General features: G+C 47.4%; 5 protein-coding genes across 5 annotated transcripts in view; 2 read left to right on the forward strand and 3 right to left on the reverse strand.

The window, feature by feature from the left end:
• The window catches only part of usp7 (ubiquitin specific peptidase 7 (herpes virus-associated)), a 33,670-nt gene extending 32,073 nt beyond the window's left edge, over positions 1 to 1,597 (reverse strand). Inside the window, exon 1 of the mRNA XM_056287627.1 lies at positions 1,377 to 1,597. Within this exon, the coding sequence (XP_056143602.1) occupies positions 1,377 to 1,461 (85 nt within the window). The 5' untranslated portion in view covers positions 1,462 to 1,597. The remainder of the gene's footprint in view (positions 1 to 1,376) is intronic.
• A 4,184-nt stretch (positions 1,598 to 5,781) lies between these two features.
• Positions 5,782 to 12,533, forward strand: hapstr1a (HUWE1 associated protein modifying stress responses a). The gene is made up of 5 exons (XM_056287446.1): positions 5,782 to 6,142; positions 7,331 to 7,411; positions 7,786 to 7,853; positions 8,392 to 8,602; positions 12,109 to 12,533. Exons 1-5 carry the CDS (start codon positions 5,947 to 5,949, stop codon positions 12,423 to 12,425), a joined length of 873 nt encoding a protein of 290 aa, XP_056143421.1. The 5' UTR covers positions 5,782 to 5,946; the 3' UTR covers positions 12,426 to 12,533.
• Positions 12,534 to 16,888: 4,355 nt separating this feature from the next.
• dctn5 (dynactin 5) lies at positions 16,889 to 21,096 on the reverse strand. The gene is made up of 6 exons (XM_056287938.1): positions 20,912 to 21,096; positions 20,751 to 20,819; positions 20,487 to 20,605; positions 19,656 to 19,767; positions 18,203 to 18,305; positions 16,889 to 18,057 (listed from the first exon to the last, which is right to left on the reverse strand). The coding sequence occupies exons 1-6, from the start codon at positions 20,957 to 20,959 to the stop codon at positions 17,960 to 17,962; spliced, it is 549 nt and encodes a 182-aa protein (XP_056143913.1). The 5' UTR covers positions 20,960 to 21,096; the 3' UTR covers positions 16,889 to 17,959.
• Positions 21,097 to 28,055: 6,959 nt separating this feature from the next.
• On the forward strand, positions 28,056 to 38,968 carry ndufab1b (NADH:ubiquinone oxidoreductase subunit AB1b). The gene is made up of 5 exons (XM_056288316.1): positions 28,056 to 28,267; positions 30,234 to 30,353; positions 32,422 to 32,509; positions 34,704 to 34,823; positions 38,666 to 38,968. Exons 1-4 carry the CDS (start codon positions 28,073 to 28,075, stop codon positions 34,793 to 34,795), a joined length of 495 nt encoding a protein of 164 aa, XP_056144291.1. The 5' UTR covers positions 28,056 to 28,072; the 3' UTR covers positions 34,796 to 34,823; positions 38,666 to 38,968.
• Positions 38,969 to 49,511: 10,543 nt separating this feature from the next.
• On the reverse strand, positions 49,512 to 120,778 carry LOC130119284 (trinucleotide repeat-containing gene 6A protein-like). Its single transcript, XM_056287740.1, has 27 exons — positions 120,682 to 120,778; positions 118,401 to 118,452; positions 102,169 to 102,261; positions 85,401 to 85,751; positions 84,562 to 84,609; positions 77,356 to 79,413; positions 76,975 to 77,182; positions 76,231 to 76,718; positions 75,468 to 75,599; positions 72,716 to 72,886; positions 68,633 to 68,812; positions 65,082 to 65,248; positions 64,390 to 64,467; positions 63,451 to 63,618; positions 62,190 to 62,345; positions 60,778 to 60,897; positions 59,708 to 59,845; positions 58,137 to 58,205; positions 57,870 to 58,044; positions 57,112 to 57,270; positions 56,767 to 56,928; positions 56,202 to 56,342; positions 54,605 to 54,712; positions 54,062 to 54,292; positions 52,952 to 53,028; positions 51,693 to 51,832; positions 49,512 to 51,474 (listed from the first exon to the last, which is right to left on the reverse strand). The coding sequence occupies exons 5-27, from the start codon at positions 84,605 to 84,607 to the stop codon at positions 51,126 to 51,128; spliced, it is 5,721 nt and encodes a 1,906-aa protein (XP_056143715.1). The 5' UTR covers positions 84,608 to 84,609; positions 85,401 to 85,751; positions 102,169 to 102,261; positions 118,401 to 118,452; positions 120,682 to 120,778; the 3' UTR covers positions 49,512 to 51,125.
• Positions 120,779 to 125,416: the final 4,638 nt, after the last annotated feature.

Consider the following 125,416-nt stretch of genomic DNA (forward strand, 5'->3'; position numbering starts at 1 on the left):
CCGTTAGCCTCGGCGAGGCTAGCGGGCTAGCCGTTAGCCTCGGCGAGGCCGTCACTGGATTTACACGTACCCGCTAATGCTATGCTCAATACTGGGGGAGGGGGTCGCAATTTAGCTGGTGCACAGTTAGTTTCGTAAAAAAAACCGGTAAATCCGCATCACTCGACATAGTTAAAGAAGCCGCACGACGCTTTAAGTTGCGATCCGCAGCCGCGACCTTACCGAGGCAAAAAAGCGACGGTGCGAGCCACCATTTTGGGACGCCACACACACACACACACACATACACACACACACACACACACCCCCCTCGGCTAGGCGCTACATAGCATGCTAGCCTTGGCGAGTCAACAGGGCCCCTAATGCGATCGAGCTAACCCGTTAGCCGCCTCGGCGAGTCCAGTGTGAGCCGTATTCCGCGCTACGTTCACCTTTTGAGTCGTGGAAAAGCGTCAATCAAAGAGTGCAAATCACACACACACACAAGGACCCCCACCCACCCCTCCACCTCACCTCACCTCAGTATCGTTCACCGACAACGTACTTCCCAGGCCCGCTTAGCCGCTTTCTCGCCCCCCCCCCCCAGACGGCCACCGGGCATTATTAGCTAGCGGGGCTAACGAGGCAAAGCTAGCGGGGGGGCTTGTGTCGCCGTTGTCGACGGGCTCCACGTTACGCCGCCTCTTTATTTGTTATTAGGTGACCCGTTTAAACGCCGCGATGCGGCCTCCTCACCCTTAACGGATGACTGTCAAAAAAACAACAACAACAAGACCAACCGATTAGCCCGGGATGGGAAGTACCTGCCACGGCTACGGAGGGTCGTTAATTGCGGCGTTAATTGCAACGCACGGGGCCCGGGAGGGCTGAGCCGGTGTTTACAAACATTTTAAACGCGGACACGCGTCAGGGGGGGGTCTCGAGTGGGTCCCCCCCCCCACGGCGGTACACGACACGACGGCCGCGGGGAAACGGCGTCACCGCACCGCGGTGGTTTCGCCGACAACAGACCACAGACCCGAATGAATGATTCGGTGTCGCGGCCCTCCCCCCCCCCCGCAACTATCGAGGTCGTGGGACTCAAATCAACTCCCCGAGTTTTCGGGGTTATTTCTCTCTAATAAATATGGAGGAACCGGCAGCACGTATCGCCGCATTCGAGCGAGGTCGGCGGAACGGAGGGGCGCACCGGTCTGCTAACAGAGCGGCCGGCTACCCCCCCGCTTAGCAACCCGGGCCTGCGTGTTTACCGTGAAGTTGGGAGACGAGCTTCCGCCGGACCCGGACCCGGAGCCGGACCCGCACCCGGCGAACTCGCAGTCACCAGCCGTCTAAACACACGCGCGGCTCGCTTCCCCGCGGCCGGTTTTCCTTACCCTCCATCTCCATGTCCTCGGGTTCGCTGAGCTGCTGCTCGCCGGCTTTCTGCTGCTGTTGCTGGGGGTGGTGGTGGTGGTTCATGTCGGCCGCTGCGGTGGTGCGCTGCTGCTGCTGCTGCCTGGCGGTGTCTTTGTTCCCCTCGACCTTGTCCGGGGTCGGTTCGGCGGGGAACCGGGTCTGGGCTTGTCGGTGGGGCGTCGGAGGACGCGGAGGAGGAGGAGGGGTGGTGGACAGGTCGAGCCTCGGCGGCTGGGCCTGCTCTAGCGCGACCTCGGCCTTTTCCGTCGTCGGCGCCGGGGACTGAGGGTGGGAGGTCGGCGGGGGAGCAGGCAGAGAAACGCGGACGTATTTGCTCGCTATTCGCCCAATCTCGGCGCCTGGATGGGTGCGAGTCGCCGACGGCTGGAGGGGGGGGGGGAGGAGGATGTGTTCCGAGAGGCGCTCCGAGGCGGGAGGGAGGGAGACCCGCGGAATTAGGTGGATCAATCCGGCTTTAACCCCGGCAAACGTGGGGGTAATAGTCGAAACAAGGGGGAGGGGGGGAGGAGGAGAGAGGGAGGGAGGAAGACAACTCTCGCCGCCGCCGACGGCCCGGAGACAATCAACGCTGGTTTATTCCAGCCGAGCTACCTGACGCCGGGCAGCCGACCCGCGATTAGAGGGTCTGACGACGGTTGAAATAAAGGCGCTCGTCCGCTAACGGCTTTCCCCGCGGTGCCCCCCGTCTGCGCGCTCCTCCGATTGTCCCTCGGCTGGGGGAGAGCGGAGGAAGAAGCCGTCCATTCAAAACGGCTTCTAATTGGGGAAACGGGCACCTCTCTCTCTCTCGGATTCGGAAGTTGGACGGGGGGGGGGGAGACGGGAGTTCGCCGCGGTTCCGACTTCGGGAGTTCGCCGCGCGTTAAAGCCACCCGACGAGATAACGGCGATGCGGAGCGGCCCGTCGCATTTCCTCACAAGCCTAACGAGTGAGCGAGAATGTGCCCGGTCATAGCCTGGTGCCTTCTCCAACGCGCTCCCGCGGCTCGGGATGTTGAGTCGAGGTAAAAGCTCAAAATGGCGGTCGCGCTCTTCTCCGAAATGTCACATCCGCATGGAGAGCCGAACCGAGTCGCGCGCAGGGGGGGGGGGCGCTCGCGGACGGCGTTGAGAGGCTCGCCGCGCTGGCCGAGACGGGCTCCGGGGTGGGGGGTGGCTGGGTGGGTGGGGGCTGTTCGCGTGGGGCAGAATCTTGGATCGATGCGAGTGATAGCCGCTATCTGGGGGAGAAAACTGTCATAGCGGCCGGTTGCGAATAACGGACGGTTTACCCGTTGGGTGGGCTAATGGCGGGCCAATGAATGGGGGGGGCCCAATATGCCCCCCCCAATATGGCCCCTATTGACTCATCGATAAATTCGTGTTGTTAGCCTCCGGCGGCCGTTCGTTGGCTGAATCCAGTGATTTCTGAGAGTTATAGTTTCATTTTTGGATATCATGCTAAGTTTATATATATATATATATATATATATATATATATATATATATATATATAGTAGCGAATTCGGGCAGACGACGCGACCACGGGAACTGCCGCGGCCGGGAAGCGAACCCGTGTCGCCCGCTCCGCAGGAGACATCGCTAACCGCTAGACTGAATTCGCTACAATATATCTCTACTCCTTCCTGTATTGTCGCAACTTGTGTCTGGTGTGTGGTGTGAGAGTCTATAAACGGCCAAACTAAAGCACTTGGGGCCTTGATTCTTTTTGGAGGTTATCGGGGATGATCGGGGGCACCTATAAAAAACAGCAGAAAATTAAAATTATGCATAATTAATTAAGCATAAATATGCAAAATATGCATTTTTCTAAAAATGGCTAAAATACACTTTTCTCGGCATTTCAGATGATTTTGAGCATCTTTGATTTTTTTTCACCTATAATTTTTTTTTCTGGGACAGAAATGTTTCGGCATTATGCAAAATAAATGCATTTTTGCAAACAATCCCAGAAAATTAAAATTATGCATAAATATGCAAAATATGCATTTTCTAAAAATGGCTAAAAACCACTTTTCTCGGCATTTCAGATGATTCTGAGCATTTGGGGGGAGGGAGTTGGAGTGGGGAGGGGGGTTTAGGGGCAGGGGGAAGGCGGTTAGCATAATTAATTATGCATAAATATGCAAAATGTGCATGTTTCTAAAAATGGCCAAAAAACCCACTTTTCTCGGCATTTCAGATGATTCTGAGCATCTTTGATTTTTCACCTATAAAAATTTTTTTTCTGGGACTTAGAAATGTTTTGGCATTATGCAAAATAAATGCATTTTTGCAAAAATGCGCTTACGATCCTCTTTTTTTTGGAGGTGGTAGGTATTGTTCCAGAGAGGACAAGAAAAATAGCAGAAAATTATAATAATTATAATAATTATGCATAATTATGCAAAATATGCATTTTCTAAAAATGGCTAAAAATAACTTTTCTCGGCATTTCAGATGATTCTGAGCATTTGGGGGGAGGGAGTTGGAGTGGGGGGGGGGGGTTAGGGGCAGGGGGAAGGCGGTTAGCTGGCAGGATGAAGAGGAGGGAGATTTAGACGGGTGGATAACCAAACCGCTACATTGTAGCGGGGCTCTTCTAGTATATATATATATATGTATATATACATCCAGTGATTCAAGTCAATTCTTTATGAGACAGCCTGTTTCATGCCATAAACGACCATCAGCTGTCAAGATTATTTTGCTCCTTATTTGTTGAGCACTTTTCCTATCGTTTAGTGTTTCTTTTAACAAAGTTTTACATATAAAAAAATGTTTTTTAAATCACATTGACAGTTGACGACTGCATGGCACCAAACAGGCTTGTACTGAAATGTATTAATCCCCCCCCCTACATCTATCTTTATATATAGAGCCCCAGTTCTGGTTTCAGTAACATTTAACAAGCTACTTTATAGAAAGAAAACCATAAACGTTGTTTGACACCACAATTAGATTATACGTCACAAGTAAGCATGATACTGTGTTGACAACTCGTGGCATTCCTTATGATCGGTTTGCTCATTTGGACCAGCCTCTCTGGAATTTCTGTAAAATAATCGGTGATCTTATTTTATTTTTTTTCATTTTGAACAGAAAATCTGATCTGGATGCCCGAGCAGTCAAAGGAATCGGTTTCACACGAGTTACTATTAAAGTGCTTTTAAATCGGGCAGTGTACATGGTGTCTAGACATTAGAACAACCAATGAACCAACTATTTTGGAAATATGAGATTAGAAGTTTATCGACAAACTCTGCACATGATTTCACACAGTGCTTTCTGTCGAACCAATGATTAAAAATTACAGGTCATCATTAATTGTGTAATGTGGTGAAATAGCGAAGATTTATTCTTGCCAGTTGGGGCTATAACCGTTATCTGACAAAGTCCTACTCCTGCTGCTCTACTACTTTCGGCTGCTCCCGCTAGGGGGCGCCACAGCGGATCATCCGTTTCCATCTCTTCCCGTCTTCATGCATCTTCCTCCGTCACACCAGCCACCTGCGCGTCCTCCCTCGCCACATCCATAAACCTCCTCTTTGGCCTTCCTCTTCTCCTCTTCCCTGGCAGCTCCATACTCAGCATATCTGACAAGTCCGCCGTCCAAACAACGACAGCGCCGCTCCAGAGTTGTTTCAACATTACCGGGAAACAGCGACATCTACCGGGGGAACGCGGTAGTTCAGCGATTGCACTTACACGCTGCTACCGCTTGGGCAGTGTCGTTCATTGTGTGTGTTTTTTTGTTGGAGCGTTCAGTCGAGCTTTTACTGCGATTTTGAATACAGTAAGACAACGAATCTTTGACGCAATCGGTCCGCCTTATCATACAAATAAACGAATAAGTGTGAGCTCTGAAGTTGTGCAAAAAGCTAGATAGACGTTTGATAGGAGTCTCCCAATAGATACCTGCTGGTCCACTGGGATCTTTATGCAATTCTGTTACCATGAATACTTGTTTGTTTTTGTTTGTTTTTTTTTGTTTTTGTTTTTTTTGTGTGTGTGTTTTTTTTTTTTTTTAGGGGAACCTGTCAACATTAGAAGCGTCACGCGTGTCATCGGCGATGTGCGGAAGCCGTGCATGTGTCTTTTATTTCCCCCACCGCGAGTAATTTATGACAAAACGCTTTTTCTCACGCAAGCTTTGCGACGGGAAATGTTTGCGGAGGTTCTTTTGTCACCAGCGTGACGGATGTACCGTCGAGCCAATGACGTCCCCGCAAGACAACCCGGCGCGCCCCCCTCGAAGCCCGCATATCCAATGGTCGTCGAGGGATTCGATAAAGAGGCGGGGCAAGTCGCACGGCAAGCTAGTTCGCCCCGCATATATGAGCCCGACGTCGGGGCTGCGAGTCAAATAGTTGAGCGTTTCGCCCGCGACCGCAGGGGGGGGCCCGGATGTCGACGTTGCTGTCTGTAACGTTAGCACATTAGTGGCATTCATGAATTCACTGATGTAAATGTGTTCACCCCTTCGGGCGTTTTTCATCCTCCTAACACAATAAAAAACCGTGTTTCCCCGAGTTTGACGTGTAGTAAATGGAGGAGAGGAAGGAAGACGGAGACCCGGAGATTCAGGAACACGGACCCGAGCACTGGTTCTCCAAATGGGAGCGGCAGTGTTTGGCCGAAGCGGAGCAGAGGGAGCCCAGCGAGGAGGAGGCCGATAACGACCAAGATAAACTGTGGCACCTCTTCCAGAATTCGGCCACAGCTGTCGCGCAATTATACAAAGGTCCGGACCGCCGCCTTTCGCTGCCTCTCTACCCCCCCCTCTCTCTTCCCCCCTTCCCCTCTCCCCCCCTCACCCCCAGTTTGACTTAACTTCGAGCCCGCTAGCTACCGTAGATACGAAAGCCTGCGTTAGCTTCACACGGGGGGTACGGGGGAAGCTAGCTCGTCGGCTAACGGCGCTACGTAGCAGCTGACCGGGCTGGGGGGGGGGGCTAAATTTAGCTTACGTTGGGAACCCGTTCACCCCCTCGCGATTCCTCCCCCCCCCCCGGTGCGTATCTACAGGTGCTCCGCTCGCTGGCCGCCGGCCTCCCGAGAGCCGCGTTACACCGGCGACGGGCAATTCTCGCCGAGGTCTGCGTCGGTGTTTACAAGGGGGGGGGGGGGGCAGCGTCGAGCTAACGTTACGTTAGCCGGGGCTAAGTTACAAAATGGCGCCGGTGACAACAATCGGCACTCGGCGACGTTCCCCTGTCAGATCACCTCTGCGCTGTCACCGCTGCCTCCCCTCCCTCCCCACCCCCCCATGGCCGGTCTAGTTGGGGGTAACACGTGAATCCGGCGTGTTGAAATGCGAAAAGGCGCCCATCGCACCTGTCTCTCGGTAGTCTGGTGTGGTGCTGAGTGGGCACTTTTTTCTTAGTGTTGCCACTCGGGCAAAATGGCGAGGACGTGACGGCTTGTGTTTTGAGTTGTTTATCGCGCAGTGTGTGCGCCCGTCCACAAACACCGATCTGAAAGAGGGAGAGAGAGAGAGAGAAACCGAGCCGGGCTAGCCCTAACGTGTGCAGGGAAAGGGGCGATTGCGTTTGTATTGCAGCCCCCCCCCCCCCGACTCGAGTGCGGAGTCAAGTTGGGGGGGGGGGGGGCTGGGCTGCTGGCGCTAGCCTAGCAGCGAGCTGCCGAGTTGTCATCCGATAGTTATTTTCATGCTAAAGCCTGTGTGTGCAATGCAAGATGCAAGACAAAATGGCGAAAGAAAATTGGACTCGACGCCAGCCGTACGGGTTATCAGCCTCTCATTAGTCTTGACAGCCCGTTGTCAGATCAATCAGTTCATTGTTTGGATCCAAAGGGGTCGCGTTGTTATCCTTTAATAACATTTGGGAACATCTTCCTTTGCATGCACAGAAATACTTGTAACAGTGTTGGTTCTGTTGTTCATACAGTGTTGTGTTTGCTACTGCAGACAGAGTATGCCACCAGCAGGGTCTGTCATTGTGGGTGCCATTTCAGAATGCTGCTACAGCTGTTACCAACCTCTACAAAGGTAAGAACCTTTTTTTTTCGGCCCCCTGCTGCTTTTGAGTTTGCCCTGTTCACTTAGCACCCCCCCCCACACACACACGTTGCTGATGTGTTATACTTGTGATTTAGCGTATTACTAGTTGTCATTATGCAGTGTTGCAATTGATCATGAAGACAATGGCGTTTTTGTCTCATCCTGTGCACTGAAATAGTAAACGTACCTCGACACTGTCTCAACCTCATATTGATTTCCCCATGTGCAAAACTTGTTGTCTTTTCTGCCATGAAGTATGCCTCCTTAAATTGAGACTTAAGCTCAACGCTGGTAAAAGTTTTTTTTTAGCTAATTGCAAAAGCTCATTCAGCATTTATTTTCATGTCACCTACGACCACCAGAGAGTGTGGAAGCCCACCAAAGGAGTTTTGATCTGGGCATTCAGATTGGACATCAGCGTCGCAACAAGGTGCGTTTTATTATCAGTTATGTGGTGCAACGTACTTTTTTTGTGATGTTTTGCTGCAAATGTGATATCAGTCACCTCAGTAGTGGGAACAATTTTGACCAAGTTTGAAACGTGAGTCGTTAGGAGGCACTATATAATTCCTGTCTTAGTGCTGCGCTCTGTCTTGCAGAGATGTGAATAACAACAAATCAAAATAAGCAAGACATAATTCAAATAGAGAGGTAGCGGCTATGCAGCACATTAGTCAGCCTCTGCTATTATTGAACGCCTTCATTGGAGCCGTTTTCTGTGATCACTACTTAGTTCTTGAGAATTGCAAGTTTCTGGCACTTAATCAACAAAGACAAATACACTTTAGTCCAGTTCTTGTATTTTCCAGTGCAGAAATTTGGGTAGTGGGGCCTACTAAGTTATTTAGTTTGTTTCCCTCAGAACCACTCAGCAAGCCTAGCTGATATTTACTAGTCCTATTATGCCTCAGAAAAGGCAAAAAAACAAAACAAAACAGAAATTAAAGGTGATTCGCATTGCTTCACAGGATGTATTAGCCTGGGTGAAAAAGCGTCGGAGAACCATCCGCAGGGAAGATCTGATCGGCTTCCTTTGTGGTAAAGCACCCCCACCCAGGAGTAGCAGGGCCAACCCCCGGCTAGCAATGGTGGCTCCCAGCCGGGCGAACCCTTCCTCTGAAACAAGTTCATCTGTAGAGACAGACCTCCAGCCCTTTAGGGAGGCCATAGCACTTCATGGTAAGATGAAGCAAATGCTTTTTCTTTTTTTTAAAATGTTTTTTATGTTTTGTTTTTTGTTTTTTTTATAACTGCTTACAAATCTCTGCAAAGACTTGAGTGGTGACAGATTTATGCCTCAATGTGTACTTTGTAACATTACCCGCTTGACTCTTTTAAAAGTGGATGAATGAAGAATTAATAGAAATAGAAATCTTGTCTTGTCTGTTTAAGATGGGAGGCTCTGCTTTATATATTGTACCACAGATTCCTTGTGAATATGAAGGTTGCATACACACCTGTGTATGTACCTGAATTGTTGCTTTACAAAATATACTTTAAGCATTTAAATGGCTCTCACCTAAATTGGATCTTAAACTTTTTTCCCCACATAATATAGATGGGTAAATAAGTGGGAGGGATGTCTTTTTACAACCATGCTCTTCTACATGTGGCTCAGAGATGTGAATCTGTTGGCCAATAATGCTCGCAGCCCTAACGGTTGGTTAGCCTCATGTGTCTGCAAATGCCTTGCTTAAATGAAGGCAGTGGAGATATTTATGGGCCCTGTATTCAAATAATCAGATCCTACAGGTCATCTGTTTTTGATTTATTTGCAGCATATTGAGATTTCATGGCAGAGTATGTGAGGATAATCCTGTCTTCAGTGACTGGTAAAGGAACATCTTAGAATAAGGTTCAAGATAGGTTGATTTGTTTTGAGGTATTTTGTGTTTGGATTACTGAAACTCAAGTGTCAGCGTTATCACCTCCCTCGGTTGCCTATCAGATGCCTTTTGCATTTCACAATTTCCACATGAGCTAGGACTGAAAATGTACATTTCCTCACGTTGCAGTATATTGGTGAAAATAGGATTAACTGCACCCCATCCTGAGATAACTGTAAGTCAACAATGAGTGTTGGGGAGATGGATTTGGGAGAATGCTGTGACTCCTTTATTGGTAACAGTGGAACTCTTCCTAAAGCAGTGTGTTGTCCTTGGAAAAAGGCTAACCTGGAGTGGATGTCTTTTGGGTTTATTTTTCCGATGTTGAAAAGCTCACATTACAACCAGAAGAAGTGCAAGATTAGCTTAGTGTGCCATTTTTTTGTGAATGAAGAACTGAGGCGAGTACGGCTGACAAGACCATGGAAGTGTGGAAGAAGAATTTGGAACAGCTATTTGGGACTGGTTTGAATTTAGATAAAGTGACGTGACTATTCTGGTTGAGTGAAGACGCTTTCTGAATATGTGGCTGCTGAAAGCACCGTTATTTGTAGACTTGGAAGCAATGAAATTGGTTCAACAGGGAGTTGTGCAAAAGGGCTGTTTGGCCGTTTCAGAAGAAGGAAAAAAACGCATGCTGAAAGCTGGGAATTGGACTCTGGGCCAAGTCATCGAGAGTAAAGAAAAGCACTGGCAAAGCTATTGGGAACCTGACAAGTATTGTTTATTTATTATTATTATTTTAGGTCATAATTTTGTTGACTATTTTAGTTTTGTGTGTATTCAAAGACTTGTTGACGTTTTGAAGCAGTTTTTTGAGTTGGAACTTGTCGAAGGTACAATCCACAATTTAATGTACACAGCTGCTATCCACCCCACTTCTGCAGTGTTGGTCAGACTTGAGAATCACTGTTCACTTTATTACTTGCGAATGAGAAAACCAGCCGATGCCACACTGCTTTCATTTCCTTTTGAGGCTTTCAGTTGTGTCCCCGCTTCTCAAATTCACAATGTTGACCGGATGGTGAGATATGTCAGGTTTCTCAAGTCAGTAGACCGGCTTGTTTTGTCGCAGTATTCCGCATAGCCATGGCGACCCATGCCGTTACGGATTGTACCTTTTTAACAAGTGTAATTAAGTTTTATTTACCTGTAATTTGTTTGAAAGTGGAAAACAAAGCACTACATTGTTAGCAAAATAATTCGTTTTTTCAAAATGTCCATGTGAGAGACGAGCTTCAAATGCTATGTAGTGGCGGACATCAAAATAATGTGTCACAGAAGAGAAGTGAGATTTAACCAAGTGACTCTCCCCAGTTGAATAGGGATAAATAATCAGAAGCTCAAGTGATTTAAATGGCTGAAGAAAATGCTGTTGGCCCCATTATGTGTGTGGGTACTCGGATTTCCTCTCGCAGTCCAGAAACATGCATGTCAGGTCAATTGGAGACTCTTATTTGCCAACTGGTATGAATGGTGAGCCTGTCCAGTGTGTCTGCCTGCTGGGGTAGACTCTGGCCTGAATAATGAAACTACTGCTAATCTAAAAACACTTTAACTTTATTAAAGGTCAGCGTGACCACTGCTTTTGAAACCGTCAGTATGGAAGACGTGTTTGAGATCAAGGCTAATCTATGAATATTCAATTCACCAATTCTTTTGCAGTTGCTCATTTTAAGGGTTAATGTCTGTTAGGACCATAACACTTATTTGTTTACTCAAATAAAAAGTGATAGAGTTCACAACATTGGCATTGTCAGCTTAGTCAAATAAAGAAAATGGTGGGGAGTGGTTGTGGAAGTTCATTCATTCATTCATCTTCAGCCGCTTCTCCGGGGTCGGGTCGCGGTGGCAGCAAGCTAAGTAGGGCGCTCCAGACGTCCCTCTCCCCAGCAACGCCCTCCAGCTCCTCCCGGAGGATCCCAAGGCGTTCCCAGGCCAGATTGGACATGTAGTCCCTCCACCGGGTTCTGGGTCTACCCCCGGGGTCTCCTCCCAGTTGGCCGTGCCCCGGTAAACCTCCAAAGGAAGGCGCCCAGAAGGCATCCTAATCAGATGTCCAAACCACCTCGACTGGCTCCTTTTGACACAAAGGAGCAGCGGCTCTACTCCGAGCTCCCTCCGGATGTCCGAGCTCCTCACCCTATCTCTAAGGCGGAGTCCAGACACCCTACGGAGGAAACTCATTTCAGCCGCTTGTATCCGCAAGCTCACCCTTTCGGTCACTACCCAAAAAGCTCATGACCATAGGTGAGAGTTGGAATGAAGACTGGCTGGTAAATTGAGAGCTTTGCCTTCCGGCTCAGCTCCCTCTTCACCACAACGGTCCGGTACAACGTCCTCATTACTGCTGATGCTGCACCAATCTGCCTGTAAAATCTCCCACTCCATCCTACCCTCACTTGTGAACAAAACGCGGAGATACTTGAACTCCTTCACTTTGAGGCACCAACTCATCCCCAATCTGGAGGGAGCAATCCACCATATTCGGGTAGAGATCCATGGCCTGGTTGTGGAAGTTATTGTGGCTAATAAGCAGATAGACTTTTACCAACAGGTAAATAGCTCCGGGTTGGTTTTCTTTGTTGTTTTTGCTCCTTGATCAGGATGGTGCTGACACAACAGCACTGGTGACTGTCTTAATTTCAAATAGAGGAATTCTGGAATTTGGCACGGCCGAACACCAATGTAATTCCCATATATGAAAAGTAGTCAGTAAGTTTGGAAAGAAAAAAAACATCTTCAGGAACGTAACTTTAACTTGGCTCTCTCCCTTCTCTCTCCCTCCCCCTCTCCCAGGTCTGAGTGGAGCCATGGCCAGCATCAGTGTGCGTTCAGGGGCTCCAGGGTCTCCTACGCATGTGAGCGGAGGTGGAAGCGGCAGTAATGGCAGTGGGGCCACTGCTGGCAGCGGGGCAGGCCCGGGGACGGTGTGCCGTGGTCGGCGCAACGGCCTCCATGATGTGGACCTGAACACCTTCATCTCCGAGGAGATGGCACTGCATCTGGACTCAACAGGCACTGCCACAGGGGGAGGGGCCAGGAAACGAAACTCCACCCAGTGCAGTGATGTCATCACAGACTCCCCAACCCATAAACGCAACAGGATGATCTGATTCACTAACTTGCTGTTGTGTGTGTGCGTGTGTGTGCGTGTGCGTGTGTGTGTGTGTGCGTGCGTGTGTGCGCGCACGCGTGCGTGCGTTTGTGTGTAGTGGTGGGTGGGGGGGTGGGCGTGGATGAATTTAAGACATCCACACAGATGGACAGACTGACGGAGGGATGGACCTATGTTTGGATGGCTGGCTGTGCGGTGAATCTGGCCTGAAAAACGGAAATGAAAATAAATCACTGCTGGGTAATTTGGAGTGGCAACCGAATCCTTATTCCTTGTCCTCTGTCCTCACTCTTGTAAGTTGAGTTCACTTCTCCGAGCTTAAAAGCTCTCGATGGACGTGAGGGGAGACTCCGAGACCTGAAAGAGCTCATACTGTCCTCCCGTTGTCCAGCCAAGGCTGAAAGGAGACAAGGATGGTCACCGACAGATTCTGGGACACAGACCTTACTGATGGGAGAGGAAGAACACCGTGCTGCATTAGGGGCAAAAAAAAGAAGAAAAAAAAGCCACTTGTTCCTTGACACATCTGTCATCCTCCTCCTGCACCCCCTACCCCCCACTCCTCTCAATGTGGAAATGAGGGCCATGATCCAATCATCTCACACTCAGTGAATTCATTCGTTTGCCAAACGTCGGAACCAACGTTGTTGGAGAGCCATCCCTGCTTAAAATGACATGTTTTATTCCCTCTGTTACAAGTGGTCATCATCGCAGCTCTCGGCTGACGGCGCCCGTCATCGGTGATGTCTGGCAGGCTGACCTGGTCGTCTAGATCAGCCAGTAGGAGCACACTTGTGACATCTTCCTGCCTCCTTTGCTGCCTGTCATCATTTGTTGTACTATTGTGGCCACTCGACTGACAGTTCAAAATTCTCAACAGCAGGCTACTGACATTTTAGACCGTTCGTCTGCTTACAAAGCTGCGTCAGCAGTGGTTAGGTTTAGCTTGGTCGGTTTTAATTTTCAACCACCAACCAGTGTTTAAAAGTTTTGTTGCCACTGTTCGCAGCAGTTATAGCCAAGTTAATTCTACTGCACTTTCTTTTTCTCCACCTTTTTTTTTTCGTCGTGGGTGATAATTGAAAGGGAAAAAGGGGTGTTTTCTTTGTCGGCCTGATTGGAGACCCCATCCCTTTTCCTCGACCCTAGTCTTATTACAGAAGCAGCTGCTGTCGATGTGATCGTGTGATTATCCTAATGAGAGTTGCAATTCATGAATTTTGCACTTAGCTTTCACCCCCCCCCCCCAGCTCATGCAAACAAATCGACTCTTCCATCGGATCTCAGTTGTAGCCTTCTCAAGCCTGCTGGTGGTTTAAGATTCATGAATGAGGGCTACTTGGTGGTGGGTGCTTGGCTCAACATGTACACTTGACTCTAACATGGAGCCCGTAGGCACGCCTCCTGGTTCTTTGAGAGAGTTTCATCATATGTTGAAGGGTTTCAGCGCTTTTCTTTTGCATGTGTTCATCCAGTTCCACACAGGCAGCCCTAAACCTTCTTTCCCTGCCTCCGGGGAGATGATTTAACTTATTTGAAGATAATCGGTGCTGTAGAAAAGCATTAATCACAGAGATGTTGTTGCAGCGGCGCCTGCCAACTGTCATCCACCGATCATGCGAGCTAGCATATGTGAGCCATTCTTGAAAAGTCGGCTGTTGCTAGTGTACTAGTGTGGGTGTCGGGAGGCAGCTGGTGCCGTCTGTGTAAGGGGCGTGTGCATTATCGAGATGTAGAAGTTTGGAAACCCGAGTTTTGATTGCTACAGAAGCTGAAGGACAGATCTCCGGGCATGATTGTAGAAGCGAAGGTTTCCGCTCCTAGACCTTTTGAGGGTGGCTGAGAAGGATGAGACGTTGTTATCACATGAGATGGGTTTTGGGCAGAAAATGGCTGATTGTAGTCCCACCGTATAGGGGATATGCACATGTTCAAAATGTTGAGATTGCTCCAATGGGATTTCATTTTTAATTCTTGATGAAGTATGATTTTTGTCCTGGCACGGAAAGCTATGGAAGAGGCCCCTCGGAACTGGTTTTGTTTGTCTGCGAATCAGTTGCTGGATCATACATCTTGCGTAGTGATACAGTTGAGTTTCTACTGAGCTTGTCAGTACTATATGTATTAAAAATGGCGCTAAAACGTTTTTGTTTTTAACCCCTGTAGCTGAACCATCAGTCGCTAATGTCTCTCTCTCGGGTCCCTCCACCTTCAGTAGATTTGTTCACTTTCCCCTCACACATCAACTTGGAAAATGGATTTTCTCCTGTGGGCGTGAAGCGCACCAAGCTTTAACCCCTGTTGCCGCCTTCTGGTCAGAGTCCGTGTATGCGTGTGTTAGGTTTATTTTAATCACTTGCCAGCCAGAGAATAGATGAACCGGACAGAAAGCTGTCTCCGTTTGGTCTGGCGGAGGTTGTGGTGGAGGATGTCTCCAGGTTTTCCTTATTGCTTAACGGTTAAGCGGTAGAGAGAGGTTAAGGGCACATCGGGGAAAGGACGATAGGGGGCGCGATGCTCGTTGAGCAACGGCGAACGTAACATTTCTTCTGATGGAGGGTGAACAGGTTGAACCCAGGAGCGAAGCTTGTAGGGATCTCCCTCGGGTCTTCTCGGAGCCTCTCAAAGCTAGCCTAGATCTCGCGAGCTTGCGGGATCTAAAAAGAAAAATCATGAGCAAAGCTGAATTTGGGGGCCGGCTTTGTGAGTCCGGGGGTCTTTTGCATCATGTAATCGAACGTAAAGGAAAAAAAAAAAATGTCTTGCAGATTTCAGCTTTCAGAATTGTTGGCGGTGAAACACACGAAGGATCCACGTCTTTTAAAACAGGAACTTCTGCTCCAAAAGTGAAGGTTTGGATTCAGTCGAGTTGTGCTCAGTGGGGGTTCAACGTTGCAGATCTCAGGGTGTGGATTTGCTGTTGGCGTTACACGATATTGTGAACAAAGGGGGTGCGTTTTGTGGACTAGGTAGAGAACCACTTTTTTTTCTTTTTTTTTTTTTATCCATTGGCATAAAAGTCGAATTGTAATTTGAACACTTGAATCTCATATTGTTAGCAGATATCTGACACGTGGGGAACTGTGTAACACACTTGTGTCTCTCCACCCTGGTGTGTTGGCGCTGCAGTTTCCTCACAAGGTGTCCAAATCTCCCACTTTCTCATGCAACACGACGGTTGGTCCTCCAGCCCGGAGCGAGGACGGTCACATTTAATGTACACCCCTTTGCCCGTGTTGTCTAGGCCCTTCTTCTGAGGACACGACGGTACAAAACCAGGACTTTTCAGCCTGTTCCCACCTGCAGGGTTGACCCCCACTGACTAACCTGTTACCACAGAGGGGGGCACTTCCTGTTATTTCTACCCCTCAACCAATCGGCGGTCTTCACGTAACCCAACAGGCCGCCCCACGCCACATCTCTCTGGAGCCAACACTATTATCGGCAGTTTCTAGATACTTATTTGTTTAAAAAGTAAGAAATGGCTAATCTATATATACTTACCATTTAGGTGTTGGTATGATTATATGTGGTTCACATTGTGAAAGAAATAAAACTTAAACCATGGAATTGCAAATTTGATGTATCATGTTTCATTAAAAAAAAAGAATACTGCAGTTCTCTTATATTTTTGTTGTTGGATAAGGGTGAGAAGTCCTACATGACTTGTTTCATGTTATTTTAGGCCCAACTTCACTTTAAGGTTGACTCATTAAGTTTGTACGCGTCTCTCCAGTTTAAAAAGCCGGATGTTAGGGGGCGTCCGGATAGTGTAGTGGTATATTCCGTTGCCTACCATCACAGGGATCGCCGGTTCGAATCCCCGTGTTGCCTCCTGCTTGGTGGAGCGTTCCTACAGACACAGTTGGCCGTGTCTGCGGGTGGAAAGCCGGATGTGGATGTGTGTCCTGGTTGCTGCACTAGCGCCTCCTCTGGTCGGTCGGGGCACCTTGTTTGGGGGGGGGGGACTTGGGGGAATAGTGTGAGCCTCCCACACGCTACGTCCCCCTGGTGAAACTCCTCACTGTCAGGTGAAAAGAAGCGGCCGGTGACTCCACATGTATGGGAGGAGGCACGTGGTAGTCTGCAGCCCTCCCCGGATCAGCAGAGGGGGCGCAGCAGCGACCGGGACGGCTCGGAAGAGTGGGGTAATTGGCCGGGTACAATTGGGGAGAAGGGGGGGGCTGGATGTTGATAAATGTAAAAGGCAACCATGTGATGACACATTGTTTCACTCCATCTTTTTTTCGTTAAGTCTAAAAAACCTTTGATTCGGTGACAGTTTGTTGTTTCTTGCCCCATGTACAAATGTCCACATGTGAATGAAATGTCAGTCAGGTGGAGGCTCCAAGTCCAACCGGTGTAGATAAATACGAGACGTGTGAGGGTGTGAACGCGGACGAGACGTCTGTCAGGGTGATGTGATGTGGAAAACAGTTTTCTCCCAACACACAATGAAGGTCTCGAAAAGCATTTTATTCGCTTGTACTTGGAGGCGACATGAGGCGCTGGCTACGGCGGCTGTGTTTCCAGGGGGCAAAACATACAACAGGCGTCACCTGTACAAGCAAACAATCTATGCAGTTAATGACAAGAAATACTCGGAAACGACGAAATAGAAAATAATTAAATAAGGGTTTGTAGCTTGATGTAGTGGGGCTGGCAGAGCTTCAGGGAGAACCTGCTGTATTTACGAGGGTGTCTGACTACGAGATGACACAGCATCCTTTCCGTCGGCCCAATCTTATTTGTTGCTGCATATATGGTTATGTGTGTGTGTGTATTGTCTGAATGTAATTTGGATGTGAATAATTCCGTTGTGAATAGTCCCGTCATCCCAGCCTGCAGGAAAAAGTCAGAACCTTGTGGGGCTGTTTAACACATCCACCCTCCATTTGGTCCACACATTTAAATCTAAACAGGCTGTGTTCCAGCAGTCCTCATCCCATCTCCATCCATCACCTTCCTTCCTTCCTTCCACTGCTCTTATCTTTCCTTCACACGGCGTTACCGTCCCAAGTGAAGCTGAGATAAATTATATGGCTTACCACCAGAACTCTTGACTATGGAACGAATGCGCCCTGTTGTGATTCTTGGTTTCTGGTGTGTCCTTGTAATGAGCAGCCCTTCAGAGATGCTCAAGGGCTTTAAAATCAAGTGTACCGAACAAACCCATAACATAACAGATCTTATTCAGGGTTCTGAAATTTGGATATATATTACAATATAACATTAAGCTCTCAACTTCTTTTCAACCACTTGTAGATGGGATCGTGTCGACATTTTATAATAGAAATGATTTGTAAATTCCTAAATGAAACTAACGATGTAATTCTTAACATAATGTAGGCAATTGTTATTGGCAGCCTCACACTCTTACTGAGGCTGTATGGTTTTCCTCGGGCGTGGAAACGGCGCCGGGCAGTAAAAGGAGAAGAGACGAGCACTTCAACACTCCGCGTCACTCTGCTCAGAGGAACTGGGGACTAGCCTGTGATTGGTTGATGGGCATGAAGATGAAAGGGGCGGGACTTAAATCTGGCTTAGGGGTAGGAACTTCTGGTAGTAACTCTTGGTCACGTCAATCATCAGATCCTGCGTGCACTCCGGCAGTTCGCTGGAAAACAGACCTAAGAGGGAGGGAGGACAGAACAAAAGCCAGACAGACGGCAGAGAATGAAATGAGAGTGAGGACGAGATAAACATTGAGTTTATAATTCAGGTTTGTTGACGTTATCGTCTCTCCACTTGGGGCCTGTGTGTCTTTCTCCTAACCTGGGCATCCAGAGAAGACGGTGAAGGGAGGAACTACAGTCTCAGGTGGAAGCACAGTGTTGTCTAAGATCTTACAGCAGTCCTTCAGTACACACCGACGACCCTGAAACAACACACACTTATGTTAAACCAACAGGAACCAGCAGACAAGCTACCATTTTCAGCTGCCAAGTCAACTTGTCTTTAAGTTTAAGACTCACAGTTGACTGTTTTGTTATGCAGTGGAAGGCAGACGGAGACTAAAACATCGAGTTTATCAACTGCTTTAAGACAACCATCCCAGTAGCAGCTATGGTACAACCCAACAGTGTTACATTCAATGGCCAGTTTAAACCAAAGGAGCTGATGGAGATTAAAAAAAAAAAAGAGATTGGTAAAATGTTCTAATATTATTAAGCATACACGATTGCCACCAATGTGTTTAAAAACATTTTAAAGATGATTTTTTTCGCATTTTCCGCCTTTGATAGCGATTGTTTTTTTTTTGGATTTTGATACACTTTATCATTTATGAAACCTCTTAGGGAAATTGTGCTCTGCGTTTAACGCATCCTAGCTATGTAGCTAGGAGCAGTGGGCAGCCGCCATGCAGAAACCCGGGGACCAACTCCAGTTCATCTTGCCATGCCTCGGTCAGGGGCACAGACAGGAGTATTAACCTTAACATGCATGTCTTTTTTGATGGTGGGGGAAACCGGAGCACCCGGAGAAAATCCACCACAGACACGGGGGGAACATGCAAACTAGACACAGAGGACAACCTAGGATGACCCCCAAGGTTGGACAACCCCGGAGTTCGAACCCAGGACCTTCGTGCTGTGAGGCGACAGCGCTAACCACTGGGCCACCGTGCCGCCCATTAGTCGAGAGAGGGACAGGAAAGGCAGGAGAGAGAGAGAGAGGGGATGACATATAGCAAACGGCCCAGACTGGATTCAAACCCAGGCTGCTGCGGTAAGGACTCAGCCTTATGTGGTACGTGCTCTATCAGGTGAGCCACCGGGGCACCCCAAAAACAAACATCTTAGATTCAGTTTTCTGGGACAGCTTACAAATATGACATGGATATGAGATGAGAAAATAATTACCTTAAAATCAATTTCAGATCATAATCCAGTCCTTGTCTATATTGAAATGTGCAGTAATCAAGTCCATGTGCAATTCTGCTACACTCGCTACACAAGCGGAATCTACTGAATCCCGCTGCTGTTTTCCTGCCAATGGCTGCAGTGCGACTGAACCACATCTATGAGCTGATGTGACTTCCATGTGACTCGGCCCTGCCCTCCAGCACAGAGAAGAATGTTCTTATGTAGCATCTCTAGTGGAGGAAAAGGTTCATCACAGCCGGTGGTTGTGTTCAAATGTATTGATTCTCTATATGTACCTGTCTTCATTGACCTCCCCCAGTACTTTGTGTGTGTGTGTGTGTATGTGTGTGTTTCACACTCACTATGACACAGTTCCTCCCAATGTGGACATAAGACCCTATCTGTGCTGCGTTGACGACACAGTCCTCCTCAATAAAGACATGGTCTCCAATGTGCAGAGGGAAGAAAGCCACGCTGGAGGAAGAGAGAGAAATAATATAGTGACATAAAGTGTGTGTGTGTGTGTGTGTATGCGAGGGGGTGGGGTGGTGGTGGTCGGTTAGAGGTGTGGTTAGAGACAGATGCTTAGTTTAATCAGCATCTGCATCGCCAACATTTTATCTGCCAGCACATCATTCAAGACGCAGACCTGCAATGGGCAACGGGACTGTTCAACATGTCTTTTTTGAGAACTAGTTTTGCATGAACGCATGAATATCTCTACTACCACTACTTTCGGCTGCTCCCGTTAGGGGTTGCCACAGCGGATCATCCGTTTCCAATTCTTCCTGTCTTCTGCATCTTCCTCTGTCAACCCAGCCACCTGCATGTCTTCCCTCACCACATCCATAAACCTCCTCTTTGGCCTTCCTCTTCTCCTCTTCCCTGGCAGCTCCATATTCAGCATCCTTCTCCCAATATACCCAGCATCTCCTCCACACATGTCCAAACCATCTCAATCTTGCCTCTCTTGCTTTGTCTCCAAACCGTCCAACCTGAGCGGTCCCTCTAATATACTCGTTCCTAATCCTGTCCTTCTTCATCACTCCCAGTGAAAATCTTAGCATCTTCAACTCTGCCACCGCCATGAACGCATGAATATATGCATGAATGTATTGTGAAGCACTGAACTAGATGCAACTGTGTTCGTTTACAAGTAACGGTGGCTCTGTGTAAGGAGGACGGTCGCTCACCCTTTGCTGAACTTCTTGAAAGGTGGTCGAATGACGCTCCGACTTTTGACAACACAATGTCTGCCAACCCTGACGTTGGCCAAGTCTCCCCTAATGATGCAGTCATTCATTACAATAGTCTGAGGAGAGAGAACACACACACACACACACACACACACACACACACACACACACACACACACAACAAAATGTCCTCTGAGATGCTGCAAAACGTATTGCCATACACACTAGAGGCTTAGCGGACATCGTCGTATAAAAACTCACTTTGCCATTGAGGACGATGTTCTGACTCCCACACAGAACAGACTGTCTGCTCACTTTATTACCTGACGCCTGTAATGGAAAGACGGGCCAGTGTGATTAGACTGCCCTGGAGGCTGACTTAAATGATGACAACTGATCAAACGGATCGATAGAGACAGTACCGTTTCAATATACTCCGCTTTGTTGTACAGTATTTCAGACAGCTCCATGGCCGCAGACTTGGTAGGTAACTCCCGCGCGAGGCGTGGTCCTTAAAAGTCACTCGATCTCAATAAAACAGCTCGGTTGTAATTAAACGGCCCCGTCTTGACGAGTTGTTTGCGCTCTCCGCCGTCGGCCGCTCCCTACTTCCGGCGCGCCTCAGAGAGCTTCCGGTCTGACGAGTTGATCACGGAATCATCGATGCCTTTCCGACGGCCGGCCGAAACAGCGTTTTAAACTGAAAGAATGTGTTCACATCTCCGTTACCCTTGCGAGGCTTTACACGGCCGCTTGCTACCGCTTGTAGAGACCGTACATTTATTGACATTCTGCTTACGATCCGTTAATACGAGATACATACGCGAGGTATCGGGCACTTTTTTTTCTGGGATCGATTAAGTCCTTCCAAACCTGCGTCCCCGAACTTCGTGTTTGCGCTGCTGTTATAGTGTTGTGTGGTTTTTTATCTATTGGGCGAATTATGTGCTGACTAATTTAGATGACAGTTTGACGCATTCTCAAGTAGAACTGTGCGGTATTCAGTGGGACGCACTTAACGTTGGGTCTGATAGGCAATAAACGCGTCCAAGGGTCAACTCGTGCTTTGGATCTACTCCTGTATTGTCACCACGTGTGTCTGGTGTGTGTCTGTGTGAGAGTCTATAAACGGCCAAACTAAAGCACTTGGGGCCTTGATTCTGTTTGGAGGTGATCGGGGATGATCGGGGGCACCTATAAAACATAGCAGAACATTAAAATTATGCATAATTATGCATAAATAGGCATTTTTCTAAAAATGGCTAAAAACCACTTTTCTCGGCATTTCAGATGATTCTGAGCATCTTTGATTTTTTCACCTATGTAAAAAAAAAATTTCTGGGACAAATGTTTTGGCATTATGCAAAATATATGCATTTTTGCAGAAATGCACTTATGATCCTCATTTTTTTTGGAGGTGGTAGGTATTGTTCCAGAGAGGACCAGAAAAATAGCAGAAAATTAAAATAATTATAATAATTATGCATAATTATGCAAAATATGAATTTTTCTAAAAATGGCTAAAAACCACTTTTCTCGGCGTTTCAGATGATTCTGAGCATCTTTGATTTTTTCACCTATGTAAAAAAAAAATTTCTGGGACAAATGTTTTGGCATTATGCAAAATATATGCATTTTTGCAGAAATGCACTTATGATCCTCATTTTTTTTTGGAGGTGGTAGGTATTGTTCCAGAGAGGACCAGAAAAATAGCAGAAAATTAAAATAATTATAATAATTATGCATAATTATGCAAAATATGAATTTTTCTAAAAATGGCTAAAAACCACTTTTCTCGGCATTTCAGGTGATTCTGAGCATCTTTGATTTTTTCACCTATATAAAAAAAAATTTCTGGGACTTCGAAATGTTTTGGCATTATTCAAAATAAATGCATTTTTGCAAAAATGCACTTATGATCCTCATTTTTTTTGGAGGTGGTAGGTATTGTTCCAGAGAGGACCAGAAAAATAGCAGAAAATTAAAATAATTATAATAATTATGCATAATTATGCAAAATATGCATTTTCTAAAAATGGCTAAAAACCGCTTTTCTCAGCATTTCAGATGATTCTGAGCATCTTTGATTTTTTTCCCCTATATAAAAAACAATTTCCGGGACTGAAATGTTTTGGCATTATGCAAAATATATGCATTTTTGAAAAAATGCACTTATGATCCTAATTTTTTTTGGAGGTGGTAGGTATTGTTCCAGAGAGGACCAGAAAAATAGCAGAAAATTAAAATAATTATGCATAATTATGCAAAATATACATTTTCTAAAAATGGCTAAAACCACTTTTCTCGGCATTTCAGATGATTCTGAGCATTGGGGGGGAGGGAGCTGGAGTGGGGGGGGGGTTAGGGGCAGGGGGAAGGCGGTGTGATCGTGTGATTTTAAGGAAACAGATGAACATGCCCAAGTGCCATCATTGCACACGTGGGCTGGATGAAAGTGTCGGGTGTGGGACGGGACCGGGCCACAGCAGTTTGGCTATCTGGGTGGGGAGCGCTCCCCTCTCGTGAAGCTCTGCCCACCCAGCTATCATTTTCTGAACGCACCCAGGTTAACAGGTCGTGGTGGGGGGTAGCTGCTTTTCTTAAGAACCATTAAACTTGTATTCCTTTTACTTTTTTTCAAGTTTTGAAATCTTTTAGAATAGTGTGTGAGAACTCTATTTGCTGTATAATCACTTATCAACCCCCCAATTCATCTACAGGTTTCCTCAATGAATTCTCCGAGGTATGTTATGCGCTCATAACATCCATCATCACACCTTCGATTTCCACCTTCATACTCATCACTCTGCCCGACACTCTCTTCACCTCCAACACACTGTTGACATACTCTTCATTCAGAATTACCCCTACCCCGTTTCTCCTCCCACCCGCACCATGATAGAAGAGTTTGAACCCACCTCCGATGTTCCTGGCCTTACTCTCCTTCCATCTACCTTCCTGGATGGCTGCTCCGTCTGCCCGCCCCCAAAAGTCCGCAACCTTGGTGTCATTATGGACTCCACCCTCTCATTCCAGTCACACATCAAATACGTCACCAAATCTGCTTTCTTTCGCCTCAAAAACAACTCCAGACTCCGGCCACTACTTTCAGACTCCGTGGCAGAGACCCTCATCCATGCCTTCATCAACTCCCGTCTGGATTATTGCGATGGAGTCCTGTCTGGGGTACCTAGCAAAGCCCTAGAGAGGCTTCATTCATTCATTCGTTCGTTCGTTTTCAGCTGCTTCTCCGGGGTCGGGTCGCGGTGGCAGCAAGCTAAGTAGGGCCCTCCAGATGTCCCTCTCCCCTGCAACACCCTCCAGCTCCTCCTGGGGGACCCCGAGGTGTCCCCAGGCCAGATTGGACATGTAGTCCCTCCAGCGAGTTCTGGGTCTACCCCGGGGTCTCCAACCAGTTAGCCGTGCCCGGTAAACCTCCAAAGGAAGGCTCCCAGGAGGCATCCTGATCAGATGCCCGATCACCTCAACTGGCTCCTTTCGATGCGAAGGAGCAGCGGCTCTACTCCGAGCTCCTCACCCTATCTCTAAGGCTGAGCCCAGACACCCTACGGAGGAAACTCATTTCAGCTGCTTGTATCCACAATCTCACCCTTTCGGTCACTACCCAAAGCTCATGACCACAGGTGAGGGCTGGAACCGAGACTGGCTGGTAAACTGAGAGCTTTGCCTTCCAGCTCAGCTCCCTCCTCACCACAACGGTCCTGTACAACGTCCCCGTTACTGCTGATGCTGCACCAATCCGCCTGTCAATCTCCCGCTCCATCCTACCCTCACGTGTGAACAAGACCCCGAGACACCTGAACTCCTTCACTTGAGGCAACAACTCATCCCCAACCCGGAGGGGGCAATCCACCATTTCCCGGCCGAGAACCATGGCCTCAGACTTGGAGGTGCTGACTCTCACCCCGGCCATTTCACACTCGGCTGCAAACCAGCCCAGTGCGTGCTGGAGGTCGCGTTCTGATGACGTCAACAAAACCACATCATCTGCGAAGAGCGGAGATGCGATTCCGAGGTTCCCAAAACGGACACGCTCCTGGAGATCCTATCCATCAATATCACCTGCGCAGATCTGCGAGGCAAAAAGGGGCCACGAGTGTTGCGTTTGTAAACGTACATTCATTTCGAAGAGGTCGTCGCGGAAACTGGTTTAAAACCAAACGAAACGCCTCACAGTTGTCGCTGTGTCGGCTGTGCAAATGGTAAAGATTGGTAAAAGCAAGCGTCTGCATTTTTATCGCACGCCGGAAGGAGAAACTCCGATCGAGACACGAAGAAGACCGGCGTGGGCTCGTGCCATCCGTGGGGAGGCCTGGAAGACGTGGTCAGGAGATCGCGTTTCGTATCCGGTGTGAATCCGTTTCCGTTTCTCCGGCGCTGGATCGGCTGGGAGAGCCGGCGCTGGATCGGCTGAGGGAGCCGGCGCTGGATCGGCTGGGAGAGCCGGCGCTGGATCGGCTGAGAGAGCCGGCGCTGGATCGGCTGGGAGAGCCGGCGCTGGATCGGCTGAGAGCCGGCGCTGGATCGGCTGGGAGAGCCGGCGCTGGATCGGCTGAGAGCCGGCGCTGGATCGGCTGGGAGAGCTGGCGCTGGATCGGCTGAGAGAGCCGGCGCTGGATCGGCTGGGAGAGCCGGGCAGGCTAAGCTAACTGCTAGCCCACGCAGACCGGCGGTTCCGGTAACACCGAGGGCGGTGTGGCGGCGGCCTCACCGGGCGTTGACGGGTGTTTTTGGTGTCGTCGTGAGGAGTGCGGGGAGGTGTGTCGAGGGCGGTCTGGCTGGGAGAGCCGGTGCTGGATCGGCCGGGAGAGCTTCGTTCGATGGGCCCAGGGACCACGGCTTCTGCCTGATGGGCTAGGCTAACTGCTAACCCATGCTGGCGGTCGTTCCCTTGGACCGCGATTTTTTTTTGTTGTTTAGTTTGGATATATGTGTTAGTTTGGATATGTGTGTTCTCGTAGTTTTTGGATGTTTGTGTTTGTTTTTGTCTGATGTCGTGATGTTTGAGGTCATCATTTGACTCCATCTCATAACCGCACTGTAACGTGCATGGATCAGAAGACACGCTGGCCGCTGGCTGGCGGGTCTGACCCTTTAGTCTAGCGGTCAGCGATGCCTCCTGCGGTGCGGGCGACACGGGTTCGCTTCCCGGCCGTGGCAGTTCCCGTGGTTGCGTTGTCCCCCTCTTGTGTTTCGAGGGAGCGCCCTCTATCAGTGAACAGTGTAATAACAATTGGGATCCGGTTCACATGTGGTCAAACGGCCCGCTTGCTTCCAGCGCCCGTGAAACCAGCATCCACCCATCCGTTATCCAAACCGCTCATCCTGCTCTCAGGGTCGCGGGGATGCTGGAGCCTATCCCAGCAGCCACTGGGCGGCAGGCGGGGAGACGCCCTGACCAGGCCGTCACAGGAAAGAGGAAACCAACAATTTATTGATATTTGGAAATTGACACCCTTGCCCATGTAGGCTAGAGCAGTGTTTCTCAACCGGGGGTCCGCGGACCCCTAGTGGTCCGTGGTGTAATTGCAAGGGGTCCGTGAAAATAAAATATCTTTTAAAAAAAAGATCCTATGACATTTATAGAAATAGGATTATTTTAATCAAATGTGACTGAGACCTTTATCTACCTAAACTATAAAGGGTAACAGGACTTTTTTCTCTAATTACATCTGTTTCACAAGTGTAATTTATTGTATTTTAATAAGAGATCTCGCTCCCGTTTGCATTGTTAAAAGTTACTGCATAAAAATTCTGTTGTTACATATATCTGAAAGTTACTGAATACATATTGTGTTTTGTTACATATATCTGAAAGTTACTGAATACATATTCTGTGTTGTTACATATATCTGAAAGTTACTGAATACATATTCTGTTTTGTTACATATATCTGAAAGTTACTGAATACATATTCTGTGTTGTTACATATATCTGAAAGTTACTGAATACATATTCTGTTTTGTTACATATATCTGAAAGTTACTGAATACATATTCTGTTTTCTTACATATATCTGAAAGTTACTGAATACATATTCTGTTTTGTTACATATATCTGAAAGTTACTGAATACATATTCTGTTTTGTTACATATATCTGAAAGTTACTGAATACATATTCTGTTTTGTTACATATATCTGAAAGTTAATGCATAAGAATTCTGTTTTGTTAACTATATCTAAGTTACAACCGAAAGCTCTTATTTTTGCCCCGAAGAGTGAATAAATGCTATAATGCAATTTAAAATGCAGTTTCTACTGTTTCTATCAAATTGCAACCCCCCTCTCCCAAGATCAGATGGAGGGGTCCTCAGGGTAGATCAAAAATACGCAGGGGGTCCAGGACCCCAAAAAGGTTGAGAACCACTGGGCTAGAGCCATCTGTTTGATATTTACTGTGCAGTGGGAAAACTGTTTTGTTTTTCTCATTCCTTGTTGGTCGTGGGATGCGTATACTTATGTTTGGAAAACAAGTATTTGTATGTAAACTTACTGTGTGGAAGTATAAACCAAAGGGAGCAAAATAAACATGAATGAATTAATGAATGGATGGATGGAGTTTTGAACCAGATTGTTTAACACAGTCTTGGAAAGTGAGAGGATGCCTGAGGAGTGGAGAAGAAGCATACTGGTACCGACTTTCAAGAACAAGGGCGATGTGCAGAACTGCAGCAACTAGAGAGGTATAAAGTTGATCAGCCACAGCATGAAGATATGGGAAAGAGTAATAGAAGCTGGGTTAAGAGGAGGAGAGGTGATGATCAGCAGCAGCAGTATGGTTTCATGCCAGGAAAGAGCACCACAGATGTGATGTTTGCTTTGAGAATGTTGATGGAGAAGTATAGAGGAGGCCAGAAGGAGGTACATTGTGTCTTTGTAGATTTAGAGAAAGTATACGACAGGGTGCCGAGAGAGGAGGTGTGGTATTGTATGAGGAAGTCAGGAGTTGCAGAGAAGTATGTAGGAGTGGTGCAGGATATGTATGAGGGAAGTGTGACAGTGGTGAGGTGTGTGGTTGGAATGACAGATGGGTTCAAGGTGGAGGTGGGGTTACATCAAGGATCGGCTCTGAGCCCTTTCTTGTTTGCAGTGGTGAGGGTGTGGGAGTGCAGGAATGAGGGGACGGAGAGATGGAGTCGCGCCGAGCACAATCTCTCGTGGCAACCAGCTAACCGCTAGGCTGCTGCAAACATGGCTCCACACCGGAAACCCTAAGCGGTGCCTACGTCAGCAGGAGCAGCAGCCCCTGGTGAATCTACCCTCATTTGTGCATCGCCACAATGGACGGACGAGGTCAGGCAGGAGTCTCCGTGGACTATGACGTTCGAGGAGGACATTGTGATCTGTAGTGAGAGTAGGGCGTGACTGCGACCCCTAACGGGAGCAGCCGAAAGTAGAACACGAGTGAGAACGAAGGAACGTCACGGCGCCCACCAGAGGGTGGCGCCGTAACGCCTCCCGCGCCCGTTTTGCAACCGTTTACGCAGAGGAAGAAGAAAACGACGCGGGAGCGCATGCGCAAAGCGGCGCGTTTGACCCTCCGCGTCCCCTTTGCCAGTGCATGCCGGGAAGTCGCCCGTGTATAATGCCCGCCATGGCGTCCCGTGTCCTGCTAGCGCAGTGCGTCCGTTCGCTCGCCCGGCCCTCGGCGGGGAGCCGAGCCGCCGCCGCCGCCAGAGCCCCGCTGATAGTCGCCCACCGACCGCTGTCTCTCATGTCCCGCTGCCAGCGGACGCGGCCGGCCCAACAGAGCCCGGTGAGTCCCGGTTAACATTGAGCCGTCCGGGCCTAGCTAGCGGTAACGGACTCCCTGCGCCTTGTGTGGGTTTGACCTACCGGCGCCTTTCACGCGCCGGAGAGCTCTCAGAGCGGCCGCCTTTCCGCGCACATCGTCCCGCAAGGGCGGAGGGTGACACCGTCCCGGGCTTTACCGCGGGGGGGGGGGGGGCGGAGGGGAGGTGGGGGTCGGGGGGACGTTTTTCCCCGCTTTTCGTGCCGCATGCCGGCGCGCTACGTCACAACACAACCTGGTCAGATTGAGTCGTTGTCCTTTACGCGTGGTCACGTCATAGTAACGGGTTCCCCTCAAACGTGCGAGGGGCTCCCGTCCCCCCCCCCCAAAACCGGGACGTCGGAACCTCCCCGCTGGGACTGATGGCGAACACGTCCGACAGCAGCCTCTAACGCGCTGCCTCTAACCCGCACCATATAACACGTCCTGCTCTTCGGTTCGGTCCCGCTGGATGACGCGTTGCTGGTTCCGTTCTCGTTTCAGTCAGTCCCCGTCTCGAGTTCTCCTGCTTTTATTTGCTGCCAGGCACATTGGTCAGCGCGGTGGCCTGGCAGCCAGAAGGTCCCGGGCTCGAGCCCCCGGGGTCGTCCAACCTTGGGGGTCGTCCAACCTTGGGGGTCGTCCTCTGTGTGGAGTTTGCATGTTCTCCCCGTGTCTGCGTGGGGTTTCCTCCGGGGGGGGGGTCCGGTTTCCTCCCACAGCCCAAAGACATGTAGGTCAGGTGAATCAGCCGTACTATATTGTCCCTCTCTCTCTCTCTCTCTCTCTCTCTCTCTCTCTCTCCCTCTCTCTCTCTCGGCCCTGTGTGATGGCATGGCGGCCTGTCCAGGGTGTCTCCCCGCCTGCCGCCCAGTGGCTGCTGGGATAGGCTCCAGCATTCCCGTGACCCTGATGGATGGATCACTGCACTTTCGCTGAATGTGAAGCACGTTGTATTCTAGTAAATGTGCTGTACAGATAGGATCTCTTCTGATTGCTGCTGGTTATCCGTGTCTGTGTGTGAGGGAGACTTGAGTCGGTCATAAAAACGCCCTTCAGGGTCATTTTCCTTGACATTCTCACTGCTCCCATGTTCAGTTAACATCTAGAAAAATGGATCTCGGTGCCTGCAGTGCAGCAGTATTTCAACTAGGGCTGCAATTGATGATTATTTTAATTATTGGTTAATCTGTGTTATTGTTTTGATGAATTGATTTGGTCTGTGAAATGTCAAAAATGATGACGGATGCCCATTAGTTGGCATGGTGGCCCAGGGGTTAGCTCTGTTGCCTCACAGCAAGACGGTCCTGGGTTCAAACACCCAGGCCGTCCCAGGTCCTTTCTGTGTGGAGTTGGCATGTTCTCCCCGTGTCTGCGTGGGTTTCCTCCGGGTGCTCCGGTTTCCTCCCACCATCAAAAAGACATGCATGTTAGGGTTAATAGTCCTGTCTGTGCCCCTGAGCAAGGCAGTGGAAAGAAGAATTGGAGTTGGTCCCCAGGTGCTGCAGCTGCCCACTGCTGCTATACAATAGGATGGGTTAAATGCAGAGAACACATTTTGTTGTAACTTGTACAATGACAGAAATAAAGTAGCTTTCTCCCTCAGTCATTTTATTATGACAGATCAGAGAAAGGCAAGCAACTCCCAACATTTTTGAAGCTTTAACCAGCAAATGTTTGAAATTTTTACTTGATGTCTAAAACAGTTAATTGTTGTTTATTCGTGTTCTGTCAGCTGATCGATTATTCTGATTGTGTGAGTGCAAAATTTGAACACATCCGTCTAGTTTTAATTTGGGAGCTTGTCTGAATGTACTGATCCATATTGTTGGCGTTCTCACATTGAGGACTCTCCACAATCCTCTACAAAAAAACCATCGAAATTTAGTCTCTTATCATCTCCACCTGTGTGTGCTTAATCCCCCCTTCATCCTCTTCCTCTCTCCATCAGATGTCGGCGGTGGGGATGTTGTGCCGACAGTATGGAGACCTCCCCCCCCTCACGCTGGACAGCATTAAAGACCGCGTCATGTATGTCCTCAAGCTGTATGACAAGATCAACCCCGAGAAGGTAAATACCCCAGTAAGACATCCACGAAAATGACATGTGATGATATTCTGAATGTGTCACCTGACTGTGAATTCCTCGAGATCAACAATCAAGAGTTTTATTTGTCATGTGATGAGTCCTTTGGAACTCTTGAACACGCTTGCCTTCGCAGTCAAAACAAGTAATATAGCAGAACACATGAGTAAAGACCATTAGGTGCAACACATGTTGTGTACAACATGATTCAATTCAAATCTTACTTTATTCAGACACATAGGTAGGGTCCATATTAAAAAAACAACAACACAAAAATACAACACAGGACAACAACACAAAAATATAGCTAAAAACCGCAGTTCACAAGTCCACAATGATTAAAAGCTATACAGACATTTGTTCCAATGTTTCCAGAAACGAGGAGTACCTGGTGTCGCTTTGTGTAGGCTCAGTTAAGAGCATTATAATTAAATTTTTGGAGTCAATTAATTGACACATAAAATTCCTCAACGCAGCATGAAAAGTGGGAACATTACTAGTCACACACACATGACTTGCACATGTCCATCTTGGAAGCTTGAGCAAGATTCTGAATGCATCATTATACGCTACCTGCAGCTTTTTCATTGCTGCTTTGCTATAATTGCATCACAAGTGGGCAGTATGGAGTGGGGTACAGTAGGCCCTAAAAAGAGCAGTTTTAACATCATCTGTACACATATGACCTCTGCGTGCCAGCATATTGGCTTGTGCATACAGTTTGCAACACTGGCGCTGCACATCATCGTCGTCACATAGATCATTCCTGATGATGTGACCCAGATATCTCATTTTGTTCACCACGTTTACTGCTTGTTCTGCCACGAAGAATGAAGGAACATGTTGCTTCTTATCCTCCTTGGTTTTAGCAATCATGACAAGACCCTTTTTAGAGGTACATGTGATGTCATGCTGCACACCATAACTTGAGCAGACCCTGAGCAGTTGCTGTAAGCCAGCACTATAAGGGGACAGGAGGACTAAGTCATCAGCGTACATCAGATGTTCTTATCCCAGATGAAATGTTATTTCTCCTGGCTTGGTAGTAGGGATGGGACGATGTAGGATTTTATCACGGATCACAATAAAAAAACACCCCCGAAAAGTTGATCTTGGGGAATTTCCATTATCGGGACAATTATAAATTGGAATTTGCTGGTTGTTTTGCAAAGGAGTGGCGTCCTCCGAGACGCTACCTCCATCCATCCGTCACGGGATCCGGATAGTCCCACCGGAGCTCAGCGTGACGAGTGTGATGGTGCAGGAGGTTTTGCTGGTCGTAGGAGAGCAAGTTGTGATTGTGATTATCTGCTGGGTGTTTGCGAGAGTCTTCTGTGATTGTTTTTCACTAAAAAGGATGTTCACTAAAACTGGGTTAAAACCTAGTGTAGTACTGGATCGCGACTACATTTAGAAAGCAGCTGTTTTGCACAACTACGTTTAAAAAGCGGCTGTTTTGACATCGGTTCCATGAACTGCGGCTGTACTGGACAGCAGTTTCCAAACCCTAATTATTTATACAGCTAAATAGTGCCTTCTTTTTTTTTTTTTTTTTACTTGGCCAATTTCCTTATTTTCCGAGCTTTCCCGGTCGCTGCTCCACCGCCTCTGCTGATCCGGGGAGGGCTGCAGACTACCACATGCCTCCTCCCATACATGTGGAGTCACCAGCCGCTTCTTTTCACCTGACAGTGAGGAGTTTCACCAGGGGGATGTAGCACATGGGAGGATCATGTTATTCTCCCCAGTTCCTCCTCCCCCTGAACACCCGCCCCCGACTGACCAGAGGAGGCGCTAGTGCAGCAACCAGGACACATACCCATATCCGGCTTCCCACCCGCAGACACGGCCAATTGTGTCTGTAGGGACGCCCGACCAAGCCGGAGGTAACACGGGGATTCGAACCACTGATCCCCGTGTCGGTAGGCCACGGAATAGACCACTACGCCACCCGGACACCAAGGCTGATATACTTTAACAGATTTTCTAAATAATTGCCATTAGAAAACCTGAAGACCTGGTATCGGTGTTAATACTGACCTCTGTCCCACAGCTGCAGACCTCCTCCCACTTCATGAAAGACCTGGGTCTGGACAGCCTGGACCAGGTAGAGATCATCATGGCCATGGAGGATGAGTTTGGTAAGTCTCCACCAACCCGTTTGTTTGCACTAACCTGTTTTTCTGCCCCTAAAGCCTGCCTGTCTGCCCACATGCCTGTCTTCCCACCTGTCTCTTCTGTCTGTCCATAGTTGTCCATCTATCAAGCGTCTCGAATCTGTGTTGCTTTACTTAAAAGTTATAAAATTGGTTTGTCTTGCTGTTTTTGGGTTGTTGAAACGTAGACGTCACAAGAGAGATTTCCTTCTCTGTGTCCCGTCTGTTGTCTCTGCGTTAACTTCAGTCTGGAGACCGCTATTAAATGAGGTTTTTCCCTGAATGTATCAATAAAATCCCATCTGTTATTCATACCGGTCAAGGAGACAATATTAAACAGTCCATCAAGGACGATGTTGTGGCAATTTATTTAATTCCAGTCTGACAATAAATGAGGAGCGAGACAAAAATCTCTTACAGTATTGTCACACTTTAATATGTTCGTGAACACACGCACAAATCATAGATACTTAAGTGCGTGCCCTGATCTCAGAGCACACTACTTTTATGCCTTGCATCCTAAACATGCTTATTGTCACGGTCACAATGGTGTGTACCCAGAGCTCCTCCCTAGTCCTTTTTGGAGGAAGTAGCTCATCTTTATCGCTGGACTGTCATCCTAATCAGGAATAATTATTATTTCATTTTGTGTACTACGTACACAAAAGACACAAAATTCTGTTTCCCCCCAGCCCACAGCAGTGCAACACAAAGACAAAAAGACATATTCACAAACCTACAAAAACAGAGAGAGCAAAGCAAAAATGACAACAACGACACAAACGGCCAACAACACAGTCCACCCAGTCCAAAAACTCCACCATCCAGAGAACAAACACCAGTCAGGATGACTGTCAGAACTGCCGGTCTGCATGGGCTAGCAGTTAGCTTAGCCTACCCCGCTTCCGTGTCCTGCCAGACTGCCCTCAGGTGTTTCCCCCTCATGCGCAGCTCCAGGCAGGGCTGTGGTCCCTGGGCCCATCGGATGCAGCAGACCAAGCTCCCCCAACCGATCCAACGCCAGCTGTGCCAGCCAGACACCTTCGACACACCTCCCCCACACACCACACGAAGACACAAATGCAGACGCAGACAAAAACGCTGCACAGTCGATGCTAGGCGAGGCTGCCGCCAGACCACCTCGGTGTTTCCTCTCGGGCAGTGCCGTGGGCTAGCAGTTAGCTTAGCCTGCCCCGCTTCCGCGTCATGTCAGTTGGCGTTTCCTCTTCAGGCCCACAGAACGCAGCAGACCAAGCTTCTCAGCCAATCCAGCGCCAGCTCTCTCAGCCAAGCGAAATCGACGATCAAAATAAAAACTTCACACGATGACACGAACTTAGACGTGGACAAAGACACTGCATAATCAGTACTGGGTGAGGCCGCTGCAAACGCGAGTCCACGCCGCCATCTTCCCACAATGATTCAGTGAGAAACAATGATTGAAATGATTGTGAATGTTGTTCACAATGAATAACAGAACTCATTCACAGAGTTCCTAAGCCAGGTCTCCCCTCGTCCTTATCTTCCCGCTCGTAATTCTCCAGGGTCGTTCCTTCGTACCTTGTTACACTGGAGTGAGCGTCCCATATTTTTCCTCCGCTGTCAGCTAACGGTTAACAATAGGCCTGTATTAGTTCACACAGAAGACACTTTATAGCACTTTTGCGACACATGAGCCTGAAGCATGTAGCCAAGCAGTGTTAAACATGGTATAGGTCATACATGGTCAAACATTAAAAGTAAGCAAACATCGTATATGATTATATGGCAGACAAATTGCCTTCCCAATATCAAAAGTATTTTGTTGTTTCCCCCAAGATGATCTGATGTCTTGTTGTGTTGTCAGTCATTTTGTTAGATTTGTGGACTTGATCACAGGAATAGATCTCAAATTGGTCTTAAATGAGTCGGTAGCCATTTCCATCGACCCACATGTGATAAACTCTTGATTGGTGAGGACAATTCAGCTCATGGTTGATCTGATCATTTCTTGTTCACGTCTCCAAATTTTGGGGAAAAAAATGGCCATACCTGCTTTTTCAGATGCCTGTTTATTCCTAATGGCTGTTTGTTTTAACTGATGACCTTTCACCTGAGATGACGAGAGCTATTTGGACTTTGTCCTGAATTCAGAAACTAGTTTTTTTTGCATTCCTGACTATCCGTCTGCTCGCTGCAGGCTTTGAGATCCCAGACGCGGAGGCAGAGAAGCTGATGACTCCTGAAGAGATTGTACAGTACATCGCAGACAAGAAGGATGTTTATGAATAGTCAAATATCAAATGACCCAATTTCAAAGGTGAGTCTATCTGTCTCTGTGTGTAAGAACCGAAACAAGTGTCCTTCAGTGCTGTCTGAAGGTCACCAGTAATTTGAAAACTAAACTGTTGATCAAATATCTTTTTCCATCAATGTATGCCCCTCTCATTGAGATATAGAAGGTCCTGTGTAATGGCATTCAGAGCACCGCAAACTTAGGCAATTTGACAGCATAGATTTGAATGAAACGGAATGGTCAGCTGGAATTTAGTGAGTGGAAGGAGTTTATTTGACTGAGAGCCAGTCACAGTCGTACATTCTTTTTAGGGGAAGGTGCGGCACGGTGGCGCAGTGGTTAGCGTGGTCGCCTCACAGCAAGAAGGTCCTGGGTTTGAGCCCCGGGGTAGTCCAACCTCGGGGGTTATCCCGGGTCACCCTCTGTGTGGAGTTTGTATGTTCTCCGCATGTCTGCATGGGTTTCCTCCCACAGTCCAAAGACATGTAGGTCAGGTGAATTGGCCATATTAAATTGTGTGCGTGGGCCCTGTGATGGCCTGGCGGCCTGTCCAGGGTGTCTCCCCACCTGCTGCTCAATGACTGCCAGCATCTCTGCGACCCTGAGAGCAGGATAAGCGGTTTGGATAATGGATGGATGACTATATGCTATTGGCTAGTCTTAAATTAGTGGTAGATAATTGTTTTCTCCACTCTTTCTCCCATTCATACATGGACGTTTTTGTGAGTGTTTACCCTGACGTAACTAAAAAGATGTAACTAAATGTAACTAAAAGTTATTGTACTTTTCAGGAAAACATCACTTAAACACAAAACATATTTGGTTAACGTCTAGATCGTAGTGTTACATTAAATAGACGTAATTTATGTAAAGAGTGATGTAGTGGCATTCCAGATTTTAATGCAGATTTTAAACAGTCATCTATGTAGAAATTGCACAGAAGTGTTTCGATGGCTCGTGAAGCTGCAGTGTCTTTTCCATCTTCCGCCGTTCTCTGTAAAGCATGAGAAGCGACACTAGGAGACGAAGTCGCTCCAAAAAGGTGCACTGCCATCCGGTACTCCTTTATTGGTGCACTTAGGTTGCCGTCTGGCCACCACAAAAATCGCAGTAGGTCGTTATCTGCTTCTGGAACTCTCGCCTGGTGGAACGTTGATTCAGTGTCTGCCATCGTCGCTATTGGACCTTTACGAAACCTCACCAAGACATCAATGAGCATATTGGTGAGGTCATGTCCCTGCAGTAACTGACTATTCAGCGACACATCCTGGAATGAAGCCATGCAGTCAAAGACCACACGAATTTTCTTTGTCTTCGGGGTTACACCCCATGGTGTGGGACGTACCAGACTCTGTTATCACCGTGGGCAAGCTGCTCGTGAGGAACTTCGACAGCGTGGCCTTTACCAAGTAAGCTCTCCATGAAGGTCTTGTAGTCTTCAAGAAACACTCCATTCTTTCTCAGTTTTCTTTTCAGACTAGCAGCTTGCTGTTCTGCCACACAGTGGTTAGGGTTAGTGGATCACCCTTGAACACTGCAATGTCTTTAACTGGCAGCTGAGCCTGTTTCTGTTGGTTAACCAGCATCTCCGTTATCATATTTTGCTTCTGCATTACTTGATGAATGCCATCGCTGCTGCTTCTGTCACACTGTTGCCTGTCAGTGTTGTCTTTGTGTCTTGGCATCACAACCTGGCTCTGTAAATATCAGTGACCTAGGTGGAATCTTACCTCCAGATACAGTCACGTTAGTGGGCGGATTATGTCTCCATTTCTCGAACTCCACCCGCCACATATGAGCAGTCGTAGCTGTTAATTCCATTTTCTGATCTCTCATACTCTTTCAGTACCCTTCTAAAGTGGCTACCTCGAAGGTCAGCTTTTCCAGCTTGGCTTTGATATGTGCTTCCTCCAATTCAAACTCCTGTTCTGTAAAGCTGCAGCACATTCAACTAATCCAGCTAGCTTTACTTCTTCATTAGCAAAAAAGCCACTTTATTTTTGTCATTGAACCATTGTTTTTAGTTACAATGAAATGTGTTCTCTGCATTTAACCCATCCTATTATATAGGAGCAGTGGGCAGCTGCAGCACCCGGAGATCAACCCCAGTTCTTCTTTCCATTGCCTTGGTCAGGGGCACAGACAGGAGTATTAACCCTAACATGCATGTCTTTTTGATGGTGGGAGGAAACCCATGCAGACACGGGGAGAACATGCAAACTCTACACAGAAAGGACCTGGGATGGCCTGGGGTTCAAACCCAGTACCTTTTGCTGTGAGGCAACAGTGCTAAAACTGATGATCTAGTGGACATGACAGATGAGCGTCCCAACAAATGAACCTTTTTATTCATTCTGGTGTCAGGACCTACATCATAATTTACCTCTTCATCGTCATCAGCTGATCTATATTCTTTGTTTGCTTTGCTTTCACTCAAAGCACCCATCAATTTTTCAGTTTCTTCTGCAAACTGTTTGATAGTCAACATCTAACCAGTTGCTTAGCTCTGCAGCCTTTTCAGCTTGAGGCCAACATCTTCTACCAGCCTACTGAACTCTTGAAACCCAATGACAAGAGTGGGGAAATCATTGTGCATGCACTCTTGCACTTTTTTCAAATTACCAGCATCACTCATCAAATTTCTTCCTTTGGACCAGCTGTCTGAGCTAATACACAGTGGCCCAGTGGTTAGCAATGTTGCCTCACAGCAAGAAGGTTAAAGGTTCTCGGCCTTTCTTTACCGTTTCTGAAGTTTTCGTTCAAACAAGGGCATACCACAGCGTTGAGTTGAGGACTTCTTCCAAGTGATGCGTTGGACTTCCCTTCAGAATTCACCGGTTGCGTTAGCTAGCATCCAGCTGTACCTCGTGGTTCGTTCGTGTTGATTTCCTCTGAGCAGTTTTTCTACTGAATGTAGTGGCATTCTGTCTGGATGTCAAATTAAGCCACAAAAGAGCTGTAGGCATAGTAACTTCAGTCTGACGCGAATGACAAGAGATGTAATCCAGTTTAAAAACGGTTACTGAAAGCTTAAATTACATCGTCATGGGCGTCCGGGTAGCGTAGCGGTCTATTCCGTTGCCTACCAACACAGGGCTCGCCGGTTTGAGTCCCCGTGTTGCCTCCGGCTTGGCCGGGCGTCCCTACAGACACAATTGGCCGTGTCTGCAGATGGGAAGCCGGATGTGGGTATGTGTCCTGGTCGCTGCACTAGTGCCTCCTCTGGTCGGTCGGGGGGTGCCTGTCCGGGGGGGAGGGGGAACAGGGGGGATAGCGTGATCCTCCCACGCGCTACGTCCCCCTGGTGAAACTCCTCACTGTCAGGTGAAAAGAAGTGGCTGGCGACTCCACATGTATCGGAGGAGACGTGGTAGTCTGCAGCCCTCCCCAGATCAGGACTGGGGTTGGAGCAGTGACCGGGACGGCTCGGAAGAGTGGGGTAATTGGCCAGGTACAATTGGGGGGGGGGGGGGTCCAATAAAATAAATGACATTGTCATACAGTAGATATCTTCTCATGCCTAACAGCTCTCTGCCTGACTCTACCACAGATGACGTCACTCACTACTCACTATTTTAAAGGGAGCATTGACATTCAGTATATATACACATTTGTTTTGTACATTACGTATGTCTTATGAACTATGAATTTTGCATATTTAACTTATATTCAGTTAGGGTTAGAGCCACATAGTGGCTCTTACAAGTGAAAAGACATTTTTTCACTTCATGGGACCTTTGAATCTGTAGCTGTTACTAAAGAACAGAATTTCAAGTAAAATAATGAAAATGGAAAATCTGAGTGTCGTCAGTTTAACGTCATCTCGGTTTTAAGACCACTTACGTTCTGCTGTTTTGTCTTCACAGATAAGAGGTTGACCTCACAGGAAGTACTCGTGAAGCCAACGAGGGGGCAAACCTTTTTTCAAATCCTTCCCCCTCGGCTGTTGTTCTCTCTCCGCAGAGTCGTTTGTGTCAGCTGCCATGTTTTGTGTTTCACTGTATTTAAACAATTGTGTCCACATAGCTTTGGGAGATCGGAGCGGTGGGAAAAAAAAGGAAAACAAGGATAAAGCACCACTGAAATATATTTACTCCAGCTCCTTCTTACGGTCCTGATGTATAATTTCTCATCGATTGCTAAATAAAGACACACGCTGTATAGTTCCAGCTCGAGTCTGTTGTGAAGTATTTGGACCTGGTAAGAACCAAGGCTGCGAAAACCTTCATCTGGGTAGACTTCCATTTAAAGTCATTATGACAAGGGCGTCCGAGCAGCGCGGCGGTCTGTTCCGTTGCCTGCCAACACGGGGATCGCCGGTTCGAACCCCCGTGTTACCTCCGGCTTGCTCGAGCGTCCCCACAGACACTCTGCGTGTTTGCGGTCATGTGATTCTGAGGACACCCGCGACTCGGATGGAGGGCAGGAAGTGAAAAGCGGGATGGAGGAGCTGGTTCAGAGGACATTATGGGAGAAAGGTGTAAACAGGAAGTCAGACATGTTGGACATGATCTTATATTATGAAGAGGGACTTTTGACTAAGTGGTCACTGCACATGCGCGTTATCCGACTCTGCTCCTCCCGACCGCAGGCGGCGGTTCACGAGCCATTTTTTCCAGCGTTTTCGGTCAATTTCTTGCATTTTTCTCCCCCTCATGAACAACAACTTTTGGTACTCCATAAAAACTCCCTGTGGTGTCTCAGTTAATGATGCAAACAGGCATTTCTAAAGTTTGTGATGGTGCTTCCTATGTAGAAAACCACTTCCTGCCCTCCATCTGTAGTTCGTGTCGTCATATGCAAACAACCTATGGCCGTGTCTGTGGGTGGGAAGCCGGATGTGGGTGTGTGTCCTGGTTGCTTCACTAGCGCCTCCTCTGGTCAGTCAGGGTGCCTGTTCGGGGGGGGGGGGGTAGCATGATCCTCCCACACGCTACGTCCCCCTGGTGAAACTCCTCACTGTCAGGTGAAAAGAAGTGGCTGGTGACTCCACATGTATGGGAGGAGGCGTGTGGTAGTCTGCAGCCCTCCCCGGATCGGCAGAGGGGGTGCAGCAGCAACCGGGACGGCTCGGAGGAGTGTGGGGTAATTGGCCGGATACAACTGGGGAGGAGAGAAGGGGGGGGGGAGTCATTACAAGGTTAGGTGACTTGAGGAGGACCTTTTCTTCGAGGAGGTGTATTTACGTTTAGGCCCATAGTTCTCAATCAGGTCCTCAGATACCACCAGTACTGTGGATTTTCTATTCTAGCAGGTAGTTCGTTGCATTCACCTGTTCCGTTATTCCGCCCCCAAAGTTTCACACCTGCAACAACGGGTGGTGTAGTTAAAAGGCCATACCGCTGGTGTTTTGGCAGGTTTTAGCCCCATTGACTACAAATTGAGTATCCAAAGCATGCGGCAGTTTTACAATTACCCAATTTCTCCATTTTCGCAAAGAAAAAGTTATGGGCATTGAAGTTTTTGTTTTGTAAAACTTCTTCCAGGCACTTTGCTGGCAGAGCTCTATCTAAGTTTATTATTATTTACTATTACTACGAGCTGTACTACTTTCAGCTGCTCCTGTTAGGGGGCACCACAGTGGATCATCTGTTTCCATCTCTTCCTGTCTTCTGCATCTTCCTCTGTCACACCAGCCACCTGCATGTCCTCCCTCACCACATCCATAAACCTCCTCTTTGGCCTTCCTCTTCTCCTCTTCCCTGGCAGCTCCATATTCAGCATCCTTCTCCCAATATACCCAGCATCTCTCCTCCACCCATGTCCAAACCATGTCAGTCTTGCCTCTCTTGCTTTGTCTCCAAACCGTCCAACTTGAGCTGTCCCTCTAATATACTCGTTCCTAATCCTGTCCTCCTTCATCACTCCCAATGAAAATCTTATCATCTTCAACTCTGCCACCTCCAGCTCCACCTCCTGTCTTTTCGTCAGTGCCACTGTCTCCAAACCATACAACATAGCTGGTCTCACAACCATCTTGTAAACCTTCCCTTTAACTCTTGCTGGTACCCTTCTGTCACAAATCACTCCTGACACTCTTCTCCACCCACTCCACCCTGCCTGCACTCTCTTCTTCACCTCTCTTCTGCACTCCCTGTTACTTTGGACTGTTAACCCCAAGTATTTAAACTCATACGCCTTCATCACCTTGCATCCTCACCATTCCACTGTCCTCCCTCTCATTCACGCATGTATTCCGTCTTGCTCCTACTGACTTTCATCCCTCTTCTCTCCAGTGCATACCTCCACCTCTCCAGGCTCTCCTCCACCTGCATCCTACTCTCACTACAGATCACAATGTCATCCACAAACATCATAGCCCACGGAGACTCCTGCCTGATCTCGTCCGTCAACCTGTCCATCACCGCTGCAAACAAGAAAGGGCTCAGAGCCGATCCGTGATGTAATCCCACCTCCACCTTGAACCCATCCGTCATTCTGTTGAGCGGGTATTTTAGTGTATTGTGACTATTTTCCTGGTTTTAAACCAGGGCCCATGACTATGAGAACATCTAAACAACCTTTAAATCACAAGTCTTGGCGGCTGTCGGTAAGTCCACCTCTGACGTCAGTTGACATTCCATAAAACACCAACTCCATACGGCAAATTTAATTACAAATGGTCCTGATTACTAGTCCCTTGGGTGGTTAAATTGAACCGTTCACAAGGTGCCAAAATACTGCGGCGAATTCAAAGGGGGGCAGCCCGGGAACCGTCACAGCCGGGACGCGAACCCGGAGCTCCTGCACCGCGGGCGACAACGTTAACTAGTCGACTAGAGGCTCCGACCTGTTACCCGATGGCCAACGTGTCTATTTATCCGTGCACGTTACAGAGGCGTGCGGGAGCGGATATGCTGAAGAGCGGGGACGCGCAGTAGACCCGAGTCGGCGACTGGGTAACGTTGTCGCCCGCGGTGCAGGAGATCCGGGTTCGCGTCCCGGCTGTGGCGGTTCCCGAGCTGCCGCCCCCCCCCCCCCCAACACACGTTCCATGTAGTTAAACGACGACTGTGTTGTGTACGCCCACACGATTCCTCCTCTGAAACGCCGCCTTTCTAAGGTAAAACACTCAAGTTCTTTACCCTCCATTTTAAAAATGTAGTGGATCACACACATCATTCAGAATATCACCAATGTTACCGGTTATTTTCTTGCCCGGTGTGGGATTCGATACGGGGTGTACTGCACCACAAGGCGACGTCACTAACCGCTCGGCTAAGGGGTCAGACCTGCTAGCTAGCTAGGGGCTAACGGGTCTTATTACTAGTTTACACTAATCTGTCTTCAACCAACCCAATTCTCAGTAATACTGTCAAATTAGCTGGAATACGTACGGCGCCATTTTGTCAGCGTAGGCATCGCTGTAACAGATACGTTGAACGAGGCTCTGCTCGTTTTAATACTGTAAACTACTAATAAGACACGTTAGCCCCCTAGCTAGCTAATGGGTCTGCTGACCCTTTAGCCGAGCCGTTAGTGACGTCACCTTGTGGCGCTGACACTCCGTATCGAATCCCGCACCGGGCAAGAAAATAACCGGTTACAATGGCGATTAAACCCAGTATCCACACGTTAACAGGCAGGTAAGTAAAACCGAGCCGAAGTTCTGTTCCGAAGACAAATCTGCTTGGCGGCAGTTTGCGAGAACGGTGTCAGTCTGACGACTGACATGTACAACAGAAACTTGAACTCCGATACCTCCATCCATCCATTTATCTGCTTCCGGTGCGGGAAGATGGCGGCGCGGATTCACGTTTGCGGCGGCCTCATCCAGTCCCGTCCGTGCAGCGTCTTTGTCCACGTCTGCATGTTAGTTTGATGGCTGGGGGAGCTTGGCCTGCTGCATCCTGTGGGCCCAGGGACCACGGCCCTGGCCTGGAGCTGCAGCCGAGGAGGAAACACTGAGGGCGGTCTGACAGGATGTGGAAGCGGGGCAGGCTAAGCTAACTGCTAGCCCATGCAGACCGGCAGCTCCGATAACACCGAGGGCGGTCTGGCGGCGGCCTCGCCGAGCGTCGACTGTGTTCTTGGTGTCGTCGTGTGGAGTGCGGGGAGGTGTGTCGAAGGAGTCTGGCTGGGAGAGCTGGCGTTGGATCGGCCGGGGGAGCCTGGCCTGCTGTATCCGGTGGGCCCAGGGACCACGGCCCTGGCCTGGAGCTGCACCCGAGGAGGAAACACCGAGGGCGGTCCTAACAGGGGCAGGCTAAGCTAACTGCTAGCCCCCAAAAGATTTCTATATACAGTGCATCCGGAAAGTATTCACACCCCTTCACCTTCCCCACATTTTGTTATGTTACAGCCTTATTCCAAAATGGATTAAATTCCTTTTTTTTCCTCATCAATCTACACACAATACCCCATAATGTCAAAGCGAAAAAGGTTTTGTAGAAATTTTTGCAAATTTATTAAAAATAAAAAACTGAACTATTGCATGTACGTAAGTATTCACACCCTTTTCTATGACACTCAAAATTGAGCTCAGGTTCATCCTGTTTCCGCTGATCATCCTTGAGATGTTTCTACATCTTGATTGGAGTCCACCTGTAGTAAATGCAATTGATTGGACATGATTTGGAAAGGCACACACCAGTCTATATAAGGTCCCACTGTTGACAGTGCATGTCAGAGCAGAAACCAAGCCATGAAGTCAAAGGAATGTCTGTGGACCTCCGAGACAGGATTGTATCGAGGCACAGATCTGGGGAAGGGTACAAAAAAAATTCTACAGCTTTGAAGGTCCCGAAGAGCACAGTGGTCTCCATGATTCGTAAATGGAAGAAGTTTGGATCCACCAGGACTCTTCCTAGAGCTGGCCGCCCAGCCAAACTGAGCAATCGGGGGAGAAGGGCCTTGGTCAGGGAGGTGACCAAGAACCCGATGGTCACTCTGACAGAGCTCCAGCGTTCCTCTGTGGAGATGGGAGAACCTTCCAGAAGGACAACCATCTCTGCAGCACTCCACCAATCAGGCCTTTATGGTAGAGTGGCCAGACGGAAGCCTCTGCTCAGTAAAAGGCACATGACAGCCCGCTTGGAGTTTGCCAGAAAGCACCTAAAGGACTCTCAGACCATGAGAAACAAGATTCTCTGATCTGATGAAACCAAGATTGAACACTTTGGCGTGAATGCCAAACATCACATCTGGAGGACACCAGGCACCTCTCATCACCTTGCTAATACCATCCCTACAGTGAAGCATGGTGGTGGCAGCATCATGCTGTGGGGATGTTTTTCAGCAGCAGGAACTGGGAGACTAGTCAGGATCGAGGGAAAGATGAAAGGAGCAAAGTACAGAGAGATCCTTGATGAAAACCTGCTCCAGAGCGCTCAGGACCTCAGACTGGGGCGAAGGTTTACCTTTCAACACGACAACGACCCTAAGCACACAGCCAAGACAATGAAGGAGGGGCTTCGGGACAAGTCTGTGAATGTCCTTGAGTGGCCCAGCCAGAGCCCAGACTTGAACCCCATTGAACATCTCCGGAAAGACCTGAAAATATCTGTGCAGCGACGCTCCCCATCTAACCTTACAGAGCTCGAGAGGATCTGCAGAGAAGAATGGGAGAAATACCCCAAATATAGGTGTGCCAAGCTTGTAGCTTCATACCCAAGAAGACTTGAGGCTGTAATCGCTGCCAAGGGTGCCTCAACCAAGTACTGAGTAAAGGGTTTGAATACTTATGTACATGCAATATTTCAGTTTTTTATTTTTAATAAATTTGCAAAAATTTCTACAAAACCTTTTTCACTTTGTCATTATGGGGTATTGTATGTAGATTGATGAGAGAAAAAAGGAATTTAATCCATTTTGGAATAAGGCTGTAACATAACACAATGTGGGGAAAGTGAATACTTTCCAGATGCACTGTATATATATATATGTTTATGTAATTGTTTTTTTTTGTAGTTTGGATATGTGTACTTGTAGTTGGGACGTGTTTGCGTCTGTGTTGCACTGCTGTGGCCTGGGGAAACGATGTTCCTGATCCTTAAATCAGCACATCACCAGATGACGGGGAACAACCTCTAGAAAGACGGAAAGGAAAGGAAACGAAAGAGGCGCAGACCCACCGGCTCACTGTTAGTCTTTTATTGAGGGTTGTACCCAAGTTATACAGCTTTGTATGCTGGCTGCAGGAGCCAGGGGGTTACAAACAGTTATCAGTATACGAGTACAGCCAACAGAACACCTACTACCTACTACTCTACACCTTTAGTACGGATTCTCTTAAAATCATTAAAATCCTGGAAAAAAATAAAATAAAATAAACAGAACAAACCAAGCAACAAAGGAAGGGGAAAAAAAAGATAAAATTGAAACCAAAAAAGTAGACAGCATCAGAGGAGACATTCATTATTAGAGCACACTGGAGTTTTGTTTTCTTTACCTTGTAATAGCAGGCGACTTAATTCTTTTTATTTTTGTCAATTATACCCATACAAATAAAGATTGTCCTTCAAAAAGTGCAGTTTCCCCCCCCCTCCCTCCCCCTCCCCCCCGGAAGTTTTAAGATAAAATCCTTTAAGATGACCCGAGGAAGACGTTTGAAAATAAAAAGGTACTTCCTGTCTTAGTTGAGTTTGTAAGAGAGGGGAGGCCTCTTCCCCTCGGCGGTTATAGACACTGTACGTTTGTATTCGTATATATATATATATATAGTTTCAACAGTCTCCCGAAGCGATGTGCATAATAGGTTTAACAGGTGATCAACTACACACTCTGGATCCATAGAATCTCTAGTTTAAAAAACGCCGTGGTCGTGTAAAATCTGCAGTTTTTCCCTCCCCGGTCCCCCCTCTCGTATTACCGGAGAGGAGACGGGACTGGCAGAACAAAAGGACTTTTGCAAATCTGAAATCTTGTTTTTTTTTTTCTTCTCCCTCCTCTCCTGCTACAACTGGCCCGATGGTGCTAGGTAAATAACTTCTTCTTTTTTTTTAGCTTTTTTATTATTATCATCAGTATTATTAAGATTCGACGATGGCACGACACATCTCGGGTTGAGGGACGTTACAGGGACTCCCGTTTCCACCGTGTGTTTTCATAACCTTGTTTTTTATTTGTTTTTGTTTGTTTTTTTTGGGATATATATATATACATATATATATATATATTTAAGAAAGCAAAAAACCCGAGGTGAACATGGAAGCCTGGGTTTAACACTCCACTGCATAGTCTCTCTGAGCACCACCCCCCCCACCCTCCCGATACCCCCCCACCCCCAACCCACACCTCCCCCAAGTCTTTGTGCTGGTTAGACTAAAGCTTTTCAGGGTTTTGTGTAATATTTAGACTAAAATGTAAAACGACGAGAAAAAAAGGAAAACGACGACAACAGCGACGACGACAACAACAGCGACAACAGCAAGTCCTCACAGTTTTTTTCTTCAAGTCGGGCGATAGCCTCGCCGACTTTTGATCGAAAGCTGGAGCCGTTGTTTCTTAATAGACATGGGTGTAAATTATGCGTACTTGATGCATCTTAATAGCATTTCGCTCACAGGATAATAAGTAAACAGGAGAAAAAAGAAAAAAAAACAAAAACGTCAACATATCTCTTAAATATTAAAAGTAGTATAATTATCAGCGGCCAGCTTGGCTCCTCTCTCATCTGGCCCTCCCAGCCCCACTCTGCTCATCTGACCCTGCAGGGGGCACTGCCGGCCACCCCGGGGGATTGTACATTGCTCATGGTGGTTTTTTTTCATTTACTGAAAAGAAAAAAAAAAGGGTTTTCCTCACATCATCCTTTTGCAAATGACTTTTCTTCAAGCATTGTTTCCTTGTCCAGCTATTTTGAAAAACACGCGTTAACGCACACAGACGCGACGATTTATATGAGCACGAAAAGAATGAGAACGAAGAAACCGATTCAGTCCCTTTCCTACCTCTGACCCTCCCTCCTCGGATTTGGCATGACAGTGAGAGCACACACGCACACACACACACACACATGCAGACACACACACACAAACAGAGTCGAAGACACGCTGCATCTGGATGAGTCCAGGTTTTGAGATGCCCGGACAAAAACCATCGGACAAGAAGGGGGGAGAAACGCGGGAGCGAAGAGACCTGGAAAACGACCACCACCACCTGGTAAGAGAGGTGACCTGCAGCCTGTGACCGAGCCTTCAGGGTTGTGCTTGTCCGGCTACCGGTACCAGGGAAAGCCAGGACCGACGCCACATCTGGGCTTTGAGGGAAGAGAAAAAAGAAGAAGAAATCGACGGCAAGAACAGAAACAGACGAGGTGAAAACGTTCTCGAGAGGGAGAACGACACGGGGGAGATTTCCAGGGCTGCTTCCCGAAAGACCCCCGTCGCTCGTCTGCCCTCTCCGAGAGTTAAGGTAGGAGCACGGAGTCGGGAGGAGCCGACACCGGGTTCAGCCGATGAGAGGAAGGCCCCGAGTCTGCGTCCCTGAGAAACCAGGACGAGCCGACCGATGGAAAGTCGAATCCCCTGGCGAGAGACGCCGAGAGCCGATCCGAACCTCATCTCATCCTAAAATCGAGCGCGGCACCGAGCGTCTCCGTGAATACAGCAACCACCGTCCTGGGCGAAACCAGATCTGGTCAAAACCACAAGTCGACACTTCCCCAATACTTCCAAAACACACGAGCAGTAGTTTGTTTCTATCCATTTAACAAGCGATGATTCCACTTTTTGAGGCTGATCAGGTGTCAAGGAAGGAAACTCGACGCTCGAAACGGTTCAGAACACTTCAAGACCGCCGCCTTCAGCTTCATTCCGGTGCAAGTTGGATGGCTGAACAAGCTCCACTAGACACACGAGCCCAGAGAACAAGTCCTCTCCTGGAATAGATAAAGCTGGAGAGACCCCGTCTCCGACCGGGACCGACAAAGCACCATCTTCTCCAGTCTCTACACCATTAGAGAGCGCACACACACACACACAGACACACACACACGGCCACGAGCACACTACCCTGTCAGATAACTCGCCCTACAAACACAACCTTCTCTTAAGACAAATCTTAAAAAGCCGAAGCACACCTCCCTCCGCACGGCCGGACAGGGCATCGCTCGCTCGGGGCCGCCCGGCCTTCCGGCCGTCCCGCCGACTCTCGTCCCGGAGAGAACAACCCCCTCCTCCGCTCTCGCTCTGCATCTCCCTACGTCCAAGTGCAAAAATCCAAGGCTCCTCAGTTCAATTTGTCAATAAACTTGTTCAAGGAAGAAAGACATAAAAACATGGTTTTGATGTTCCGCTCAATACCACTTGTTACACAAGACCAACACAACACGGGTGTGTAGATATTACTGTACACACATATAAACAAAAGAGATCTGGAATTAAGTAAACCATTAGTTTTTTTGTGTGGTTTTTTGTTTTTTAAGATTGAATTCTATTTGGTAGAGAGCAGTTTTCAATACTGGCACACACCAACGTCAAGTCTGGCTAATACTCGAGGTTTCTGCCTCACTGCGTATGTTCCGAACTCCTTAAATAGTCACTTAAACTTAAGAACACGACCGAAGCAAAACGTCTCCGCTCCTTCTGAAATAAAATATACCGTGGGAACGAAGAAACAAAATAATGACACGCAACAGCTTCAAATGCAGGATATTCTAAAATGAGAGAACAAAAGAAATAATAATTAAGGTCCATGGCTTTGCCTAATGCTGACGTTTCATTCACCCCCCCCCCTCCTCCCCCCACGCGCTAAAATAATTGTGCATCATTGTAACTAAACAATCACTGGTAAAATAGGTTTAAGTCCATGTACGTTATTCACATGTGTGTATTTTTTGTCAACTACACCACCGGTGGAATACATTCACCCTGTAGTACACCCCCCCCCCATACACACACACACACACAGACACACACACACACACACAGACACACACCCCTCCCTCCAACGGTGGAACTTGCACACAACTACCAGTACTGAGCAGCCTAACACACACTCACACACACACAGATTAATCAGGTCATTAACTTCAGATGAGTACCCCCCCACACACACACACACACACACATGCACCAAGATGCCCCCCCCCAAAAAAAAACAAAACAAAAAACAAGCACAGAAAACAAACAAAACAAAACAGTACAACAATACAATCATTCTATTTGTAAACAGATGAAAGCCACTTGACTTGTTGTTGCATCTTCGGACAATATTTAGAATCAAGGCAATGAAATGTGGACGACTTTTGCACTTTTAAAAATAGTATCAACCAAAACAAGACTTATTATTTTTTTTGTTGTTTTTTTTTTGTTTAGCTTTTCTTTTTTTCTTCCATTTTTTTTTGTTGCTTTTTTGTGTTTTTCTGAACACCATTTGTGGCAATGAGAGCGACTCAGAGAGAACCAATGGAAAAAAAAAAAAAAAAAGAAAAAAAAAACAACACATCCAGGTCATATGTAGCATCGTGTCATCGTTACTCACCGAAACATTTCATACATTATCTTGTGAGACGTGGAAAAGAGAAAAGGGGAACAACGAAACAGAAGAAAGCGCCTCGCGGCGGCGGGTAGGCCGCGTGAGAGGCTACAGTATGCATAGATACACAATCGCCTTTCTCTTGGTTTTAGAAGTCCGACAACACAGAAGATTTCCACCTGACGGTCGGTCGGTCAGTCAGTCAACACACACACACACACACACACACACACGAGGAGGAGGAGAGGGGAGTATCTGGGTTCTCCTGCTGCCCCCCCCACCCATGCACACACACACACACACACACACACACACACACACACATCACATATCCCCTCTCAAAAGACAGCATATTGGAAAGCAGTGTGTTGAGTTTCTCCAGCTTAAAGCAGTTATTTGGCAGAGAAAAAAACTTACAGACCTATACGTATTCTTCAGTGCTAGAAGTTGGATTTTCCTTTCCTACAAGGAGTAGTAGTAGTTTTTTTTTTTTTTTTTTTTTTGTTTTTTGTTTTAATTCAACTACGAGGGGGGAAAACTGGCTTGATTTCCTGAGAACCATTGCTGGTTATTTCGCAGACAAAAAGAGGAATAGTTCAAATAACCAATGCCATGGCCAAAAACACTGATCCGAATTCCCAGAGTTACAAAGCATCGTCTTCATCCTCAATAAGAGTTTAAATTCTTTTTTTTTTTTTAAATCCTGTTTTTCTTCAACTTTTATGTTGTTTTTTTTTTTTTGAAAGATTTTGTGGTTTTTATTTTTGTTTTTGTAGATTTTTTTTTACCATTTTTTATTCCGTTTTGTCATTAAAATGAAGGAAGAATGAACACACGTTCTGCCTCCTAAGTCTTGTAAACAAGAGGTTGCAGTGTGGCACCTCCAAAACAACATTGAAAGCCTATTCTGAAAGTGCTGTTCCCCCTCTGCCCACTAGGGGGATAGTGGGAGGGGCTTGCTAGATAAGCCCCACCCCCCTACAGTAGGACAGGCGGGGCTCGCTAGTCCCAGCTGCGGCTACAGTCCTTTGCACTGCAGAGCTCAACGTTCTTTAGTTTTAAAACACAAAATTGGTGCAATACTTTTTAATGTCACTTTTCATATAGTCAGATAACCCTCCTAAATCAGCTTTTAATTCTTCTTTCATCTATCTGTTGATCTCCACGACAACGCAGTAAGGTAGGCGTGCCAAGGCAGAGAGGAGCGCGTACACACACACGCACACACACTCACGCACGCACACACACACACACGCACGGTAAGGACCTCAATGAGTAAACAGCTACACTGGAAAAACTGGCTGCTCCCTCTATATTGCAGATTATATACTGAGAAAAAAACCACATTCAGTGCAAAGTTAAAAAAAGCTCATACTCCAACATTGTCAGCAAACAAATGCAAAAAAAAATAAAAATAAACAAAAATAAAATAAGAAAAAAAAAATAAACAAAAAAAAAATAAACAAAAAAAATAAAACGTTAAAAAAATAAAAGAATTGGAATTCAAATAAACATGATAAATGAAACAAAAAATATATAATGAGCTCGATTGAAGCTTTTTTTCGGTCTGAAAGAGCACTACCTGGAAGCGAATATCCATCGTTCACATTATAGAATTGGCCTGCATGATTCAAGTATTCCGACTGATATGTTTTTGGGCTAAAACAAAGTGGACATATGTGCAGAGAGAGAGAAAAGTAACTTATTTTCCACAGGGGACACCCCGTTTTTGAATATCTTGTGAGAAAAAGTCCAACTAGTGCCATTGCTTTTTTTTTTTCTTTCTTAAACTACTTTTTTTTTGTGGTTTTTTTTTTTGTTTTTAAATTATTTTTGTTTGTTTTCTTTTGGTGATTATTAATGATTCTCTACTGACCCCTCCCCCGACCTGTTTGATTGACAGGCAGTTCACATGGAGTCCCCGCCTCCTGTCAGGTGATCCACCGGGAGGAAAGAGCTGATTGGAGAAGGGCTGCTGATCCTCCCGGCCTCGGTGCCACTGGGGTTCCCCCATAGGCTAGTGGAATAGTTGGGCCCGCCCCAGAGGGAGGAGCTGTGAAGGTCGCTGCCATTCCATTGGTTGGGTTCGGGGGCACGGCTGGGAAAGGGGTGGGACTGTTCCATTCTGCTCTGAGAGGAGCCAATGGCCTGCCAGCCCGAGGAGGGAGCGGCCAGTGACTGCCCTTGTGCAAAGAAACGGTTGATTTCCTCCTCGCTGGCAAACTCAGCCAGAATAGTAGTGTTCCCCAAAACACACCTGGGGAGACGAGAAGGGGGACGAGAGGAGAGAGGGACCGTGAGTAAATAAATGAAGCAGAGTCAATCAGAGAAATAACAGTGACAGAGAAAGAGGAACCCCAGTCAGTGGAACGGTACATTAAAACAGAAATACAATGTGGTGGCTATTGCACATGGGTCGTAGGTAGTAAGTAGGGAGGGGTTATGTGTGGTCTGTGTGTAATGCTGAAGTTTTACATGTGAAGGCTCTTCTGGGCCTTGGTGGCCTCATCCTTGGAGCTGTAGCAGACCACAGCGTTGCCGTGCGGCAGGTTGAGGTGGAATGTGATCAGAGGACCATGCTGCATGCACAGGGTCCTCAGCGTAGAGCCGTCGATCTGCACACACACACACACACACACACACACACCATCAGAGATGAACACAAGTGTATGTGCCCACCGACACAAACAAACAAACCAGTGCACAGAGGAAACAGGTCGCCATGACAATGTAACATGTGGAGAGACCCTCTCGCATACATATGGTCTCCCGGAGGGAAAAACCATGAAAAGGATATCGGAGAGGAAACCGTTTTGTTTTTATTGTTGATAAAAGTTTCTAAGCTAGATTCCCTTAAATTTACAATCAGCAAGCTAAATATGACAACTGTCAAAAAAAATGACAGCAGGTCTCTGAAGGTTACCAGGGACAGGAAGTATCCCATCCAAAGGTTGGCCTTTTTACACAACGCCCATCCATGTCAACATTTTTGCCCTTTGCCGGGCTCAGTGTTTCACATCAAGGCAGCCTAAAGGCCCTGACACACCACGCCGACGGGGTCAAATGTCGGGCCGTCGGTCAGCGTCTGTGACCCTAGTTTTTGCAGTGTGCCCCACACCATCGGCACAAGTCGGACCCGTCGGCGGCTTTTCGGCCGATTCGGCACGTTGAATTGGCGGAGCCCGTTGGCGAGAGAGATCCCTCTGATTGGCTGTTAAGCTAGCGAATCAGAGCCGTCGGCTGTAGTCTCTGCTGTGTTCAAGTGCTACTTGTTGGCCCTGACGGCAGGCGATGTGAGGCGATGCAACAGTCAGCCTTCGTCGCCGCTAGTCGGTGTGGTGTGTCTGGGCCCTGACAATACAAAACTTAATAGTATATTGCTTCTTAGGACAATTAAGAGGTTAACGGATTCCCTGTGGAATTCAAAATCAGTGAATTTACAGACTTTAAAAACAGTGACGGTTTTTATAATTGCTCAGAGCCTGAGAAATCTTCTAGATTACTTCCCATACTTTATAGTTGATGTAGAACACTGACTTCATGAGCTGACCAGCCCTGAAAAATGAGGTGATAAAAAACGTTTTTCTGCAGACCAGACCAACTACCACACAGCTGAATGTCCCGTCTGCAGATGCGAGTGAGAGCCACATAAACGGCTCTGAGGTGGCGGCGTTTCGGGGTGAACATGGTTCACAAAGATTTGCAGAGATGCAGAGGGTTGTGTGTGTGTGTACCTGAGGTGTGAGATTCTTGAGAACAAGCCATTGGGTTCTCCCTGAGCTGCTGGTACTGTTGTCGCCCCAACTAGAACCTGCCAGCAGACACAAAGAGAACACACGAGTGGTCAGAATAAATGTCACACGCACACCCCACGTCCACAGAACGATGGGAAGAGCTCCCAGTCGCTATCAAATTTACTGACTCGTTCACTTCCTGCAAGAAAGGCTGAAAAATGTTCCTCTTCCCGAACTACCTTCACCCTTACATGGTCTCTGGTGGAACTTTGCTATGAATATGAAGTAGTGTCAGCTGATACCATTGTGCCCACACTTACTTCAACAGCATTTCTATCGGTGTCTACTATTGAGTCCTTTTCTTTTCTTGATTTTCCAAAGCCCCCCCCCCCCCTCTTTTTCTCCCCAATTGTACTTGGCTTATTTTCCGAGCAGTCTCGGTCGCTGTTCCACCCCCTCTGCCGATCCGGGGAGGGCTGCAGACTACCACATGCCTCCTCCAATACATGTGGAGTCGCCAGCCACTTCTTTTCATCTGACAGTGAGGAGTAGCGCATGGGAGGATCACGCTATTCCCCCCAGAACAGGCGTCCCGACCGACCAGAGGAGGCGCTAGTGCAGCGACCAGGACACATACCCACATCCGGCTTCCCACCCGCACACACGGCCAATTGTTGTCTGTAGGGACGCCCGACCAAGCCGGAGGTAACACGGGGATTCGACCCGGAGATCCCCGTGTTGGTAGGCAATGGAATAGACCGCTACGCCACCTGGATGCCTCTTATCGAGTCCTTTTCCACTGCGCTTGACAGTACAATTTGCCTGTTTATCGATTGTCCTATTCACTGCCTCTTGCACTCTTAAATGCACTTGACATGATACACACTCTTAGCTATATGATTATGTAGCAAATATACTACTACTTCATACAGTACTACTGTGTTATGATTACTATATAGCGCTCTATGATGCCTGTTGGTGAGACTCGAGTTTCTCTGCTAGTTGTTGACTCTTGTAAGTTACTTCAGATAAAGCGGTCTACTAAATGAACAACTGTAACTGCTCGGCTGTGCACGCATGTGATATTTCTCTTGGTTTCACGGATCTCACCAGGTGTGTATCTGGACTCAGTGGAGCCCCAGCCACCCAGCCTCAAAGCAGAGCCCTCCCAGGCTGAGGAGGCCGAGCTGGGCTTTTGTCCGGTGAGGCCAGGCGGGGGTCTGGAGGGGGCTGCCACAGACAGGGCCTTGGGAGGCAGGGGGACCTTCCACAGCTCATGGGCCAGGGAGGAGTTGGACACGGAGCCACTGCCGGGAGACCACTTGGACTCACTAGGTCTGGCTGCAAGGAGAGAGAGAGAGAGAAGCATCATGAAACCAGGAGGGAGGCCCAGTGATGAGAAAGACCACCCAAGGACACCGGTTGAACCCCTCCACTGGCAACTCACATTTTCAATGGATCACTGGGATTTAAATAGACACCAACATAACCCTCACAGTTCACCACAGGTGCCAGTAAGTAAAATAAAAGAGACATTCAGGACTGTGGTTTTCAAAAGTAAATAGTGCCCCCCCCCCCAATCTCTGAGCTCCATACACAGGGTTTATAGTGAGAAGAGGAACCAAGGAGGTGTGTGTGTTTGTGTGCACGCACCTGAAGTGCTTTGTGCTGTACTGGTGAGGGAACCGCTGTGGCTGGAGGCACGAATGGATGACCAGGCACTGTTAGAAGGCATCGTGGTGTTTAATGATGAGGATGGCCCTGGAAACACAAACCCCACAATTACTAAGTGTGTGTGTACCGATATTGTGGAGTGTGTATCCTGTTGTCCTCACCCCTGAAGGCTGTGTGTTTGAGAGTCTGTGTCTGCCATAGGTTTGATACCCCCGATAGTGTCCGTGGATGTTGTGTGTGGTTTCATTCTGGATATGGGAAAAATCCCTTTCAGGCAGCCGTGATAAAACTCGCTTTTAGCCAACTAGCAAAGTGACACAGTTTGTCACAAAATATTACTACACAAAACGTTTGTCAACAACTTCACAAAAACAAAATAAAATTAAGCGGAGGCCTCTCGCTGGCATTATTTCGTCGAAATGCAAGTAAACAAAATCTATGAAAATCTCATGACTTCACAACTCATCACGACTCATCACATGACTTCTCAACAGTAAATGACCTGTAATGTAGCCCAGCACACTGCCAGTATCCATTACACTTCATGTTTATTCGATTGTAAGTGTTTTTGTACGTTTAAGTCATTAATTATGTCATTAGTTTATATATTAAGGTCGAAGCTCTTATTTTGAAAGGTCGCGCAGTGCCAAAAACCTGTCAAATTAACCGTAAAGGGGTGGAAACGAGGTAAACTCAGGAAAGGCGCACACGTCGCCACGTGTCTGCATAACCCAGAGGTGTCGGCTAGCTGTGTAGCGCAAACGGTTAGCACGTGGCTGATGAGGGCAAACGGTAGGTCATTTCTTTGTGTCACGTTGTTTAATTAAGACTGCTTTGCAGCATTTTTAGTTCGTAAAAGTTTAGCGAAGGTCTGCTGAAGCCCATGAGACCGCCATACCAGCGTGATGCTAAGCCTTTCTGTCCTTCTTAAAGCAGCAGGTATGACGTTTGTTAAGCTGCCTGCTAATATACTGAGATTATTCATGTTTTGCAGTAATACAGTCAAGGCTAAGTACTGTGTGTAGTTATTCTGTTGAAGTATGTGTTGTGTTAAATGCTTATACTGTGTCCAAATGAGTGGGATGACAAGATAAATATGATCATAGCATTCTGGTAGGAATCGTCAAAGGTAAAAGGTTAAAAAAGGGTGTAAATTCATGACTTCAATATAAAAAGTGTAAAACTATAACAACTGTAAAAACATTTACGGTTAGAAAGACGATTCCATCTCGGATGGTAATGAATATTGTAAGGCTACATGTTTTTAAGGTGTTGACATCATGTAAAAGATGGTGAGGATTTTCTTTATTTCTTTGCAGCTCTTCCGGTGTGTTCACCAGGCAAACAGGGACAAGGAAAGAAAAGGACATAGTATAATGCAAATAAACCATCAGTGAACCATCAGCAGAAGAGTCAGACCGTCATCCAGCCCGGGGTGCTACACTCACAGTTTGCTAATTGTAATTTTTCAAAGATGATTTTGACTCAGTCATCTAATTTTCGTAATGGAATAAAGGCCACCGATATTTTCCATCATTTCATGGACAAAATTAACATTGGCGTGTGTGTGTCCTACCGTTGTTCCTATCCCTGAGGTGGTCTGTGTCACGGACGGTGTTGATGGAGAGGTTGTTGATGACACTGCCGGGGGTCACATAGGGGTCAGTCTCAGGGTCAATGTTGGGGTAACCTTTCCAAGGCTCCCCGGGCCGGAACTCTGGATGGACACACAAACACACACAAGTCAACAAGGGTCGGTTTTTCCGATGGCAGACCAGCGCCTCTAAAAAACACAACGTTAAGCTTAATAGATAAAGCTACTGACTGTAACCCTGCTTGAACCGTAGCTCCATCATTAAACAGTCTGAATGAAAACGATTCAAATCAAGCATGAAAAACTAATTCAAAGAGTAAGGCATTAGATACACAGCATGTTTGCCTAAATCTGCCATTTTTGGCATTTAACAACCCCTGCTGATGTTTACTAGCAATACTATAAGTCAAGAAAGCCCAATTATTACACCCGACCCTTCTCATCACCTGAATTTAATTTTAACATTTAACATGAAGAACCAGGTATACAGATGAAGAGATGTTTTCATGAGCCCTGTGTTTGATGCCATGTGTCTGTGCAGGTGTACCTGGGGGCCAGGTGATGGTGTTTCCATGGGGAGGGGGGGAGTTGGCACGGGGGGGCCAGCTGTCGCCCACTGATTGGCCAGGAGGACTCAGGGGGGAGGGGCCAGGAGACAAGAAATCATAGAAAGGAGGGTCCTCCAGACGCAGCCCAGATGACATAGCACCTAGAGGTGAGCACACGCACACAGGTTCTGATAAAACGGCACCAAACAGAACCGGACCTGGCTAAAATGATTTTCAGAATGGCACGATTGGGGGAAAAAAAAAACTAAAAACAAAAACCAATCAAGGGTTTAATGGATGATAACACACACACACACACACCAAGGAAGAGGTAAGAGCCATACCAGGTTTGCTGTTCTGCTCTAGAGGGTCTGTAGCCCAAAGTTTCTTCAGTCTGGACTGAGGCGGCTCCTTGTAGCTTATACCTCCACCAGCACCACTACCAACACCACCACTGCTGCCACCCCCCATGTCCAGGGATACATTCAGATTAGAGTTCAAGCCTGGAGGGACGAATGGAAAGGGAAAGGGACATCAGAGGGTAAAAGAGAGGGGGAGTCAGAGGAGCAGAAAGAGAAGGGAGTCAAGTTGGGATAGAAGAAAGCCACTTTATAGTTGTCATTGCACAGTTGTTTGGTTACAGTGAAACTTGTTCTCTGCATGTAACCCATCCTATTGTATAGGAGCAGTGGGCAGCTGCAGCGGCCGGGGACCAACTCCAGCTCTTCTTCCCACTGCCTTGCTCAGGGGCACAGACAGGCGTATTAACCCTAACATGCATGTCTTTTTGATGGTGGGAGGAAACCGGAGCACCCGCAGGAAACCCACACAGACACGGGGAGAACATGCAAACTCCACACAGAAAGGACCTGGGATGGCCCGGGATTCGAACCCAGGACGTTCTTGTTGTGAGGCAACAGTGCTAACCATAGATGGGAGTAAGATAAGGAAATCACTCAGTCTCACACTGCATCACTGAATGAGTTGAACTACACAATACAACACCTCCTTTTGAGTCAAACGATTCAACTGTGTGTTTTACTAACTTCATCAATCATTCGTTTTCATTTCTGAATTTGGATCAGGCATTTGATATGCCTACCTAAAGGGAAATTGCTGAAGGAGCTGAGGGTGGCAGGGTCCTTCTGCAGCTCAGGCGCATTGTGGGGCATGTAGTTGTCCAGGTAGGGTTTGAGAGGCGCAGCCTGTTTCAGCAGAGAGGGGTCCAGGTGCCGTGGCAGCTGCATCATTGATGGGGACGAACCAATTGGACGAGTCTGGGGGGAGAGAAGGGGAGGAGTTAAGAGGCAAACCCCCCCCTCCAGTGAGACATATCTGAACAAAAAAACACACAGACAGGCACACATACCTCATTTTGGCGTCCCACAGGCATGGCTCTCTGGCTCTGAGCTTTCTGCTGTTGCTGAAGTAGGAGACGCTGGGGTTGAGGGGGGATATCAGTATTAATTATTAGTAGTAATATTTAAAGTGGTCAGCACATCACAAAAAAAGACCTAGTGGATGTTTGGATCTCTGGCAGACTGGAGGTATTCGGCATGCTGGATGGCTTTGAAAAATAAAAACCGAAAACGCTGAGCCTTGTCTATAATGTAAATTACTGGATATTAAATCTTCGTCTGCAATTTTCTGTAGCGGTCCCAGTAATATTTGTTGTTATAGCTTCCACTGTGGGAAGATGGCAGCGCGAACTCGCGTTTGCGGCGGCCTCCCCCACTGCCGACTATGCAGTCTCTTTGTCTACATCAAAGTTTGTGTCTTCGTGTGAAGTTTTTTATTTTGTTTGTCGAAATTTTTTTCCCGTTTAATGGCGAGGAGAGCTGGCGTTGGATCGGCTGAGAGAGCTTACGGCCCTGCCCGGAGCCGTACCCGAGAGGAAACACCGAGGCGGTCTGACGGCGGCCTCGCCTAGCGTCGACTGTGCAGTGTTTTTGTCTGCGTTGTAGTGTGGAGGGCGGGGGATTTGCCCTCGTTTTGCGTCTGATCGAAATTATCCACGCGGTGAACTATAAATGGTGCCTTTGCGCTAAGAACACAGTAGGCAGGTTCGATGTCATCCTAGATGTCATCGGGTACAGCAAGAATTGTTTGACCTGGCAACCTGGATTTGTGAATAATTTTGCTCTCAGTTAAATCAAAAAGTGATAGCCTCTTTCGAAATATGCCCTCTGGAGCACGCCTGGAATGACGATGCCTTCGCCCGGCTACGATCACTGCCGCAATAATCACTGGAGAGTCTGGTCAGCAACCACCAACTCTCTGAATATGCTGATGTGTTTCACTCTGTGTGGCTACTAACGCTGGTGTTTGTGAATTGGACTTTTTTTTGCAGTGAGGCTCATTTGCATAGAAAGTGGCCAATTTTGAGCCATGTACGCATATTACCTAATTTAAATTTCACCCTTTGCAGGTGCTTTGAAAATTGCAGTGTCTTTTTGGCTTATTTGTGCAGGTTTAGCGGCCGCAGAAGCTACACAACCCTTTTGTGAATTCGCCAGTGAGTGTTTTGTCTGAGTGACTGTTATTTGGAGTGCTTTAACTGTGCACTCTCCCTCATGCCTCTCGGCGCTCGGCCAACCAATCATGTAACTTCAGTGACGTTGTTGGGTCACCTGGCCCAATCGTGTCAAACCGATCACTCAGTCAGTCATGCTAAACACGGTCAGCCAGTCAGGGACATTCGCGTTTGTAGGGTTGGTCCGCCGAGCGGTCCAGCCAAAACCGCGTTGGCTTGCATGGGCGTGTACTGAAAGTAGTGCGAAACACCACAAAAGTAGACAGGAGTTCAACTGCCATCTAAAAATGGAGGTCTAAGTGTCAGACTTAAATAAATGGTTGACCTTTTTGGGGTTTGATAGCTGTGTAAGGACCGACTATGCGGACCAGTTGTCTTTGTACTTGTGAGCGTGACGGTCTTTCTACCTGTAACTGGTTGATCTGGTTAAGCTGTGACAGATGATTGAGTTGGGTCAGTTGGTTGAGGACAGCCACCTGCTGAGGGCCAAACAAAGGGTTCAGAGCTCCATTCCCACCTGGGTACTTCAACAGGGATGGAGGAACCTAGAAATACAGAGACAGGTCAGGAAAGGGATGAGGAGCACATGGAGGACAGGTGAGGTGCGAGAGCTACAATGAGGAACGCAGGGTTTGGAAAGTCACTTTTCAAAAAAACAGTTAAGCCATTCTTCCAACAGTGACCTCTGACATCTCACTAAGATCAACATAATGTTTTCTTTCTTTCTTGGAATTTTCCCCCCTTTTCTCCCCGGTTGTATCCAGCCAATTACCCCACTCTTCCGAGCCGTCCCGGTTGCTGCTCCACCCCCTCTGCTGATCCGGGGAGGGCTGCAGACTACCACATGCCTCCTCCCATACATGTGGAGTCGCCAGCCGCTTCTTTTCACCTGACAGTGAGGAGTTTCGCCAGAGGGATGTAGCGCGACGCTATTCCCCCCAGTCCCCCCCCCCGAACAGGCACCCCAACCGACCAGAGGAGGCGTTAGTGCAGCAACCAGGACACATACCCACATCTGGCTTCCCTCCCGCAGACACGGCCAATTGTGTCTGTAGGGACGCCCGACCAAGCCGGAGGTAACACGGGGATTCGAACCGGAGATCCCCGTGTTGGTAGGCAACGGAATAGACCGCCACACTACCTGGACGCCCCCCCATGCATCCTTTCTCAAAACATGTCTATGGATTAAACTGTGGAAGACCACACTTTCAGCTTAATAAAGACAACATCAACAGGCACACTTTGAGTGTTAGCGACTTAGGGTGATTTTGCAAACAGTCACCGCTTTCAAGACATAAAATCATCACCCTAATGGAAAGCTGTTAATTAGCAAACCTAATTAATGGGTAGACATAATTAATAGGTGGACATAATCAACCACTACAATCATCAGAGTTTCTTTTATTATTGATATAAGCGACTGGCGTCAACTCTTGAAGTTAACAGGAATGATAAGGGTAAGGGTTGTCTCAGTTACCTGAGAGGGAAGGATGGGTGGAGGCACTTGGTTGCGGGGGCTGGGTTGGGGGGGGACCTGGGGCTGGGGGCCGCCACGGCCCTGTGCTACACTATTGACACCCAAAATTGGGTTTACATTCTGGAAACAGGAGAGGAACAAACACACAGTTGTTAAAGCGGTTCTTGAACAATGCACACAAAACAGAATGAAAGGAGGTTTCCCATCAGCAGCAGTTTTACAAAGTGTAAATGAGGAATCCTCCTCACCGCCGGGGAGGAGCCCACCTTTGACCTTTGTAACCGAAATTAACCCAGAACTGTCCTTGTTTTTCTGCCGTCTTTGCGTCTCCCGACCCATCAGCACGACCAAATACCATGTGTAAGATAGAAAAGTACACATCCACAATATTTCTACTGAACACTGAAGAAAACTTTTTGAATTGAACAAAGCAAACCGTCAGCTCCGATAAGAAGTTACAGAAAAAATCCCGAGGAAAAACAGCCTCGAAAAGTGATTGGACTTGTTATATTTGTATATCTGATTTGTGTCTTTCTTTCTTTCTTTCTTTCTTTTTTTTTTGGCTTTCCCTCCCCAATTGTACTTGGCCAATTTTCTATTTTCCGAGCCGTCCCGGTCGCTGCTCCGCCCCCTCTGCCGATCCGGGGAGGGCTGCAGACTACCACATGCCTCCTCCCATACATGTGGAGTCACCAGCCGCTTCTTTTCACCTGACAGTGAGGAGTTTCACCAGGGGGATGTAGTGTGGGGGAGGATCACCCTATTCCCCCTCCGCCCAAAACAGGTGCCCCAACCGACCAGAGGAGGCGCCAGTGCAGCGGCCAGGACACCCACCCACATCCGGCTTCCCACCCGCAGGGATGCCCAACCGAGCCGGAGGTAACACGGGGATTCCAACTGGCAATACCCGTGTTGGTAGGCAACGGAACAGACCGCCACGCCACCCGGACGCCCTGATTTGGGTCACATTGATCAGTTTTTCATTAATTTATTTTCATGCCAACCACAATGTTGGTCAGATTAAATGACGACACAAAATAAAAAAACAAGTAGTCGGATTCACAGATTTAGTGTCCGAGTCAGGATGGTGCACGTGCAACCAACCATGTACATGGCGGGAACATGTACACCTTTTCTGGAAGGTCAGCCGTATTCTCAGATAAGCCTTCTTTCATAACATGCGTTTCCATTGCATCTTTGCTGCAGCATTTACCTTCTGTTTTCCAAAACATTCCACCTCAAGCAAACGTAAAAAGATCCAACATTCTTAGAAAATAAAAGTATCTTGAATATTTTCACCAAAAACTGTCTCGACAAAGCCCCTCCACCTTGACACGTAAACATTTACAAAAATAGTACTTAAATAAAACAAACGACATAGAAGAAGATCCTTTCTACCCCTTTACACTCACCTGCCTAGTAGCCCCTGGGCTAGCGTGGGCAGGGACCTGCCCGGAGTGGTGACAGGGGATAGGCTGAGCAGAGTTGGAAGGGGGAAAGCTTGCGCTGTGATTGGAGGAGAGCTCCTCGGAGGCGGGATTATCGTAAGCAGAAGGGGAAGCGGACAGCTGCAGAAGCAAAGCCAGGTGCACAGCAGACGGGCGTAAGCACGGGGGGCAGGCGCCACAGCGGTGTGAGAACAGGAGGAGGAAAAGGGTGATTTAAAAAAAAACAAGCAGGGGAAAAAATAGCACGGAGAGAGTAGAGGTGGATCGGGGTAGAAGAGGAGAGTTAAGGCGAGAGGGCAATGAAAAGAGGGGGAAATAGGACAGTGATGGAAAAGCCAGGACAGAGGTGATAGAGAGAGAGGGGAAAGGAAGAGACAAGCAGCATTTAAAAAAGTGCAAAATGTAAAAGCAGCAGCTGCAATGCTAAGCCACGGCACCTTCCTAAGGACCGTGACGTGAGAATCCACCATCACGGTTCATGATCTCAAAACGCCAACAACACAAAACATTCTTCTGACGTCACTGACAACGGCACTAATTTGTCGCCTCGTTTTTCTGGTTCATGATGGGCTTTCTTCACCAGCAATAATGACGAGCAGTCGGTTCAGTTCAAGTTAGTAGGGCTTTTTGTTTTGTTTTGTTTTGAATGGCAGTAGTCATGCAAACAGCAAAGATCTGACCCTAGGCCCACTCTGCACCTATCCATCCTGGAGAAGGTATCCCTCCTCTGATACTCCTCCTGAGCTTCTCTCACTTTTTTTTTTTCTTGGAGATTTTATTTTCTTGAGGGGTTTCTCCTCATCCAAATCAAGGTTCTAAGGATGGAAGACGTGATCTATTGTCCTTTTATTACTGTATCGGCTCGTTTTTCAGCTGTGTGACCGTAAAGCCCTCTGAGATTGTCACTGATTTTGGGCTGCACATTTCAACTTGACCTTCTCTTCTAGACTACATATCAAAATACTGTGTGTCAGAACCACCACTGTGGGGCGCTCTAAGAGCTTAGTGAGCACACACGGGGGGGGGGGGGCTAAAGGCACAGTGAGCACAATATGGCTGCTGTGACCTTTTACTGAGGAACTGACTGCTGGTGCGCTAGAGGTTTATCTGCTCAGGAAGACACCATTCTGTGCTTTCCACTGTTAAAGTGTTTGTCAGAAGTAGCTCTGTGACCCCTTCTAGTTCTTGAACCGTGACCTTGCAAATCCGGTTTTGTCCCTCATACCTTATCATAGTAAGGGCTGCGATCCATGGGAGAGTCCTTGTGGAGCTGGTGTCGAGACCCAGGGTTCTTCCCCATCAGCCCGTTAAGGTCTCCCATGCCGCCCACATCCATACGCTTGTCCTGCACCATCCCTCCTCCAGCCTTCATGGAGTCCTCAGGAGAGTCTCTCTGCAGACAGAAACATATCCAGAGATGAGACCACCAAAACGACTTTACACAACTGAAATACTGAGAAACAAATGACACATCAGCAGAAGTTTTAATAACGTTCCTACAGAGGTGAACTTTGTTCACGTAAGAGAATATTTTATCCATGTTCAACAAGAGTGAAGCATTTGACATTGCAACAAATTTGACTTTGGAGCCTCCAAAAGCTCAGATACACAGCAAAACTACTCAAAGCTGCATGGATGCCACAAGCTTCAATTACAGGAATTATAAAATATAATAGGACAGGAATGTCTCATCTGCCACAGATAAGACATTCCTCCTATCCTATTATAGAAAAGTTTTTTTTGTTTTTTTTGCAACTGATACGACTGAATGTGTTATCCCGCCAGAACTCGGGCTCATTTAAAACTGCCTTCTTTGCATAGCAGCACAACAGATCAAGTCGAAAGTTTAATTAACAAGTTGTTAAGCATCTTTGTTCATCCATTTGTAGTTAAGGTTAGTGTAGAGCTAAGGTAATACAGGGTTAGGTTAAATAACAAAACCACATAAAAAAACCAAGTTTTGAGTGAATGAAGCAAGATTACTTAGTATGTCTGACTGATGTGTCCCCGATGATGAGGTATGTATGTAGTTTTACACTCAAAATCGACAGCGAGAAAAGGATTGAGAGAAATCTAAAGACTGAGAATATGAGAGAGACAGACAGACAGACAGAGAGAGACAAACAGACAGAGAGAGAGCGCGAGAGAGAGAGAGAAAACCTACAGGGAAGTTCATGTTGTTGAACTGGTTGATGAATGGTTTCATCCAGGATTCGTCCTGCTTGTTGACTGGCTTGTTCATCTGAAACAACAGTGAAGAACAACAGTAAACACAAAGCAGAAACAGAAGAAACAGCAGGAATTATATTCTGGACAGCACAAGATAAAATCTTTTCTGCTCTCTACACAACCCTTTGACTGACCTTTTTAAAGAATATCAAATATCTGGATTTAGATAAGAAGTATTGGTACACTGGCTTGTGAATGAAATCTGACAGCATCCTTTTCTCTATCAGCCTTACATCTTGACTGCTGCTTCCCTCTAAGATGTGTGAAGGTTGAGCATTCATAAGATCCTTCACTTGAACGCAGTGTGTACTATTTCTGTCTTGCTAAAGCACAACTGGACTAGTAAATGTCTGTAGGGGTCACTGAGTGGGAGAGCGATTCAAACAAAGTAAATGACTCATAGCCCTCCCACTCCCCATATTTCCACATTAAAGACAGAACAAAAATAAACGACAGAGGCCGGGCCAGCCGAATTGCCTCTTGAGAAGGCACTGATAGAATTCTAGTTGGTATTCATATGACTGAACAGTAGATGTCAGCATTTAGGTAGAAAGTACACGCTGCTTGTTGGTCTGTCAGAGTAGGTAGAACGTGTGGCCAGTGGGGGTAAAGCTGAGGTGGGCGCACCTTGTTGGGGCCTTTATTCTTGTAGTTCCAGGTGTTCTGGTCATGGGATCTGTTGTCCTGCTGGCTGGTGGTGTTACTCCACATGCCAATCTCTACCTCCTCCTCCTGGTCCCAGCTGGAGCCCATGGACACGTCCTCACCACACCAAGTCTCCATGGGCTTGGGACCTATATGCAAAGGAAGGAGGGAAGGAGGGACTTGAGGAGGCGTGCATGCAGCACAAGTGTGTGCGTGTATGTGTTTCAGGCAAGTATACAATTGACCTTTCACAAAGTCCCCCCCTTAGTTACTGTTGCTACATCCGTCAAGCTTTTCAGACCAATCCAGGAAGTTGCCGGCACATTCCCAGAGAAATTAAGTGACGTATTTTAGAGTATTCGTCCTTCATATCATCCCAGGCTACGTTCAGAATATTAAAATTAACACTGACTTGCGTGGACTCCAGGCTGCCGGGTGTGACTTTAATTGAGGGTAAAGCTTACTGGTCGCAATTAAAGAACGAGAAACCCCCATCAATTTATCTGAAAAACACCCAAAATAACACTGTGGACGAATCGTGTTCTTCCACTGCAGGGTGAGTTTAATATTTCAGCTTCATAATCGATTGTCAAAATCGTCGTATTATAATGCTGAATTTGGCCAGGGTACACCGCGGTGTTCTTTTATCCAGGCTATTTCGGGGGTTCTGTATGGGCTCCCGGGAGTCCGGGGAAAATCGTTGCGGGGTCAGGAGAAGCATTGCCACGGGTTTTTTTTTTTTTAACCTCCGGACAGGGACTGGGATTTTTTCTTTTTTAATTTTTATTTCTGATTTTTCCCTTTTTCTCCCAATTTAGTGGCCAATCGATCACTATTTTAGTTCAAACACCCACCCTCGTACTGCGTGCGTTCGCCAACTGCATCTCTCCAGCCGGCAGTCTCGAAGGAGACGCCTCCCCACTTTCGTGACAAGGCGAATCCAGGCCGAACCACTGCTTTTTCCGACACACACAGAAACACTTTCATGTGACGAACACAAGCCGACTCCGCCCCCCTCCCGAAGACAGCGTTGCCAATTATTGCTGCTTCATCGAGTCCGGCCATAGTCGGCTCTGACGAGACCGGGGCGCGAACCCCGGTCCCCAGTGGGCAACTGCATCGACACAAAGCCAATGCTTAGACCGACTGCTACACCACCGCGGACCCTGGGGCTGGGATTTTTGACGAAATAAGGCTGACAAGAGGCCTACGCGAGCGGGTTGACTTTGCCAAACCGCCAGTCCCTGCCTTGAGCTCATGGAGGGGGAGAAAAGTTTAAAATAAGCCAGATAATGCGGAGGGCAGACTGGCCAGAAACCGTCCCAGGTCCCAGCCGAACCTCCCCGCAGGTCTTGACGTTCTGAAACGAGATGGAACCTGGCTAACCTGTGACTAGGATAACGTAGTCGTGTTAGTGCACTAGCTATGGCTAAGCTAGGTATCTCTGGTCACAGACTCAGCTGGTTGCGTTCATCGGGTATCTTGATAATATTATTTAGTTAGTAATACATTGATTTGTTGATAATGGGAATAATCATTATGTGGGTAAAAGTAACAGTAATAATAGGTTGGCTATATTAACTATCGATAATAGCTAGCAGCAAGCTTACCTTGGAGCAGACAAAGGTATTTTTGTTGATTTTGGGTGGATTAAGCTAGCTATGGGGTTTGTCACACTGCTTAATCCATTGCCGACATCGCTTTTCTTGTGTTTTGGGTTTCAGGAAGGGAAGGAAAATTACACCTACCTCCAAACTTTTCGGATACCTAGTATCGGATTTGCAGGTCCCATAGGCACACTGTTTTGGAATTTTGCAGTCTGCTGAAAGCTTGACGGACCCTCCCACACATAGAAACTGTTGCTAAGGTAGGATCGGACAAGAACCGTTCTGGGGCGGTACTTTGTGGTCAATTGCTAAATTAGAAAATGACGTGCACACAGACCTAAGTTCTTATCAATGATATAGCACAGTAAGCTAGTTGAGTCCACTAGCTAGCTTCTTCACCGATACCCCCTTTTCCACCAATGCAAACCTAGTTCTAGCTCTGGGCTGGTACTAGTGCCGGTTTGCAGTTGGTTCAACTTGTGACCTTCGAAGAACCGCTTTGCTTTTCCACAGGCTACAGCTGGCTAGAGAGCCACGTCGTTATGTCACTGTAAACGCCTGTATACACCTTTACGTCTCCGCTTTCCCAGCAAGATGAGGCAAGAAATCAACTGTGGGGTTTGAATATTTTACAATTTTCGTATGCCATTTCGTCATGAAGTTCACATCTGAGGATTTTTGAGGCGAGAAATTAACAGTGTTGATTTGAAATATTGGTAGTTTTATGAAAATTGATGGCGAGTCGAAAATTTGCTCCAACGTTTTCCGAGTTGAGGAGCTCCACAAACTGCCGACCAGCCGGCTAGTCATGCTCACAGACCCCACTGTGAGCTGGCTGGAGCTCTCTCAAGAGACTGGTCTCATAGACAAGAGGCTTTTATTTCCCTGTTGACGGATGGTTTGTTTAAATATATCATAACAGACGGCACGGTGGCGCAGTGGTTAGCGTGGTCGCCTCACAGCAAGAAGGTCCTGAGTTTGAGCCCCGGGGTAGTCCAACCTTGGGGGTCGACCCAGGTTGTCCTCTGTGTGGAGTTTGCATGTTCTCCCCATGTCTGCGTGGGTTTCCTCTGCGTGCTCCGGTTTCCTCCCACAGTCCAAAGACATGTAGGTCAGGTGAATCGGCCGTGCTAAATTGTCCCTTGGTGTGAATGTGTGTGTCGGCCCTGTGATGGCCTGGTGGCCTGTCCAGGGTGTCTTCCCGCCTGCCGCTCAATGACTGCTGGGATAGGCTCCAGCATCCCCGCGACCCTGACAGCAAGACAAGCTGTTTGGATAAGATAACGGATGGATAATATCATAACACAAACGCCCATCATACAATTAACGGAACCTGTGATTATCTGCCTTGTTCTCCTGTGGTGTGATTGGTCGGATATTTAAAAGGTTTCCTTGATAAATCTTTCAATATTTCTTAGGGCGAACTTGTCGGTATTCTTTGTTTTAGATAGTTATACTAAAATGAGGTTTTAAATGTGGAAAAATTAATGTTGGGTGTCAAATTAAGCTGATCAAATAAACTATGTGCTGATAAAATGCATTATTCCGCAGAACTGACTGTTACTGCCAAATAATGGTCTTATTGGTCAAGATAATCCCGTCCCAGCCCCTGACGTAAGCGGTTCTTTCTTCTAGCCCAGCAAAGAGCTGGTGCTGCTCTGGAACACATTTCCCTGGCTGAGAGCTGGTTCTTTGGCTGTCGAAACACGAGGAACTGGTCTGAGATTAGGCACCTGTTCCAAACCAGCTCTCAAACTGACTTGGTGGAAGAGGGGTATGAGAGAGCTAACAGTTACTGACAACATTTTGATAACCACAAAAACTTAAGATTTTGTTATTTTAATCGATAACTCTTCAGTCAAGTTCATCTCATTAGACTTTCAGGCGTATACTCAGCTGTGTGGAGGTTTGTTATAATGTCCCTACCAGTCTTGTGCTGGCCTCCCCATCCAGAGCCAGACTCCCTGCTGGAATTATCCCAGGTGGAGCCACTGTCGATGGGCTTCCCCCAGGCTGACGTCCCATTGTCCACCGTCACCGGAGGACCGGCAGCAGGCTCGCCCCATGAGGAGGACTCCTTCTGCTGGGGGTACGGCTCACCCCAACCTGGGCAAGGGGATGAGGGGAAGAGAAAAAAAGAGGGGAGGGAAGGAGGGTTGAGGACAGGAGAGAGAGTGATGGAGGAGGAGGGATTGTGCAAGATGACAGGAGAAAGTGCAGAGTGAGGAGGTGGGTGGAAAAAATTCAGCTATCGGTTAGAGAGAAAACATGTCCCTCGTTTTAAATGTCAAGTGTATTCAGTTGTGATCAAGTCTTGTCAAATCCTGAATGTCAACAGTTACCATCCACAAAATAGTTTTTTTTTTCTGTTTGCCCACAACCTCTATAATTTCAAACCTGACCATCTATAAAATGTCTATTCTTAGCCAGAGAAAGAGGCAGACAATATTTGAGGACAACCGTTTTTAGAATTAGGCCAATTTCTTCAAGTCGTAGACCTCACTAGGTAGCTAAAATAAGCAAGTCTCTCACACACACACACACACACATCTTCCATGTATCGCTTTCAGTTCCTCTCGCTACTTATTTCCTTTCTCTTTTCAGCAAATGGAGGGTTGCATGTTTACACTGCAGCTAACTGGAAGAGTTTAATTTCCCACATGAAATGTGCCCGTTTGAATCGCATGAAGCCTTGGCTTACTAAATTACTGAAGGGAATTACTGTCTTGTTTCAAGTGCTGGAAGTTGTGTAATCTGTTTCAATCAACCCGTTTATGTTTACACGTCACATTACAGCTCAGGTAAACAAAAACAATACGACACAAACAAGTTTATTAATCCCACCAGGGGAAATTTGTTTGGAGAAGCTTGTTGTACACAAAGCACAGCAACACACAAACAAACAGATAAACGCCTTGCATGCACTATGACACAAGCTCAGTAGACGAGGACAGATGTTGTCCAGATGCAGAGCCAGTTGAAAACCACTGCTTTAGGACCTAATGTGAGGGCAGGACACACGTGTCCGTTAGGATGCAGGACAGACCTTCTTCTCTCCCCTCAGTCCCAAAACCAGTGAAGCACGAGCCTTTAACTTAAAGCTTATTCCATTAAATTTCAACAAGGGCCCACGGGCATCCGGGTAGCGTAGCGGTCTATTCCATTGCCAAGGCTCAGAGTTTTCGGTTTTTACCGATTTTCACAGAAAAATACCCAGATTTTTTTTTTGAAACGGAGCAGATCGGTTTAAACTGATTTTCACCAGGATTTTATGTTTCCATGGATCCACAAGTTGTTCCTGTTTGTGTGAGGTTACGTAACAGTGCCCTCTTGTGGCGAAATTAGGCATGCCGGATGGCTTTGAAAAATAAAAACCAGGGTCCGCGGTGGTGTAGCGGTCTAAGCATCGGCTTGGTGTCGATGCAGTTGCCCACTGGGGACTGGGGTTCGCGCCCCGGTCTCGTCAGATCCGACTATGGCCGGACTCGATGAAGCAGCAATCATTGGCAAACGCTGTCTTCGGGAGGGGGGCGGAGTCGGCTTGTGTTCGCCACGTGAATGCGTCTCTGTGTGTGTCGGAAGAAACAGTGGTTCGGCCTGGAGTCGCCTTGTCACGAAAGTGGGGAGGCGTCTCCTTCGAGACTGCCGGCCGGAGAGATGCAGTTGGCGAATGCATGCAGTACGAGGGTGGGTGTTTGAATTAAAATAGGGATCGATTGGCCACTAAATTGGGGGAAAAAAAGGGAAAAATCAGAAATTAAAAAAAAAAAAAACGAAAACGCTGAGCCTTGTTCATTGACTACCAATGTGGGGATCTTCGGTTCGAATCCCCGTGTTACCTCCGGCTTGGTCGGGCGTCTCTACAGACACAACTGGCCGTGTCTGCAGGAGGGAAGCTGGGTGTGGGTGTGTGTTCTGGTCGCTGCACTAGCGCCTCCTCTGGTCAGTCGGGGCGCCTGTTTGGGGGGGGGGGGACTGGGGGGAACAGTGTGATCCTCCCACGTGCTACATCCCCCTGGTGAAACTCCTCACTGTCAGGGGAAAAGAAGCAGCTGGGGACTCCACATGTATGGCAGGAGGCATGTGGTAGTCTGCAGCACCTCCCTGGATCAGCAGAGGTGGAGCAGCGACCGGGACGGCTCAGAAGAGTGGGGTAATTGGCCGGGTACAATTACAATTGGGGAGAAAAAAGAGAGGGGGGGGGGTTCAACAAGGACCTACCAGGCCTGTGAAGAAGAGCGAGAGAGCAGAGACCCCTGCTCACATGCTCGGGAAGCCCCACATCAACCGGCTTACGTAAGCAGTGTTTACTTTGACTTTTGCGTGTGCACGCGTTGGCACCCGTGCACATCTAAGTTATGTGCATGTGTATGTTTGCTCCCTGGAGTGTTTGTGTGCTTACAGGGTCGGATTTTCCGCGTCCCCGTTCGGGGGCGGGGGGGGGGCGCTCCACTTACAGCAGACCACCCAGACTTTGCCACTTGCCCTGTCCAAGGAAGGCGCCGGGGATATGCCAGGGATACCACCCGTATAAATAGTACTGATCATGGGATGGCCTCCCGCTTGAGCGTCCCTCATCTGACTGGGCACACACGCACACGTGCACACACACACACACACACACACACACACACACACACACACACGGTCGCCACAGAGGCACAGAAAAACACAAAACACAGAGGAGGGCAAACAAACAGCCTGACGGACAGATTTAAAGCGGCAGACCCACATTCAAAAGCCCACACTTACAGGGGCACAAACAAGGAGACGCACACTCACAAATACTTTCAGACCCGGGTAGACAAGTGCACACACACCAAATAACAAACTTGTGTCTTTCAATCATCTACGGTCCCTTGTCCAGTGCCACCCGACTCGTGCCGAGGCGAGCACACGCAGTGCGGACGGCGTTAATGTGCAGCAGTGCTCCGTCTAGCTAGATAGCAACCTACACCGATTAATGCTACGCCCCCCCCCTCCCTGTCTCACCCTGCAGTTTGGCCACTGGCACAGGCGTCCTCATCTTACCGTACACCACATGCTCTCACCCTGGAACCATTTCGCTTTCTACCAAGAACAATCAGTCCCCACTTCTCCCACTCCCAGGTCGTTTTTTTTTAAACTCATCTGCCTGTCTCTCTCCCGGTCTCTCGCTCTCTCTGTAACCCTGCTTCATGGGCCGGACAAAGGCCTGCATTTATGCACTCGCTCGCAGTAGAGATGAGGCGGGAGTGTGTGTGTGTGTGTGTGTGCGTGCGTGCATGTGTTTGAGTGTGAGAGAGAGCGCGGGGGTGGGGGTGGGGGGGTAAAAAGAAAAATCGATGCTCTTAGCATTCCAGAGGGATGACTAAACCTGTGTTACAAAAAGCCCTCAACACAGACAATGCCGCTGGGGAGATGTGAGATTAGCGATGTGCGTTGCGTGTGTGTCCCTCTGCATATCTTTGCCTTCGTGTGTGCTTTTGTGCCAGCGTGTTTTGAGTGAGTGCGTGCGCGTCGAAGGACTTATTTTAGCTGCACAACATGGGTGGCCACCTTTAATCACCGCTCGGGGGGCCTGACAAGCTGCAAAATAAGGACTGCATTTCATTACGCAGAATATTCCAGATACAACCTCCAATTCTGGTGACGGTCATACACAATACGATACACACTTTTTACACGGTCCCATATCTTTGCTTACACTAATTTACTAAATATTCTGAATATGTCGAGACACAGTTTGCTCTTGCACCCGAGGCCGATGTGGCCATACGGCTCCTTTACAGTAGGGTGACAACCCGGTGGCAGTGTAGCAGCTTAAAATGGGCCTTAGAAAGAATACAGACGAGTCAGCTGTGTTAGCATTACCGCCTTGGTTTTTGGTGTCATTTGTTCCCATGCTTGCATGTTTGAGTTGCGATCATCAAGGATGTGTCAAAGCGTTTGTGTGTTTATGGATGTTTGTTTCCCATTTACTTCTCACTGGTGAATCTAAAGTAGTTATAATGTGTCTGTGGTGCTAACCTGGGCTGCTGTTCTTCTCCTGGACCGGAGGCTGCATAGGCTGAGGAGGAGGATGCATCGAGCTCTGCGACTGGTGGGAATGGTGCTGAGAGGGCAGGCCCATGCCCATGGCCTCCTGGTCTGACTGGCCGGTCTTGTTCCACATGTTGACAGATCCCCCGCTGTATTTACCTGCGGAGAGGTTTCAAAGGTGAAGTCCTAGTTTGATCAATTCAAATTTGATTTAAATAGGCCAGCGTTTAGCACAAGAAGAGTTGAGAAACCGGAATGGGGCTAAATTCATGCAAGTTGCGTGTCTACAACAGCCATAAACATTTCGACTCGTATACTTATGATCATTGCTGGGGGGGGGGTCACATAATGTGTTCATAATAGAATTTCGGTAATATTATTACAGATTATGTCAAGTAAGGCGTTACCACCAGAAATACACCAGGCACGGACGCAGTGCGTCACGAAGGCGGGGTGGAGCAGGTTTTTTTGGCCCGGACCAGCCAGCAGGGGGCAGCCCTACAAACGCCAGTGTCCCTGACTGAGTGATCATACTTAAGAGTGACTGACTGGACTGACTGATCAGTTTGACACGACTGGGCCACTGGATCAGGTGACCGACGACGGTTCCAGCTAGCGGCGACCAATGAAGTCACTTAAGCTACACCACTGGTCAGCCGACCAACGACATAGCTGGTAAACACCGAAGTGGGAGATTCCCTATTGGCCGTGAATCAGCGCAGCGGCTCGCACACTTCCTTCTTACAGCTTGTTCCCCGTTTCTCAGGGGTCGCCACAGCGGATTTTACAGTTTCCATCAGTACCCTGTGAGGGCACAGCACCAATGGCGGCTGTTGCCAACCCGGGCCTCAGCCGATCCTGCACGGAGCCTCGACCGATCCGGTATGGTCTTGTCAATCCCCATAATGATTTGGCGAAATTTTACATCAGATGCCCTTCCTGACACAACCACTAACCCTATGGACGGGGGCACAGGTAAAGCGCTGGATGCCACCCTAGTATTCATGGACTTGCACCCATGCCTGTCGCCCTAACGAACGTACTATATTACTGCTCGTGGATCCTACGGAGACGCCTCATTCCAAAAGTCTGATTCACAAACACCAATGCTAATAGCTAATAGCCACACACAGTTAAAGTGAATTATTATTAGCATCAGCTTATGGTAACTGACATGCATTTATAAGGGGTGTCACGCCCAGACCTTCCAGTGATCATGGCAGCAGTGATTGTAGCCGGGTAATTATGTCATATAAAAAAATAAAATTGGCGCTATTTAACCGTATAGTCAGGGTTTGAAAATTGCTGGTCATGGCACCAATGTCAAAACAGCCAACTTTTTAAACGTAGTCCCGCATAAAACAGCCGCTTTATCGATGTAGTCGCGGTCCAGAGATACACTAGTTCTTAAACTAATCTCCTTTACCTGCAACACCAGCCGCCTCCGTGTTGCGTGTGGTTGCGTGCCAGCTGGGTTTTCTGAGAAGATTTCAAGCAGGCTACTTTGAAACATGGGTAAGTTAAGTGGCAAATGCTTTCACTGGTAGTGGATTACTTCACTGGATCATTTTAATGACAGGATCATGGATACACGTGTATTTATTTTAATCATTTTTAAATAAGACTGTACTCGTTTTTTATACAATTCTATGTAGGTTTTACCTGCTGGAGGACATCTCAGCCACATAGCCGCACATATAGTGGGAAAAAATAGACCAGCCGTGTAAAAATAGAGACTGGCGGTGCAGGCCACCACGCAGATGCATGCGGCTTCTGTGGTCCCTGTAGCAGCTTCAGTTGATTATAGTGGACACGTCGCGTACACACTTTGTGTATTTAGACCATACATTTCATTGTTTTTTTTTAAAGAATTCATTCACACTGCGCCACTTCGACCAGTGCACCAGCAGAAAAATATCCCCCGGAGAATTTCCTGTTGCCGAAGTTCGATGGCTGCAGTCTGTACCTTTTCAAAATGGGTATACCGCCATTACTTTATCAAAGAAAAAGGGCAAGAAAATAATTTATCAGACTGTGAACCTTTGTCTGCCTACCCACCCTGTGTCCATGGCCATTCGTTTATTGTTCAGCACAAAATTGTTAATATAAGCTGATTCGGCTGCACAGCTTCACTAGGCTATACAATATCGCCCACCACTGGATTCGTAATGAAACGAAAGCCACTTTAATTGACACTGTATTCTTACAATGAATTTGTTCTCTGCGTCTAACCCATCCTATTGTATAGGAGCAGTGGGCAGCTGCAGCGCCCAGGGACCAACTCCAGTTCTCCCTTCCATTGCCTTGCTCAGGGGGCACAGGCAGGAGTATTAACCCTAACATGCATGTCTTTTTGAAGGTGGGAGGAAACCGGAGCACCCGGAAGAAACCCACAGCCGCGGGGAGAACATGCAAACTCCACACAGAAAGGAGTTGGCACATCCTGAGGGTTCGAACCCAGGACCTTCTCGCTGTGAGGCAACAGTGCTAACGACTGGGTCACCGTGCCGCTAAACTTGAGCTCCTGTGCTTCGATTACTCACTATGAAACAACGTCACCCTCTTCCATTTTACAATGCCTAGCGGTACTTCTGCGGTTATTTTGGTGAAAGTAACGCAAACGTAGTGTAATCAGTAACACATTACACAGACAGTAATATTGTAAAGTTAACTTATTGAAAGTAACTTGCATAACATTGCTTATAATTACATTAAGATTCATAGTGAGCCACATGCTTACCTGGGTCGCCCCATGCTGCTGTCCCATCATCAATCTCCATCCTCCTACGGATGGACTCGGGAGAAGGCTCCTCCCACCCCGTCGCCGCCTCCTCCTTAATGCAAGCTGTTGGCATGGGCCCTCCCAACCAGCCTAGGGGAGAGCAGGAAAGGTAGCGGGAGTAGAATAGTTAAGTTATTCAGTTTTTAGTTCCTCTGACTAAACGTCACTCAAGAATATTTGCCAAAATATCCCAATTCCCAATGAACGAAAGACGTTAAGTGCCAGGCAGTATTTGCTTTTATACGTTTCATTCTGAGGTATCTTGGATGGTGAGGGCCTTTTAGAGTTCAATGATGACTGTTTATTGATCATGACTCTGAAGTAGGGATGTACTACCATCCTTTTTTCACTGCCGATACCGATTCTGCACACAAATCTTAGTATCAGCTGATACAGAGTACTGATCCATTACTACTTCTGCTGAACAGCGCAGCCTTAGACCAATAGTTTGTGGTCAGTGGACAAAATAACTGCAAATAAATAAATAAATAGTTTTTTTCCTTCCACCATTAAAGAAATCCAAAAAATAGTGCTAAAAATAGAGTAAATTAAGACATTTTGCTTTAACATATGACATGTTACTCATAGTCATAGCTTTTGTTACTTTTGGGTTGGATAAAATCTCCAACACCAGCATTCTAATTTAGCCTGATATCTCATACCAGTACCGGTATCAATGCATGCCTACTCTGTAGATCCAGAGAAAAATCCTGATAATGACCTGTGGGTTTGTTGGGGCCTTGGTTGCCTCTTGACATATTTGATTCAGGACCCTTCCCCCACTCGTTAGACGGGTTACAGGGTTTAGGAGTTGTCTCGCCCCAGTTCTGGGTGCCATGGTTGGACTTCATCGACTGAGGCTCCCCCCAGCTCTGGCTGTTGCTCTGAGAGTTGGGTTTGGGGATGGGTTCGCCCCAGTTTGAGCCCAGGTTCGGCGTGCTTTGGTCGGAGGTATTGGAACCCCCGCTCCCGACCCAGGTGTTGCCACTGCTGGTGTTGGTTCGGCTTGGCTCGCTCCAACATCCAGAACCAGACCGGTCGCTGTCGCTTTCCCAGCCCACCGACCCAGCAGCTTTTGGAGGTTCAACCCAGTGGTTGCTCGCCCCTCCTCTGGAGCCATCCCCTCCATTGCCCCAACCATCACTTCCATTACTGTTGCCCCAGCCCTGCTGCTTAGACTGCTTGGGGGCATTGGTCCAGGTGTTCGACCTAAACAGAACCAAGATAGCATTTAGTTTATAGGGTTGTGATCAGGAAGCAATAACAGCCTATGCAAACTTACATTATTTACAATGGATTCTGTAATAGAAAAGAACACTCAAGTCAACAACTTTAAAACATTTTCAAAACAACCCAGTAACATAAGAAATTATAATTTTGCTGGAAGAAATGTTCAGAAACAAATTCTTCTTTTTCTAATACTTTAAAAACTCCCTACTTTATTTGTCTGATCTTGATACATCACCTGTCATCTTTATTCATATTGTTGTTCCAGGTGTTATGGCTGTTGCTGTTGTTGTTCCCCTTGTAGCTGGTTCCATCATCCCAGCCTCCCTGGGGTCCTCCTCCACTCCCTGGGCCTTTGCTGTCACCCCACCCAGAGGTCGGTCTTTGCTCTCCCCAGCCAGAACCTCCCATGTCTTGACCTGAGCTCCCTGGTCCGTCACACCAACCTAGGGGTAAGAAGAAAATCAATTATTATTATTCATCTCTGCATGGGGTTAAATATTGGGAAAAAAATCTAATTAAACATTATATGGAGCAAGCGACATAACACCATATGAATTAACACAGAAACCCTTCACTGAGACATTGCAGATTACTGTAGACCAGTTTATGGACCAACCTCCAGAGTTTGAGTTCTGGGAAGGGGCTCCACTGGCTGTCGTACCCCAGCCAGAACCTCCATTATTAGGCTTCCTCTCTTCTCCTCTGGGGCCCTGGTGGTGGCTGGTAGAGGGAGAATTGACATCCCAGGCTGTGTTCTGACGTACAGGTGTCTGTCCCCATCCAGTGTTGGACAGAACCCTGGGGTCCACATCAGCTCGGGCCAGAGTGGAGAGCACCGATGTACCGTGGGGACCTCTTCGGCGGTTTGCCCCTCTCGGCTGGCTGCTGTCCCTGTCTGATCCAGAACGGCCTCCAGAGCTCTCGCCACTTCCCTCACTCCCCCCAGAGCGACCCCAGCTTCCACTCACACTCCCTGGGCCCTGGCTTCCACCTCCTCCCATGCCTAAGGCATCGTCCTCTAGACTCTTCCAGCCATTGTTGGAGCAGCTTCCTTTACGGCTTCCAGCATCTCCATGATTGTTACTGGGAGGCATTGTGCCCCATTCCCCGTTGGACAACTTATTGTTGGATGAGGATGAGGACGAGGATGACGAGGAAGAGGAAGAGGCACTGCTTCCCCAGGGACGAGGTATCCCTGCGGGAGGGCCCATCATGTTGGGGTTCCCGTTACCTACAGCTTGGCCTGTTGAGCTGGCAACTTGATTAGAGCTGGCACCCCAAGACAAACTGCTCTGAGCAGGTTTGGGGTTGTTGGCAAGCCCCTGGTCCCAGCGTGAGGCCCCAGTGTTGTTGTGGTTATTATTACTCTTGTAAGCAGCAGCAGAGGAAAACTGGGGCTTCCCAGCCTGCATTAAGGTAGGGTTTTGGGGGTTCACAGTGTCTGCATTAGTGGGGCCTTTATCTCCGGAGTAGGTAGTGCCGCCCCAAGGTGTACTGAAGGACCCAGGACCTCCCGGCTCTCCATGGGCATGCTGGGGGATTGTAGAAGAGGTTCCGTTGGCCAATAGACTCCCGTTTCCTGCTCCAATGGAGCCCCATGACCCATCCCTGCTAAGCTGGGGCAAGGCGGAAGAGTTTGGTAGGCTAGAGGTCATTGTGGCGTTAGTAGTCGTAGTAGTAGAATTCATTATCATAGTGTTATTTGGTCCATTGGGTTCAGTGTTAAGGTTGGTAGGCTGCTGGCCACCATTTCCATTGTTGCTGCTTCCTAACACCTTGTTGCTCGCTGTACCATTGTTCACCTTGGTATCCTCCATCATGCTGCTGTTGTCTGGAGCTGCCACACCACCCCAACCCAACAAGGGGCCCTGGTGGGGAGCCATTCCCAGTTTAGAGCCAATTCCCAGGGCCTGTGGTGGCCGTTGGCCCTGGGACACCGCGTTCGGGGTTGGGTTCTGGAGCCAGGCACCGTGGTTGGCATTTGGGTTCAAAGTGCTCGGGTTCAAGCCACCGTTGACACAGGAGCTGCTGCCACCAGTGGTTATGTTGTTGTTGCCTGGCGGGGCACCCCACACACCACTGTTACTGACAAGCTTGTTGCTGCTGTTGCTGTGGTTACCCATGACATTATTGCTGCCGATATTGCCAGAACCGGCCATGGAGTTATGGGGTGAGCTGCAGACATTATTATTCCCATTATTTGCACTGCCAATGATTCCCATCCCTCCGCCAACGATCTGCCGGCTGTTCCCATTGCTGTCTCCATTCACTGAAAGGCCGGCCATCATGGCAGAAGTCACTGAAGAAGAGGAGGAGGAAGTCATAGAAGATGCAGAGGAAGCATTTGCCGATGATATCATCACTGATGTAGCAGCAGCAGTGGCAAGGTTCTTCTCCGAGCAGCTGGAGGAGCTAGAGTCTGCATCCATGCATTCTGACGCTAATTCAGGGTCTGATCCTGACCCACAGCCAGAGGAGGAAGATGAGGAGGATGAGGAAGATGAGGAAGAAGGGGGCCAGACAGACGAGTTAGTGGAGGAAGGGTTGTTGGGTTTGTCTGTATTTCCGTCGACTAGGACTTTGCCCCAGTTGCTATTGCCGTCACTGCTGCAGGGAGAGCCAGAGGACCAGGGTGAAGGCTCATACTGTGAGTCCAGACCAGGATGCTCCAAACCTGGAGACAAAAAGCGCAAAAGAGAGGACATCAGTTTCCCATGTTAAGGGCCAGAAATTTTAAAGGGAAATTTTCAGGCAAAACTAAATTTAACCCAACAATAGTGGGATGACATTTACTAAACAGGCTATAATATAACACGAAGTCTATGTCTACAGTGACTGCGTTGCATAAGGAGCACATAAACTACCGAATTTCCTGGACAACAAGTCGCACTGGCATATAAGTCACACTCAGCAAAAACAGCATTGTTCCGAGGGGGGGGGGGAAAGTCGATTCGGTGTATAACTCGCGTTTAATATGGTGGTATAGTATAGAGCCCTGCACAGGACTGTTTTCTAAATCCTGCTCCTGCTGGATTTCTGACCATTACCGCCCGCTTCTGCAATGCGTGTGTCCACCTCCGCCCACACCCGCAAACATTCTGGCCATTCACACCCACACAACAGAGTTCTATTGATTTTGTCTTCTCCTGTCCCACAGAGGATACACGTTATTTCTCTGTGTATTATTAATAAAGACATGCATACCTGTCGGTAATAACATAGCAAAATTACGTTCTAGTGCACCATTATATGAATACTAGTTTAATAATTGGTTATTCTAGTACGATAAGTACACCTATTCTAGGGCAAAATGACATTTTATTTATTTTACAACATGTTGTTGGCTGTGGCTGTTTTTTTTTTTGTTTTTTTTTGCGGAGGTTGTTTTATTTTGGTTCGTTTCTCTGTGTCTTTCAATGCACTGATCAGCGCTGTATTCTGTACAATAACAATAGAGGCTTCCTATTCTATTCTATGACAACAAAGCCCTTCTTGGCGCCGAATGTCTCTACAGCAAAATGCAACACGTTTCTCGGTAATATTTTGTGTTACATGTGCGGGAGGAAGTGCTTTATCTTTGAAGGGGAGCTTACTTTGACAGGGGAGAACGGACCCGGCATGTCACCTCAACCCGGAGGTGCAAGATTCTAGTGCCGCACCATTAATCTAATCGCAATCGCGATGTCAGCCTGTGCAATTATATAACGGCAAAAGGCTGCGATTTAATGACATGATAAAATATGCGCGTGCAAACGTCTTGTTTGTGTGCTGTCTGCATCCATAATTAAGAGGTGACCAATCCGTCTCTGTTTAGGCAGTGAAGCGTGCAGTCTAGTCACATGACTAGCCGGTGTGCTGTGTGCAGGCCAGAGAGAAGGGGGGAAAATGGATACCGATGACAATGACCAGGTTAACGTTGATGAACTGGTGGCAAAAAAAAAAAAAAAAAAATGCGACCTGTTCTATGGCGATATTTTGGATCCAAACTCTGCGACACTGGGCAGAAAGAGGTACCGTGTAAAACATGCAAAACGAAAGTCGCTACATGTCGCGGCAACAAGTCAAATTTTTATTGTAATGATCACGAACGACTAGACTCACTGGCCCGTTTGCCAACGGGTTGGATCCGCTAGTTGACTGGTTAGCGACCCAGGTTCACATCCCGGCTGCAGCCGATTCCCTGCTGCCCCCTGAATTCGCTCCAGTATTATTTGTATACGTATAAATTTATCATATCGCAATTGCAAATCGCAATATTATCGACGATAATCACCATATGACTTTTTTTACCAAGTCGTGCAGCACTAATTTGTGCCCACTGTACGTCAATACCTCTGCATATTTGTCGCACCTAACAAAGGCCAGTTCATTTCCATCTTCGTCAGTAACAGCTGAGAATTTTTCCAAATGTCAGACTTGCGTTGCTTTTCTTTTGTATTGTAATAATCTGCTTTGACCTTCTCTTCAACTTCCTTTGTTGACTCCATCCTTCTGGTTTGTTAGCACTGGCTAAATCCCAGGTCCCGCAGTTTAGTTTTTGACCACCTGCTCCTGCCCGCAGCGAAGTTACAACTGCCCGCTCCCGTGAGATTTGCGTTGGGTGCCGCGGGACCTGTGGGATCCTGATCCCAATGCAGTCCTCTAGTACAGTATTTTCAGTTGAATCACGAGATTAACAGTGTCATCTAGTGGCCTTAGTTGAAATGCAGCGTATTCTTCTGACAAAATTACATTGTATAAGTTGCTTTGGACTGTCGTAGGATCAGCCAGACGAGTAAAAAAACGAACAAAAACCCCCCCCCAGCAACTCATAGTCCAGGAAATACGGTATGTAACTTGTCCTAACATACCTCCAATTATGTCTAAACTGGCTCCATTTCAAGCCATGCGAAATAAATCGATTGTATTTCCTTAACATGCCCGTCAATGATGGAGAACATTTAGGGGGATTCCAAACAGACTTGCTCTTTTTACCCTTATTTTTTCCTCTTACAGTAATAAAAGAACAAGAATGATATATCAATTGCTAAGGAGCCTTCACATTGGGAACAGACACTGCATTTACGTGTCATTGAAAGAAAAACGACTTAAGAGTGTATGTTGTGCAAAACAGATGACTAAAATCTGTGGTTGGTGTTGATCAGTTAAATCTGTGGTTCAATCCAAGCTCTTTCCCTCCCCCACAATGCCTTTAAGCTGCTCTCTCACTTCCACAGCAGTCAAACAGTTCTGGGTGTGATCAGCGCCAGGCTCGGCCTGGACACAGCTGTCACCATTTTGTCCCCTCAGTGGGACCCGAAAGCCTGCCAGAAATTGGGAGGTGGGGAGTGGAAGCAACAGTGTAGGAGAGATGGAGGTTAGACTGAATGGAAAGAGAGTGCAGGAACTGTTGAGGGACGAGACATGGTTGCGATATATGTAAGACCGAAAACAACAAGTAGCAGCAAAACGACGGAAAACATGAGAAAGGAGCTCAAAGTTAAAGACGCCCGTGACGGTCAAAAAGGAGATGACTTATTTAAGAAATACCTCTCCCAAAATACACCGCACGAATATTCAACCCTCTCCCTGCCTTGCACTATTTGGAGTTTTACCAGTAAAGCAGCAACTGTCTGGACTTCAGCGTGGGGTGGTGGCCCTGGCCGCACTTCTTGCAAGACAGGACATTCTTTTAAATTGGAAATCGCCTGACACGTCACCATTCAGACACTGGGTTTGAGATCTGCCGATGTCTTTGAGTTTAGAAAAGATCAAATACTCACTTACGGGTAATTCCAACATTTTCTGTAGAATCTGGGACCCGTATGAAGCAAACCTGGCAAAGACTGATTTTTTAACAAATTCCTTCCCATGGTTTCCATGTAAAAGACGGGTTTCTGTCGTTTTCCCCTTCCCCCTCTCTTGTAAATGTACCATTATCCTCATTAGTGCTGTTATCGTTATTTCACTGTATAATCTGGCTATTTCTGTCTGCTTTGCGTATATACGTGCCCTTCACCATATTTCTAACTTGTCTGTCTGTACCTCTGTGCCTGTATAACTGACCGGCTATGTAATCATCTATGAACCTCAATTGTTCTTGTTCTGTTCGTGTTCTCCACTACAAAGTTGATTAAAAAATATATATCAGATTTGCTTTTTGTTTTCATCTATCCTGTTAATGACACAAAATTAATCAATAATCAAGTTGATTTACAAAAAAAAAAAAGGGGGGGTTTCTTCTTTTGCATTTGGCAACGTGCCGATTTGTAAGGCTGCAAGATTATGGCAAAAAGTATAAATTATGACAATTTTGCTAAACATTATGATTCACAATGGTTAGTCTTGGTTTCTGGAAACAAAAATACTTCACTGCACATTTGTAACTTATAACATTTGGTCTATCCACGTTTAACACTACTAATGACCACTTTTTTCCCCCAGAAATACTCTTTAGTGTTGGCCTCATTTCTCTTTCCCAGCTGTTCCTGCCACTTTTGGTCACACAGGTGAGTTCATGCTGCACCCTCAGAGGTTGTGATTGGTCAGGTGTGACAGAAGTGCTTGAGTCAACTACATGAGACCATTCAGGTGCATTGAAAATAATAATAATAATGGGTTACATTATATAGTGCTTTATCTAGACACCCAAAGCACCTCACACAACTTTAATGCTTCAATAAATTGTGGCAATATTAAATCCTTTGCAATTAACTGTGCAGGTGTTTCACCTACTCATAAGTTTCATTATTTCCCTTGCAGTTTGTGTCTTGCTTACAGTCCACTCTGACAAAACCCCAAACTTCGCTTTAAACTGTTTTTACACCTTGTTCATTTTGATGGGATGCTCATGCAGGCATTACAGTAAACTTCTCCCAACAGAAAACAAGTATGAGGGGAGCGGCAAAGTTATGCTTTCCAGTCCCGAGTAACACACTAAAGGATGAGTTATCGCTACCACATATAAACACAACGCTAACTGACCTCTACCCAAGAGATCCGCTTCAACAGCTGAGGGCCAGCAAAACTGACTTTCCCTGTTGAAATCCCGTTCCGATAGTCTTTGTATTGCCAAACAACATTCCTGTTAATTTATTCACTGTGTCTGTTGACCTTTCACGTTAGCGTTTTAAAAACCCAGAAACCCAACAAAGTCGTTTTACATGTGCCCATAAAATGAAAGCTTGAGCAAACATCGAGGTGCTTTAAATGTGTTGTTTATTTCTCTTTGGATCTTAGCACAATAAATACGATCAGATAACGGTGTTAAATGTGACTTTTCCCCTTGCTCCGAGTAATGCACTTGTGGGTTTATGATCTTATTACCGTGTGTGTGTAAACATACCCGTTTACCATTCTGGCAGGTAGTCGGTGATCTCCATTAGTCAAAGTCATTATGACAGAGCAGGCAAGGCACCCCGTCTCAGGTCAGGTCAGTTAATCACTAACTTGGTATCTCTCGCCTTCTTTCCTCTCCCCCCCCCCCCCCCTCTCTCTCTCTCTATCGAACATGCACAAGATGGCTGCCAGCGTTTTCTAGCCGTTGTCCTTTTCACGTGCCAAGTCTCGGCTCTCACAAATTGACGCAGACTTCACCGCTCAGCCACATTCTCTCTCCCCGCGTTTGTCATGTTGACATGCCGCGACTATGAAACACATCCATCTGAGCTCAAACCAGCACCTCTGTGTGACTACCTAGTAAGACAAGCCTCAAGTACATACTGAGAGACTACAAGATGGAGAGTCGGGGGGGGGGGGCAGCTAGTCGGGCTAAATGGAGATGAAGGCAAGTTAACAGTGAGTTTATAAGTGAGTGAAGAGGAAAAAAACAACATGTCATCACCTGTCTGACTAGGAGAGGAGCTGACGGAGTCCCGAATGGGAGCCATGCCTGGAAACAGAAAAAAGAGATGAAAGACTTTCAGACTGAAAGGAAAGAGAGGAAAAACAGGACTGGACCCAAAAAGAAAGGATAAATAAAGGCCGATCATTCAAAAACCACAGTGCAAACAGAAAGGGAAAGAGGTTAGATTTGAAGAGACCGTTCAAAGTGACAGTGAAGAAGAGTACAGCAGGACACAGACAGACAAGACACCCCGTCAGTAAAGTGGTATTCAAATTGCACAAGTGCACATTAGCATATGGACACAAAAAGTAATGTAAGCTGCACTGGGCAGACATCAACCTGCCTCATCTTCACCCATCCCCAATAGCAGGCTGCCATTTTCATAAAACTCATCCACAAAAAGAGCTGTCTTCTTTCTCTAAGCTTATTCTGAGCCAACCCAATTTGTACAGATTGCTTTGGCCGGAGCTTGAAGCTAATTAAATGAAACGTGAGCGCTGCGAGTCCCCTCAAACCCAAGAACAAGGATAGAATATTGTTGTTAATGGAGCCCACATCCGGGAAGAAAGCACCCTGTCACCTTTTTGCCCATTTAGTATATATGTTGTCAGATATATTGGGATGGAATTACAGATGGATGATTGGAGGAAGGAGAGGAGGAGCGAGAGAGAGAGAGAGAGAGAGAGAGAGAGAGAGAGAGAGAGAGAGAGAGAGAGAGAGAGAGCGAGAGAGAGAGCGAGTACTTTTGCTGAGTCTTTCATTGAGGACTGGATTTACAAACAGAGATACAAACACGGCTGAGAAAATGCAGCACATCTATTGCTGGTCTGGTTTACCTGTGAGTGTGGAGAGTGGCTGTGGCTCCTGCCCGGGAGTGAGGGCGCCCCCTGGCTGAGTGGAGGACAGCTGACCTCTGCTTCCCAGGGCGACAGGGGCAGGTCAAAAAGTCACGGCTCAGAGGACGCAGCCTCAGGGGTCACAGGCAAAGGGGCGGGGTTTGTCAGAGCGGGTGGCAGGCAGAGCAGGCCGCCTTGGCATCGCTGAGGACGTGCTGAACAGTGTGCGGTTGTGTGTGTGTGTGTGTGTGTGCGTGTGTGAATGCTTCTGCGCGTCTGTGCGTGTGCGTGGGGTGGGGGGGGTGTATGTGGTGTAGGGTTAGAACTGCCTGGACTTGATATGCGCTGGCACTGCAAGACAAAAAAAACAGGAAAAAAAAATCAGTGGAACATGAGTTTGGTTAGGTGACCATCTTAAACAGGATTTATGCTCAAACGGCATGATTCCACGCCGTCTTCTCATCTCGAGGTCTTGCCTTGCGAGGCTATAGGTGCACAGATGCATTTGACATGCAGTTTAGGTCTTGCTCATGGGCATCACTACGAGCTTTGTGAGCCAAGGTGACCTCGAAGCACTTTCTCTGTGCCACCTCCCTGAAACTGTTATAGTACTTTTGCAGAAGTATGATTCAGCCTTTACACATGAATGAGCCACAAGGTGGATCACCAATTCTGGGTAATCCGTCTTCTGAACATGCCAGGACACATTAAGTGACACCATCTAGAGGCAAACAACTTGAGTTTTGTTCATACTGTCGTCGGTTTCCCTTTACAAGCTTATACATAGTTGTGGCTCTCAAAGAGCTGCTCCGTCCTTGATGTGGACGGCTACTCCGTCTGCCCATCCCCAGAAGTCCATAACCTGGGTGTCATTCTGGACTCCACCCGCTCATTCGAGTCACAGATCAAATACATTACTAAAGCCGATTTCTTTCACCTCAAAAATATCCCCAGACTCCGGCCATCACTCTCAAGACTCCGTGGCAGAGACCCTCATCCATGCCTTCATCACCTCCCGTCTCGATTATTGCAACGGAGTCCTGTCTGGGGTACCTAGTACAACCCTAGACAGGCTTCAATATGTGCAGAACTCAGCTGCCAGGGTCCTCATCTGCACCAAGCCCTGGCAGCACATCACCCCCACCCTTGTTCACCTTCAGCTGCGCCCCATCAAGTTCCGCATTTCCTACAAAATCCTCCACCTCACCTACAAATCCCACCATGCCCTTGGCCCCTAGTGCCTATCAGACCTCACCGACCCCTGTATTCCATCCCAAAATCTAGGGTCCACAGTAACAGGCCTGCTTTCCATCCCCCACACCAGCCTGCAGACTTTTAGGGACAGAGCCTCCAGTGTGGCAGCCCCCACCCTTTAGAACTCTCTCCCGGCTCTGGCGACTTTCAAAAAACTACTGAAAACTCACTTGTTCATGAACTCTAGTCACTTCTATCATCCCTGGCAATCTTTGCTTTTTCTATTTTGGGTTTTTGTATTTGTTTTGTCTGCTCCACTATGGGAAAAGCATCCTGGAGTCCCTTGAAAGGCACTGTACAAATTTAAGTCGTCGTCATCATTAACAAAGTCCCTATGCAATCTTGCCACCGTTCAAATACACACCTTGTAAATAGGCTGGGAGGTCACGGGTCAAATGGAGAATGAGTCAGATCCAGATTAGAGGTAAATACAACCACAGCGAGAAAAAACTAGGGCTGTGTGCTGCACGTATCACGATACGGGGGTTACGATTCAATATATCGCGATACTGTAAGAAAGGCGATGTATTGCAATTTCACAGGCCTGTGTCCTTTGTGCTTATGCTACTTCCTGTCTCAAGTTTACGTTGTTGCATTGGAGTGGAAGAGTCAAATGGCTGAAGATGGATCACAACACTGTTATCTAGTGGTCGTGGGGTTACACACAACGCAAAACGTTTGTCACGAACCTTTACATGTAAACAATTCAAAACGGATGTAGTGGTCTTGAGAATCGATACGGTATCACAAAAGATAATATCGCGATGCTCGAGTGCATCGATACTTTTACACCCCTAGAGAAAAATACCCACACAAACAATTTACAGTAATTCTGTTCCAGTTGCTTTTTGTGTTGAATACGTATGTATATTGCATGTGTGTGTGTGTGTCTGAGCAAAAGGTGTGCAAGCTATTATCTCAACACTTGTCCCTTCTCAACCCATGTTCAGCACAGACAAACTTGTTTTTGTGAATTTAACCTCCTCACGGTAGGTTTAGTATGTGAGCAATCCTGAATATTTAAGAGACGAAGAGGCAGAGCGACGGCCCTATCCTCCTCTCTTTCTTGAAGTGGACTAGTGCGTATGGGTTAGACTAGATTACCACTTACACAACAGGCTTTCAATTGGCAACACGGCCCGGGGTCACCATGGCAACCAAAACCTCTTAACATGGGGGGGGGGTAGAGAAAGAATAAGAGCCGAGGAAAGGACTGATACAAAGAGTTTAAGAGAAGACGGACAGACATTCTTCAGACACAATGGGGGATGGAGTGTGTCTGACATTGAGGGGGTTGTAGTGTGTGTGCAAGTGTGTGCGGGTGTGTTTGGGGGGGGGGCCTCCCTTCAAGTTCAGTCTGGTAGGCTACGCCCCTGGGAACCATATGACTTGCCGGCTTATCTGCTGGCCCCCCTCACTCTGCAATCTCACACATTGTGTGTGTTTGTGTGTGTGTGTGTGTTCCTTGACCTTTCTTCAAGCAGGTTAGCTACCAGCATCAACTCTTCCTGCGTGCGGCTGTGGTGCACAGGCTATATATAGACCACCGGTTCAAATAGAGAAGGCTCTGTTCGCTAGCCACCCTGATAACAGAACAAACAACCCGGTGTTTGCACAAGGACCGAGTGCATGCTCACTCGGTGTTGAAGCACATGCCATGTGCAGCGGGAGCAGGCCTTTTTTACCTGTACGGCTGTCGTTCAATTTATGAAACAGATGCCACGTTATGTCATCGGTTAATCAGTAGCTTCGTTGTCACTGGCTATCCAGTTTAATGAAATACGGAGAGCCTAGATCCTAAACACAAAAACAAACGAGCGCCACAGTCTACGCTTAACCCGACCGCTTGGGGAGCAGGAATCTGTCTTAGCTTTTGATGGGCAGGGGGAATATCGCAAGGTGCTCTTCCCGTTACCTCTTTCCTACCTCAGTCTTGTCCATGGTAGCCACTGAGACCAGAGGCTTCAGTTCTGCATTAAACAACGTCATATATAGACTAAAGAAACACATGCCATCTTGGCCGGGGCCGAACTCCGCTGCTGATAACTGACAGCTACATTAGTTATTCAATGCCTGTGGAGAAAACTGGGCGTACAGCCAGCCACCGAGAACAGACATAAAGCCTGTGTGTAGCTACTTATACAACTTCTGGAACCAATCACACGCAGACTAGACAATGTCATCGCAACGAGAAAAACCTATTCCTTTAGGAAGCAGCGCTGCGCCTGGAATTCCTTTTCCAAGCGTGCGTCGCTAAATTAAAACAGAAATCGGAGAAATGGCACAGTGCTAAAAGATCAGAGGGGCTAAAATGGAGGCATTCCTCGGGCGACCGCAGCGTTTTAGAGCTGCTGGGTCCAGTCCAGCGTGCCGAACTGTTTACTTCCCTGAAGAGCTGACTAAACTATCCTACATGGAAACACCTCTGTCAACCCCAAGGCATCTGACTCGGGAGGGCAACACGAGGAAAAATAATTATCCTTATATGGGATAAAGTGCGACGCAAGTCAAACAAATGTTCAAGTAATTCTTCAGATAGTGTTAAGTTTAACTGGAAATCATCGACAATTGTGCAGATCACCAACCTTGTGTGTGTGTTTGTGTGTGTTTGTGTGTGCACAGAGACAGAGAACTTGACTTTTCCCTCCCCACTCTCCATACTTCCCCTCGGCTCCTTTCTTTCCCTCATCCCTTCCTTAACGTCCACGAGGAAGGGATTCTTTGTTTGTTTTTTTTCTCTCTCCGTCCCCTCACCCGCCTCCACCTCCTCTTCTGTTAAAGGAAACGGACGAGTCCTACCTATCGCCTCCATCAGGTACTGTGAGAGCGTTTGTATGAATGTAACTGTGTTCACGATCTCTGATCAGCACAGAGTACGGTCTGTTCCTCCCCCCGGACTTTCTCTTACCAGCCCTCACCACTGAGAAAAGCTTCCATGTGGGCCCCTGGAGCTGGCTGCAGTCTGACTACAGCTATCATCTTTCAGAGGCATACACCGATAGGACTGGGGGGGGGGGGGGTTTAGTGAAATGGAAGAGAAGAGAGCGAGAGAGCGAGAGAGAGAGAGAGAGAGAGAGAGAGAACTGGCTTGCCTGTCATCCAGGTTAATTTGAGAGGAATGCAGCTGCAGCTTCTAACATGTACAAGGAGAGAGGTCATCTTCTCCAAGTTAGCAGCGCAGGAATCCAGAACACTGTGTACTCCTTCCAACACGGCGAGGAGGCTAAGAAGCCATTCACGCCAATGCACCATGACGTCTGAACCGGTGAGGAACCGACTGACTGAAATGGCTAGCAACCCGGCCCAGCTAACACACGAGCAGCCCAACTTGGTTAGACATGCTAGCAGCTCAACTGGCTAACAACACTTGGAGCCCAGCTAACTTCATGCTGGAGGAACTCAATTCAACACGCAGAAAAACCAACCGATTGCATAGTCTACAAATCCAACTAGTTTAAAAAAAAATAAGCTGGCAGGCTAAATGCAAAGTACATTACTTTATAGAGGTACTCCACTTTCTACTTAAAATCTCAAACTACACTGATGGCTCCCCCGCTGTGTAATAGAGGAAGAATGGGGCACATTTTAAGAAGTAGCCTCGGTCAAGGCTTTGCTCTACCTGCAACCTCCAGTACAGCAAAAAGGGGGTTTTCTCCACTGTGGGCTTTAGTTGTTAAAACAAATTATATAATTTTGTGTGATGGCCCGGCGGCCTGTCCAGGGTGTCCCCGCCGCCTGCCGCCCAATGACTGCTGGGATAGGCTCCAGCATCCCCACGACCCTGAGAGCAGAATAAGCGGTTTGGATAATGGATGGATACTATGAGGGGGTACTCTCTTTATCTTGAGCGTAAGATGAAAATATTTATTTCAAACAAATGAACACATAACATTTATTTTGTTTAAACTAGTAAATGAGAAAGAGTCACACTCCTTTGACTATTTTTTTGTGGCATGTTCTGCCTTTATTGGATAGTGATAGTAGAGAGAGAGAGAGAGAGAGAGAGAGAGAGAGAGAGAGAGAGAGAGAGAGAGAGAGAGAGAGAGAGACACACAGGAAAGGCAGGGGAGAGAGGGGGGACATGCAGCAAAGGACCCGGGCCAGATTCAAACCCAGGCCACTGCGGTAAGGACTCAGTCTCATTGGGTACGCCCAGGTGAGCCAGCAGGGTGCGTCCACCCCCTGTAATGTTAATCCATCCATCCAATATCTGAACCGCTTATCCTGCTCTCAGGGTTGCGGAGATGTTGGAGGCTATCCCAGCAGTTATTGCGTGGTAGGTGGGGAGACACCCTGGGCCGACACACACACCCATTCATACCTACGGACCAGTTTAATACGGCCAATTCACTTGACCTACTTGTCTTTGGACTGTGGGAGGAAACCGGAGCCCCTGGAGGAAACCCACGCAGACACGGGGAGAACATGCAAACTCCACACAGAGGACGACCCACTAAGGTTGGACTACCCTGGGGCTCGAACCCAGGACCATCTTGCTGTGAGGCGACCGCGCTAACCACTGCATCACCGTGCCGCCTTGTAATGTTAATTTTAAGTGAAAATTTAGAACCACTCGAACCTATGCAGCCTATCTTGGTGTACCTTTTTTTTTTTTAGAACATGTTTCATTTAACCTTTACTAGAATGTTCAGATACTGAAACATCAAATGCTGACACCAATAAAAAGAGCAACACTCCAGCTAAAAGTTGAGATATCAAACTTGCTAGTCACACTGTCCCACTTAATCCATCAATGAGAAACGGTAAAGTCAAATCAGTCACCAAGTCAGACAGTTACTAAGTCAAACAGTCATCCATCCATTATCCAAACCGCTTGTCCTGCTCTCAGGGTCGCGGGGATGCTGGAGCCTATCCCAGCAGTCATTGGACGGCAGGTGGGGAGACACCCTGGACAGGCCGCCAGGCCATCACAGAGTCAGTCATTCTGTAAATACTTGAGCCAAATTACTTAAAAAGTGACTGACATAGCAATCAACCAGTCAGTATTCAGCATTCGTCTCTATTTATTCTGAACTTTGACATTGCTGCAATACCCCCAATAAGAGCAACGGAGGGCAGATTTGATGTAGAGGTTTGGCAAAACGTGTCACTAAAGACAAGGGAAACTGTGAAAAGGTGCTGGAAACCCATAAATCAAATTCACATGTGCAATATATCTTTTAAATCCTTCACCCAAAGTCAGATTTAAGGAGGCGCCTCCGGTGGATTTAACTTTGTGGAGTGCCAGATTTCAAACCTAACCATCAACAGGGAGACATATACTGCTCCGAGGTAAGTTAGCTACAGTTAGCCTAGCCTAGTCACCATGTTGATGTGACACTGAAGCTTTTGGAGGGGGGGGGTGGGGGGGGACTGGTAGCAGAGCTCATCTTGAAAAGTTTCTCAGACACAGCAACAGTAACTAAGGGAGGTAGGATTTGCAGAAATATCACAACTGCTCAGTTTCCTTTGAGGTGCACAAAACAGTGACCGGGTTTCGAGGGAAGACAATGTTGTCACAGCAACGTTCCTAAACACGCCGGATTCCTTCGGGCCTGTCCGAGCCTGACGACGTCAGTGAGAGCAGCACATGATATCCTGGCGTTGTGCAGCCCAGGACAGAAACACACAAGCAAAACTAATCTGGAGAGAAAAGCGCTGCAAGCATCATGCGGTCTGCACAGATTTTCCCACAAACACAGTCTTTTTTTCTTCCTTCTTCTTGTTTTAATGTACCCGCTTTCAAATGAACTGAGCAAGAAGGACCGGGGGGGGGGGGGTTCCCCAGAATGGTGTGATGAGGAAGGAACCAACCTAAAGCGAAAATGAAACATGTGCATTTTGTTATATTGCAATGTGCCCTTACATTTCCCATTTTGATAGAAATTAAAGAGGTGCCGATATACAGACCCTGGAGTGCCCCACTGGAATAAATGGTGATTTGTTTTTGTAAAAAAAAAAAAAAAATTTCCATTAAAAAAATAAAAATACAAAAGGGGCGTCCGGGTGGTGTGGTGGTCTATTCCGTTGCCTACCAACACGGGGATCGCCGGTTCGAATCCCCGTGTTACCTCCGGCTTGGTTGGGCGTCCCTACAGACACAATTGGCCGTGTCTGCGGGTGGGAAGCCGGATGTGGCTATGTGTCCCAGTCACTGCACTAGCGCGTCCTCTGGTCAGTCGGGGGCACCTGTTCAAGGGGGAGGAGGAACTGCGGAGAATAGCATGATCCTCCCACGTGCTACGTCCCCCTGGTGAAACTCCTCACTGTCAGGTGAAAAGAAACAGCTGGCGACTCCACATGTATGGGAGGAGACATGTGGTAGTCTGCAGCCCTCCCTGGATCAGCAGAGGGGGTGGAGCAGCAACTAGGACGGCTTGGTAGAGTGGGGTAATTGGGCGGGTACAATTGCGGAGAGAAGGGAAAATCCCCCCCAAAAAATATCAAAGATTTTGTTGACATTTAACACTAGAACGACCAGGACTTCACTCCTACCTAAAACGACCATGGGCGGTCAAAATTATGGCCAGTTTCTAAACTCTATATTCTGTCAAGATAAACACCCAGTTGAGATATTAATGCATTGCTTATGTTAATGTGTCTGTTATGAAACTGACACCAAAATTAACATTTTAACAACTTTAATACTATTTTTCAAACAATTTAAACTTCAGAGAAACATGTTTGAACTTGAATAGCAAAACTGAAGTGAAAATATTACCTGAAGAACAAAACGGAAAACACATATTGCTAATCTAACAAATGTAACAAGGCCTATAAAACGTGAAATGTGAAAAAAAATATTTAAATAACCACTGAAACAGTCCCAAACAACGACCGGAACTTAAAAACTACTAGAACGACATGGCAGTCATTTGACTGCCGGTTTTTAAACTCTATATTCCGTCAAGATAAATACCCAATTGAGATATTAATGCATTACATATGATAGTATGTCTGTTAAGAAACTAGCTGACACCAAAACTAACATTTTAACAACTTTAATACTATTTTTCAAACAATTTAAAACGCCTGTAAATACTGCAACGCCTCGGCGGTAGTCATGGTGCGTCTGTAACGGCGTCTGTAAGCAGACATGTTGGAAATAATCAAAAATCAAGTTTAGACTATTTCTCTGCACTGGAGGGCGCTAGTGTGTTCCTAGGACAGAGCAACGAACTTCACGAGGGAAATGACGCCACCAACACACGTCATAAATACCGACATGACGCGCACGATCACACGCAAATTACAGGTGGTCATTTTGACCGCTCATGGTCGTTTTAGGTAGATCTCATCATAACTTTTTGTTTGTGCAATTGATCTAAAAGTCATTTTAATGCAAATATATGCAATTTTAGGAGCATTTAGGGAGCGGCAGGTCTGTACCCCCCCCCACAAAGTTATTAAACTCTGAATATCCAAGCTCGTCCAGAGTTAAATAACACCAGTAAAGAGAACAGAATCAAGTAAAAAATCTCCTTGCATATGTAAAGACAATTAGGAAAAATAATCACTGATAGATTTAAGTGAGGTTTGATAGTGAAATTGTTTATTAATTGCCTTTATTAATTCATTAACATAAAAAAAAACTATTCTTACTACTGCCATGGTATGGTCCGGGGTCCACAGAAACAAGGCTGAGTGTGAGCTGACAATGTGGAGTCAGACTGTGTGCGAGATTGCAGACTGTGGGGGACTGGTCTGTGTGAGGGGGACAGCAGATAAGCCGAGAAGTCTTATGGTTCCCAGGGGCGTATCATACCAGGACTGTGACAGACAGACAGACAGACACACAGACAGATAGACACACACACACACACACACACACACACACACACACACACACACACACCTAGCTCATCAAGGGAAACTGTCCAAACCAGGTCCTGTTCAGACATTACCCATCATGACTTTGTTAGCAGTTTTTGTTTAGCCACGTGTTTTTATCAGGATGGGAACATCTGCCAAAAGCTGGTTAATTCTGCCTGTGACTGTCTGTGACTGGAGGGTTTGCCAACTTTCAATCCTGTTTGGAAAGTGACCAAAGGTCCTCCTCTATATGTAAAATCCCCTCACTAATCAAGTAGAAACACGTGTAAACCAAAATCACACTTTACATCCAGCTTGCAGGGCTGTGTACTGGTGAGAATCTGGCGATATGATACGTATCACGACACAGGGGCTACAATTCAATATATGGGGATACACTGGGATACTGTAAGCAAGGCGATATATCGCAGTTTCATAGGCCTGTGTTCTTTGTACTTATGCTACTTCCTGTCTCAGTTTATGTAGTTGGGTTGGAGTGGAAGAGTCAAATGGCTGAAGACAGATCACAACACTGTTATCGAGAGGTTGTGGGGTTACACACAACACAAAACGTCCGTCACGAACCTTTACATGTAAACAATTAAAAATGGATATAGTGGTTTTGAGAATCGATGCAGTATCACAGAATATAATATTGCGATACTCGAGTGTACTGATATTGTCTTACAACCATAGCAGATTGGTTGGAAGACACGTCCACCCAAATGAAAAGCAGAGTTGTGATGTACACTACCGTGTTATTGACTCTTGTACGAGTCGTGGCTCATGACTTCGTTTGAAAGTGTGGAAGTGTTGTTGACATTTCTCCAGTGAAAATGGCAGCCAAATAAGAACAGAAAAGAGCAGAATGAACAAAGTGAGCAAAAAAAAAAAAACTGATGGAAAAAATGTTCAATCATTTTGTGTTACACTGGCTGATCTCAGGGCATTTTCATATTGGGTACTACTGCTTCGTACCATGCCTGAGTATGACTGCCCCCACCCCACTGCTCCGCTCTCACATTAGTGACGTTGTTCCATACCCGAGTACTACATGTGCTGTGCGCATGTGCAGATTTCAGAGGACAAGGGCAGCGTTGAGAAATGCCATTTGGGGGGCGTCCGGGTAGCGTAGCGGTCTATTCCGTTGCCCACCAACACGGGAATCGCCGGTTCGAATCCCCGTGTTACCTACAGGCGTCCCTACAGACACAATTGGCCGTGTCCGTGGGTGGGAAGCCGGATGTGGGTATGTGTACTGGACGCTGCACTAGCGTCTCCTCTGGTCGGTCGGGACGCCTGTTCGGGCGGGGGGGGAATAGCGTGATCCGTCCACATGCTACGTCCCCCTGGCGAAACTCCTCACTGTCAGGTGAGAAGAAGCGGCTGGCGACTCCACATGTATGGGAGGAGGCATGTGGTAGTCTGCAGCCCTCCCCGGATCAGCAGAGGGTGTGGAGCAGCGACCGGGACGGTTTGGAAGAGCGGGGTAATTGGCCGGATACAATTGGGGAGAAAAGGGAGGAATATTAAAAAAAAGAAGAAGAAAAAAAGATACAAGATGACAAGAAAACAGAAACAAATAGAAACAAGAAAAATAGAAATAGAAGATAAAATAAGAAATAGAAATAAGAGTAAAATATGTAAACATCGATACTGTATTACTGCAGCACGAAACAAACAGCACAAACAAACACCCAGCAGGGTAAAACTGTTGAGAACTGTCATTTCAAATAAATTATAGGAAATCCAAGTCGTTACTTTATTTACTTGGTAAAACAGCTTGTGTTGCACTCTTCACTACAACACAGCAAATCATGTCCAAAAAAAATAAACGTGTATCCTCCCTGAGTGAGACGGTACACATTTAGGAGTGTGTAGGTGGGTGGGAGGACAGTAAACTGAGTCCAAGGTACACATATTTGTCTGCTGTGCCACGGAGGATCTTTCACCGAGATGTGTTTTTAATCTTGGAAGAACACCAGCTCTGCTACCTCTTAGCATGGTTTGACCTACGTATGCACGTGCACACACATGCACATGCACACACACACACACACACACACACACACACACACACACACACACACACACACACACAGGAGGCCAGGCTAATGGGGCTTGCATGAGGAGCCAAGGTCAGAAAGATAAGCACACAAGTTATCAGCAAACATGTCGACAAAAACACAGCGGTGGTACTAGATAGTAATAGATGTAGTACTAGTGGTAATCAGAATGCATGGGCATGTGCACCAAAGTTACAGCTCCACTACTCTGCAGAAGGATGTAATGAAGAGCAAATGACGCGAAATCACCCATAAAAACAGTGGTCTGCAACCAAAAACAGTGGTCTGCAACCCCAATGGGGAAAAACAAAACTTGTAAAAGTCACGCCGCTGCTGGATTCAAGATCCGGAAGACGGGTCTTGCTGCAGTGCTCATAAGTGTCTCTGGCAGCTGGAAACAAATGAATCCTGAGAACAAGACAACCAGATCTGAGAAATGAAATCCGTCCCAGATCGGCTCTAATGAACGCATCCGTTGCCACGCAAATTTCCTCTCCGAGAGGGCCATCGCAGAAAGAAATGGTTTCCAGCTCGTCCAAGGGTTTATAAAACGAAGACTAATAACTCCTGAGCTGTCGCTTCAGACTAACACACACACACACACACACACACACACACACACACACACACACACACACACACACACACACACACAGCAAGTCTAGTTGTGGCCCTGAGCTGCCGAGCGAGGAGAGAGGGAGCAAGCAAGACAGTGAAGAAGGGACAGCAAGAGTGGGGGAGCAAGAAGCCACACACAGAGACAGAGACAGACAGAGACAGAACGACATAGAGAGACACACAGACAGAGACAGACAGACAGAGAGACAGAGAAACAGAAAGAGAGACAGACAGACAGACAGAGAGACAGACAGACAGAGAGATAGACAAGACAGACAGACAGAGAGACAGAGAAACAGACAGAGAGACAGACAGACAGAGAGATAGACAAGACAGACAGACAGAGAAACACAAAGAGAGACAGACAGACAGACAGAGAGAGTGAGAGAGCGAGAGAAAGAGATTGTGTCAGCGAAACACATTATCAAACATCCTCCCCATTCTAGCAATGACAATAGCTTCAGCTGAAGACAGAGCTCTGTAACAATGGCAGGCCGGTGAAGACAGAGCTCTGTAACAGTGGCAGGCCGGGGAAGATAGAGCTCTGTAACAGTGGCAGGCCGGTGAAGACAGAGCTCTGTAACAGTGGCAGGCCGGTGAAGACAGAGCTCTGTAACAGTGGCAGGCCGGTGAAGACAGAGCTCTGTAACAGTGGCAGGCCGGGGAAGATAGAGCTCTGTAACAGTTGCAGGCCGGTGAAAACAGAGCTCTGTAACAGTGGCAGGCCGGTGAAGACAGAGATCTGTAACAGTGGCAGGCCGGTGAAGACAGAGCTCTGTAACAGTGGCAGGCCGGTGAAGACAGAGCTCTGTAACAGTGGCAGGCCGGGGAAGACAGAGCTCTGTAACAGTGGCAGGCCGGGGAAGACAGAGCTCTGTAACAGTGGCAGGCCGGGGAAGATAGAGCTCTGTAACAGTGGCAGGCCGGGGAAGATAGAGCTCTGTAACAGTTGCAGGCCGGGGAAGACAGAGCTCTGTAACAGTGGCAGGCCGGTGAAGACAGAGTTCTGTAACAGTGGCAGGCCGGTGAAGACAGAGCTCTGTAACAGTGGCAGGCCGGGGAAGATAGAGCTCTGTAACAGTGGCAGGCCGGTGAAGACAGAGCTCTGTAACAGTGGCAGGCCGGTGAAGACAGAGCTCACTAACAGTGGCAGGCCGGTGAAGACAGAGTTCTGTAACAGTGGCAGGCCGGTGAAGACAGAGCTCTGTAACAGTGGCAGGCCGGTGAAGACAGAGCTCTGTAACAGTGGCAGGCCGGGGAAGATAGAGCTCTGTAACAGTGGCAGGCCGGGGAAGATAGAGCTCTGTAACAGTTGCAGGCCGGGGAAGACAGAGCTCTGTAACAGTGGCAGGCCGGTGAAGACAGAGCTCTGTAACAGTGGCAGGCCGGGGAAGATAGAGCTCTGTAACAGTGGCAGGCCGGTGAAGACAGAGCTCTGTAACAGTGGCAGGCCGGTGAAGACAGAGCTCACTAACAGTGGCAGGCCGGTGAAGACAGAGTTCTGTAACAGTGGCAGGCCGGTGAAGACAGAGCTCTGCAATAGTGGCAGGCCGGTGAAGACAGAGCTCTGTAACAGTGGCAGGCCGGGGAAGATAGAGCTCTGTAACAGTGGCAGGCCGGGGAAGATAGAGCTCTGTAACAGTGGCAGGCCGGTGAAGACAGAGCTCTGTAACAGTGGCAGGCCGGGGAAGATAGAGCTCTGTAACAGTGGCAGGCCGGGGAAGATAGAGCTCTGTAACAGTGGCAGGCCGGTGAAGACAGAGCTCTGTAACAGTGGCAGGCCGGTGAAGACAGAGCTCTGTAACAGTAGCAGGCCGGTGAAGACAGAGCTCTGTAACAGTGGCAGGCCGGTGAAGACAGAGCTCTGTACCAGTGGCAGGCCGGTGAAGATAGAGCTCTGTAACAGTGGCAGGCCAGTGAAGACAGAGCTCTGTACCAGTGGTAGGCCAGTGAAGACAGAGCTCTGTAAAATCGGCAGGCCGTTGAGGACATGTTGGTAGGCAACGGAATAGACCGTCACGCTACCTGGACGCCCGATGTTTTGATTTCTGACCTCCTGGAGCACAATTCTGTTGCTATGTGGTATTTATTGTCAACATCAGCTCCACTTCGTGTGTAGTAATGGACGGGGGTGGGGGATCGATACAGCATAGTATCAGTATATTTTGCATGGCAATACTGTATCGATACATGGACACCAAGTATCAATATTTCTTTTTATATATATATATTAATTAATTTAATTTCAATTTAACAGTAATTTACTTTCAAATTCCCCGGTTGCATTGTTCAAAATACATGTGATAGTACAGTAGTCCACACACGTTAAGTAGTACAGTAGTACACACGTTTGCATTCAGTTAAGCTGGACTATGTAGACTGTAATACAGGTTTGTCAGGTGCATGCAACATTTATGACGGGGTGTTATGACAGTTTTGATCAGTGTCTGTTTGACAATCCCATTTTGCTGCAATAAAAATGACTGAAGTGAAAGGAACACACTGCAAACATCGCACTATGTCACAAAATATGTATTCCAATACTCAGCGTATAGCAAAATGTTTAAAATCAAAATACAGAGGCGTCCGGGTAGCATAGTGGTCTATTCCGTTGCCTACTAACACGGGGATTGCCGGTTCGAATCCCCATGTTACCTCCAGCTTGGACAGGCTTCCCTACAGAAACAATTGGCCATGTCTGCGGGTGGGAAACCGGACGTGGGTATGTGTCCTGGTCGCTGCACTAGCGCCTCCTCTGGATGGTCGGGCCGCCTGTTCGGGGGGGAGGGGGAACTGGGGGGAATAGTGTGATCCTCCCACGCGCTACATCCCCCTGGCGAAACTCCTCACTGTCAGGTGAAAAGAAGTGGCTGGTGACTCCACATGGATCGGAGGAGGCATGTGGTAGTCTGCAGCCCTCCCTGGATCTGCAGAGGGGGTGGAGCAGCGACCGGGACGGCTCAGACGAGTGGGGTAATTGGCCAGGTACCATTGGGGAGAAAAAGGGAGGAAAAAAAAGCCAAATAAAATTACTACTGTATCGTCACTGAAGTGTTGTGGTAATATCGTATCGCGGGGCCTCTGGTGAGTCCCACCACAAGTGTGTAGTAATGTAGTTGGTGCTTGGCAACATCCCTTTATCAAACTTTCTGTCGTTCGACACGATTAAGAAGATGCCAAATGCTGAATCACAGGCACACAATTTCTTGTAGTAGAATAACTGCACAGCTAATCAGAGCTTGGTGTCCCAATAGCAGGAGCTGCTGATCGTCCAAAAAGACAGACCAGACGGAGGGAGAGTAAGTTTAAAGCAGAAAATCAATAATAATGACACAAGCAACCAGACCTTCCCACATACTGACAGACATGCTCCGAAGTGTGTAAGTTTTTGTGCATTTCTTAGCGAGTATCACACAGGAGCTCTCTGTGCTTAAAATAGCTTAATGACTGCAGGGCTTCGAAGAAAGTCATTCCTGTTTAGTGTGAACTGTTCTTAGAGCGGTTAATTAGTCTCAAAACCTGCACACATAATAACCAGGCGCGTACACGTGATACAAGTGCACAAAACAGTATCCGCGAGCATGAAAGCATCCTCGCAGGGGAGCATTTCTGCTCCACGTGCACAAATGTGGTCCCGCAAGCATGGGAGCAAGTAAGTCTTACACCAAGTTCACATCTTTCAGAGATCCCATTTTAATACTGTTTGACAGAGTATTACAGTACATACAGTAAACGAAATCTCATCTCATCATCAGCCGCTTCTCCGGGGTCGGGTCGCGGTGGCAGCAAGCTAAGTAGGGCACTCCAGACGTCCCTCTCCCCAGCAACGCCCTCCAGCTCCTCCTGGGGGATCCCAAGGCATTCCAAGGCCAGATTGGACATGTAGTCACTCTAGCAAGTTCTGGGTCTACTGCGGGGTCTTCTCCCAGTTGGACGTGTCCAGAAAACCTCCAAAGGAAGGTGCTCAGGAGGCATCCTAATCAGATGCCCGAACCACCTCAAATGGCTCCTTTCGACGCGAAGGAGCAGCGGCTCTACTCCAAGCTTCTTCCAGATGTCCGAGCTCCTCACCCTATCTCTAAGGCTGAGCCCAGACACCCTACGGAGGAAACTCATTTCAGCCAATTGTATCCGCGATCTTACCCTTTCGGTCACTACCCAAAGCTCGTGACCATAGGCGAGGACCGGAACGAAGATTGACTGGTAAATTGAGAGCTTTGCCTCCCGGCTCAGCTCCCTCTTCACCGAATGTAAATGAAATCAATACCTTCAAGCAATAGTAAAATGGGACCTCTGTAAGACGTGAACTTAGTGTAAGACTTACTTGTTCCGACATTCATGGGGCCATTTTCATCGTTGTTCTCTCAGGCAACTGCCTGTCTTCGACTGTGTCAGTGATCAAACCAAACAGCCAATCAAGGTCATTGTCAGTATTCAAAGTGACCAATCAAAGGAGCGGAGACATCAGCTACTGTTTATTCCATCCCCACCTCCAAAGTCTTAAAAGTCAACTTGACAAGTGAGCAAGCGTTGAGTAGTTGTGAGCGGGTAGGGGGGGTCGAGCTCATTCTCAGCACAGCCCCACGCTCGCGGGACCGCATTTGTGCACGTAGAGCAGGAACGCTCTCGTGAGGAGGCTTTTCTGCTCACAGGTACTGCTCTGTGCACTCGTATCACATGCACGCGCCTGATTTTTATGCGCACGGGTTTTGAGACTAATTAACTGCCATATGTTCTCCGCTAAACCAAACTGCCTCCACAGGAGACTACAAGTCAACTATGAGACAGCACAAAATGCGGCTCAGAAACAGCAGTGAGAAAGAGAGAGGGCAGCAATATGAGGTTTGGATTTTCGTTAGCTTTTTAAACGGACAGCAAGTGCAGCCGACGGTTTTATTACGTTTTATACTGCCAACAAGGGTCCCGAGCCATCCACCCCAATTGCCTACATGAATATCTAGCCCATCACTCTTAAAACTATTCCGGATGTTCAAGCAGAAGCCCCGGCCTTTCCTCACCCGTTATCGAATCTTGTGACGTCTTATCCTCCTTCCTCGTCACTCTCTCTCCCTCTCTTCCATCCACTGTCCTTCCCTCTGTGGGTGGGTTCCCTGTGGAATAAAAAAAACCAACAAGTTATCAGCAGTCTGTACTACACCTGCACCATCGCAAAACAAGCTGAGGATGCATGATATTGACTTTTTGCAGATGTCTGAAAGCCAATACCTTCAGTTCTACAACCAGTTGATTTTTACAGTTTCTCTGACCATCACCCTGTTGCCGCAAGTGAAAACTATTTGTTGTGTCGTTATTCAATGTTAAGTACACCGAGAGAGCCACGAAAACAGAGTCAAATTCTATGTACGTGCAAACCCACATGGCCAATAAGCTCAATTCTGATTTAAATATCAAAAGGGAACTCTGCTCCCTTCATTCACCACTAAAAGTTATAAATAGAAATGCACATGAGGTTAGATGTCAACTTTATCAATTCAAAATAGGCAAGTCATTTTAACACTGAAACAGAAGTGGCCCACACTGCAGACACTTCTTTGTCAGCTGTCGCATCACCTTCTCTTTCCATCAACGCCTGTCAGCATGTAATTAATGTGTCATCATATCACTGTGATATATCAACCATAATCTTGATGTCTGTCCTGATACTGAAAACATAGCTATTATTGGTGGATACCAATAAACTGACTGCTATGTTGTGCAACCAAAACAAGCCTTTGCACACACACAGCACCAGTAACCTTTGACTCTAAACGCAGCATCACCCAGTTGGTGAAACTGACCTTAAAACCACAGCTGTCGTTGAAACCATCAGTATTATTAGTTTCTGCAGCAAAAAGAATGGACCTGTGAGGAGCAATTACAACATATTCCATCACATGACCATTTCTGAATGTTTCTGCCAGTCCACCCAAGATGGCTGCCATCTTGTGGCGTCGCGAGGGCTGGGAAGCAGCTCAGTGCAGGGCTTGACGTCTGGAGGGACGATCTATGATAATGACAAAGGCATTATCTGGCTCAACAGTCCAGCGGCACTTCACAGGCCAGCTGTGTAAATCTCATGCACCGTCCACACACGCTGTAGATAACTTTCATGGCAGCCAAATTTGATGGACGCCATCTTCCATCCTCCAGGGAGACGAACGAAAGTGTTTTCGCAGTTTATACAATTTGTCAAACCAACCACATGATGCAACAGAAGTCACAAGTAAACTAACGTAAAAACTACAGCAATCAACCACAGACCTCTCTCTTTAGGAAGCTTGAAATTCAACTACCAAACCTTTTTTGGGGGGGGGGGGGGTTTCCTCCCCTTTTTCTTCCAATTGTATCCGGCCAACTACCCCACCCTTCCTAGCTGTCCTGGTCCCCGCTCTACCCCCTCTGCCAAGCCGGGGAGGGCTGCAGACTACCACATGCCTCCTCCGATACATGTGGAGTCTTTTCACCCGACAGTGAGTAGTTTCACCAGGGGGACGTAGCACATGGGAGGATCACGCTATTCCCCCCAGGCGCCCCCCCCCCTGAACAGGTGCCCCGACCAACCAGAGGACACACACACCCACATCCGGCTTTCCACCCACAGACACGGCCAGTTGTGTCTGTAGGGACGCCCGACCAAGCCAACGGTGCAGGACACACCACAAAAACTAGGGTCACAGACAACCCGACATTGGCCAACGGCCGACCGACAGCCTGGTGTGTCAGGGCCCTGTAACACCTCCAATAAAGTCTTCATGGCATCCCGACAATCCCGCGTTTTGACTTTTTGTAAATGTATCACTTTACATGCGGATTACTACACTCCAATATACATTTTAAGATTTTGAATGATGGCGCTTGAGAGACCGGGACCAAAACGGATGCCAAACTGGCTCTGACACTTGGCAACAAGTAAAACTGCAGTGGCTGCCTGGAGGGAGGGGGGCCTGAGAAAATTAGCATCGAAATGTCTTTTAATTCACGGCGAAACCTTTTCATCTTAAACAGCTTGCCTCCTCCCGGCGTGTTATTTTCCAACCGAATCCATCCCTTAACCCAACACATACCGCCCGCCCACCGCTTGGCTGTGCCCATTTCACAACACTTAAGCCGTCGCTGGTTGATGCTTGTGGCTGCGTTCATTGTACTAGAAAATTCTTTTACTACCAAATATTAAATTTGCAGCATTTGGTAACAACTGCCTCAAGGTGCTTTTCATCTTTCCGCCTCGCATTTGTGTTCGGTCACGCAGCTTTACGGCGTCCATTTGCTCGATGACGTTCAGCTCAACACACAACCATGTCGGTCTGTCACCGTCAGCACAAAGTATGACGGAAAGCAAGGGGAAAAACAGAACGCACAAAAGTAAATTTGGTCCTGCGAGAAACACGAACCAGCGGGGCATGAACAAGGAAGAGAGATAGGCTAATAATCCACCAAACAGCGAAACAGCTAAGGCGTTTATTTTGGCTGGTCCGGTGCCAGCCAATCACATTAACATTTACTTTTTTGTTTCTAATAAATTGAGTAATCGCCAAAGGGAAGCCCACTGGTTCGTAATAAAACTGCAACTTTTCCCAGTTAGTTTAGCCGCCTCAGATGTGCCAATCTGCCTGCAGGAGAAAGCTACAGCCCACTGCCACCTGTCTAATCTGGTAATGGGATTACCTTGGCTATAAAGATAGACAGTGACAACCTTCGGGTCACACTCGTACTCGCCCTGACAGTGCAACCTCTGTCAATCCAACAGGTGTGTGCACACAAAAACCATCGGTTTTACTGCCCAGGCACACATGATAAATTAACTGCATTTTTCAAGTCACTCAGAGTGCTTTGCAATCAGTGAATGCTTCACATTCACCCATGCATGCACACATACACACTCGCATACCGCCTCATCGGGGGCCGTTGGGGATTAGGTGTCTCGCTCAAGGACACCGACATTTTTTCGCAAGGAGCCGAGGCTCGAACTGGCAACCCTCCAGTTACCAGACAACCCGCTCTACCCCCGAGCCGCTATTGCCCCATAACGCATCCAATACGACGCCTTCGAGCAGAACTCCACTCCCTGCGAAACAAATCACTTCCCGCTAAACCATTCCACTGCCGAGATCCAGTCCAACGCCATTCAAGTGTTGCATTGTGGGAACTCTTGTCGTCTCCAATAAATCATCGAGACATGCTCGGGCTGTCATGTGTGAAGAAGAAGAAAAAAATAAATCAAAATTAGCTGGGGGGTAAAAAAAATAATAAAAATCTCGAGATTACATTTGTCTTGTGTGCCCCCCCCCCCCCCAAAAAAAAAAAAACTTTGCTCAACAGCCAGGGCCTGATTCAGTCACTCTGCCCCGGCCCTTTCTAATTCTTTTTTATTTTATTTGCTTAGAAGTTGGCAGGAAACATGCCCTACAGTCCTGCTCCAACATTTCTATTCTTAGGGACTTCATCACCATTTCCCATCCCCACATTAGATTACCATCTCTTCTCTCTCTCTCTAACTCTCTCCCTAGGTCTCTCTCTCATTAGCTCACCAACACTCACAAGCCGACACACTGGTCTGTTCACACCGGACACACACACACACACACACACACACACAAAGCCAGCCTGCTTTTCTCACCGACCCAGCTCTTCACCCAGCAGGGGGTTCTGCCGGTCTAAACTGGGTCTTTGGTGGGCTAACTCGTGTGAGGACTAGTCCCCCACACAACACATTCAGACCTCTCGTTGTCCACCTATTTATTTTATTATTTTTTTTGGGGGGGGGGGGGGGGTTCCCCCTTTTATCTCCCCAATTGTACTTGGCCAATTACCCCATTCGTCCGAGCCGTCCCGGTCGCTGCTCCACCCCCTCTGCCGATCCGGGGAGGGCTGCAGACTACCACATGCCTCCTCCCATACATGTGGAGTCACCAGCCGCTTCTTTTCACCGGACAGCGAGGAGTTTCACCAGGGGGACGTAGCACATGGGAGGATCATGCTATTCCACCCAGTTCCCCCTCCCCCCCGAACAGGCGCCCCGACCGACCAGAGGAGACCGCTAGTGCCGCGACCGGGACACATACCCACATCCGACTTCCCACCCGCACACACGGCCAATTGTGTCTGTAGGGACGCCCGACTAAGCCGGAGGCAACACGAGGATTTGAATCAGCGATCCCTGTGTTGGTAGGCCACAGAATAGACCGCCACACCACCCGGATGCCCTCCACCTAGTATTTTTATTGCAGGGGGCTGCCCTGTCCCAACATCCCTCTTCCTCCCATCATCTTGCTCTCTTAGTAGAGAAAGCGGGGAGGTTTTATGTTACTGCACGGGCAGTAACCTCGTAAAACAGCTTGTGTATAGTCACACACTTTAACGGTTTAATAAACTTTTAGATTGTCCCAACAGCATGTATGCTGATAGAGCATTCGGTACGCGCAGCCAGTCGAGTGGATTTCTCTTTTATCGCCAAGTGAAGTGAAAACAGAAGTACAAAAAAATGATTAATAAATTCCAATTACATAAATCAGAAAGACATCCACTTTACTCCCACCGGTTAAGTGTATTCCACAGCGGTGTCCCCCCAACTTGTATAAGCGAGCCTCATCACTCAATTCAAATGATGAAAAACTTTTTCTTCCTCTCCTCCTCCTCCATTTATCTCCCTTTTAATTTCAGCAACGTCAGTATAGGATTCGATCTTGCCCGAACATTTCCTGACGCAGGGCGCAACGTTCCTTTAAACATCTTAATGGGAAACAATTTCATATTTCATAATTGATAATAGGGTGGCACGGTGGTTAGCGCGGTCGCCTCACAGCAAGAAGGTGCTGGGTTCGAGCCCCGGGGTAGTCCGACCTTGGGGGTCGTCCTCTGTGCGGAGTTTCCATGTTCTCCCCGTGTCTGCGTGGGTTTCCTCCGGGGGCTCCGGTTTCCTCCCACAGCCCAAAGACATGTAGGTCAGGTGAATCAGCCGTACTACATTGCCCCTAGGTATGAATATGTGTGTGTGTGTCGGCCCTGTGATGACCTGGCGGCCTGTCCGCGGTGTCTCCCTGCCTGTCGCCCAATGACTGCTGGGGTAGGTTCCAGCATCCCCGCGACCCTGAGAGCAGGATAAGCGGTTCGGATAATGGATGGATAATTAATAACAATAATTAATAACTTTCACATTTCAGCAGCCATAACACTGCGCAGTCATCTGTGTGTCTCTGAAATTGTGCAGAAAATGTGGAGGAAAGTCACTGACAGACACTTTCCTGCTGTTTCAGAGACACACAGAAGACGGCTGAGTATTGTAGCTAATAATGCAGCGTTATCCCTACAACATATTCATTCATTCATTTATCTTCAGCCGCTTCTCCGCGGTCGGGTCGCAGTGGCAGCAAGCTAAGTAGGGCACTCCAGATGTCCCTCTCCCCAGCAATGCCCTCCGGCTCCTCCTGGGGGATCCCAAGGCGTTCCCAGGCCAGATTGGACATGTAGTCCCTCCAGCCAGTTCTGGGTCTACCCCGGGGTCTCTCCTCACCCTATCTCCAAGGCTGAGCCCAGACACCCTATGCAGGAAACTCATTTCAGCCGCTTGTACCCTACAACATATGAATGTTGGAAAATCACGAGCTATCGTTTAACATTTAGAAAACACAGAGCGCAGAAAACAGGAGAAAAGCCACGAAGGAGCCACATTTTGAAATGTTTTTAGGAAAATCAAAAATAGGCCGAGATCTGGGTGAGACGTCTGATAATTAACACTCGAGTCTCAACTAATAGAAGCATGGGGGTTTCATGATAAGCCAGCAGACGAATTCTGCCGACTCATTTTCTCTGGCTGGCATGTTTGCTTCAGCATCCACTTTGGCAAGTTACCAACCCATCTTACTTGAATGCCAATTCTAGAAAACTCTTCTGACCAGTAATAATGGTAAGGTTGAATGGGGAGTTTTTAGAATCCGCTGACCACAGTGGTCAGCGGATGCTGGAGTGGTTTCCTACCACAGCCACAAGGCCAGGGAGATGGACAAGATTATCCACTTTGTAACGTCGAAGAAAGAGTCAATTCAAAAGTTAAACAAAACAACCATATCCTTCAACAAATTCTCAAATTCATCTGCCAAAATCATCAGGCACTTTTAGAAAACATTTGGCCAAGCAACTGAAATAAAGGTCTAGTTCCTTAAAAATGATCCCTCACTATGTTCTCTAATGTGTAGTGAATTTTCTAGTCTTTTTTTCTAGGAACCCCCCCCCCTTTTCCTCCCCAATTGTACTTGGCCAATTATCCCACTCTTCCGAGCCGTCCCGAATGCTGCTCCACCCCCTCTGTTGATCCGGGGAGGGCTGCAGACTACCACATGCCTCCTCCCATACATGTGGAGTCGCCAGGCGCTTCTTTTCACCTGACAGTGAGGAGTTTCACCATCCGGCTTCCCACCCGCAGACACAGCCAATTGTGCCTGTAGGGATGCCCGACCAAGCTGGGGGTAACACGGCGATTCCAACTGATGATCCTGTGTGGTAGGCAATCGAACAGACTGCCACGCCACCCAGAAGCCGATTGTCTGGTCTTTGAGCCATGCAGGGAAATACAGTTTTGAAGCATATTGTCCTTTGTATAGCCGGTGAGCTACTTAGGAGAGACACAGAATTTTAAAATATAAAAGCCACTGACAACTGAACAGAAACCAACGTTTGCCAACTTGTTGGCCATTTTCTTTTGGCTTACACAAAGACAGTGGAGACACAAGAATTGGGGGAGGCTGGGACAGAAGACTGCCGAAGTTCCCCTCCCACCCCGAAACGTGACCATGACTTTTAGACTACAACAGGCTTCTAAGTGTGGCAGTTTTCTGGTATAGACCTTCATTAACAGTGTGAATCAAGAAGGCAAATGTGGAATCAAGGGAATTTTGCCCCCTAAATATTTGACACAAACAACCGTGATTGCATTTACCAAGCAATATAAATCTATAATGTGACTCTAGATGAATTGTTAGAGCCCTGAATAGACAGTGTTGCTATTGGGACTCAGTGGCCTCCATAGGCACTTTTGGACCAAACAGTTCTGGGCCCCCCCCCGAGAACTATGACTACGAACCTTCAAGGGCTTTTTCTGTTTGCATTCGCACCTCCAGGAATACTGAAGGGACATAAGCTGGCGGTTAGTATACCAACGTCATTTCTGCACGGTTAGTATACCAACATCAAATGTGTAGGAATACAAACATTTATCTCATTCTGCACATGATGCTGCAACAACGACGACAACAACAAGATGGAGGACGCCATGATGGGATCGGAGCTGTGTTTGTTGTGTTTCATCACAATAACGGAGTTGGAAAGGAGACGTGTGACTTTAGACTACGCGGTTGCATAAAGGCTCAATAAAGCCTGGACTTCACTGGCGGTTCGTCTGCCCATGTTTTGTTCCATTTTTCAAGGCTAACATTTAGAGCTGTTGTGTACACTGCTAACTTTCTACACGGGTTTTAAAAATGGCGGCTGCGGCGCTGCACTGGCTCATGTGTTCGACCAATCAACGTACACTTGCGTCTGGACCAATCACTGTAAACTTGTCTCTCAAGGTTCCTCTTGTGTTGGGAGAGTAGCTACTCTGAAGTAGGAGCTAAAACAAAGTCCCTCAAAACGGCATTCTACGAACTACACTTGTTCCCAGTTTCTGCAATGTGGACACAATAAACAGGGGTAGCTCCTCCAACTGGTTCTTACAACTGTGAAAAAGTTCCTATGGTCTCAAAGCGCCTCATGCTAGATAGGGATTGGGTAGCACTGACATTTATTGTGACATTTCCCTGACTTGGCCACAGTCACAGGCTAAGAGGTTTCACAATGACGAGGCAACAAGAAGGAAGAGCAAACCAAAACATGACTAAAAAGTTAATGACTCTTCTCAAGACAGTCTCCGCCATCGTTAGACACCACCACTCACTGTGTCTACCCCCGAACACGCACACATACCCTTCAAGGCTTTCATCCCTTCCCCCAATCTCTTGTTCCCTTACCAACTCCGTTCTCCTACTGCTGCCCCTCACCCTTCGTTCCCACCCTTCCCCTCCCTGGCTCCTCTCCTCCCTGACCATCAAGTGCTTCAGCAGATGGCTCTGGGGTTCAATAACACCACCAACAACAACATCAACAACGGCAGCAGAACCTGGCGGGTGGAGGGGTGGGGGACCTCACATACCCTCACGCCCAGGACGGCATGTGTTTATGAGCACAACCACAATGGCTTCTGTCTCTGACGGATACAGCTGACCGGGGGGTGGTGGGGGGGGGGGCTGAAACCTCCAAGACAACCAGGTTGTTAAGAAAGAAGCAGCAAAAGCACACATGGGACTATGCCGTGAAGAAGTTAAACAATAGAAATTATCTTATGATGCATGTATTTCAGAGGTAAGAAAACATGCTTTATGTTGACTTTATATATGTATAGTACGTAGAGTGAGACGTTTAAAACAGCACCCCTCCTCGTGTCAATGTTTCACCGGCATGTATATATGGACGGTCCGGTCAAGGATCTTCCTGTTCTCCATCTTTTTTTACATTTCGAAGTACCCTTTTCTTATTCTTGTTTATGAAATGTAGTGTAGAGTGTCCTTCTTGTATACTGTGTTTTATGTTGTGTGGACCCCAGGAAGAAGAACTGCTGTGTTTGCATCAGTTCAATTCGATTCAATTTATTGACATTAAAAACAATGTGCAGGCACATGTTAAAAATGAAATGAGGGCTGCGGCTTCACCAAACAGTGCAAGACAGACACAGACAAACACAGCAAACACAGTATAAGATATACACACATGAAGACCAAAAGCTAAAAATAAGTTCAAGTGTTTGTATCAGCTAATGGGAATAACAAAAAAAGAATAGCCTATAGCCTAACCACAACAAAAACGGGCCATGAGTCGTCAGATGTTGGGTTCCATATTTTGATACTGTCTGAGTGCTCATTTTAAATAAGACAGAATGAAAACACTTCCACTTTGTCAAACTACTACATGTCACCACAATTAAAACATCTTATTTGACACATTCTGGATTCAATCTGCCAATCCATAGATAAGGTATTGACAGCGATTACCGACCGGTAAAAAAATGACTGGCCTTGCATTACGGCGAGAAGGCAAGAATCTACACCTTTCTTGGAAACCGACTACCATTCAGTATACGAGATTTCCCTTTGCGGCACCGAGGACGGGACATGGGCCTTCTCTGTTACTTTTCACCTTTTTGAAGGCAACGGCTGTGGCGGCGTTGAGAGTCAGAGCTCAGGGGAAGGTGAGCTCGCACAGGCTGTAAACATCATAGGTGTGTCGAGCGTTCCCAGCAGTGGCAGCCCGTGATAATCGACCCACACGCCTCCCGTTCAGAGCTTCCCACAGGACGTCTACGAGGCTCCACTTTTCACTTGGTTCTTAGACAAACTGTCTGGCCAAAAAACATTGGATACAGCAAAAAATATAAAAGGAAAAAAAACATACTTTAATAGTACTTTTGAGTGACTCATCCTTCAGATCCCTAAGAGTCACATTTTTATTCTATGATGTCAACGTCACCAGGCGGCTAAACAGGGCTTCCTCTCCAGAAATATCTTTCACTTGAACATGCTCTTCGTTTAATTTTTAGTCAAACAGGGGGGGGAAAAAAGTCCATTTTGCATGGAAAGTTATTTCCACTATTCGGCTATTTTTGCTTTCTTCAAACAGATAAGAAAAAAATAAATAAAATGTTAAGTTCAAATGTGTTCCAAGGTCCTCTGTGAGACACAAACACGTACTAGGGCATTCATGACTGCTCCATTTCAGTAGTCGTCAGCTACTCTGAAAAAGTAGTCGAGAAGTCGATTAATCGCGGGACACAAACCATATTTTTTTCACCCAATAACAATGATCATTTCTTGTCAAAAAAAGTCCCAAATACAACCAGTAATGGTTTAACTAATGTAGGCGGGACCAACGTGGAGGTACAACAAATAGCAGAGCCTCTGATTGGCTCCGAGAGGCTGTTTACAAATGAGCTGCAATCTGATTGGACTAAACCTCCAGCAAGCCTGTCTGAGCTGGAGCGTTTGGCTGCAGCAACAACGCGACTGCTTTCTTGCAGGTGTTTGGGTTTAACTTGTGACCGTGTTAAAGCATCATTATACAACGTTTTTACCTTAAAATAACAGCTTCAAAATCATTTTGATGGTACACTGACTTGTTATGGGGAGAACGGTGCCTCTTTCGTTCCCACACCACGCCCTAAACGCCTGTTCTTGCAGTAGGTAACTTGGGTTGACCTTGGGTATGATCTCCTGTGAGCTGCATTTTTATTTCCTAGGATGGCGAAGTCAATGTACCATCAAAATTATTCAGAAGCTGTTATTTTAAGGTAAAAAAAGTTGCATAATGGGTGTCTGGGTAGAGAAGCAGTCTATTTCGGTGCCTACCAAAACGGGGTTGGGCGGTTTGAATCCCCGTGTTACCTCCGGCTTGGTCGGGCGTCCCTACAGACAAAATTGGCCATGTCTGCTGGTGGGAAGCTGGATTTGGGTATGTGTCCTGGTCGCTGCACTAGCCCCCCCTCTGGTCGATCGGGGCATCTGTTCGGGGGGGGGGGGGGGGTAGCGTGATCCTCCCACGCACTACGTCCCCCTGGCGAAACTCCTCACTGTCAGGTGAAAAAGAAGCAGCTGGCGGCTCCACATATATCAGAGGAGGCATGTGGTCGTCTGCAGCGCCCCCCCCCCCCAGATCGGCAGAGGGGATTGAGCAACGGCCGGGACGGCTCAGAGGAGTGGGGTAATTGACCAGATAAAACTGGGGAGAATAAGGGAGGGGGGAATCCCCCCCCCCAAAAAAGGCGACTTTTGGTTGACTGCGTCCATGGTTGCCGTGGCGACAGCAGCTGTTGAAAAGCCTTAAATTATCTTAAATTGAACGTTCAATTCATCTGGTCCTCATTGTCCTACATTATGCAAATCAAACAGTGTCGCCAACAAGGAGCATTCACGTTTCTTGAAGTTACTTTCGACGTGGAAAATGACTATTAACCGGGTTGCCTGGGTGTCCTGCTGAAAAAAATGAATTAAGGATTGTGATGGACTATGGCAGTAGGTTTGGGTAAGAAATATTCCCTTTGCTTCATCTCCAAAGTAATCAAATTAACCCCAAGCTTTATTCTTCCCTTGTCCTATTGACACTACTCTGAAGGACTTCACTCTCCCACCCTCTGCTGCCTACTACCTAATGAAGAAGGGGATCGTACACAATGAGTCCACGATCCCCGGATCCTGCGTGCTGGCTTCTCGCTTCCACTTGTGTTTTAACACTTTGATGCTAGCAAGGCTTTTCAAACGAATAGCGGCCGGAGTATCGATTCCATGTGCAGGCTAGTACGAGTGGTGATATGCGCACACGGTTGCTAAGACACAGGCCATCACCGTGACACAGGCTAGCACATACACACTCAACAAGAGTTTGTCTCTCCCATAAAACAAAAGCCAGCGGGTGGCCGCATGGCTAATTTGCATGAACACAACCACATCATTTGCATCAATTTGCATCAGTATGTGTTCGAAGAGGCCTGCTGCTAAAGTCTTTGTCCAGTTAAGAAGTCAGTTAATTACCGAAGAACCGCAGGGTTCTCTGCACCACAAACAGCTCAGCGATGAAGACTTGGCAAATTACCTGCCCCCGAGATGTAAGACGTCAAATCAGTCCACACCGACTGATCACTTCATTAGAACCTGTTGGCTGAGCTTGGTTCAGATTAGGTCATGGAGACTGGCAATGCTGCATTCCCCGGTACAGTTTTCTGCAATGCACAAAATACCTTTCTTAAATTATTAAACTATGTGCTCTGATGAGGAATTTCCCCTATTAGCAGAAGTAGCTTTCGACACCCACTCCTCCACCACCTCCACCACCAAACAGAATTCATATAAGAAATCTGCCGTGGCCTGTGTATGGCTGTGAAATCCAAAACGGGGCTGGTATACAGGTTCAGAATCTGATTATTCCAGCAACACTGACCCATTCTTCACAGCTCACTGAGTCATCCAAGCAATCTTCAGCCACCCTAAAGGTAACGCCGCCCTTCGTCTGCGATAGGCTGAAGTTCTAACCTAAACGTCCATAGGCATACCCGCTGCAACGCGAGCCTACACGGGTTAACAACACACGCACATTTCTGCTCGACTCTCCCGACTTGTGAGACACTCCAGGTGTGGTTTTATCACCCAAAAGGTACAACGATCAAATAAACTTTTTTTCCAAGGCGAGCTAGTTTAGCCACAAATATGTAACGCTGGGAGACAAGCCCCAGTTTGCTGTACTGGCTGATGAATGTGATTATGTTCAAGCCATCACACAAACGAATGAATTCTGGAATTATCTATTGAATCACAAGTCAATCGGGGGGGGGGGGGGCTAGTTAACCTCGGGCCAGATTTGTCTTCTTTTTAAGTCAAGCTAATCTATGTAATGTTGGGGCACAGAGTTGTGCTACCATATGAAAGCACGGGTAAGTCAGTGACGGCACTTCTGCTGCAATAGTTTAGGGAAGTATGCGAAGGAAATGCTGTGAAAAGATCATATCCTCACTTAATTGACCTCGCTCCAGGGCAGACAGATACACATCAGCTGTTTACACAGGCCAACATTTACTTCCAATCAAAACAAGCTGCTTTACTTTATGACTAAATATTTCAGGGAAACATTGCTAGACAAAAAAAAAAAAAAATCAAGCATCTCCTTTAATTGTGACATAAATGACCATTTTGGCCATCAGATAATTGTTAGATCAGCAGGGAAATAAGTTGATGTGATTTAACAGCGCTACAGCCGCACCAGGAGCCGCATATATCAGTCGTTACTATGGGCAAATTTGGGATTTTTTTTAGCCCTGAAGTTTGTCTCAAGAGACCAATGTAGAACCTGAGTAACCCCTGAATTTTGACACCGATTGGCTAACACCCATGTCTTTGAGGGCCTGGGTGATTACTCATTGCAAGAGGTAGACGATAGATGTTAGGAGGGGGAAGGAATTACAAATAACCACCGCGCTTTGCTTCCGACTGTCAAGACAATCTTGAGGGCTCAAAAATTCCATGGGTGTGTAATAACAAATTCGCCCACGGCAACGACTGATACATGAGGCCGCAGGTCATCCACTTGTGGTGAAAATCCTGTATAATAAAGCATAGCCGACGCACAGCATTCTGAAGACCAAAACGAGTGGGGTAACAAGGCCTATGTGGAAGTGGAAAGAGCAAACGAACTGCCTCACAAAAAAAGAATAAAAGATAATGCACCACAGTTTGTATTGTTTACAGATGACAACTGATTGTGATTTAGGCTTGAACTAAATTTGGCCACACTCAGAGACCAAGCAATTCCATTTCAAACACCAACCTCATGCAAAGTAGCGTGTGTGCACACACACATATAATACACACCTCTTTTGTATTACCGTTGATTTCGCCTTTATATATTTATATATATATGTATATACACTACCTTTATAATATCAAATGTACCAAGTCTAAAAGGTCACAGAGAACAAACAATGAACAATGCCCTGAGCAAAATTGGTGGTTATGTAAGAATTTGCTCTGCAATAATAGAGATTGTAATTTTTTTTTGATTCCCCCCTTTTTCCTCCCCAATTGTACTTGGCCAAGTACCCCACTCTCCCGAGCCGTCTCAAAACGCTGCTCCACCCCCTCTGCCGATCCGGGGAGGGCTGCAGACTACCACATGCCTCCTGCCATACATGTGGAGTTGCCAGCCACGTCTTTTCACCTGACAGTGAGGAGTTTCGTAAGGAGGACGTAGCGCGTGGGAGGATCACACCGTTCCTCCCAGTTCCGCCTCCCCACCATCCAGGTGTCTCGACCAACCAGAGGAGGCGCTAGTGCAGCGACCAGGACACATACCCACATCCGGATTCCCGCCCGCAGACACGGCCAATTGTGTCTGTGGGGACACCCGACCAAGCCGGAGGTAACACAGGGATTCGAACCGGCGATTCCCGTGTTGGCAGGCAACGAAATAGACAGCTACACTACCCGGATGCCCCTAGAGATTGTAATTTTATATTGCGATATCCTCACAAGGAGCTTGCTGGATCTGTGTGTATCAAGCGTCTTGTGGTGAGCATGTTCTGTTGCCACGCATTAAGGTTCATAGAGAAAGGCCACAGAGTGGTCAAGGCCACGGAGCACTCCTTCTTATTTCTGCTTCAGATATGCCAAGATGACTGTATCTTAACGAGCACAACTGTGTTGGGGAACTGCACCAACACAGCCGAGTTAAGGGGCTTCATTTAAATCTGCACCATCTATGCTGCAAATTCATGTGCTTACGGTGCTTACTGGATAGAGGTATCCACCGCTGGACATGTGAGGGCTTTTTGGAACAGGACTTTTGAACGTTAAACTAGACCCCCTACCTAAATGAACTGCACCGAAAGCGAAGTCATCGCTAAATCGTGTTACCATTGTAGCGGGGTCATTTATAAAACGTCCCATCGGAAAGGCAGACATCCGAGTTTCCGGTTAAGAAGCAAGACATTCAGCTAATCTATCTAGACAGGTTCGTAACACTTCTCGCTTCGGTCAGACTCACTGTAGGAGCCCCATAAAGCAACAGCTTTTGAATTGTAACGCATTACTCTATGTAGAATCATATTCCAACAGCTTTTAATCAACTGGCTTTGTTTTGGATTCCACTTTTTGCAAAAGCTTGCCTAATATGAACAACAGACCTTGACTGGGTTAACGCCAACACTGCAGAAAAGTAGATTACTTCCCCCGGAAATGTTCTTACAGTGGGCCAGAGTCGGGCGGCGTATGTTGTCGACAGGGGCGGATGGGTTGTGTTGTATGTCCTTCACTCCATTTTGTCATCGTACCAAAGCTATTGTTAAACTCGCCACAGCCTTCTGTAACACTACGCAGTTTCACTGTGGTAATTATAGCCGCTGTTGGGCAAAAACTGTGCATCTGCAAAAGAGCTATTTTTACAGGAAGTGAAAAAAAAATCATTTCAACCACATATTACAAATTCAGAGGCTTTGGAAAAACACTTCATTTATGTGGGGGAAATGAGGTGTCCACAAACATTAAAATGGGTACATATACACTCAGGTTATCGAATGAAAAGAAAGTCAGCGAATTTGCAGATATCTGATTTTAGCCCGACAGCAATGTCAAGTTCTTTAAAAAAAACACGTGGCATAAAAATACGAGTAGCTTCATCCCTCAGAGTCACCTTTCAACCCATTGAAACTTTAATCTGGGTGGAATGCAAAACAATCTGTAGAGAAAGTGAGTGCTGAATTCGAAACACAACATGATGCAGTCAATTATACCAGACAGTGTGACGTCTGTGCCAGCTACAGTGCTGCAGCTCTGCTGCATGGATTTATTATCGGACAAAGTCACATTTTGTGGACAAAATAATCAACAGCTAGCTACAGATTCTTTTGAAGACCTGTAATCTATAGTACAGAGCTTTTATTGCATGTATGCATTTTCCTTTTCACTGAAAACATTCACTTTCACTGATGTCTGTGGCTCTTGATGATTAGTGCCACTAAACGCTAAAGGAGGGAAAACACTATACACCGACAGTGTATCGGCAAATTTAACTATTAAACAGTTGCAAGTAAAAAAAAATCCCAAATCCGTAGTTCAGGACACTAAATGAAATGGATTTCAAATAAGTTAATGTAACTTTGGAACAAAAACAGCAGATCTCATGTTACTTGGGTTTCAGATGTGGCTCGCCGTGGACAAGCAGGCCTTTTGTGTGTCCGCATCAAGACCAACTCCATGTTCACAATGAGCAACACAAACACCTCGCCGTGCACAAAACAACGGGACCCTGGCTTCACATTTAGTGTTTTAAAACAGCAAAGCTTACTCAGCACATCACGGCCTGGACCAACCCAGGCCCTCCAAAATACAATTCAAACGGAAATGCATGTGCTTACACAAGCAACAGCTGCCCCTCCCATACCCCCACCCCCCTCCCCTCCCCAAACCCACACATGCACATAAACACATACAGACGTGCACACCTTTGCTGACTTTGAGCAGACACATGGGTTTAGCTCATACACAGACAGGGGCACCAGCTAAAGAGAAACGACCAGAAAGGCAAGGAAAGTCCATGCACACATTATGTGCATGCACACATTTGATCTGGGAACATTCACTCTTCTGCAAAGCGGTGTGTGTGCGTGCACATACTGTCATACACTCACCTGTTTAGACTGTTCAGTTTCTTTGGTAGCGACAGCTTCCAATTCCGAATCTCTGCAGGAATTCGAAGAAGAAGAAAAAAAGAAGAGGAAATGCTCAGGACAATCTTCGTCTTACACATTCTGACAAGCAAACAGATGGCATGGGAAAAGACCGGCCTCTTGCACTCCCATGTTGCCATTAGTCAATTCTAAGCAAGCAACAGTAACACATGTTCTTAATCCGCAATCAATCCACCGTTTTGTCACAATAACGCCATGACCTGTCACGTCTACATGTGGGAATGTTACAGGGTTAGGTACACACCTATTATAGCATCGACAAACCTGCCACAGTAAGCCGGAGATGGCAGGCTTCAAATCAAATGTCTCATACGAGTAATGGCTGCTGACGGGTGTGCAGGTTGTAAGCCGAGACGGAAAAGACTTGATTTCAGTAACACATGGAAGCCGAGAGACAGCAAGATCCCAGAGCGACGGACGCAAAATAAAGGCTTTCACCGAGCACACCGAGGCCCTGCGAGGCGAATGGTGACCCGAGTGTGGGGGGGGGAGAGGGGGAGAGAGAGAGAGAGAGAGAGAGAGAGAGAGAGAGAGAGAGAGAGAGAGAGAGAGCAACTGTAAGCCAGGGTTACTACCCGGGCCCTGATCGGCCATTATCTCAGCTGTTGCCTGGCTTGCAGCTTAGCCAACATGGCTTCTCGCTGCCTGGTACTTTTCCAACACGGCCGAGGCGAGATAATGCGCTAATATAGCAAAGGCATCGCTATCGCCGACACGACATGTCTGCAGCCGGCTGGCGCAAGGGTGCAAAAAAGCTGCAGGAGCACCACAGCCCGGGCCGATTCGTCATAAGCCAAACGACTCGACTATCTAGGCGTTACGTCCACCAGCGGCGCCGCACGCGAGTGCCGGGTGGATACTTTGTTACTATACGAGAGCAGTCAAACCGCAAAGTCAAATCGTCGGGGAAAAGTCAAACGTTACTTTAAATAAAACGCCCCCCCTCCCCTCCCCCGGTTGGTCTGCCAGCAAATGGGCAGAGGGCAAATCCTCCCGGCAAGGCGACCTACGACACCAGCCGGCTTTATTTCCGTAGACGCATGAAACCACAATAAAACCAGCGCGTTCAAATGCACGTGTGGTCGGCGACCACCGGGGGGCTGCTGTCCGCACGGCGACACGCCGGAGGACGGCGGCGGACAGCGACGCAGCTAGCCCACGAGCTAACGTTAGCCCGGACCGAGCCGCTTAGCTTAGCGGCGGCGGCGGACGACTCGCCGCGCTACTGCCCCGAAACACCCGCTAACGGCGAGCGAGAATCCAATACCAAAGCTAGCCTTAAAATCCCCTCAAGTTATCGGCGAAGGCTGCGTAAATCTCGCCTCCTCGGCGAGTCGTAGGCTGCCAAACGGCTAGCTTGTCCTGCGCCAACGTTCTTTTAGCTCCTGCGCTCTAATGGTCGTTTCGCACATCCCCCTATCGCTCCGTTGGGCACATCCTCCGCTATCGCTCGGTTTAGCACATCCATCGCTATCACTCGGTTTAGCACATCCTCTGCTATCACCCGGTTTGCACATCCATCGCTATCACTCGGTTTAGCACATCCTCCGCTATCACTCGGTTTAGCACATCCTCCGCTATCGCTCGGTTTAGCACATCCTCTGCTATCGCTCGGTTTAGCACATCCATCACTATCGCTCGGTTTAGCACATCCTCTGCTATCGCCCGGTTTGCACATCCATCGCTATCACTCAGTTTAGCACATCCTCCGCTTACCACTCGGTTTAGCACATCCTCCGCTTACCACTCGGTTTAGCACATCCTCTGCTATCGCTCGGTTTAGCACATCCATCGCTATCACTCGGTTTAGCATATCCTGTGCTTATCACTCGGTTTAGCACATCCATCGCTATCACTCGGTTTAGCGCATCCTCTGCTTACCACTCGGTTTAGCACATCCATCGCTATCGCTCGGTTTAGCACATCCTCTGCTATCGCTGGGTTTAGCACATCCATCGCTATCGCTCGGTTTTGCACATCCTCTATCACTCGGTTTAGCACATCCTCTGCTATCGCTCGGTCTACCACATCCTCCGCTATCGCTCGGTTTTGCACATCCTCCGCTATCGCTCGGTTTTGCACATCCTCCGCTAACGCCGGGATAGTTCATCCGCGGCGGGTGCGCCACTCCGGGTCTCGCAAGCCGCCTTTGCTTTGCTGCGCAGCGACGCGACAACGCATCGCTTTAGCGGCCCAAACGACGGCGAAAGAGCGGCCTTACCTTGTAAAGTATAAAGTGCAACAGAGTGGAAAGGGAAAGCCGGGCTGTAAGGCTAAAACAAAATTCAACGAGTGTGCAGCATCTACGAGGGGAGGCGTTCGTCCTGCGTGATCGCCATTTTCTTCCAGTCGTTTCGCCTTCCCTTGGCTTCTGCTGCTGCGCTCACTCTCTCTCTCTCGCGCTCTCTCTCGCGCTGTCTCGCGCTCTCTCTCGCTCTCGCTCTCTCCGACTGTCTGTCTCCCTCTCTCTCCTCTGTGAGTCTGTCTCCGACTCAAATTCAGAAGGGCTCTATATTGGCATGGCAAACAAACCTTTACGTTGCCAAACTAAGCGTGCAATAAAAAAAACGTGCACACAATAAGTAGAGATCTACTAGAATGAAGAGATGTGTAAATAGAACGTGTCATGTTGCAACATTGTAGCCATATATATACACACACACATATATACATATATATACACACATATATATACATATATATAGGTAATTTTAACTTTTAAAAATGCAAACAAGAATTGTCTATTTCTCAGCTTTCGCCTCAGTGACGAAAGGGGGGGGGGGGCGACAGAACAACGCAGGAAAAGGGTTTCACCCACTTCCTATGACAGACGAACTGCTGATTGGGGACTAATCTCTCAATTTAATAAATGTTATTTTGACTCATGTCTTTCTGTTTCGTTATTCTGTTACGTGTTTCACTATGTTTTATCAAGGTTCAGTCATTTGTGTTGTTTATTTTATCTGTTGTCCGCTACTATCATCAATGCAATACCATGTTCCCTTTGCGTTGTATTGTCACTCCATGGAAAGCACGAGATATGCTACATAAATTAAGCTTGGTTGATTGATTGATTGATTGATTGATTGGCTGACTGAGTGCCAGTCTTGACTTGCGACTTATTTACTTGTAGTGTCCCTCGGGTGTAAATAAATGCTCTCGGGTGGGAAAAGTCTGGGTTTATAGGTTTTGGTAGATTACATTAGAATCCAGAAAATGCTACAAAGTTTCCACTCGGACCGTTGTGGTAACTAATCCATGCAAAACTGCACTGGTTATTTATGTCATTTTAAACTTGAGCTGACCCTGATGGCATGTTGAGTGTAGCGCATGCGTCCAAGATTCCTTGTTAAATTGTCTTCGCTGTAACACACAGCGCTGAAATATAATAAAGCCTGCAGCATTCCCAAATCCTCTGTGAACAGTACCCATGGCCACTGAAACTCTAGTTAACGGTCGCAGCCATGTTTGCTTATGAAACTGGTCGTTGGTTTCGGTGATGATGCCACTGTGTTGTTCACGGACTGAAGGCGTCACTTAGCTGAGTGATGCAAAGTATCTGTAAATAAACGGTGTATCCACGTGAGCTGATTCCCCCTGCTTTGATTTGCTGTGCGCGGGACGTTTCTGGGCGTCAACCTTTGGCCAGCGGGACTCTATAAGAAGGTAGCGACCAGGGCGTCCGGGTAGTGTAGCGCAGTGGTTCTCAACCTTTTTGGGGTCCTGGACCCCCTGCGTATTTTGGATCTACCCTGAGGATCCCTCCACCTGATCTTGGGGGAGGGGGGGTTGCAATTTGATAGAAACAGTAGAAACTGCATTTTAAATTGCATTATAGCATTTATTCACTCTTTGGGGCAAAAATAAGAGCTTTCAGTTGTAACTTAGATATAGTTAACAAAACAGAATTCTTATGCAGTAACTTTCAGATATATGTAACAAAACAGAATATGTATTCAGTAACTTTCAGATATATGTAACAAAACAGAATATGTATTCAGTAACTTTCAGATATATGTAACGAAACAGAATATGTATTCAGTAACTTTCAGATATATGTAACGAAACAGAATATGTATTCAGTAACTTTCAGATATATGTAACAAAACAGAATATGTATTCAGTAACTTTCAGATATATGTAACGAAACAGAATATGTATTCAGTAACTTTCAGATATATGTAACAAAACAGAATATGTATTCAGTAACTTTCAGATATATGTAACAACACAGAATATGTATTCAGTAACTTTCAGATATATGTAACAAAACAGAATATGTATTCAGTAACTTTCAGATATATGTAACAAAACAGAATATGTATTCAGTAACTTTCAGATATGTGTAACAAAACAGAATATGTATTCAGTAACTTTCAGATATATGTAACAACAGAATTTTTATGCAGTAACTTTTAACAATGCAAACGGGAGCGAGAGCTCTTATTAAAATACAATAAATGACACTTGTGAAACAGATGTAATTAGAGAAAAAAGTCCCGTTACCCTTTATAGTTTAGGTAGATAAAGGTCTCAGCCACATTGGAGTAAAATAATCCTATTCTATAAATGTCATAGGATCTTTTTTTTAAAGATGTTTTATTTTCACGGACCCCTTGCAATTACACCACGGACCACTAGGGGTCCGCGGACCCCCCGGTTGAGAAACACTGGTGTAGCGATCTACTCCGTTGCCTACCAGCACGGGGGTCGCCGGTTCGAATCCCCGTGTTGCCTCCGGCTTGGTCGAGCGTCCCTTACAGACACAGTTGGCCGTGTCTGCGGGTGGGAAGCCGGATGTGGGTACGTGACCCGGGTCGCTGCACTAGCGCCTCCTCTGGTCGGTCGGGGTGCCTTTTCGGGGGGGGGAATAGCGTGATCCTCCCACGCGCTACGTCCCCCCTGGCGAAACTCCTCACTGTCAGGTGAAAAGAAGCGGCTGGCGACTCCACATGTATCGGAGGAGGCGTGCGGTGGTCTGCAGCCCTCCCCGGACTGGCAGAGGGGGTGGGGGGGTGGGGCAGCTCGGTAGAGTGGGGTAATTGGCCGAGTACAACTGGGGCGGGGGAACGACGCAAACACGTAGCGACCAGGTGCAAGATGGAGGTCGTAACAATGGCGGACACAGCGCCGGAAATCTGGGCTTGGCTTTCACCCGCTGGCGAGCACCGAAGGAGAGGTCGGGGCCACGAAGAGCGACGCGTTCCGGCATCTGCGGCCGGGGGGGCGTGTCCTCGCTGTGACGTCGATCCGGGGGCGGGGCCAACTCCAATCGCCGTGTTTCCGAGCCCGAGTCGACAAATCCTACTCGTTCTACCTTTTAAATTCGTGATCGAAATGCGAACTGGTCCACTGGTGACGTCATTGCCGAGCTTTTCATTTGAAGTCGTGCGCACACACAGTGCACGTCATCTGCTCATCGATCATAGTGATCGGCGAGACTGGCTTAACACACCAACACGTGTTGGCCCAGCATTGCTCTGCTCCTTGTTGCTGGGTTGTGTTGAGTCGACTGGGGATGACCTTGGCTGTGGCACGTGGGTGGCACTTCTACGAGAGAGCCACACTACCCACGTGTACCCGGAGGAAGGGATGCTAACCTGAAGAACAACACGAATGGAGTTGGGGAATAGGCTAACGTTTCAGCAGCAGGACAAAGCCTGCTGCTACTGCTCTTAGAGGAGGGGTGTGTGTGTGTGTGTGTGTGCACGTTCACCATCACAATGCAACGACCGTTGACCTATCGACGCAAACACAACCCGTGACACAGCGTACAGTCTACCTGTCTTATCTGAGAGTCAAGGAGAAAGGGAAAGAACAACTGTGCACTAACAATGACTGTGAATTTAGATAAAATAGGTCAACGACAAGCCTCGCTTCACTTTCTAACTGCCTGCTTAGGCTATACATACATATATACATATATACATATATACACATGCATATATACATATATACATATATACATATGCATATATATATACATATATACATATATACATATATACACATGCATATATACATATATACATATATACATATATACACATGCATATATACATATATACATATATACATATGCATATATATATACATATATACATATATACATATATACATATATACACATGCATATATACATATATACATATATACATATGCATATATATACATATATACATATATACATATATGTATATACATATACATATATATATATACATACATATATATATATATATATATATATATATATATATATATATAATTCCATCCGTTATCCAAACCCCGCTTATCCTGCTCTCAGGTTCGTGGGGATGCTGGAGCCTATCCCAGCAGTCATTGGGCGGCAGGCAAGGGGGACACCCTGGACAGGCCTCCAGACCATCACAGGGCCCACACACACACACACACACACACATTCACACCTAGGGACGAGTTAGTACGGCTGATTCACCTGACCTGCATGTCTTTGTGCTGTGGGGGAGGAAACCCACGCAGACACGGGGAGAACACGTAAACTCCACACAGAGGAGAATCCGGGACGACCCCCAAGGTTGGACTACCCCGGGGCTCGAACCCAGGACCTTCTTGCTGTGAGGCGACTGCGCTAACCACTGCGCCACCGTGCCGCTCAGCCGAGGAAAATAGAGTTTTATAAAGCTGGCATTGGACTCACAAGCCACACAAGTCTCGTGACTATGCAGAAACGACCGGCGTCTTGCAGTGTGTGGTCACTTTGTGATTTTTAGAGGTGAACTTGTATTGTGATGTACAGGCTGTGGCAGCAAATAAAGAATCTATCTATCTATCTATCTATCTATCTATCTATCTATCTATCTATCTATCTATCTATCTATCTATCTATCTATCTATCTATCTATCTATCTATCTATCTATCTGTCTATCTGTCTGTCTGTCTGTCTGTCTGTCTGTCTGTCTAGAGGAAAGGGGGG

The sequence above is a fragment of the Lampris incognitus genome, chromosome 10, assembly GCF_029633865.1.
Source record: "Lampris incognitus isolate fLamInc1 chromosome 10, fLamInc1.hap2, whole genome shotgun sequence".
NCBI lineage: Eukaryota > Metazoa > Chordata > Actinopteri > Lampriformes > Lampridae > Lampris > Lampris incognitus.

Excerpts from the sequence above, each read along its gene's own strand:
- dctn5 (XM_056287938.1), bottom strand. The coding sequence starts at position 20,959 with ATGGAGCTGTCTGAAATACTGTACAACAAAGCGGAGTATATTGAAACG. Across the intron at positions 19,768-20,486 it reads TTCAAGAAGTTCAGCAAAGG|CGTGGCTTTCTTCCCTCTGC; the intron begins GTGAGCGACCGT and ends CTCTTCCTCCAG. Across the intron at positions 18,058-18,202 it reads CGTCTTCTCTGGATGCCCAG|GTCTGTTTTCCAGCGAACTG; the intron begins GTTAGGAGAAAG and ends CCTCCCTCTTAG.
- LOC130119284 (XM_056287740.1), bottom strand. The coding sequence starts at position 84,607 with ATGGCTCCCATTCGGGACTCCGTCAGCTCCTCTCCTAGTCAGACAG. Across the intron at positions 60,898-62,189 it reads GCCCAGGGGCTACTAGGCAG|AATGTAAACCCAATTTTGGG; the intron begins GTGAGTGTAAAG and ends TCCTGTTTCCAG. Across the intron at positions 57,271-57,869 it reads CTTCAGCAATTTCCCTTTAG|GCTTGAACTCTAATCTGAAT; the intron begins GTAGGCATATCA and ends TCGTCCCTCCAG.
- ndufab1b (XM_056288316.1), top strand. The coding sequence starts at position 28,073 with ATGCCGGGAAGTCGCCCGTGTATAATGCCCGCCATGGCGTCCCGTGTC. Across the intron at positions 30,354-32,421 it reads ACAAGATCAACCCCGAGAAG|CTGCAGACCTCCTCCCACTT; the intron begins GTAAATACCCCA and ends TCTGTCCCACAG. Across the intron at positions 32,510-34,703 it reads GGCCATGGAGGATGAGTTTG|GCTTTGAGATCCCAGACGCG; the intron begins GTAAGTCTCCAC and ends TGCTCGCTGCAG.
- hapstr1a (XM_056287446.1), top strand. The coding sequence starts at position 5,947 with ATGGAGGAGAGGAAGGAAGACGGAGACCCGGAGATTCAGGAACACGGA. Across the intron at positions 6,143-7,330 it reads TGTCGCGCAATTATACAAAG|ACAGAGTATGCCACCAGCAG; the intron begins GTCCGGACCGCC and ends TTGCTACTGCAG. Across the intron at positions 7,854-8,391 it reads GACATCAGCGTCGCAACAAG|GATGTATTAGCCTGGGTGAA; the intron begins GTGCGTTTTATT and ends ATTGCTTCACAG.